General features: G+C 40.0%; 4 protein-coding genes and 1 pseudogene across 7 annotated transcripts; 4 read left to right on the forward strand and 1 right to left on the reverse strand.

Annotated features, from left to right (window-relative positions):
- Window positions 1–5,899: 5,899 nt before the first annotated feature.
- LOC132977224 (dynein intermediate chain 2, ciliary-like) lies at window positions 5,900–27,714 on the reverse strand (annotated as a pseudogene).
- Window positions 27,715–27,756: 42 nt separating this feature from the next.
- Window positions 27,757–40,529, forward strand: fam219aa (family with sequence similarity 219 member Aa). Of its 2 annotated transcripts, none has more exons than XM_061042191.1 (6): window positions 27,757–28,008; window positions 32,904–33,000; window positions 33,608–33,701; window positions 34,381–34,461; window positions 36,668–36,743; window positions 37,254–40,529. In XM_061042191.1, the coding sequence occupies exons 1-6, from the start codon at window positions 27,949–27,951 to the stop codon at window positions 37,410–37,412; spliced, it is 567 nt and encodes a 188-aa protein (XP_060898174.1). In that variant the 5' UTR covers window positions 27,757–27,948; the 3' UTR covers window positions 37,413–40,529. The 2 variants fall into 2 exon arrangements, with proteins under 2 accessions (XP_060898174.1, XP_060898175.1); XM_061042192.1 differs by having other exon boundaries at window positions 27,758–28,008; window positions 36,668–36,722.
- Window positions 40,530–40,790: 261 nt separating this feature from the next.
- zgc:109965 (Nicalin-1-like) lies at window positions 40,791–47,626 on the forward strand. Of its 2 annotated transcripts, XM_061042193.1 has the most exons (16): window positions 40,791–40,905; window positions 41,117–41,300; window positions 43,366–43,556; window positions 43,767–43,911; window positions 44,020–44,117; window positions 44,249–44,326; window positions 44,493–44,596; window positions 45,470–45,558; window positions 45,680–45,819; window positions 45,906–46,084; window positions 46,171–46,258; window positions 46,349–46,387; window positions 46,725–46,897; window positions 46,999–47,052; window positions 47,136–47,214; window positions 47,381–47,626. In XM_061042193.1, the coding sequence occupies exons 2-16, from the start codon at window positions 41,156–41,158 to the stop codon at window positions 47,435–47,437; spliced, it is 1,659 nt and encodes a 552-aa protein (XP_060898176.1). In that variant the 5' UTR covers window positions 40,791–40,905; window positions 41,117–41,155; the 3' UTR covers window positions 47,438–47,626. The 2 variants fall into 2 exon arrangements, with proteins under 2 accessions (XP_060898176.1, XP_060898177.1); XM_061042194.1 differs by lacking the exons at window positions 40,791–40,905; window positions 41,117–41,300 and adding an exon at window positions 41,329–42,133.
- Window positions 47,627–48,861: 1,235 nt separating this feature from the next.
- LOC132977549 (uncharacterized) lies at window positions 48,862–51,837 on the forward strand. 2 transcript variants are annotated; one of them, XM_061042195.1, is made up of 4 exons: window positions 48,862–49,028; window positions 49,966–50,285; window positions 51,024–51,143; window positions 51,248–51,837. In XM_061042195.1, the coding sequence occupies exons 1-4, from the start codon at window positions 48,909–48,911 to the stop codon at window positions 51,336–51,338; spliced, it is 651 nt and encodes a 216-aa protein (XP_060898178.1). In that variant the 5' UTR covers window positions 48,862–48,908; the 3' UTR covers window positions 51,339–51,837. The 2 variants fall into 2 exon arrangements, with proteins under 2 accessions (XP_060898178.1, XP_060898179.1); XM_061042196.1 differs by lacking the exon at window positions 51,024–51,143.
- A 185-nt stretch (window positions 51,838–52,022) lies between these two features.
- myorg (myogenesis regulating glycosidase (putative)) lies at window positions 52,023–59,443 on the forward strand. The gene is made up of 3 exons (XM_061042197.1): window positions 52,023–52,123; window positions 54,772–55,140; window positions 55,265–59,443. The coding sequence occupies exons 2-3, from the start codon at window positions 54,878–54,880 to the stop codon at window positions 57,054–57,056; spliced, it is 2,055 nt and encodes a 684-aa protein (XP_060898180.1). The 5' UTR covers window positions 52,023–52,123; window positions 54,772–54,877; the 3' UTR covers window positions 57,057–59,443.
- Window positions 59,444–144,179: the final 84,736 nt, after the last annotated feature.

Raw genomic sequence — 144,179 nt, forward strand, 5'->3', positions numbered from 1 at the left:
TTTAAAACCTACATAACATGATTACATGCTCCTTAGATCAGGGCTTCCCAGACTTTTCAGCCCGTCACCCCCAATATAAAGGTGCTAGAGACTGGGGACCCCCATTGTCCCCGGAGGTGGTTAAAACATTTAACATTGCGTACAGCCACGCACACTATTCAGCCTTTCCAAACCCTGATATTAGAACACAACACAACAGCCCAAACCACATCATATTATTTTTGTAATTTATTGTAAGAAACTACTTTTTTGTATGTATTTTCAAAATGATCGGTAAAATCTGCAATTTTAAACAATTTTCCGTTTTCACATGTTTTTGGAAGGATTCTTGCGACCCTCCTAACAGTGACTTGGGATTCCCCACTTTGGGAACCACTGCCTTAGATTAGTAGTTCTCAACTGGTGGGTCAGGACCCAAAAGTGGGTCGCAGAGCCATTTTCATGTGTAAAAACTCATGAAGCGCTCTTAAAACATGTTGGTTTCATTCCTTCTCTTTCTTCTGTCATACGTTTTTTGTACCATCTGATGTCCAAACTGCACTATTTTGATTCAATAAATCTGATTTGTTGTTGGTCTTTAGAATAGACCAGTTGAGAACCACTGCCTTAGATGACTATCTCTTCATGTGGCACTCTTAAGACAAAAATACTACATGATTATCAGATTAACAGAAGGAGAGCCGGAGCTGGCAGCTGCTTCAGGATGACAGAACAACTCAAAAACAACAAGGACTTTGACAAGCAGGGATACGATGTTCAAATTGTGTATCATTTTGAGGAAAACAGCTTCTTTTCTTTCTGACTACAATTCCTCTCATAACTCATGCTTCTCTCTACCCCTAGTGTTGAACACCTGAAATGATCTATTATGCCATACTCTGCGAAGATGTGAAAGTCTGTTTTGTCTTAGAAGCAGCTTAGCTTGTTCTCTGTACCACCCTCCATCCCAGCCACCAACCCCCCTGGTCTGCAGCAGAAGCCCTTTGTAATTACATCCAAACCTGTTCCCCTCTCCTCTATACGCTTGATATCACTGCTGACATCCAGCAGCACAGCTCCTCCTCTCTCTCTCTCTCTCTCCCTCTCTCTTTCTCTCTCTGTGTTTATTTGAGAGCTCTCTCACAAGCAAGTGTGCAGTCCTCCCTCGTCTTGTACGGTGCACTGGAGCAGATTGAGGAGAGGAAGAGGGGGAGACTGGGAGAAGAGAAGAGAAGAGAAGGGGAAAGAGGCTTGTAGACAGATGAAGAAGAAACTGCTATCCATGTTGACTGGAGGAAAGGATGACTGGGATGATCTGAAGGATATTTATTCATAATAAAAACTGCTGGCTAAGTCTGCTAGGTAAGTGAGCAAATGGTATAAATCTAATACTTTCCTTTGGCATGTGACAGCACACAAAATTCCCAATTCTAAATATCTGGGTGAGTGTTTACGTTAACATTAAGAGGGACGTGAACAATGTATTTCCCCCACAGGACAAGAATATGTCTCATTTAGCATGAGACCTAAAGGAGAACTCTGATTGTGATTGGGAGAACTTTTAAATTGTTTGTGATGAAAATAACTCGACTTGAGAGTGAAAGCACGGAGTCACGTCTCCTCTGAGGGTGATGGCAGCACCAAAGCTAAATCAAATCCTCTGCGATTCTATCAAATCCACCTGTCACACTCTGTGGGCAGAGGGCTTTACGATTAAGGATTAATGGTTTTGAAGTTCACTGAAGCAGGACTTTTTGAAGGGTCTTTGAGCTTCAGATATTTTCAGACACTTCCATGTAGATCCATTTGTGTGAAGCTGCAAAGTGCAAACAGAAGGATATTCAACGAATATATTAAAGATTGACTTACAGTAGAGAAGAGGAAGAATTGATAAAGCAATAAAACACATTACTGAGGAGAGTTGTTTCTCAAAGGAAGTGGCTACTTATTACCACTTTAAATTAGAACTAGGAGCATGATGCCAATGATCTACAATGCAACTGAAAACAGTTTCAACTTACATGAAGCTCTCCTTCATAATCATAAGACAAAGTGCTGCATGTAATGTGTCCTTCAGAAAGAGCAGTTAAAAAGGCCTTAACTGTATTGAGTCTGGCTCATTGGAAGGAGAGGAGAGATCTCAAGTTTCAGTATCCAGTTAGTTGAGATTTAAAGGGACAGTGAGATTTTGTGTCATGAGGACCCCTGTGGACAAAGTGGTACGTCAAATGTTTTTGCTGCATTCTCACTGCAATTTTAAATGCAGTGTTTTTTCCCCTCGTGTGACCCTGTAGCAGGAAACACAGGCAAACACAAACAGGAAACAATATGTTCTTGCTCATTGTCTCCTAAGATACATGCTGTAGCACAGTAAGTTCATTCAATTTAGAAGTAACTAAAAAATGAAGAGTTGCGCTTCTTTACATGCCAATTTCTAGTAACCACATAGAGTTAAATAATACAGCCAGACAAAAGGCAAATGTGGTAAATCATAGTCAACTGTATAGTAGTTTGAAGGTACAGCTGGCTTATTTCAGTCTTTAAAACGTATTTGCATGAATTCAAAACAGGAACATCACCTACAGTCACAGACATCATCTGTGCAGGCTGTAGGGAACACACAAGTACTTCTATTACACAGAGTTTAAAATACTGGAGAAACAGACAAGTTTGTTCATGTTATTATTAACAGACTGCTTTTACAAATAGGCATACTACTAGCAGAAGACACATTACACAAACACATTTATTTTTAACGGGCTAAGCACAAATATATCAATAGATATTTGTAATTTATTTGGATTTGAATTAGAAAATGGGGCCATCATTCCTGTAACATATTTCTATAAATAAAACCTCCCACCTCTGGCCCTGCAACAGTTTGACTTCCTGAAAGCTCAATGCAAACTGACACCTTGACGAACATGATCATCAGCGCCAAATGATGTTGCTAATTATGTTGAATTTCATGGACAATAAAACAAAATGTTGCTCTTCTGCCGGAGTTTAACAGGAAATGATCCCTACGTGACACGTTTAAAGGCATAACTGCTGAACTGCTTTAGTGTCTTAATGGGGTAAAGACGCCTCTCAGTTCATATTTTATAACGTAGATGGTCATATTTGTCTGCAATGGCCAAGAATATATCCTGATAAAAACTCAATGAGTATCATAATTGTTTTTGTAAATTCAAAAGTCTCTAAGTACTCTTGAGGTGAACACTGTTGACTCACTGTAGTACCAGTTCATTGTTTACTACTTACATTGAGAGTTATTCCAATGTAAATTTATGGATATGCTAATTTAACAAATGGGACATAATGGGAGTGAATTTTAAATCTAGTTTGCGATATTGTGTGTCCGTATTAGCATACGAGCTGTCTGTACTGTATGTTAATTTGAAGTGGTATGAAGAAAGATGAGCACTTAGAATATGTAGACCTGTGAGGAAAAGTGGGACAGTGCGCGCAGGAAGAAAAAGGAATGCCAAGTGTGGGTGGAGATGAGGCTTTTAATGCACCAGTGGTGCGGGTGGAAACAGAATGGGATTTAAAAGAATCAATTGTCATACCTGATCAGTGAATGTCAACGGAATTGGTTTGAGTAACACCCATAGACATTGATATTATTCTCTTTACAATCATTGTGTGCTGAGAGCTGTGGTAATGGAGTTGAGAGTCAAGATCAGCATCTTTCAGAGAAGGTGTGACTGGCAGTGCTGTTTGTGTGAAAAAGAAGCCCATGCATTATGTTTGTGTTCTCGACTGCCTTATGGTAGAAGTGAGAATTTCAAAAAGCTAACCACAGTGGATTGTTGTGAATCAGATGGCTTTATAGTCAATGCACTGGAAGGAAAAGCAACAAATTCAACTTTACCTGGGGAGATGGCTGGATTCATCTTTTAGGGGGTCCCCGTGTTCTCACAAATAGTGCTTTCCTATTGAGATGTGATACCAAGCAGCTCTATGCAGTAAATGTAACATTATTTGATATGGGGTTATTAATCTATCGAGATAGGATCACTCTTGAAATCATAAATAAAGGATTTTATTAAAGAGATCAAACATGCTTCCTTTTCCCTTACAGTGAAAGTACAGTGAGTTGTGGTGTTAGAAGTGATTATGGACTGGGAACATTAGTGATAGGATATTTGTCTATCAAGTTATGCTTTCACTGAAATCTCAAATTACACCAAAAATGGCTTTCCATTCTCTGATAATGCTTGTGGAGTGAGTAGTGGTTTGATATAGTTATTATGTACTGGGAGTGTTATTTGATAAGGGAACCGTAGAGACTCTGCTATAGATTTGTGTTATGGTAGCATTTTATTGTGACAAAATAGTACATCTCAACAGAACAACAGACACCATCCTCTGTGAATGATCCATGAATTCTTGTGCAGCTATAACTGGAATGATGCTGCTGGATGCTAGGTGTAATGATGCTCAATTAGTTCTAGTTTTCTATAAATGAATTGAAAACAACTGTGAAAGGAAAATACGTTGTGAACGCATTTCAAAGATTTAATAATTTAAAATATTTAATTAGAATAATTACTGTAATCGTACTCTCTTGGAAAACATTTAATTAGTAATTAACTGTAAAGAAAATTCAGCAGAACACCAAGGGCTGTCAGAGTTAATAACAGCAGGTTAATGACTTTGGAGTGGTTGCTTATCAAGCCTGGCTAACCAAAAACATCACCCATTGATTATTACTTGAGAGAACTAAGTACAAAAATCTCATTTTCAGTTTGGTGACTATATTCCTTTGAAATAGAAACAGCAAAAATAAGCAATAAGCCAGGTTACTCCAGCTAAGATACTACCATTCTGAACATGCATGGTGCTGCTATCTGTGACTACAGATATGTTATCATACAATGACTGATTAGATACAAAGTTTGCTCCCCTGTCCCATCTCATACTCTGATTTTGTTTCTAATTGTTCTCTTTGTGTTTCTCTCTTGCAGGTACTGATCGGAATTCACTGGAGTCGTAGGCAGGTGTTTGTTTCTGCAGACTACATTGAAATAAACACGGCCAGCAAATACTGCATACGCATCTGTTAGATGGAGTGCTAAAAAGAAACAAGGCCTTGAGGTGGACATATTCATGCACAGTGAGATGTGCAGGCTCACTTTTCTGCTGTTGTCTGAATATTCTGCACAACTTCTGGCAACTTGAACAATCACAGTCATATGGATGCCAGCGTCTCCATATAAACCAGGATGCTGGTGATGTTCAGTCCTGCTCATTCCCTGAACGATGGAAACAATGAAACCAACTTAAAAACTAGTATTTAAGTAAACCAACATAGGAAACTGCAGCCCAGTGCACATTATGGAATCAGAAAAAAACATGACAGGATTGTCCACAGCTGCATTGGTGGCCATCGCCTGCAACACATTTGTTGCCATCCTCATCCTTCTGCTCTGTCTAATCCTCTTCCGAGCTTGCAGGGTCCCCTCCAGCCCGGAGAGGCAGCCCGTGCTGACTCCAAGTGAAGCAGGAACCCAGCACATGAACGAGCACAAGTACCTGTTAACCTCCTGACTGCAGAAGGATGAGTCAAACGTAGCAACTCGATGCACTCCTCCACAGGGGACTGAGGGAGCAGAGGGACCGACTGCGAGTAATATCAGACTTGCTCTTATAGTTCCTAAAGTCGGCTGCTGATCCGAGGGCAGACACGGCGGTGGCTCATAAAAATAGCAAGCTTGAAGAGTGAGAGAACTATTTTTAAGCAGCCGTCACTTGACAGCTATAGTCCTTGTTTTGACGAAGTCTAAGGAAGAATGCTGATGAAAAAGGACACAGTCACAAGGATGGATGCAGGAGACACAGAGAGAAAGAGAATGAAATGTACAGAACACAAAGGGCGGCTGGTATGTTTTTGGAGCTTTCTAAAAATATCCTCTTATTTCAGACTCTCACCTGAAAAAAAAAGAAGAAAAGAAAACCAGTCTATTGCTGAAATCAGGGGCTGCGGTGTGTGTGTGTCATTGTCACTTGTAAACACCAGCGATGTGTGAGGCACAGCTCTTTCTGAGGGTGTTACATAAGGACTAGAGAGGCTTAGTTCAGATTTGTGTCCACTTCAACACGACCCTCGCACCGACATCTGCTTGTGGCCGGTGATGGCCCACTCACTCTGCAATGAATCACAGGACGCTCACATGCAGAGGGGTTTATCTTATTGACTACAGATTGAAATGTTTACCCATGTTTACCCTTCTTCCAAACACAACTTACCAATACATTAGAATTTAACCTGTGTACTCTTGTGCAACCTCAGACTCAACAAGGCATGCTGTAGAGTAAAGGTGAACGATGTGTTTATTAAACGTTATAAAACCTTCTAGACTTTAGGTTCTTTTCTCAGTTACACTGAAGAGCCTAGTAAGAAAATGGTTAACATTTGAAAATGTGAGTGTTTAAGAAACTGTTAAACTTGAAAATGTCCAGTTGTGGCACCAAAATTGCACAAAAATGACAATTTACAAAGCACAGTGCAACATCCTCCTCTCCCAGACTAAAACATCTATGGTTTAGAATCAGAGAACACCCTGACACACACTGAAAACTGTACCAACACTGCACCAATTTACATTAGACTGTTCTTTTTTTGTGAACAAAAACTAAGATAATCAGAAAGATTTACCAGAAGCTGGGATCTCGTAATCATTCTTCAGAACTAAAGTGTTTGGAAAAAGTGTTTGAAATGTTGCATTCGGTCAGTTTAGACAGTTTCAAATGAAAGGAATAGGAGAAAACTATCTGAAAGGACAAAGAAAAAAGAAATTCTCTCCGATTATAGTCCCAGTAAACAAGAATGCAAAGCTATGGTGAAACAAGTTTGTAGAAAAAAAACTTGAAAAGAAGAAGTTCAAGGAAGGCATTTTAGTAAAATAATGACTGAAATAGATGTAAACATGGAATTCTCAATCCCATGGAGGCAATTTGCTTTCACATAGTAACATGATTAATATTATGCAAAGGTGTTAAGAATAATACAGCTGTTGTTTTAACCCCGAGACTTCCACCCAGCCATAATGTGATACATGCAGCAACAACTCTGTAAAAGTGCAACATAAACAAAACAAAAAGGTCTTTCACCAACTCTACAGTATGCTCTCTATCTCTGTATTAATGAGGTGACTGTAGTCTCGATGTATTTGTTACTAATAACCTGTAAAAACATGATGTGATTGTGATTGAGCCGCCCTCTCTTACTACACTTGCTGCATGTTTCTGCAGAAAGCTATGAAGGGCAGAGGGAGTGTCTAATGCACAGACAGGAAGCTCCAGAACACTGTGGCAGTATTTGCTTCCAGCAGGACATTAAAGCTCTGGGTGGTGCTTTTACTGAAGGACAAGTTCATTACGACAGAGGAAGGTAGAAAAGGTGAACTAAAGATGGACAACGCCACGGCTCAAAGCAAAGTTCTCCCTGTAGATGGGATATTAAGAGGCTCCAGCATCCTCCCTGGACGCGTGCCCAGATCGACGTGTGCCAGCCAAGATAAGTCGTCTGGACGTGGCCATTAAAAGCTCCATCTATTACTCTTATTTATGTCCCTGTTCACTCGCAGTTACTCTCCCCTGTCACAGTTTAGCTTAGTCAACTTGTACATTACATTTCAGAAGGATTTGATAAATCCCTGCAGAAAAGATCAGTCAAGTCAGACGAATTCTAATGTTGCCTGTTTAATATGCATCCACTACTGCAGTATAAGTAAATGCATTATTAATTGACTATAAATAATTAAAGAGGGATCAGAGGAAAATGCTTTAATAAACATGTACAAATGGTTTTCTTGTTATTTTGATGTTTTTTATTAATGCAGAGCCAAATGAGTGTTGTTTTTTTTTTTTATGAATGAGAATAAAAGTTTGTACCATGTTGCTGTGTGCTGGAGGGAGGACACAGTCGCGGATTTAAACCGTGTTTTGCTCTGGTTCCCTCATCAGACTGAGGAGCTTCTCCATCTTGACCACTTCTGGACCTTTAGGCTGCTCCTGGCCCTTCTTCATCTACCCACACACACACACACACACACACACACACACACACACACACACACACACACACACACACACACACACACACACACACACACACACAGATAGTCAGAAAACCACATGCTAAACTGAACAGCAGTAGTAATAGTAAGTAAGGTCATTATTAGCTGAGGGTTATATTACTCTCATATGAACATTTCTGGTTGCCATATTTTGAAATCTACTTTGATGTCAAAAAGCTACTTCCTAAACGTCCCCAGTGACATCAGTACATTTACAGAACACTTCCAAATGTTGTGGTATGTTTTAATTACCAGCAAATTATCCTGCTGTAGGAGTTGATTGTACTTCTGTTAGCTCATTTACTCATTATGTATGACAGGCTTTTATCAAACTGAATTTGAAGCCTGATACAATTTTTTAATTGTTTTTATAATTTAACTTCGCTCAATTGATTTGGACTATCGTTAACAGGAAATCACATGTTTTCCTGTTAGGAAATTTGAGTGGTTACATACATTACAGCTTCAGCATGCGACTGTTACAAACTTCATAATGATATTACTGAAGAGTTACTGTACCAATGCAATGTGGACTTTCATTCAGGAACACAGAGATACATCCTATGTACGTGTCTTGTGTCTGCAGAGAGGCAGGTTGCTCATAATGATACGCATTGTTAAGTTTAATGGTTCATTGATAAAGACCAGAAATTTCCAGGTTGGAAAAATGTAGTGAGTTGGTAAACTTAAACTTAAGAAGACCTCTCAGGGGATGCATCAAGACATTTACAGTGTTCTTAAAATCTTCAGTCACATGTATGTTGGAGCAGTCAAAGCACAGTTGTAACCAACAATAATAACTGTGAATGAATGCGGCTTATTATTTCAGTGCATGAAATAGTGAGCCAGCATTCACAATCTGAAGACCCTGAAGCTAAACTGACAGCTGTCATTTATGTTATTAGAATAAACTGTGTTTTTGATGACCTCACATGGCATCAAGGAAAGAAAAGATACACTCTTATCTGATTTAAGTTAATCATGTTTAACATGTTTACACTCAAAAAAATACAACATAACAGATAAAAAGACCAGCATGAATACTAAAATAATAATATTGATTGTGGTGCTAATAGATAATGTCTATAACACAATGCACTAATCAATAAGAACATACATCCAAAAGCATTAAATTGTAATTTTGATCATTAATAGGATTAACTGCATTAACTGAACTGTAGTATAATAATTAAAGTTAATTCCATTCATCAATAACTGGCAATAAAAACCTGACTTTAAACATTAGAACTTTGTGTACAAAGTGTATTTGTATGAAAGTGGGACACAGTGACAAACAGTGATTCAGCACCAGCACAACAAATAAGAGCTGTCATGTAACTCTACCTTTGGAGCTTGTACATTATATTTATATAAATGTATTTTTATGTCAGGGTGAAGCTGTTTTGAAGTTGAGGAAGCTGACAGTAAGGGAGCTGATCCAGACAGCTGTGTTCCCTAAACGGATGAGCGTCAACTCTCAATGCAGCACAATATCTCCACCATGATGAATGGCTCAATAAAACTTCTACCACGGCCGAGACACAGGATGACTGGTCATATCACAAGCTCTTAAATGAATCAAACTTCAGAATTAATCAATGCCATGAAAATTCATTAAATCTCAAAATGTCAACTTGTGTTTCAATTTATTATTTAGACTCCACACATAGATAGAAAACACAACCAGTGTTGTTAGGTCTAGCACATACAAAGTTATAAACTTTTTTTCTGACACACATTTATACAAATGTAATGTTATTATGACAAATGTTGTATTCTGGGAGACTGTAGTGATTAATAGACCCTCAGAAAATATTGCATAATACTGTTTTTACAGTGCAACCGCCTCTTGTTTCTAGTGGGCAACAGAGAATGAGGCAAATGAAAACAGACGAGATGAACACATCCATCACAGTTGAGCAGAGCAGTGTGTTGTGTTCAACACCAACAGGGTATGTGAGTGTGTATCTAAAAATCTTCATAATGGGCACAAACACTTAATATATATTATGTTTACTATATTGTACTTGTTTCTCAACATCATAACACCTAAAGAATTGAAGTATGGCACAGGTGAGTAAAATGAGACATGGCTACTTGTTATAACTCAGACCCTCCATGTTTGATGTGTGCAGGGTAACAGCTCACACTCCTGACACAACAGCATTAGTGAATGTAGCCCTCAGGTGCACTGGGAAAATAACTGGAAAATAACTTCTCAGTTCAGCACAATACAGAGTGATTAGAGTATGTTATAAAAGACTTGGGAAATCTTTTGTTTGGAAGCTTCAAACGATCAATAAAAGGATAAGAAACAAAGAACCAAAGGACAAGAAAGGAGTCAAGAAGTTGGACTACCTTTTTAATTCCTTTTTATTTAGCTGAAAATGAAAATGTTAAATTGTTCCAATTTGGACTGCTAGGCCTCTTTGCCATCGTTTTGGATATTTCAATGAGAGAAAATACCCATAGTTCTGCTTTTAGTGGGCTGCTGTGACAATATTAAAAGACATATCACTGATAATATCTGATGTGGGTGTTTGTACCTCATGCTTATTTGCCACAATGGGTTTCTAAACACTCTAAGCACTGTCAGTGGTGCTGAACTGTGCAATTATTTCCAAATTGTATGCTTAAGGGCTCCATTCTGAGGTCTCTAATGAGCTGGCACAGGATGTCTGTATATGCTGTACTCGCCCGTGCACAACTTGTTTATGAGTGTGGGAGAAGAAAAATCCCTGTGCGTTCACTGTGTTGCTACCAGGCGCAACAATACAACTTATAATGCAGAACAACACGTTACAAATAAATACATGCAGAAATTCATACGACTCTACTAATTAGAATTTGTCTCGTTTATTTGCACCATTGTGAAGAACACAAAGGGAAACTGGAGAGGCTGAGAAGGCTGATAGTAAATGGGCACAGATTAAAGTGTTGTGACTCAGTGTGCCATTTGGTTTCCTCCAGTGTTCAGCTGGACCGCCGTGGACTCTGCAGCTCATTAACCAGTGTCATCAGTGGCAACAGAGTCTTCAGTGACTCATCAATTGTGAATGGACTTAAGTGGATTTTGATTCACTGTTCAGCTACAGTACAACCTTCTTTGAGTATATAGGACATATTTTTCTAGATTGTTCCCTCATTATATATTATCTGTTTGACAGCAGGAAGAGCAAACAAATACGGCACCCTTAAAACCAGGGTGGCAGTAGTTTCTGTTAAATCCTAATTTTCAGGTTGATTTTCAGTGAAAACTTGCAAATAATAGCAATTTATCTTCTGCTTTCAAGTAATATGTCTCCAACGTGCTTATTCAATTTCCAAGAACACTCGACTTCCCTAAGGTTATTTGTTATCTGGTCGACATGAGCGAAACAGAAAGAAACACAGGTGATTAATGTTGCTGATAATGAGTTGCTTGGAAGGGGGCATTGTTCCTTGGTAACATTAGCTTGAGGTCAGCACTCTGCAAAGAATGAATCGTCTCATTTATAAAAGAGTGCGTAGAATCCATACTAAAAATGTACGTGCGCCAAAAATCCAGAAATGGCATGCGCACAAAATGATTCAGATTTCTAAAACCGTTCGTACGCACACCTGCACGCAATGTTCCCTTTATAAATCACGATCCACCTTGAAATGTGCGCATGTAGATTAGTCCCAAGTTCCGCCCTCTACACGCCCACAATCAACCATAAACGGTCAATGCAAAGCAGCTCGTGAATGAAAATGCATACAAACGAGGGGGCAGAGCAAAGGTTTCCAGCGCTGGATCCCGGAAGTTTAGACAAAGAAACGAAACTTTCTGACCCAGAAACGAAAGAGGATGTGAATGAAGTGAAGGATAAAATGGACATATCGGTATATCTACAATGTTTACACGTTTACGGGACCCACACTGACTTCATATTGTCAGAGTGCTCACTTCAGTCAGCAGTCTCCCTCACTGTATGATATTATTAATCAAAAGTTTGATCAACGAACAAAAACGTTTGATTGTTGGCCACATTTTTTTGTGGGAAACTCCGTCTGCTCTGTGAATAATTATGAGGATATATAGACTTAATGATCCTGTCAGAGATGACCTGACTTAATGTCCACACTTGAATTATTTACCCATGCCTCCAAAATGTACGTACGCCTGGGTCAGAGTTTGCTTACCGGAGCGCACATTTTACCGTCAGGTTTGTTTTTATAGATCACAAACTTTGCGTGGGAAAAGGAGTATGCCAGTTTCAGACCCCGTTTTGTGTGTACGCAACGGTTATAAATGAGACCCCAGATCTGTTTCAATTGACATGGAACAAGTGGCAGTAATGAATAAAACTAGAGGGCGGACATGCATGAAGATTATTTACAGATAAGATGTGTATAAGGTGAGAGAACACAAAAGGCCATTCAAGGGCAGCGAAAACTAACATCTCCAAAGTGCTTTACATTAAATAAAGACTTGATACCTCATTTGTAAAGCAGTCAACAGTATGTGGCAATAAAGTCTATTTACAGAGACATAAACGCTAGAGAAAAAAACATGGAGTGGATAAACAGCTATGTTTAGAAAGGCATTTTCATCTTATTATTAAAGACAGACTTTAAATAGGTGTAGTGAAAGAGTAAGCCCAAGTTATTAGAAGTGAAAGTGCAACGGGGGCAATTCAGAATCACAATCACAATCGTTTTTATTTCCAAGTATATTTACACATACAAGGAATTTGTCTTGGTGTATTGGTGAAAAAAACAGTTAACAAGGGAAATAAAGTGAAATAGCAAGAACTTGAATAAAATGAAATATAAGAAGTAATTACAAATATATATATGTAATAGAGTATGATTCAGTGAGACTCAGCCTATGTTTGGCCATCACCGCCTGCTGGCAGAGGGGCTCATCTTTGTTGATGTTGAGGTCAAAAACATGGACCTGAAAAAAAGTGAGCATAAAGAGAAGAATGAAGCTTTTGATTTATTTTGTTTTTGTCACTGCTGACCATCTTTTGGAACTGACATTTTAGAAGTTTGGCATTAGGGTTTAGAGAGAAAAATGTATCTTGTCGACGACCCCCATATTTACGCTGATGGATGTAATATCGTGCCTCCTGTGCGATAAAGTCAATCTGTTGTAAGAAGCTGCCTTTTCATACCTGGTATGGTGTTGTCTTTTATGTGAGAAGGGGAATGATGGAGCACAAGCCTCTGCAGGGATGCAAGCGTGACCATCTGGTGCAAGGATGGGTGTATTCCTATCAGTTTGTGCATATGCATGTGTTTTTCTGTGTGCTGGAAGCCCAAACACAAAATCATAGGTGTTGTTATCCAGAAGGGACCAGATCACATATATACTTCTATGAGCCTTGGCGTATTTAGAAAATCTGTCGACCACAAATGAATCAAATCCCAGCCCACTCCTTTTTAGCAGAATGGGGACTATGCCTGTGCTGCAAGGGTTCACACTGTCTATGTGCACCAGCAACACATTCATCACTTACAACGGATCATCATATTCCAGCAGTGTGCGACTTCTGTAACCCTCATCATAACACCCATTAACTGCAGTGTTTTGTGTAGAAGCTAATGTGACATTTGACAACCTTTATTTTCTAAGCAACAACTTGAGGAAAATGTTTGACTGTAATTTATCAAACGTGAATTATACTGCATGTTGTTTTCCTTATTCATTTTGACTACAGAATGAGTTCAACTTGTGAGGCAGTGTTAAATCTTTGGGTTGATGATGTATAGGGTTCTTAATATCCAGCACGAGCTGATGCAGGTATAATAACTGAAATACATAGCAGTCCATTTGGAGAAGGTTAAAGGAAGCTGCACTGACAGCAAATAGAGATTTGGAGACTAATCACTGGGGGGTAAGCCTGGGCCGCTCATTATTTCATCCTGACACTTTTTTCTCTGAAGAGTCAGGTCGGATGAAGAGGCAAGGATGGAGAGGAAGTAGAGATATTTGTCTGCACTGCACAATGTCATTCTTACACCTTAAACTGCCAGGCCAGTAATTATTCTCATGAGCATGTGTACACAAGCACGTACACACACAAACACATAGACAGAAACACGTAGGTGGCTGTGTCTCTGACATTTGTCAGCGTGGCAGCAGCAGCAGGTTGTCATCAACAGTAAATACACGTCAAGGAGCTGAACAGTTATTTAGAGGATCTTGTTTACTCAGTCAGCTTAGTTTACAACTGACATTTCCACTATCTAAAACCTGCCAAACTTTAGATTCCCTTTCTTCTATCTGCAAAGTCGGGGCTAGTTCACCTGGGCACAACATGTAAATCTCACTGGAATGATGAATGAAATATTGAGTTCAGTATTGGCTACACAAACTGACCTTGATTGGCTCCAATTTAATATTCTTGTATTTCCTGCTGCTCAGAAAGGAGAGGATATTGTGCTTGTGCAATGTATGCCAACTGATGAGCTTTTAATTGGTTTTTTAATGGCTGCTGAAAACTGCTTTGATCCAGTTTCAGAGAGTAAATTATCGAAGTAACAAAAAGGACGCAGAGGTAGTATGCTTTCTAACAAAGTTGTTTTTCTTGCTTTCAGCATCAGCCATATGCATTACCAATGATTAATTACAACATGTAACATTTAAACAGTTTTTCTTTTAATGTTGTGATTACCACATTTCATCTGGTCCATATCTAATCAACACTGACATTTGGTTGTGAAAGGATTTGCATAATTATGGATATACTACAGTATGTTTTGTTCCCGTGGTGACTAAATCCTGCTTTTGGAGAGGACAGAACACACACGATAACACAAGGTGTCTCTCAAATTGCTCATTTCCTCTTTGTCACTCTGACTAGACTTCCCTTGGCACACTGGACAGGAAATGTGCCAGACATAACACTTTGGATTTTTATAGCATGGCACAGCCTGGTGCGGCGTCAAACAGATGGGGACAGCTTGAAGTCATTCTAAGAAAATATGTGGACATAAGCAACGTGGCATCCTCTGTAATTAATTTTGGCTGCAATCAATAACCACTGGCAGGGCTGGCTTTGTTAGAAGAAAGCGTGTTTGAACAAACTCAATTGCCAATGGCACTTGTTCACTTATCTCTAGCTTTTCCCTGTGGGTCTAGTCAGATTAACCTACAACTATATTATGAGGATAATAATGGCGTTGGTGACGGGTGGTACACAGTGCAGATGTTTGTAATGTTAAATGATCTGTTAGGTAAGAGGCATCTCATGTTAGCTTAGGTACAATGCAGATATATGGTGGTGAGAACTGTAAAAAAAAAAAGATCCAATAGGTTTGCATAAAGGTCAGAGAAAATCAACCGACATCACTAAAAAGCCACGAAAATGACTTGATATTATATTTTGACACAGCTCCATATGAACATGTTCCCTCTTGGTTTGAAAAAAACGACATTCACATTCAACTAATATTGTCTAATGCAACAACCTACAAGTCCTGCAATGAATCCCATCTTCACAGAGATTGTAATATTCCGTTTTTGTTGAGACTGTGTTGGATTTTCTTTGGACTTTTTGACATTGATTCAGCTTTACACTCACTTGGCTGTGATGTTATATTGGCTAGTATTTTTGTGTCCATTACAACAGCTACATTACCAGCAGCTACATTCTTTATCACATGAGAAAAAGTACTTAATCTGCTTTCTTCAACTATAACTGTTAGACACTGTTGGAACATTTTGACTGAATCTGGCAAAAAAAAAAAAGACTGTAGATTGAAGCAATGTATTTTGAAGGCCAGAAAGGGCAAAACTCCTCAGTGAAGCTGTGGGCTGTAAAACACAAGTTTATAGGGACACTTACTGTTCCATCTGTGGTGACAGCAGCAAATACAGTGGAGGAGTATGGAGCCCAGGCTACATCACCAACAGCTGCTTTCAGGTCAAAGATGAAAATTGGAGTGCTAAAAACAGAACACACACATCTAATATAATAATTTATTATAATAATCTTGCATAAAAGTCAACTGCAAATCATCAGCAAAACTAAGACTGTTTGCTAAATCTATCTTCATTATAAATAATACAGTGACTGATACAATCTTTACACTGCCATCTAAGGTTATCTGTTACAATCTGTCCAGGCACAAAGCATCACCAGAGCCTGGCAGAGAAAACAGGTGGAGATAAAACAGAAGGCTCTTGCACACTGTTTCCTCACATTATTAACTTTTGAAACCCCACCGGACGCAAAGTGAAGAAAAGAAATATGAAACCAGACACTTACAGGTCTTCTTTGAATAACAATACTCAAAGGATTGAGTGTGTGTGTGTGTGTGTGTGTGTGTGTGTGTGTGTGCGTGCGTGCGTGCGTGCGTGCGTGCGTGCACAAGAGACAGAGAGACAGGGTAAGCAAAGGTTTCTTTTTCAGTAGGTTGAAGTTTGCATTGAAGGAAAAATCTACATACATACAAGGAAGCACTTTGCACCAGAATTGATATTTTATGAATATTCAATGTGTTCACATGTACAACAACCTGCCGTGTATTTATTATTATACAAAAGACTGATACACATCTTACTATTTTTATGTACTATATATTCTAAACATAGGTTTGAGTTAGCATAAGTATATCACAGTAGTAACTACTTTATGTGCAAAACTGGCCTTCACAAGTAGCATGAACTTAATAAACAGACCAGTATGTACAATCAACCACAACCTTCATTATTCTGTGCCACATGTTTCTCGACTGTGCTTCCACGTTGTTGTGCCTTTGTGAGAAATAACATGCCCTCTGGTGGACATTCAAATGTCAGAAATCAGGCACAATAAATCTGGCCCAGAGTCTTTCAAGAGAGAGTGTTTTACAGCAGAGCGACACAGAACATTCTGGACAGTCGGAGCCTTTAGGATTCACAAATCACGCGCGACTCTTTCACAGAGACCGAGGAGCAAACTTATCAAGCTAAACTTTTGTGTGATGAGCCGACCCTGATTAAGTCTCTTCCATCACTGCAAGCTCCTCAACTCAATGAGAACTGTTTATAATATTGAATTTTGCAGTCGTGTGTAGTGTAGCTCTCACTAACTTCTCACAGTCTGGTAAAGTTTGTGGAAGTTTTCTTGTCAAACTCTCCGGGAAACATTATGTCTGGTATGTAGGGGATATAATTGATCATTCTTGTCTCATAATGGGTGGATGATTACTATCATTATTCAGTCAAACTGCCTTTGCTGACAAGAAGTGGGACGCACTGTCGGATAGGAAAATGATGTTGGGTCCATAATGATTATAGGAAGATAATAATGACTAAGGACCAAATTTAATATTATGAGAGAATACAGGAATGATTATTATCTAGAGCCTTCATGTATATATTCACCTGAACACAGACCAAAGCAAAGTTTCCTACAATAAATAACATAAATACAGTCAAATTAGTTTGGCTATTCTGTAACTCCTCCTAATCATAGCCTTCCTCATTTACCCAGCACTGTAGAGCTTCACTGGGACTCTTTTCTACACAGGTGTCACTCTCTTCTTCAAGCGAGTTGACTGGTTTGGATGTCTACTACAGCAACAAGTACATTGGAGACGCCCATCAATAATAAGATCAACATGCTACCTTAAGCCACAAAATGTTCCTACATTTCTGTCATGAATTTGCTGTACAGTATGTGTATCTTGATTCATGAAAATCATTTTCAGGTGAAAAACTACACAGTGCTGGAAATGACATCTGATGATAAAGGAAAAGAGAACTACTGTAAATAGTGTAAATGACTACAGTAACTACTAAAAGGTGTACAATCTTTCATAGTTGTGGTACCATATACAGTGTGTAGAGTTTCACTTTTAGTATTCACCCGTTCACTCTCTAAATTTGTCTTACTTGATGGTGTGATCCCAGATCTTGACTGTCCAGTCTGAACTGCAGGAGATGAAAACGTTTGGGTGGAAGTGATTCCATTTGACAGTGTCCACTGGCATGCCGTGGGCAGCGTAGGTCTCCAGGTACTGTCTTGAGTAAGTCTTGCACTAGGAAAGAAAAGACAGTGTCTTGATTTGGAACAAAATAATGGTATACACGAAGGATTTATTTATTATTATTTAGTATGAAATACTCAGTTAGTGAAAAAACAGTGATTGATGCACCTGTAACTTTACCCACTACATTGAAGAAGTTTGATATCTCTACTAAGAACACAGGATCATTTCTGTGTGCTGTTTATTTTCTCATAAATTAAATTGCATAATGCACATTTTTGATATATGCAAGTTATATAATAAACATTTGAATTACTAATATTCATATTTGAAAAACTCAATTTCTGTCAAGTTGCCAATTTGTCTTTACCCAAACAGATAACAGCCCAGTTGACTCAGCTTTATCAGATCTAGACACAGTAATCTCAAATGTTATTGTTGGTGGTCACTATGCCCTGTCTTCCAAGGCGTCATTAACAATACTTTTACACTATCTCAACAAGCTGAGCAGAAGTCTTCATGACCAGTAAACACATCATATATGGAACCTATAAGACATAACTTGAGTTGAATTTCTAACGTGTACTTTGACATCTAAAGCTGCTAGAAAAGTCTTTCTGAGCTGTTGCTGACTAAAGAAAGCTAAATGTCAATATGGCTGAAAGTATTATGCCCAAAAGAGTACTGTTATCCCCTATGGTTCACTGTTGAATTACCATATACATTTCTAGTTTGCCTGCAACTGACAGGAAGTGGTTTAAAAAGCACCAATACGCCAGCAGAAGTAGATTGAAGGGATAAGTTAAGTGGACAATCCAGGATAAAACATCTAGCTGGCTTGTGGGGACAGCTGTTGCACTCTTAAGCACTGACAGTTTGATGGTTGACCTGCAGCTATAAGGTGAAGATTGCTCATAGCTTCTCTCCCGGGGCTTCTATGGCCCTTGACCTTGAGGTGGCAGGCAGAATGAATTTCATCACACATTGTGTCTACCCATATATCTGTAAGGTGATTTTTCAAAAGTGTTTGTGTTGCTTTTCAGACAGCACGTACAAATCTTTTCTGCAACCATCAAATAAAGTAGAAAATCAGTCTGCTGCTTCCCTGATGGCCTTATACCTTTAATCCTGTTGTCGGGCTCAAAGCCACTATGATGTAATCAAAATCGTTTCAAAAGTTGTAAAAGGTAAAAAGTTATTTGGACACGGACTTCAGGTGGCGCAACACAGGCCATACTAACTAAAAGTTTAAAATAGATGTTGGTCGTTTTATTGGGGTTTGTTCTTTGGGTCAAAAGCTAATAATGCTAAAAATATGATGGAAAAACTATTGCAATCCCTGTCAGGGTTTGACATTCACTACAGAGAGATAGCCGATAGCCACACAAAGTTGCTTATTGGCAACCACAAGTTACATTTGGGTGGACCACCCCATTGCCCAGAGACTGCCTGTTTTCACCCAAAATAAGTAAATATTACTCTTCAACAAGCCCATGTTCTTCGACTGAAAATAAACCTCAGAATCCTGGAGAGGTTCCAGTTCCCGCACCTGAGCTCTGCCAAGGTGCCCGTGAGCAAGGCATCGAATCCAAACTGCTCGGGCCTCTTTCATATTCAGCCCCCTCGCTCTGACATCTCTCCATTAGTGCATGTCCACAGGATCCTGTTTGTGCATGTGTGTGTACAGTGGTAACAGAAATGAAGCCATCCACGTGTTCCCTTGACCCAATTCCAACATCCCTTTTTAAAACCATTTTTAATTCAGTATCAGAAGATGTCCTCGACATAGTAAATCACTCCTTACAGCTAGGTGTCATCCCTACCGATTTTAAGACTGCCTTAATTAAACCTCTTTTAAAAAAAGGGAACCTGGATATTTTAACACCTAGTAATTTTAGACCCATCTCAAACCTGCCATTTTTAAGCAAAATTTTAGAGAAGTTAGTTTTTAATCAGTTGAGCCTTTTTAACCTCAAACACGACATTAGAAATGTTTCAATCTGGCTTTAGGGCATGCCACAGCACTGAGACGGCCCTGCTAAAAGTAGTTAATGATATCAGAAAAAACCTCGACAACAACAAGCCTTCAGTTCTGGTACTACTCGACCTCAGTGCTGCTTTCGATACTGTTGACCACCAGATTCTTTTAGATAGACTAAGTGAGCATGTAGGCCTTTATGGAAATGTTTTTAACTGGTTCACCTCGTATTTGTGTGACAGAAAATGTTTTGTATCGATAGAAGACTGCACCAAACAATCCAGTCTCCAGTGGGGTACCACAAGGATCAATTTTAGGACCACTACTTTTTAATTTGTACATGTTACCCCTGGGTGGTGTCATCAGGAGGCACGGCTATGCTGATGACACTCAGCTCTATGTGGCGGTGTCTCCTGATGACACCAGACAAATTGACTCACTTTTTAATTGTATTTTAGATATAAAAGCCTGGATGTCACAGAATTTTTTGCAGCTCAACCAGGACAAAACAGAGGTTTTAATCATCGGTTCAAAGGCTCAGAGAGAGAAACTGGCCCCCAAACTAAAAAAAATAGGACTCAACCCAAGTCAAGAAGCATGGAATCTTGGGGTGATCTTTGACTCAGATTTTAATTTTAAGGCCCACGTGAAGGGTGTCACAAAAACAGCATTTTACCACCTGAAAAACATTGCCAAAGTGAGGCCATTTCTCTCTCTGAGCCAAACAGAGAGACTAATGCACGCTTTTATTACTAGCAGGCTGGACTATTGTAACTCTCTCCTTTCTGGTCTTCCTAAAAACACAACAAATCGGCTACAGCTACTACAAAACTCTGCCGCGCGAGTACTGACAAAGACCAGAAGGAGAGCACACATCATACCTGTTTTAAAATCTTTACACTGGCTGCCTGTTAGTTTTCGTGTTGATTTTAAAATGATTTTATTAGTTTATAAAGCATTACATGGCCTTGCACCAGACTACCTATCAGATATGATTTTAGTTTATGAACCAGTACGGCCCCTCAGATCCTCCAGTTCCTCTCTCTTAGTTGTTCCACAGAGCAGGACAAAAACCTTTGGCGATGCTGCTTTCAGCTGTTACGCTCCGAGACTGTGGAACAACCTTCCTGAGGGTCTGAGAGGAGCCCAGAATATCAAGATTTTTAAACGCAGTCTTAAAACTCATTTATTCAGTCTGGCTTTTATATAGTGTTTTATATCAAATCAAATCTTAACATTACTGTATTGTCTTTTTTATCCTACTACAATTTTAAATATTTTCCTCTTATGTATTTATTTTAATATCTTGTTGCTTTTATGTGTCGTATTTTATTGTATTTTATTTTTATACATATATTTTATTTTTAATTCTTATTGGTGTGCATTGGTCTCTCAATGATTTTATCAATGATTTTATAAACTACTTTTCGTCAATAACTTTTCTGCACTCTTGTTAAGCACTTTGAACTGCAATTTAATTTGTCTGAAAGGTGCTATATAAATAAAGTTTGATTGATTGATGATGTACTTCAGCCTATTTATGTGTAGCATGTCTCAACAACATAATGTAAAATCTAATTTATCCTCGAAAGATTAATAAATAATATCTTCTTCTTAGATTAAAATAACTATAATCATGAATTATAATATCTAAAATGGCTATTTCTGTATTGTAGTTTATTATTTTGGAACACCAAAAAATTCTGCATCCTCTTGCAACAGTATGTATAGACTTGTTGGCTCATGGGTTCAGTGGATAAAAATAGAATCTATCCTGCTGGGGCTTCAAATGCACTTTATCATTGCCTTCAAATCATTGTGTGCACCAGTCTAAATGGGTGCTTGACATCAGTGTTTTTATTTGATCTTCCATGCCAATCAGGGAAGAATGATCCTCAACTCCCATAATCTTACTCCCCAACACTGTTACCTCCTTATGACCATTAGAGATAGACATGCCTCAAGCACTTGGTTTACTCTAATAAAAACAAGCTACTTTCAATGATGTGTGTCAGACAGTGAGCTGTTTCAAAACATTCTTGTTATTAAATTACTGCTACAATGGGGCACAGCAAACAAATAAGGATTTATTTGTGTCTTTCTGCCTTTGGAAACAAGAGCATTTAAGAAAAAGCATGGAGAAGGGGGGAGGCCAGCCAAAAAGGACCAGCTGTCTGATTCTGATGTGGACAGAGAAAGCCTCTGCTTAAGGAGACCTATTAAACCCTTAATGTCAGCCTGAGGTGCTCCAAGAAGGCCACATGGACAGGCATAAGCACATGTGCCCTTTCTTGAACACACACTATCAAGCTCAGCAGGATATCTTTGAATACTTTTTACAGGATATATATTGGGGGAGACAGTGTTAGGCTAAACGATGATCCTAATGTTGCTTAGGTTAAGTATGGAAAGAATGATCATTTAGGGATAAAGTCATTCTCAGCCTTGAATGTTGCAATACTCTAATGTTGGCACTGGCCCTTATTTGAATTGATTTTTACACCATTGTCAACCAAGACTTAAAAAAGATGATTATAATACACTCAATCATTCAGATACTTACAATTTCATTTTTTCAAAAAGATTTCTGCCATTTTTAAGGACTGTGTTTTAAAAAGTTAAAAACACATACAGAATTGTAAAGCATTGCTATATAGATGATTGTGCTAGAATTAATTGTGTATCATTGTCTCATCATTTGTCTTCTATATCATATTATTGTGAAATAGTAATACTTTCATGTGTTCTGCTTTCCCACTGAAATAGAAATGCCTAAGTCACAGGAACAACATGCCTGATGAAAGTGTAGAAATTACCTTCTGCGTATTAGAACCCTTTAACATACCTTGTGTATTTTCCCCTCTTCTGTGCCAACGAGGAAGAGATAGTCAATCTGTTTATGGAAATCCATAGATGTTCCACAGGCTAGAAGAGAAGAGAAGGCTAAAAGAGGACAAGACAACATAAATTATACATATAATGTTACACACTGAGGCAAATGTGAACTGAAATCAGATCTTAATAAAGTGGATTATTTTGCATTAATAAGCGATATTTTATACACTCTGTCAATGCAGTGAGAAAAAGCGGTGTTACCTGTGCTTGCCTGCTGTGCGCTTGGCTTGTCCTCAGCATTCAGTGACAGTGTGATAATGTTGGTAAAACGCAGCTCGTGCTGCAAGCATTCAAACACACTTTGTAAAGTCACTGATATAGTATACATTCAATTTATAAATGTAAACACAGGAAAACGTCAACAACCATACAAACAATTGCAAATATAAATAGACATACAAACTAGTACATTGCAAACAAATGTGTCTAAAGTCCATCTTGAAAGGTGCATTACATGAGATGCACGTTTGAGTTAAAGTCCTTATGAATTGAAACATACATTTCCCCAGTTTTAATCCAGCATTCCTGAGTTAAATGTTTATTTATCTGCCTAAAGTCAATACGGCCATATCTGTGTATTTTAACATCAACATAACTGTATTTTCTCTACCTGCAAAACCTTTCAAATTTCTCATCCTGCACTAAGGGGCGTTTGCTTATTTTGAGACCATTCATCAGAGTGTTATGTCCAGCCTCCTATCTTGTGATTGGTTCTATCCTGGTTCAGTTGGAAATATGTCCTGACACAGTTGGATAAGTGAAAAGTTCCGTTTCATGGGGACTTTAACATAAATAAGAGAAAATTGCCTCTAATACTACAACAGAAGTGTAAACGTTACAGCAGGAATACATGCGTTTAATATCTTTGATTACCTTGATGAGTGTCCAGGACTCAACTCTGCCATCAGATGACACAGAATAGAAATTGTGGTTATTTTCCATGTCATCATTTTGCCAGCACACCTGAACAAAGATACAAATGAATAAATCTACCAGGGGAAAAAGGTGAGAAAATATAATTTTGGAAAAAGACACAATAATCTTTGAACTAGACACAATTATGGGACACGTTTATTTTTATTCCAGCACATAATTCTCTTTAAGGTTAGGGAGTTATCGAAGCTTAGCATAGTTGAGGTTCATTAGTCTATTTCCAATTCTTATGACCTGATTTGTGATAGCTTTCAAAGTAGCAAAACTTTCATATAAACTCACAAAACAAGACAAAGTAAAAGTTCATTGAGAGAGTAAGTGAAACAAGACACACACCCTGAACGCTCACCACCTCTACCTTGTCCTTTACGCTCACCTGCTAGACAGGGTCTGTGTGCTTGCCAGTCTTAGCTGTGCTCTTATACACTGGCTCTTGTCCCTCCCTTTTCAGGTTATAGACAGCCACACAGCTGTCATAGAAGCCTACTGCCACCAGGTAAGAACGCTGCTCATGGATGTCTAGACACAGGACGCTGGAACTGGTGGGGTAGATGTACTCTGGGAAGGTAGAGTTCTTCAATGAATAGAAGACAAGCATGCCACGCCCCTGTTTGGTGAAGTTGTGTGGTCGGGAAAGGAGATTGCAAAAAAGGCAAAAAGGTCAAATACAGAGTTTGCTCCCCATATATTAACAATCAAACATCAGATTGAATAAGGTCAGAGGAAAACTCAGATATTTCACCAAAAGAGCTTACTGATGAATCCATTTTATTAATGTACTTACATGATCCCAGTCCCACGGAAAAAAGATCTGGATATTTTTTATTCCTATTGAGGAGAGATGCATCAATCAGCACAGCTTTGAAATACAACTAATGATAGGTAAAGTACGAAGTCAATCTCTTTACCATTAAAACAAAAGATAGTGTGGCAGTCTGTTTCTTCTCTCAGAATAACAATGAACTTTATTCTAATCCATGGGAATGTTGGCTGAGTTGTTAAACAACCTTACCAGCAGAGGGCAGTGACAGACAGTTTTTTGGTTTCGTCATAGTGGAATTTCCACAGAGGGAGAATAGTCCCCTGTTGGCCCCTAAACTCATCAGATGGATCGTCAAAGTATTTGAAATCTGAAAGAACAAAAGAGGAAATGAGGGAGGAAATAAAAGCATTTTTTCCTCCCAAAATGAGATTTACATTTAGAACTGTGTCTTGCTATTTTCACTGGCATTTACCTTGTTCTATGTCATCAAATCTATTCTGGTGGAGCATTCGTTCAATGATCTTGGCTACCTTGCCCAATTTGTTGATGTCATCATTCTATAACAGACATATGACAACATTTCATATGGAAAATACAGTAACCTTAAAGCAGTTAAGAAGATATGTTTTCTGACAGTTTTTTTTTAATTTCTTTTACTAAAGGAATAACCTTTGTTTGTGTATATGTATTATATGCTGCTTTTGAATGGATTGCTTCTAAACCAAATTTAATTGTATTCATTGCTTGTATGTATGTATGTATGTTTTTTACTTTGAAACTCAAAAATCAACCTTCTCTTTCTGTCTAATCCAAAGTTGCCAAAGATGACACAGAGAAGTTAGTGAGTACTCAATTTACCTGAGTTTCCGTCAGCATCATCTTCTTCTTGCTTTTGTCACCATCTTCCTTTAACTGGATGGTTTTCTGCTTCTCTTTATTTTTTTCTTGTTTCTGCAGCTCCTCCACATATGCATCATAGATCTCCCACTGCAAAGGGAGTAGAGATATTACAGTTGGTCCTTGTGAGTGCAAGTATTCAGTGATACTCAACTGTGTTTGGAAAAAGTCAGAGAAAGCTTATACCTGATTAGCGTTGGCAGAGAAGGTACAGCGTGGAGGAGGTTCAGTCTGGCAGCTTATTTCCTGCAGGAAAGTTAAATTGACGTCAAAAACTAAAGGGCATATGGCTTTGAATATACACACATCATTATTAGTATGTACCTTATCATCTAACCATCAATATTTAAACTTCAGACATTTCAGCTTTTTTGTTAAAGTTGTTTGATGTGGTATGAGACAAGATGCGTCTTTGACAGGAGACTATGTATTCTTCTCATTCTTACCCTCAGTGGGTTATTGAGGGTCTGGGAAGCCCTTTATGTGAAGTTGAAACAGTCTTTTGGCTCCTTCTTGTCTCCGGCTTTCTCTGCTTCCCCTCCATCTTCTACAGGTGTAACCTGTGGAAAACAAACACGGGGAATTGCTTTAGCTCAAGTCACTTTCTTGTAAGAAAATGTGAATTAACAGGACCCTGCTTGCATCTGTAAGAATTGAATATATATCGTTCAACATAACCAGCATTCTGATTTAAATAAAGAAAACATATATTTACTGGGGTATCTGGTTTCTCCTTATCAGGATGTGCCTCAGTACTGGCTTTCACAGTCTCTGGAAAATAACAAATATGAAATCATTAATTGACTGATGAGCAGATTGTTTTTTCGTGACATTTCCGGACACAGCTGGTTTTTCATGGCATATGCTGAAAGTGACACCTTGTGGCACCATGTATGTACTACAGCAGAGAAGAAAACATGGCCTGCTTTGACAACAAACTATTGTGTGCAGTTTTTACTGTAGGGAATAACATGTTAACTTTAAATGCAGTGTTAATGTGACCTTTGAAAATGTTTAAGTAACTACCCTCAGGGAGGCCCTCAAGTCTTCGAGCTTCATCCGAGTCTTGATAAACGAGGTTGCCCTCCATCTCAAAGTGAACAGCCATCTGATCTACAACAATAGGCTTGTACGAACGTTCCTAGGGATAACAAGGAGACTTATTTGAGGAATTACAACAGAGATCCCTGTGAGTTTTGGTATATAATTGTCAGGAAAAAATGACAACTAAGATAATCAAGTAGTTAATGGTATGAAACAAACTTTTGGAACAATAAAGCATTAGGACTAGTTTAGAAGCTTTTCATGAAACAGTGTGAGGTGAAGTAATCAGCCTGTATAAAATGTTCTTACCTTGAAGCTGTAGCGGACAATATTTTGGGGAGCATGTGGGTTGTTTGTAGTCAGTGTCCTTGTGATTTCCTCCTTCAGCTCCTAAAGATATCATTAATAAAGCAAAGCACATTACATCACAGTTTGACATTTCAGTCTAATTTAAGAGGTAGTGATGCAAACACTGAGTAAAATATGATAATGAACACTTCAAGTTGGAATAGGGAATTGGGTAACAGTGGAAAAGTCTGTGCCAATTCCCTCAAGACAGCTTTCTTAAAGAGTAACTAAACCCTTAAACCACTTTTTTCAACTATTGGAATTCCAGGGTAGAGCAGTTCAACTGAAAATATGGGATTTAGTTAACCTTTAAATTTGAGAAATTAAGGAGCTCTTCAGTAGCTCCCTGCTGCTGTATATGGGTTGCCAAGACAACCAGCTGTCTCGCTCGTCACAAATAAAGGTCCAAAAAAGTCAAGATAACAATCACACGGAGCACAGTCAATGAGCTAACAGGTCTGAGTCACTGATTAAATGTATCTGGATTTTAACTGTATCAGAATTTGAGAAAATGAGACAATTGTTACGTTTTTTAGCCATTTTAAGATATGAAAGGAGAAGTAGACCCGAACAATGTGTAGAATGAATTGACCAATTAGAAAGTAGCCTATAGTCTTATTCAAATATATTGGATAGTTTTTTTTTTAAATCTGTGGGCTCAAGTCAAGGGGGTATACTATTATAAAAACAAAAACAAAAAACACTTATGGAATGACGCTGGGAACTATGGTTTACATTTTAAAAAATTACTGCATTAAAAAAACAACAATGATTAAACAAGTAAAAACTTCCGATTACATATTCACAATCAAATGATGGATTTCCTCCACTACGCATTTCAACATGATCTCCTCTGTGATTGGCCGGACGTCTAATCATTATTCAATAGACCCGGAAGTAAGGCGGTACTGCTGTTTTGCTGTCGAGTCACCTCTGTCAGGATGGAGGAAAACGAGCTGCTATCATGCTGAACAACGACGGATACCGACAACCGAGCATCATAAACCCGGATTTTTTTAGTTAGTCACAAGTTATTGTTGGTTTAGACTGGTGTAACGTTTCTGTACCACTTCGCCAAAATGATGGAAGAAATCGACCGGTTTCAAGTACCTCCAGTGAACGGAGAGACGCAGCCTTTGGTAAGAGAGGAAAGACAAAAACACAGCCCGAGCAAATATTTATTTTAAGAACAAACGACTGCAGTTTTTCTCGTTTTTGGAGGTTTATATTGTCAGCTGTGTCACATGATCTACGTGTGAGAGCTAATATAATGATATGAATGTACAGCTGTGGGAGGGTGTAGATTGATTATCTAAAGATGAGAGCATAGCGGTCTTTCCTTGTTCCTAGACCGGCTACATTGATAATGTGATCATATAATGAGTACGCTTTAATGTTATTGTAGTACAACAGTTAGACTACGCAGTTGACGTGAATTCACATTTAATTTTTTCTATAAACACGCCTGTAAGCGCTTGTTTACACCATTAGCTGACACAGCCCTGTGGTTTTACATCTCGTCATTTGGTGACGTGTTATTTTTGGGTCGGGGCGGCCGTGATTGCGTTAATATGAGTAGATACCAATCTATGGTCCATATACGGTAGACTGCAACCCTAAGCATAGTCAGCCTGTGCAGGCCCACAGTAAGAGATAGCCTCTCTTTCAATGGTTCATCATAATTTCAGACCTGCCAATGAGATAAGATTAGATATATTCCAACAGAGGACAGTCATTTTCGCATCCACTTCTATATTCCCTACATTTCATACTTCATTTTGAGTTTATTGTATTACCATACATTATTGTGATTCGCAGGCCCTTTTCTCTACACACCAAACAAAACAGTCTCAAACAGCTGTCCCTCCTCTATTTTAGGGTTTCCCTTTGGGATTCAGGCAAAAAGCAAACCTCCCAAGTTCTACTGATCATTAAAATACTCAAGCTTCCTCAGCCCCACTTCCCCTAGGCTAAACTAAAACGGGAATCACAGAAGTCACATGCAATCTCCTGTACAGAAAGTCTCTCTTGTGATGTGCAGCATCAATTGCCTCAACTTATGAACATTTGATCACTCTGCGCTCATGTTTACATCGCTGAGAATTCTGCTGAATTGATTTCAAAAACTGAGGTTGTGGCTGCACAAGATAAAACTCTTGAAGCTGTATAGTTTATTCATCATATTATTATCATGCCAGAGCGAGTGATACAACTCAGTGCATCTCACCTCATATCTTTTGCAGTCCCGGGATCTAAAATGGTCCCCCATTCAGCATTAGTACCATACTTTATTGTGTCAGGATCACAGTTGCTGTGGCACACATGGCTGTGCATTTGAATGCTAATAGCGCCATTGTGATTCCTAAACCGCTTGAATGCACATGGCACCTGCCTAATTGTTAAGGATTGGATTTCTCACAATAAAGCTGATTTTTAAAGGTTTTTTTTCCCCCCACACATTTAGATTGCTGAAATAAGGTCCATAATCTGTTACATGTTTCAAGCTTTATATTGTGATTGCAGGTGTTTGTTTATTCTGTAATTAATACATTTGTATGAAGTTGAATTAATTATTGAGTCAAACATGATATCCCTTTTACAACCTGGCCTGTTATTAAGCACAGGGACCATTTTAAGTGACAGGAAAGAGACAAAAAGTCAGCACACAAATGGCCTTTAGGTTTCTTTTATCCGGGTAAGGCAGCAACAGCAGCAGATGCGTTTCGGCACTAGGCTTTATCATCGTTCACAATTTTAAGTGACATGTTACTGAATGCTAAAACTACTTACTGTATGTCAGATTTACAGGCATCAAATTGAGATTGAGACACAGCTTATTGATCCTTTCTATAGTGATAGATAATATATAATAGGATGGTCACCTGATGTACCAGTCTGCTATTGGCCAGCAGCAGGCCATGATGTATAATCCTACCAATGGCCTGGTGTCTGTGCTGTGTCAGCAACCTTGTGGCTCTTCATCATCAGAGGAAGTATAGGAAACTCCGAACAGAAGCACAGGCTGATGAAACTAAGAGGTCATTTCATTTATAAGTGTGTTTGTGTAACCTTGGGTCAGTGCATGTAGCTGTTTGTGAATTCATATTGAAGGTCAGGGCCACAGCGGTCATGTATGTCTGTGTTTTATATTGATAATTCAAAATCAAAGTGTCACCCCTTATGTCAAAGGTCCTCTCTTAATCATTTGTTAGTGGCTGTCAGCACACACATATGAGCTTATACAGGGAATGATGGGCTTTTAATATGAACAACTTTAACTTACTGATGTTTGTGCCTGTTCAACAAAATAAGGACATAACAAGGGATCAGATAAATATAAGGACTAGGCCCTCATGATGAAGAGACATACCCGCTGTGCAATAGCATTGGTTATAATATTGGGATAATGTTCTGATGTGTGATAAATAAACATTTATTAAAGAGCACATATGATTAACACAACCCCTCAGATTGCTACATTTCCTGAATCCAAAATAAGTTTTTTTTTTTTTTATCCCTTAATTGGCCATAATGAAGGTAAAATGTACACATGCTGAGTGTGAAAAGAAAGCTTTCCTTTTTTTCATAAAATACTTTTTAAAAAATCAGGATCAATTCGGACTTTTGCTTTATGTTTATTACCATTGCTCCTATCAAAATAACAATGACATTTTGATTTATTGCATTGCCCAAATAAGGACTTATTTTGTGCGTTTCTACGTCTTGGAGCTTCTGACCAAACCTAAGACTGATATCTAGTGAGCTGTAATAATTCAAAAGGAGATTCAACTCGTTTATTTTGGGGTTCCTGCTTCTTGCTTCCAGCAACTGTGCTGTTGTATGTTCAAGTAGTGCATTCTGTCAAAGACAGCTTAATACTGAATCCCTTTCATAATTCACTGTCAAGCGCTGCTGAAAAATTTCAAAGGGATTTGTCTGACCCTACATCGTCACAGTATCTTTTCATGGTGGAAGAGAAATGGGAAAAACAAGAGTAAAAACAGAAAAAAAACAGTTGGGTAAGCCTAATGATCCAAGGGAAGGGGCCTGTCAGAGAACAGAACGCGCTCATGTTTGTGCTCGTTTCAATGGGGATACCTCATCTGTGTGCTGTGCTTTCCCTGCTCCTTCAGTACCAGTGTGCATAATGTATTCACTGTTGCAGCTCTCATTAATTATTCCACCTAAGTGAACAATGCTTCGACACCAGATGAGGATGAGAACATTGTATCCTATGTAGGTGTATTCGGCCATGTTGGACCACTCAGCCTGTCATTTCTTGTTATTGTTGGGCAGGGCATGGAAGGAGTCCCCCCCCCCTCCTCACAGTTAGAGATTGATTTTTGTTGTTGGCTGCACATTTAAAATACATGTATGCTAACATGTTGTGTTTAGGGATACTGTTTTACTTAAACGTTTAGACTTAAGCTTGTTTTTAAATGCACTACATGAAAATTGAAATGCAAAATAAGCATCTCTCTGCTAAATGCTCATGAATTTTTCATGGCCTTAAGAGTTTGGATAAGCTCTATCTGTCTCATGGTACTGGTCTTAATTGTTGAAGCATTTCAGGTTTGGATGAAATAAATTCAGGCATATCTGTGTCGGGACCCATTTATTTTATAATCACATTATGCACTCTTCAAAGACACTCAGGTTTCTTAAAAACAAAAATTAAGCCTTTTTTTGAAAAAAACATGACTAAGCCAATCATGTTCTTTTAAGGCATCCAACACTTTGATTAGAGATTTTTCAAAATGTGTAAGGGCACACACTTTATCTCAGTTTATAGCAGTGGGACATGAAGTCTTAGCTTTAACTATGAAGATCTAATGTGCTTGATCCTTTGCATATAGCAGCCATTTCTCTGGACGGACTACCAAGTTTTTGAAAGCCAATACCCCTGGAGGCCTTCTCCCATGTGGCCTGTAGAGTCCCTCAGAGTGCAACAAGGGGAAGCCTGTAGAATCAACATAATGTAGAGCTCTGTCAGTCGAGCAGGCCAAGCGCGGCCCAGCTCCCCGCTCTCTCAAACTGAGGGAAACCAAGAGGCTCCAACAGCAACCCCCTCTGTTCTCCCATGGCCTCCTCCCAATGCCATCACTGCTCACTCATAAAAGAGACGGAGCCAGAGACATAGGCAGAACACTCGAGCCCATTGATACTGCAAAGCAGGCAGCTATAGTCACACATAGGCTTGGGAAATCTCGCCATGGTATTGAACACAAGCAGGTCCTAAAAAAAGAGCAGATTTTCAGGGCCGTGCTAGTCTAGTGATGAATCAGCGGGTAGTTCTCTGTGCTGAGTAAATTGTGCCCTCAAGACCGTTTTCAATTATAGGTGCTCAATAGAAGTAAAGTAAACATTGATTTAGTTGTATTGCTAGCAAAAAGCTTCTATTCAAGGTTAATGCCTCTCAGGTACCAAATTAACAAAAACTGCAACAGTGACACTGTAGTAATATGAAAGACCATGAAGATAGGAGCCACTGTAATAAATGCCTGAGATGAAAATATCGTACTAAAGTCGACTATCACTATTTAGGCTTATGTAGGTTAACACAGATCATTAATGTGGATCTCATTATCGATTCAATTATCATTTATACAATACCATCAATACAAAGAGTAAATTATGGATCCTACTGTCATCCTTGCTAACTAATTTATCAGACAACTGATTCATGCTTTTATTTTTTTCTTTAGGTTAAAAAGAATAAATGCTCTTAATTTGAATGTATAAAAGAGATCAGTAATGACGTAAAATCATTTTGTCCTTTTTTATTGTGACTTGAAATAAGCATGACTATAAATTTTAAAATGATGTATGAGATATTGCCTTATATAAATCACAGGCCACTGACTTGAAAAAAAACCAAAGTGTTATTGCTGCAGACTTTTTAACAACAGCAATCGTATCATATCCTATTGTATTGTATCGTTTAAGGGTGAAACTTGTGGTTACTGACAGCCCAAATCGTGAGTGTTGTATTATTAGGACTAACATGCTCTCTACTCTGCATTTCTTTTTCCAGGACCCAGCAGCATCCTCCACCTCAGAGGCCGACCCTGACGGCAAGGGAGAGACCGTGGCCATGAACTACAAGCCCTCACCACTGCAAGTCCAAATAGGTATTACAACCATTACATTCTGGGGCGCCAGTCGCCTAGTGGTTATTGTGCGTGCCCCATGTACAGAGGCTTAAGTCCTCTATAGCAGACTTTAATAAACAAAGTATATAAAAAATATTTGCAGCAAAATTGTAATAAACATAACAGGGCTGTAATGGCATGGACAAAAACTACATGTGAAGTGTACAATTGTGCCTGACCTGAATTCACTGCAGAGAGAGAGAGATTTAAGAATGCGTTTACTTCTACAATATATCATTTGTATTAAAACACAATCATTGGTGTACCAGTAGCCTATTGGTTAGTGCGTGCACCCCATGTACAGATGCTGTACTCCTCAAAGCAGGCGGCCCGGGTTCCAATCTGACCTATGGCTCCTTTCCGCAGTTCCAAAACAAAGGCATAAAGAGCCCAAAAATAAACCTTTAAAAAAACCCACAAAAAACCCACAACAATGAATATCTATCTGAACACAAATGTATATACATATAAATACTGGGATCACCTAACGCTTGTTTATATGTAAAATGTATTTGGTCACATTTTTAACAAACATATCCATATAAATGTAACATTACTGATGACATCACATCTTGTGGTTGCTCAGAGAAACAGAGAGACCTCGCCAGGAAGGGTTCAGTGAAGAACGGCACTGTGGGAAGTCCTGTCAATCAACAACCCAAGAAAAATGCCAGGACAAGGTAATTGCTTCTACTTCCTGTTTTTTCCCCCCATTTGTATAGACCAAGTCCACCACAAATGTTACTCTTATTACCAATGAGCATCTCAAGCAATATGTGTTTTCACATCCTCTGCACCACGTTTCATGTAAAATACTACAACCACGTAAAATATAAAACATGAGGACTTCATGTCTTGCTACAAAAAGCATGATTATTTTGGATGCAATCTGCATTCACAATTAAAAACATAAAATACAGCTTTTCATTCAGAGATGGGAAAAAATTTTTTCAAGCATGAACGATGATAAAGGAGTCAGAGCACTGAGCATAAACCCAGCCAACACACATTATTGACAACTGGCTCATCTGTCTAATCCCACTTCCTGGTGGATTAGTGGAAATATAAGAGAGACAGGCGGCGGCCTGGTGTGGACCCCAAGTCTCTGAGGGGGAAAGATAATCTGGGAAGGCATGCACTCTGAAGGCTAAAGATTAGCCCCAATTTTTGGATCATTTTCGCCTTTAAGAGGAGCGCCGTACTTGGGACAAATATCCTGTTTAACATGAAGCTCTTTTACATCACACTTCATGCATGTTTTGAAATGTTTGGAAGTATTGTTGTTGGTGTAAAATGCATTGAAATACTTATATATTATATAAATATAATAGTGATGGATGCTTGTTTTCTGGGCTTTAGGTTGGTGGTGCCAAACAAAGGATACTCCTCTTTAGACCAGAGCCCAGATGAGAAGCCCCTGGTAGCGCTGGACACAGACAGGTATGAATATTATTTTGATTCTTCGCATCAAAATCTATTACACCTACAAAAAGATACAGACAGGAAAACAACATTTCACTCTGACCTAAGAGGCAACTTGACAGTGTTGTAATGTGGTACGATTGAACATTAAAACATAAATCAACTTGAGAGAGTTCTTAACAGAAGGGAGCCTAAAAAAGCCTCTCCCTGGGCGCAGGATTAGAGAATAGCAGGGTGAGGATTTGCAGAGGGAAAAGCGGCTCAGAGGGAGGGCCTCTGTCCCAGCAGGTCTGTATTTGACACAGATGAGCCCCACTCTTTGTGCCCCCTGTTTGCAACAACAGGAGGGAAACCATCTCATGTCAAATGAGCACTCAACTCACACAGCCAACCAAGCTTATATCATCATTTATTGCATCATACACACCCTCTGACCAGCCTCTGACTCATACACACACAAACAAACAAACACAGCCGTTTGTTTATTGTCCACAGTTTAGATCCACGTGTACAGCCTTCGCACAATTGCTCTGTTCTGTTTGCACACAGAGAATGAAAGACAGATTACTCATTTGGGTGAAAAGATGGTTAGTTAGTATAGCATTTTATCGCTAATCTTTTGATCAAATAATCTATGAAATAACTTGTAAGGGTCGAACTAAGACCACTAGGAACTGAGAGACTACAGCAGTTTGGCCTGCTGTAGGGCGCACTAGCACACTAGGCAAAGTTGTCCCGTACCTTGCTTAATCATGATTGTCCCCCCTCCCCATTCCCCCGTTAGTCTGCACTCGAACTGCTCCAGGACCAACCGGGCCTTTTGTTCATAACGTCGTAATACAACATACATGCATGGTTTTATGTTATTATGAAGCATGCTTAGTTTACAAGACAGACAGTCCGCGTCCGCACATCGAAGAACTACACAGAGAATATGACATCTACTTGACTGACTTGGTGGATTATTTTTAGTCAGATAAAGTTGCACAGTAACACTCTGGGATTTCTCTTTAATGAAGGCTGTTCATGTTGTGTACCCGTGCTTGTGCAGGAACAGTATCGTGCTGAGGCACACCTCTTACAAGCACGACAGGCCAAGGAAGTGTACCGTGCTTGAGCACGGATCGGAGCACTCAGACTAGTCAAATGAACTAAACTTTAGGGGTGAAGCGTGCTTAGGCACACTACAGATTGCCCTGTGTGAGTGCGCCCTAAGAGACCTTGGCCAGCACAAACAAGAGAGACATCGGTTGGTATGATCAGCATAATGTAAACAGAGGTTTGTATTGCATTAGAGAAGTTTTTCACAACCATGAAAAAAACATTGATGATGTCATCAGACTGTCTAAGCCTTATTAACTATGAATAACCCTGAGAGAGATAACTTATTTCAACCAGAAAATCTGCATTACATTCTGGGTCAATACTCAGCCTTCACGTGCTTCTTGGAGGGTCTCAGTTTCCAAGTTTTGAAGTTTTTTTTTCTGATGGTATGAGCTTTAAATTATAATATGGAAACAACACGGTTGCTATAAAGATAAGGATTAATTGCTCAGAATAAATCTTGTTTATTCTATTCGGATTAAAAAAAACATTATTACAACCTTATATCTAAAGAAATGCTATAGTTGAAAAATAAATGTATAAAGTTATTGCCATCAAAATGAAATTAACTCTGTTCTGTCTTTTTTAAGTGTAAAATGACGTCAAGTTTGTCAGCTGGCCAACTTGTGTACCAACAGTTTTCTCCGACTTTCCAAATTGATGCACCGACTTAGAGAAATGTTAATGTGAACTCTCTCAATCACCAATAAAATGAAGGAAGCGTAGAACAGCACCTTGGAGGGTTGCATTATGGGAAATGTAGGCTCTTCCATTTTTTGTTTGTATACTTGGATTCGTCAACCTCAGCTACTTTAATTTGTTTTTTTAAAGTTATGTTTTGGGCCTTTTTTAAACATTGGGAGTAGAGAGTGGGGAATAACATGCAGTAAAGAGCAATGGTCAGAATTGAACCCAATGCCGCTGAGATGAGGATTGTTTTAGCGCTACATAACCGCTAGGCTTCCCTAGCTACTTTGATTTGAACCAGTTTTTGAAATGGAGCACCTTTTTCCTAAACCTCCCCTTTTAACCATTCATAACTTAATTTTTTCAAGCATGTGACTTTAATACTCTTATTTTGAGAGTCCGTGTCTAACTGCCGATGTCTCCTGTCTTTCAGCGATGATGACTTCGACATGTCCAGATACTCCTCATCAGGATACTCCTCAGCCGAGGTGAGATGTCTGAGGGACCAGGTATCTATAAACACATTATACTGTTTCACAGCCTCATTTGGTGAATCCACAAACATCAACACTTGATCACCAACTTCCATTGTCACACCACCCACACCAGGTATTTGTGTGCACCCATTAAAAACATTGATTTGGACTTCGATTAGCATTTATGTTCACAGTCATCTGTAATCAGCTGTCCATGTTTCTCATCCAAACTCCTTTTCATTTCTTCCTCCCAGAGTAGAATCTTCTCCGTGTTTGCCTTGTCTCTGTACCCATTCCCACCTGAATGTGCTCTTAGTTTCTTCCTCCTATTTATATAAAATTATATTAATTTGATATATTTACATGTTACTCGTAAATATATATCATTTTCTATTTTATTTGTAGTCATTTTTCACCACTTTTTGAACATCTTTGTTGATAATTTAAGAAATATAATTTCCACTTTAACTTGCAAAGTTAATCTTTGTATACGTTATCCTGAAGCTCTACTGATACTGTTTTTTTGCTCTTCTCCTCCTGCAGCAGATCAACCAGGACCTGAACATCCAGCTCCTGAAGGACGGGTACCGCCTGGACGAGATCCCGGATGATGAGGACTTGGATCTGATCCCCCCCAAAGCAGTCAACCCAACCTGCATGTGCTGCCAGGCTGCTCCCTCCACAGCCTGTCAAATCCAGTAGCACCATTCCCGACCCCTTCAAAATAAATCTCCTTCCTGCCAACTGCACCAAGGCCAACCACTGACCAGAGTGGCAGCACAGAGGAAAAACTATCGTCTGGCTATGGCACAAAGGGAAAACAAGGATATAGAAGCTAAAATATTAAATGGTAAATAGATAAAGAGTTAATATGTACAGTACCTGTGCACGTTCCTCCTATGGTTGGATGTGTGCATCGTTCTTCTGCATGGTTGGATCAAAAAGGACTCGACTGATGGCAGAAACATTACCTCGATGGGAAACGTGTTACTTTTGCTCCTCTTGTTTTGGACTTCCATCTAATGCTTGTAGATATTTGGTTTACACGGACCTTTTTAAGGATTGTGAGACGTTATGGGAGAACAAAAACAAAATGGGACGACAGAAAAAAATGACAACAACATGACATTACTGTGACATCGCATGGTCCATGGAAATCTACTGATGCTCCCATGAGATGGACAAGAAGGGATGGGAAGTTTTGTAGTGGCCATTTTTCTTTCTCTTTTCTTTCAGCCAATCTGCTTCGTCCTTCTGTGTAAATGTGTCAAATTTGAAAATAATCTGTGTGTGTGTGTGTCTAAATATGTCCAGGAAAGTTAGTGCTCAAATATCAAGCTGCTGTTAAAACACTAATGCTTAGACTAAGACATCATTCCAGAGGTTTTTTTTGTCTGTTACACAAAGGTTGTTCTGCTTAATTGTTTTAAATTCAGTTAAAAAGGAACTGAAACAAAACTAGTTTTGCATGTTGCCTGTCCTAATGAATAGCCTGTGCAGATAATTTACTGCTTCTGATTTAGACCTGTACACGTTCTGTGCCGATGAAACATAATATGAGGCGTCCTTTAAAAAACAGTCTAAGTTACATTTTAGTTCACCACTGTAAAACCAGTAGATCTAGAGAAACAGTTATTAGAACTGATTACAGCTCATGAGTTAGTGTGAATGTCTTTTGTTCCTGTCCATGTTAACCCCGACATGAGTGGATGTTTGAGAAGGTCAGAATGGCAGTCATCACCGGAAATAATAACATTATTTATATTCTTCAGGGAATAGCTGAATTCATTGTAGAAAACATGGGCAACTACATTAAAGGTAACATATTATGTAAAATACACTTCATCATGGCATCATCGTCCACGAACCCCCAATTATGAGAAAAGTTCATCCTCCATCTTTTGCCTTCTCCACTTTTCAGTAAATGTGTGCTCAAATAGTCCGTTTGGAGACATCATGACATCACAAAGGGCAGTATCTCCTCCCCTAGGTGGGTGAGACTCCCACAGCTAGGTGTTTGTTCCTGCTCTCTGAGTCTGCCTTCTCCCTGTAAACAATTCGGCATGGAGCGAGAAAGCCGGAGCCAAGCCCTTCCAGAGGGGCGTGGTCAAACACGGCTAATTTGCATTTAAAGCTACAGACACAGCCTGTTCTGAGCAGGGCTGAAATAGAGGCGTTTAAAGGAATTCTAAAATACGGGATCAAAGTGGATTTTTGGCGAGAAACTACACAGACATGTTTTGTGGAGCTCTCAGATTTATTTGAAACTTCTTAGAAATTAGAAAAATATGTGACCTTTAAAAGCTTGGCAATTTTGCTCCTACATTTGGTTTGTAATTTTGAGGAATGTCTTTAATAACTCCATATCATCTTTATGGAAATTATGTTTGTTGTTTTTCAGGAAATAAATAGAAATAGAGGAAATAATATAATGTACCCCCCTCATTTTAAAGTTTTGATGTCAGTTTGTTTGTTTTGTTGTATATTTTCATTTTTTTTTTGGGACAAGAACTGTCTATGTAGCACCGGACACAGCTGTGTATTGTCGATACGTCATGCCAATGGATGTTGTCCCTGATGTGCAGAGGGAAGTAGTCCTCGCTGTGAGGAACGCAAACTGGTTATTTGTCATGTTTACATCACTCCAAAGACATCTCCAGAGCTCTGCACACATCAGTGTTTTTCTAGTAAATGTTAAAAGTCACTTGCATGTAAATCTGCAATGCAACAAATCGTCCTGGAAGATCAAGCTAGACCACCCCCCCTCATACGTTCTGCACATTCAAACACTAAACCTGATTAATTTCCTTGTGAGTAAACTATCTGGAAATGTGACTACAGTTCTGAATATGTGTGCACTTTACACTGTGATGTAAGTTATTCTCTCCTGGTTACATTCAGAATATTCTTTTGACTCACCTACGAGGGATTTGAAATGAGGATGTGGAAGTACTGCGTGAAGCATGAAGACTCTTACATCTTTGTAGGTGTACTGCAGTGTTTTTGTAATAATTTGCATCATTGTTTCATAATGTATGTCTGCTGATTTAGTTTGCACATTTACAACTTTGAGGTTTTCATTTAAAAAAAAAAAAAAAGATTTCTAGATAGATAGACAAAGGACAAACCCCCCTTTTATGTCATTCACTGAATGGAGGTAAAAAAAGGAAAGTTATGTATTTACTCCGAATATTACTGTATGTAGAGTAAACACAACTAAATCCTCCTGACAAATGTTAATTCTGTCTGATAACATGTACCTTTCTATACCTAATACAGGCTCAATGTTTCTATAGCATTATAGTTACAAAAGTAAGCAAGCTTCAAAAACAATATTTGCAAATAAGGTGCCATGTGGGTAGATAAAAGAAAAATGACCTGCACTCAGTAGGGACGAGACAAAGTGGTCAGGTCATGTAATGCCAATGCAGCGACTAACTGAGCTGTGTGTTGGACCAGTAGCTGTGTGTAACATGTAAGGACTGACTGTGCAACGGACTGATTTGGTTTGAACATCCTCCTAACAGGTTGACTCGCTGCAGTCGTCTTCTATTGAGTGCACTACTTTTGGCTACCGATGTCTTTGCACATAGCGAATTGAAAGTAATGCATTGTAACAGAAGCTATTTATTTTCAGGTATGTGTTTTTAATTTATTAAGAATGGGAAATAATTCTTACACAGACTTATGTTTTTTTTTTTTTTTTGTTCTGTCAGGTGCTTCTTATGATGATTGTGATCTGGTTCCATTTAGATTTTAACAGTGTTAAAGTTCTGTGTATAGTGCAACATATCAAAAATAAAGACTAGATATCAGAAATGAGAGTGCCCCATGTTTTCTTTCTGTATCTTCTTATTTCAACACATGTTTTGTGTGATAGAAAATGCAGTGATTTGTTAGTTGTAATAAGTTTTTCCACCTCAGTCGGACTGTTTCAATCTGTTTTCTCTGCGGGAGGTAAAGAGAGTAACACTGCAGCCAAGAAAGAGAGGACGAGGAAGAAGGGATGTACAGATAAATAGATAGAGGAATAGTGAGGGTGGGGGGTTGGGTTTTAGTGATTAGCCTTGAGTTGATCCCTTGGGAGCATATGGTGAATGGTGGCTTACCTTCAGGAGACGCCCAGGAACGAGTTTGTGTCCACGCTGCTAGTTGAGGAAGACTTGGTGAGAAGACGGGGAGTCCTGGGAGACAGGTGAGGGACATTTCTGTGCCTTAAAATATACTAGTAGGACAACTTCTTTGTTATAGGACTCAAACATTTTTAGTTAGCTTGGACTATGGTAGCACAAGGCAAGATGGTTGGACTGTCTTCATTTTTCAAGGATATCTCTTATAGGTTTTGAACTCCATTAATTTCATTATTTAATTTAATTTTTTACTAATTGTAACGTCTTTCCTTGAAGATTGAAACGGTAACAAATCCTGGGTCAGGGTGTGACAGCATGTTGCACAGAGAGCTATGTGTAGTTGCTGTTCTGCTGCTGTTCTGCGTCCACGGGCTTCACGCCTCGGCTCTTCCTGCCGTGTCCTCCTACGAGTTCAGAGCTTACAGGATGCAGCAGTACAGCCTGGCACAACATATGCATGGTAAGTTCACCTGTTCTGATGCTAAGTTATTACATTCATTTGCTCATTTTTAGGTACTCACTTGAGAGCTTCATAATATAGTACTCTATACTCTCATTCAGTTACCTTTAAGAGAGTGAATTGTACGTGTTACTCCACTACACTTACCTTACAGCCATTATTAACCGCTGACTTTCTGGATTAGGACTTTCCCATCTTTGAATGCTTGTTACCTCTTACAAAAAAAGCAGTATCCACTTCCTTGTCATGGTTAAGATGTCAAGTAGTTCAAAATAGAGCTCCTCCTATAACGGTTTGATTCATTTATATATATTTATTTTAATTTTAATTGGTTAGACACATACATACACATAGTAACCTCAAACAGATGCCGACTACAACAACAACAAAAGGACAGTACATGTTGACATTATAAATAACATGTAACACAATAGAGGGATACACAGTACAGAATGTCATTTTACATTTACATTACATTTTAAAGGTAATATATTATTCTCCTTTTTAACTAGTTTAAATACGCTGCAGAGCTCCCCTAAACATGTCTGTGAAGTTTCTTGTTAAAAAAATCCACTCTGATCCATCATGTCTATAAGCCCCTCTACTTCAGCCCTGCTCAGAACAGGCTGTTTCTGTGTCTGTAGCTTTAAATGTAAATGAGCTGTGTTTGACCACGCCCCCTCTCTGGAAGATGAGGTGGCTTTGGCTTTCTTGCTCCATGCCCTTTTTTTTTTACGGTGAGAAGGCAGACTCAGAGGGCAGAACAAACACCTAGCTGTGGGAGTGTTATCCACCTGGAGGAGGGGTTACTGGTCTTTGTGATGTCACAAAGGGTAAGTCTCCAAATGGACTGTTTGAGCCCACTTTTTCTAAAAAGTGGAGCAGGCGAAAGATGGAGAGGAAGAACTTCTCTCATCAATAGGGGGGTTTGTAGACTAATTAAAACACATATTAGTGTTGGAAAACCATGGTAAAGTGTATTTTACATAATATGTGGCCTTTAATGTAGCTGCCCATTTTCTTGATCACTATTTGAATTCAGCTATTCCCTCAAGAATATAAATAATGTTATTATTTCAAAACCACACTTCCGGTGTTGAATGAGCTTTGGTGTGTACCCTCTCAAACATCTCAATACACATGGTAAAGTGTATTTTGAAAATGTGACCTTCAAGTCCTGAACATATTGTTTCATCTGTATTTATTGAAACAATTTTCAAATCATTGTCAAAGGAATTGTGAATTTCAAAATGTAATAGTAGCGTACGGTGAAAGATTTTCCCAAATTTGATCCCAGTTCATTCCAGAATTGTGTTCTATATCACTAATAGTATTAATTATTCTTTCATACACAAAAGATAAAGAAATGGAAGAAATCATATTTCTTTTGAGAAACAATTTGGTTTTCGAATCTTCCAGTTTACCAAAAATAATCTTTTAGCAGCCAAGAAGGTGAGTCCGACAATTTTCCTATCTTTTTTTTAACCTTAGCTGTGCAGTCCCATATCCTAATAAACAAGCCACTGGACAAGGCGACATTTTAAAAAAAAAAGTTATGAATATTATTATTATATAGGTTTTATTTAGAACATTGTTTATTTAGATAAGTTAACAAAAATAAAAAATAAAAATAATAATCAGACAAACAAATTCAAATTTTTGGCATTTTCTGTATTTGTTTTTCCTTAATGATCTAAGTTATATCATCTTTATAATGTTTTATGATTATTATTTAGCAGAAGGTTGTCTTTTACTGTAATTTCTGTTAAAACCCTTCTTTGTTTTTAAATAAATAGAACACTGTATGTAGGACTTATACGTTATGTACAGTTTTTACTTTAGTATTGGAACTACTGTGACAAAATTCAAGACATGAGAGTGAATTGTAAAAACTGAAAAATATGTCAGCGGGCAGTTAAAATCAAAGGAGATAAATAGTCTGATTTCCCTCTAGATGTATAGAAGTACAGTACTTGTGTTTTGTGACTTTATTAAGCAGAAGAGCATGTATGATCAAATCTTTATTTTACACTTGCCCCCCCCCCCTTTTGATTTTCTTGCTAAGGTTGCCGTGGAGCCATCGTGGTTGCAGAGGCACGCTCAGTGGACGAGCCGGTGCTAACCCGTCGCTGCGTCATCATGAAGGTGATGGACTTCACCACCGAGAAATTCATGGAGGCTCAGAGACAAAATGCTGCTGCCATTCTGCTCCTGCTGCCCAAAAATATCTCCAGTATCCCCCATGACAGCATACAGGTAATAAGCTCTCCAGAAACACCTTTGTGCTGTGGGACCAACTGTGAGGAAATTAGTCAATTAAAATGTCTTTTCTTATCCATCAGATAATTCACATTTTCTTACTTACTTAATTCCTGGTGTCCCCCATCTCTCCACAGAACATATAACAATACCTGTAGACATTTAGAGACAGAATTGTGTCTATAAAATCCCTTTTCCCCCTCTCAGTTCTTCATGGTGAGCGAGAGTGCAGTCTTGCTGAAGGAGACCCTCATGCCTGTGTACGTGGCACCTGAGGATGAACAGCTGCTTTGCATGTATGAGGAGGTCAAGCAGGCCGCAGCTACCCGGACCTCATCTGTATTTATCAGAGGTAAAAGGAGCATAGTTTAAAAAAAAAAAAAAAAAGTCTGTGTTTGAGAGAATGAGCCTTAGAAAACAACATGTTTGGAGTGAAGTTTGTATGTTTTCACTTTGTCAGTCCTTCGCAGTATGGTCACAGCCACCGCCTTTCAGATCCTTGTGAGCAACAACACCCCGATAAAGGCCTTCAATGACAACGCTGTAGTCACACTGGAGGTGAGGGTCGAGACTTTCTGTCCAGAAAAGAAGAGTAAAAACCTTCCAATGCTTTTAAATGATTGAATTTCAATAGGTTTGATTTAGCTTTGGATTCTTCCTCAGTTCTGCACTGCTGATGTTTATTTCAGGGAGTTCTAGCTGGAGCCGGCGAGGATCCACCCACCATTGTCATCACTGCCCACTATGACTCCTACGGGCTGGCACCAGTGAGTCACTTCAGAATGATTAAACCCTTCATTAAGACATTTCTAAGACAAGTTCCAACCCTGTTTTACTGTTTATTTGATTCCCCTCACTTTTACTGAAATGATAACCTCTGCAGTGTTATACTATGCTCATAAACAGTGTGTGTGTTTCCTGTGTGTATCACAGTGGCTGTCTTATGGAGCAGACTCGAATGGCAGTGGGGTCACCATCCTGCTGGAATTGGTGCGTCTGTTTCAGAAGCTTTACAGAAGTCCGAGCACCAGACCGCCGTGAGTTACAAACACTGATTTCCAAACTCATTCAACAAGTGTAAATATCAACACCACAGTGAAGAAAGACCTTGTTACGGGGTTTTATTCCTGTATTTGCAACTTTTAAAAGTTCTTATTATAAAAGTAATCATTTTGTAGAATGGCAATATTTTTACATTTATTTGTAAATCCTCCGGTTGATCATAAAGTTCTTATCTTATGTGAGCCTATAATATTATTAAAGAAAAATAAAAAAAGACATGAACATCCCTAACGTGGTGCTGGATTTATCTGGTATTCATCACAGTTTCGTCAGGTATACAGTATGTATGCATATTGATATTTATTGTTCTCTGTGTGTATAGGCACTTCCACTGTGCATTTTATTGAATGATTCTATATTGAATTAGCTTTATGATAGTATGCTACTTATATATAATGTATTATATGTCTTTAGTACCTGATTAGAAAATGATTCATTTCAGCAGTGTCGGGTCACGTGTGTGTCTTTGAATATTTAATATGGCAACTCACAAAATACACTCTGAAGTCTGATGAGTGACAGCATGTTGGCTCCAGACGTCACTTGTCGATAAATCCTTTAAACGGGAGCTCCTTGGTGTGCAGATCTTATTTGCTTTTTTTAGCCTATAATATTACACCATTTATTTATTTGTTATCTTTTTTATTGATCTGAATTTGCAAAGTAACAATTGACAGACAATATCAAAAATATCAAACACATTTGGAGCCGAAGAACAGTTTTTGGCTCTGAAATGTAGTGGAGTCTCTATCTTATAATCCACCTAGTGTTTGGTCAGTTATTGATACAATGTCTTTTATTTTTTTTACAGTATTTGACCATTTTTATATTTCCTTGTTGTCTTTCAGATATCATTTAATGTTCTCTTTAACCGGAGGGGGGAAATATAATTTTCTTGGCACAAAGAGATGGATTGAAGAGAATCTGGACCACGCTGGTGAGTTGAAATATTCAAGCCATTTGACATATGAATGGAAATGCTAAAGTGCTTACATATCTGATTATAGCCACACCCAGTTTGAGGTACTTCATCCAAACTTTCTTTTTTTTCTCTCCAGAGTCCAGCCTGCTCCATGACAATGTGGCGTTTGTTCTGTGTTTGGACACACTGGCCAACAGTGATGAACTGTACATGCATGTGTCCCGCCCTCCTAAGCCTGACACTCCCATGCATGCTTTCATTCAACAGCTGGAGGAGGTAACAAGCTCTACTGCTGGGGTCCAAATGTATGACGTAGACTTATTTCTGTTTTCACAGCCTTCAATCTGTGATCCCTCCTTCAGGTGGTGTCATCTCGATTCCCCTGGGTGAAGGTGGGATTGGTCCACAAGAAGATCAATCTTGTGGAGTCTGCAGTGGCCTGGGAGCACGAGCGCTACAGCCTGCGCAGGATACCAAGCTTCACTCTGTCTCACCTGGAAGACCCCAAATCTGAACTCAGAGGCTCCATACTAGACACCATGTATGCTCCAAGTTCTGTAACTATGAGACTACATGAAAATATGATGTAAAGAGTCACATCTCAGTTGTCTTTTTGCTTTCTCACAGGTCACAAGTGGACTTGAGGAAACTTAAGCGTAACGGCATCATCATAGCAGAAGCACTGGCACATTATATGTACAACCTCTCCGACAAGGTGATCACATTCATGGACACAGAATGAACATGTCCTTCATTTTATCTGCAGTATAATGTGTGATTAACTTTTATTATTTTCCTCCACAAGGGGTCACCAAAAGATATTCAGCTTTTCAAGGGCCAGATGGTAAGTTCAGGGTTATTTTGTTCATTGTACATAGACAAGTGCTGACCTCTGGTGGTGGGTTATAGGTACTGTGCGTTGTGGCTGAGCAATAATCTCAGTTTTTGAATAATTTTTATTTAAAATTAGGGGACGTGAAAAAAACCCAAAACAATCCATTTGAATTTATTAGGAATGCAAAAGGTTTGAAGAGCGGAAAGTAAATGTTTTATATCTCTTGTTACTTGATGAAGAAATCTAAATTCAGAAATGTTGTCTCTTTTTTTATATCGTACACCTGTAAAAAAAAGGGTATCCTAAATTATTTCTCTGTGAATCCACATCTAAATTCCTGTTGCAGGACTTTTACGACAGTCGCATTTCTAATCTGATGTCTGTCTTGACATCGGTCCCTCGGGCAACCCAGTTGCTGGATAAGGAGCCCGGTCATGTTTTGCTGGTTAACTCACTTGAGCAGGAGTTCAAACATTACCTACAGCAAGTTCATAAACACACCTTCAGACAAGACAAGAGGTAACATGCAGTGGTATTAAAGAAAAATGTACACTTTTGAGGCTGTGGCAAGAAGAACGAAAAAAAATCACAGCACTGATTATCTTTATCTTTTCAAACAGGGACCCTGATATTACATTTTATGATCAAATGAACCAACCGATAGTGATGTACAGGTAAATATTTATGCTTTCACATTCTTTTCCTGCATTTTTTAACTTAAACAAAACACTTGGATACTGATGCACTTTCCTTTCAGAGTAAAGCCTGCAGCCTTTGATCTCTTCCTTGGCGGCTGTATTGCAGCCTACTTGGGGATAATTTATTATGCCATTCAGGTTTGTTAACCAATCCTTTTCCCATTCAAACCTCAATGTAGATCACTATGATGTCTCATTCTTTTAAGCATAAACAGATATATATCTATATATATGTAGATATATATATAACACTTGGCATGCTGTGTTTATTTTCCTCATAGAATCTGTCTGATCTCTCTTGCAGAACTTTGGGTTTTTCTACACAAAGCTCAAAGCAGCAGTGAAGTCCAAGCAGCAGTAAATCAGACTGAATACTGGGAGTGTGGGACACAGGATTTGGATTGTGAATGTTGGACCCCGGCTTCAATGGCATAACATCAAAGCAACCCAATAAGAGTCTTTCTACATTTTTTTCTTCTTTTTGTACCTTTTATTCTACACAGATTCACTGTGCTGTAAACTAGTTATTAAATGAACATCAGAATCAGAATCAGAATCGTTTTTTATTGCCAAGTACATTCACACATACAAGGAATTTGTCTTGCTGTTTTGCTGCAAAACAGTTAACAAGAGATATAAAGCAATAACTTAAATAATTAAATATAAGAAGCAATTACAAATATATAAAATAGAATTTAAAAAATATAAAAACACAAAATGTACAAAAGGTGCAATGACAATGAATAAATCTTACGGTGTGTTTAAATCTACATGCTTGAATGTGTTGTCTGGAGAAGACGTAAAGTAAAAAAAAAGAAAAGAATAAAAAAGGACTTCTAGAGTTGCATGCATCAAAGTGCAGCAAAGATAAGAACATAGACTAGAGATTTAAACTGATTTGAGCCCCCATGAAGGACATTCCTGCTCCTGCCACATCATTATTTTGATTCCTCTCATCCTCCACTCTGCATCTGTTGACATGGATTTGACTGAGCTTAACATGGCTGTCAAACACGGCCCCGGCTCTGCGGCGAGATGAACAGCCAGTTCCTGTCACAGATAACTCAGTGAGAGCAGTGGAGACACAAAGGCACCCTGCAGCGCTTGGTAAATTATTGATGCTCATGTGGCATGCTGACAGTGAATAGAGGTGACCCTGGGTGCTGCTGCTTGTACTGGTGGGAGATTCTTTGAAATCTCATCACTCCCCTGATGCAGTTCTACAGATCTGATAAGCCTGATTCTGTTTTAACTATAAAGCTTCTAAAGAGCTGAGGGGCTGAGTGTCTGTTTCAGATCAGTGCCTGCTGGTTTGTGAGGGGCCCCAGGGGAGGGAGGTAGGTCATGGACAGTCACCCCAGGTATGTGTGTCTCTGCAGGGGGCCAGGGGCTTAGTGGGATTAGTGGCTGAGTGCTCAGGTAGCACAACGAGTGGTTCTGGTTCAGCATGGATGCTCCTAACCTGTCGATGCTTCTAACATCATAGATTCAACACAATAGCTACAAGTTGAACATATTTTTTTTTTTGTCCTTTGACCTGTATCAGGTATGGTTTTTAGAGTCTGATGCATGCAAAAGAGAAACTGTTTTTTGGCAATAAACAAACAAAGGAAAAGTTATTTCTGCTTGCAAAATACGTGGCATGCTCAACCCAGCAAATAATTTCATGTTGGACAAGAAACACACATAGAAGGCAATTTGCAAAAAAGGTGCAAGGGCAACCTTGGGGGTAGAGGGAGGAGCCAACAGGTGACAGGCGAGGTGAAGGATGTTCATGACTTTCAGGTGAGCAGAAGCAAAGCAGTGGAAAATAAGCAAGACATTGGGTGAAGATGGCTCCTCAGCTTTACCTCACTATGTATAAGGAGCAGTTTGCATCTCCAGGCAGAACCAAGCGAGAACAGCTTCGACCCACTTCTGCCCACCGCAGGAACAACCCCCAACCCCGGCCGGTAAGCGACACAGCCACATGGACTTCATAAAAGATTTAACAGGACAAAGTAGCAATTTATGTGCATTGAGATTTTTTCTCTTGAGGAGATCATTTGCAATGTATTAACATTTTAAGATGGTAGTCCTTCAATTTAGTAATTTATGTAATTTAATATTTAAAGAGAAGGTCAGATTAAAATGACAGAAAATCATTAGACTCTATGTATATTTTTTTGCCCCTCCAGTCTTAAAGTCCCCCTGCCTCCTCACCCTGTATTACAAGAGTGCAAAATATATTTATATTTATATTTATAACAACAATCACAAACGGAAAAATATCAAATAAAGTCATCAATAAAGAGAACAGACAAGGAAAAACAGAAAAACAAACAAAAGAAGAAGAAGAATTTAACATCTCCTGGTGGTGCATTTGAGGTCAAACAGGACTAATTGGGTCACTTATTATTGGCATGCTCTTTATTGTTCTTCATTGTGAGCAACTAAGGTGTCTTACTCTAATTGGGGGCTGGTTGTTTACATTTCCCTGTGCTTCATGAAAGCTGTATCCCATCTATTATTCAGTACTTCCCCTGTGCCTGTTTATTTATCAAGACATGGAGTAAACAGAGCTAAGGAGAGAGTACATCAATAAGGGAATAAAAGCAGTGACGGAGTAAGACGGGGGAAATTTAAAGTTGTCACAAACCTGTCTCACATTTTTAGTTTCAAGTATATTATATTAACAATATTGTATTTCAATATAATGAAATATACAAAGAGAAAAGCCACAGACTAAGACAAGAGTGCTTTATCTGAACGCATGCACTGAAGAGACAATTTTGGAGAAAGTATAAACAAAAGAAGGAGAGTATGCATGCTTTTTTCAAAGTATGTTCTTTTTCTTTTGTTCTATTATTTCTAATGATATGTGTGCACATCTTTTCTTTGTCTTTCCAGGACTTCCTGTTTCCCCAGAGTCTTCAGCCCAACTACAGGTCACAGCGCACACCACCAGACCCCTCGCCCCCTGCAGACACCGGCCGTCCTCTCTTCCCCCCTGTCAGACATTTATCATTCCACAGTCCAGGTACAACTTGTCCTAACAACTATCCTAACACAGTGGACACAGACCACAAACCAAACCACATGCCCCCTGTTGGACACCCATCCTCAGTGCCTGTTCTGCCCTCTGCTGACAGAGTACAGACACTACAGCTGACTGAGCCTCCTGTTGACTCTGGATTGAAGTTCAACACAGCTTTGAAGAACCCAGCAAGGTAGCAGATGATGTTTTATCTCTATAAATACACAGTGTTCTGATTTGACTTGCATTAAGATTGATTATCAGAGAAATGAACCCTTGGCAAACCGATTTAGTGGAAGTCAAAGTCTCCTTTTGGCAGATAAAGAAAACACTGAGTAGGTTGATATCACATTATTATATTCACATTACCACCTGGTGGCCATTTTTCATTTGGACTCTCACTCAGGTCTGAAGTTGCAGTTGATGTTTTACTATTTTACTGTAGCTTGAAAATCACATTAATGTAGGTAATCAACACATTGCTAACAAAATGTAGCCTACATGTTGTGTTATAAACTACTATAATGATAAACCCACAAACTGCTGTTTGATAACAGAGCTGTTAGCATCAAGCTGCAGATCTTTCTTTAAATTTTATTTTGACAAGATATGATAGAAAAGGCTTCAGGAACTTGCTAGAATTAGAGTTAGGCCTGCTGCAAGGTTAATGGGTTAGCCTGGGTAGGCTATGTTAAATTCTAAAAAATAAAAAAAATTGTGAGCAGAATGTTAGCATATGTTTGAAGTCTTTTAAAATGTATTTTGAACTTCCCTATTTTGTCTCTTTTCAGTGGTTAAATGATAATGATTTACCATATTAACAACATTATGATGAACCTGGAATTTAGGATTACTTTATTATAGAATTGTGCACCCCTCAATGGGAATTTAGTCACTCTTTTAAAAAATATGAATGCCTTTTTTTTGACAGGCTACATGCAAGTACTCAGATTCGAACCAGACCCAAAACCAGCAACCCCCAGGCACCTCAGCACCTCTTTCTGCAGACACAGTACCGGAGGTCTAGATCCAGTAGCATCCTGGATTATAGGTGCATATGATCTTTGTGTAATCTAAATAGTCTTGGTGAAAAGATTTCTTGCAGTGCTATAGAAATACAGAGACCTAATTGTTCCTCTGACGCTCTCTCAACAGTGGATGCTACAGCTGCTTCCATGTGGTGAGGCCCTACCAGGCGGGACACTACATCATACACCCAGAGTTTGTGTCTGAGTGCCTGCGTTAGGACCATTATCTGAGCACCGTCTCACAAAGTGGGGACAGGGGACCTGCAGTGGTCCTTCAGCGGGCCCAGGAGGTTCCATATCAAAATGAGGGATTGTTAACTCCACTATTGTTTAATTCTCTGCTAATTAACCCAGTGAGACAAAGTGTAAGAATGAATAATTGGCTGCCCTCTCCTTACTATTATCTCACTACATACAGCGTGGACAGTTTTACAATTCACTATTATATCAGAAGCAGAGATCGTGCCAGAAAGGGCTTGTGGGGATAACATCCAAGGAGGCACTGTGGCCCTAATCTGTACATGTCAATGACATTAAATATATATCCTACTATTAGCTTGGTCATGTCTAGATAAGTCTCTTCTTTGCATCTTTGGAGTGGCAAAAGAGAAATGATGCAATTATGACATTTTATTCAGGAGTATTAAAGATGTATACTGTGATGATTGTAGTTTTATTGATTCACGTGTGAGTACTTTCTAAAGTACTAAATAAATGTCTCTACCACCAGTGCTGATAACTTCATCATACTGAAGATGTTAAACATAGTTTTGGTTCATTTTCCTCTCACTTAACAACCAGTGTGCGCTATTATTTGAGGTTTTCTATCTTTGTGATGGAAACAAAGTGAGCCGTTCCACTGACTGGACTACATTTCCCATGCTACGATGGGCGTACACGAGGCGAATACGTAACAAGATGCCTTCATGTCTCTCGGTGTTGTTCTGTAAACTGTAGCAAACAAGTAGTGCTTGGAGCTGCTGAATGGGGCTGCCGCTGTACGGTAGGCAAAAACTTTATCTCATGAAGTTAAAAAAATAAAACAGGATAGGCTACGAGAGGAAAATATCAGGCAACTTAGTTGACACGCATTCCCGGTTATTTTCCCTCCGTTAACTTTCTCGAACCACCCACCACACAGCGCACAGCTTTCCATACACTGGGCTAAAATGTTGCCTATTTTGGAGCTGTGTCTACATCAAAGAGTTCCTTACTGTTTGATTATAAGCTAAAAAAATAAACTTGTGTGTGCATTTATCGATTGCTTTTATGTTTTTTTGTAAAGTCTACTGAAGTATAAAATTCAACTCAACAGTTGTTTCAAAAAGGAAAATGCCACATAGGCTAGAAAATACCATCACTGTGAAAATACCTTCAAAGTCAAATAGATATTTAAATACTATCTGAGTAAATGACTATCATAATATTCCGCCATACAAATTACACACAATCACAGTGTGTAGGCTGTAGTCTATGTCCTAAATCTTTCTCATGCCACTGTTCTTACTGTGTCAGCACTTTTCTGTTTATTTCCCCCCCACGTTTCAGAACAGATAGTAAATCGGGCTGAAATGGCAAATATGAACCCACCATGTCGACCCATAAACAAAGAAATGTGTCAGCATAAACTGTTGCTGAGGTTTTACACTTTTTCCAAAGAGAAAAACATGTTATAGTTCAAGAGTTTTGTTCAGAGAAAAACATTAAGTAGGCTATGTTAAAACCTTCATTTACTTATGAGAAGGTATTGTAATAAGAGCTGTAACAATAAGTCTATTTCTAAATTCATCAAAAGACATTTGACTTTTTCTCTGTGTTAGTATATTATACAGTAGGCTCATGCCAATGTATTAGCTATTATATATTTCTCATATTATATTATGTATATATAGGCTACTGGTGGATCTTTACTCATACCTAACTCAAATTAGAAAAAAGGAGAATTTATTTAGTCTACTGCAAAATATCAATAGGTCTTGCCGTACCACTGCAATGATTAATGGAATAACTGATTATTCAGTCAAAGACAATTGATAAACTAGTTGTTTAATATTCTATAAGTCATATTTTCAAGCTCAATTAACCAGTGTGACTAACTTTCTTTTTTGGTCATAAGCCTATGACAAACTGGATAATTTCGGGCTTTGGTTGAAAATGTTTTGAAAAACAAGGACAGCAATCAGCAGATGATTTAATAATGCACATAATATCAGTTATATAATTGGAAATGTCCATGACATTCATTTGCATGTGTTATATTCTTAGGTAGTTGAAGTCTTGATTAGTTGGTTTTCTAATCAATTGTATAGGCTACCTTTAAAGTTAGGGCTGTAGGATGACTAAAGGTTGCAATCTGAATACACCAACTTTGTCTCAGGGGAACGTTTTCGACTCATTAAACTCATACCCTTAATAATTGAGAAAGTTCTACTAGCAAACTGATGTTTTGAATACTAAATTGCTAAAGGTCAAGTGATTTTTATCAGTCTCACATTTTCCATTAATCATTTTCAATAGGCCTTATGTACAGTAAATCTTCTTGTAATTTTCAGGGCCAATTTCCATTCCTATAGGGCCAGCAGCATAAGTGGATCTCTAAGGAACCAACAGTTAGTTCTCTGTTAATTAATGACAGGTTTATGTTATCACTCCTGTTGTTGAGGGAAATCTATATTAAGGCTGGTTGAACACAGAATTAGTCAATTAGATTGCTAATTAATAGTGAGCATTTTTTATAATCGACCCTTGCTGCCATGGCAGACGATAGGGGTCAATAGCTGTTAGCAATAGTCAGCAAACAGGGAATCTAGACAGGACTGGACTTCTCTCGGTTGGCTGTGCTCTTTAATCTAATCTTTTCCGTTTAGCTTACACGAAAATAACTAACATCAGCCAGTTCATTACCTCTAGAAGTGTTTGCTATGTCCCTGCTCTTAGGGATAGATACGTTGTAGACACAATAGAAAGTAACTTTGTCTGTTTTATTGGATTTATTACCCAGGTTGTCACAAATGTTTTCTTTTCTTTTAAAGCTAGAATGAACCAAGTTGTATTGATGGACCTCAAAGTTTAGTATTCTTTCCTCTCCTCCCCAGCATTGGCAAAGCTCTAAGTTCCAAAATCCCCCTTTCCTGCACCCTTACTTCCTTACATACAAATTAGTCTTCTCTCAATTGAACTCATATGTTAGAATAACCACTGGGAACATCCGCTTTATCCCATTGTGCGTAATTGGCAGTAGATTTGTTTTGTTAAATCTCGGACACATCTTTAAGGTTTACATCCTGACAGCATAATACCTCTAAGTGCTGGGAAATCACTTGTGCAGAAACGCAGCGCATGTAAGACAGACCTGAAATGTAAAGGAGGCTTTGAACTGACAAGAAAAGATAGGCCGAGAAACAGGCTGATATCTCACCTGCTGATCTGACTGCAGCTGTTTTACAGGATGTGCCTGATACTTAACTGGTTATAAAGTCAATATTTCATGACTGATCATAACTGATCTGCAATATCAAGTGGTTGTGCTGTACAGAGGCTCCAGAGTCCAGCACCATACAGCATTTTCTTAATAAAAGCTTTATTTTGAAGGGAGGAAATATTGCTTTAAGCCCAAGATAATGTCTCTTATCTCTCTCTCTCTCATGACAGGCATGCAAACAGACAGAGGGGCCAGAGTGCAACAGGTTCCCTGGAAAACATTCCTCTGATCCGCAGAACAGCGCCTCTCAGATATTCCCACTGAACAGCACAAGTCATGTACCAAGTTGTACCAGGAGGAGCAGGAGGCACAATTACAGATGTTATCCCCAAGCAGAAACACAGAAAGGACACTCGACCCTTAGTCGGAGCAGGCGTAATCGGCCTGGTGCTTGTGATTGCAGCTGTAACTGCATGGTGTTATTACATAGCCTCTCTCCGCAAAGCTGAGCTGCTTAAGACTCAGCTGCTGGATCTGAATAAAGATGGCTACATTATCCGCAACCAGGGAGGATCCATTGTTTTCAGAATGGATTTCAGGTTGGTATTTTTTTAACAATCTTACATATTTAAGTGACATCAATAATTGTAATGGAAAGACATGCCAGCTATTTTACTGTTAAAAGAAATGGTTTGTGATTTTCTTGTATCTTAATCTTGACAGGTCAGGTACTTTGGATTTGGATTCATGTTCCAAAGAAGGAGAAATGTTAAGTTGTGGACGCACCGATGATAGAAAACTGAACTTCTTCATTGAGACCGTACGACCTAAGGACACAGTACAGTGCTACCGTGTGCGGTGGGAGGAGCTGGTTCCTGACATTCCTGTTGAGCATGCCATGACATACAAGTTTGCACACTGGTATGGTGGTGCAGTGTCAGCAATTCAGCACTGGCCTATTTCTATCTCTGGCCAAGAAGCTCCCAAGCCCTTTGTTACAAGTGACATCTACTCAAAGCGCAATGAATTTGGTGGGATTTTGGAGAGTTATTGGTTGTCATCCAATGCCACAGCCATCAAAATTAATAATTCTGTGCCATTCCACCTTGGCTGGAACGACACAGAGAAGACTATGTCCTTCCAGGCGAGATACAACGACAGTCCCTTCAAGCCAAACCCAGGAGAGAAACCATGTGCTGAACTTAGCTACAGAGTGTGCGTGGGCTTAGATGTGACATCCATACACAAATACATGGTCCGCAGATACTTCAACAAGCCAAACAAGGTGCCTGCAAAAGTCATGTTTCGCCACCCTATCTGGTCGACTTGGGCACTACATAAGACTGACATTGACCAAGAGAAACTCTTGGCGTATGCTGCCAGCATACGCAAGAATAACTTTAACTGTAGCCACTTGGAACTGGACGATCGCTACACTTCCCGCTATGGAGATTTTGAGTTTGACACAACAAAGTTCCCCAATGCCTCGGCCATGTTCCAAAGGCTAAAATCGGATGGGTTTTTGGTGTCACTCTGGATTCACCCGTTTGTCAACTACGACTCAGAAAACTTCCATACATGTGTCGAGAGGGGTCTGTTTGTCATGGAACCAACAGGCCGACTGCCAGCCTTGGTGCGCTGGTGGAATGGCATTGGTGGCATTTTGGACTTCACAAATCCAGAGGCCCGTGATTGGTTTTCCTACCAGCTACGTACTCTGCGCACCAGGTATGGTGTGTCATCTTTTAAATTTGATGCAGGTGAGACCAATTACTTACCATGGAAATTTAGCACCAGAACACCAATTCGGGACCCAAGTTTCTTCACAAGACGCTACACAGAAATGGCTATTCCCTACAATGATCGAGCCGAGCTGCGCAGTGGCTACCAGTCTCAGAACATATCCTGCTTCTTCAGACCAATCGACAGAGACTCTGTGTGGGGCTATGAGCTGGGTCTCAAATCTCTTATCCCCACAGTGCTCACCATCAGCATCCTTGGCTATCAGTTCATTTTACCTGACATGATTGGAGGGAATGCTTATCTTAACCGCACAGATGGAAATCGCGTGTTACCTGATCGAGAACTCTATATCCGCTGGCTGGAGCTGTCAGCCTTCATGCCCTCCATGCAGTTTTCTATTCCCCCTTGGGAATACGACAATGAGGTGGTTGAAATTGCTCGAAAATACACAGCCCTCCATGAGAGTATTGTGGCACCACGGGTCCTGGAGCTGGCCGGCGAGGTGCTGGACACTGGGGACCCAATCATACGTCCCCTGTGGTGGATTGCCACTGGTGATGAGACAGCCTATAAAATCGACTCCCAGTTCCTGATTGGGGATGACCTCATGGTAGCCCCAGTTTTAGAGCCGGGAAAGCAGGAGCGTGACATCTACCTTCCTGCCGGCCGCTGGAGAAGCTACAAGGGAGAGAGATTTGATATCAAAGAGCCTCTGCACCTCACAGACTATCCTGTGGATCTGGATGAAATAGCTTACTTTGTTTGGGTGTAGCTGGAAGGTAATGTATAGTTAAACAGGTTTAATTAGCCTGTGCTTGTAAGACAAGCTGGCTGCTTCACAAATGAAGCTTTAATGCATTACAGGGGAGTGTTGTATGAAAAGAAATGGCTGGTTATGAAAAGCTTTTTTAAAATATGAATCTTCAAAATAATTTGAATATTTGACACCATGAGAAAAATGTGAAACTTCATTAGGAGAAATTGCTCAAAATCTAGCCTTTACTTTTATTGGTATTTAAACTAATGAACTGTATTCTTTGAATCTCCTTTAGTTTTGAATGGAAAGGCAGCTAAGTAGAGTCTTTTGAAACAAGAGTGTGTAACTCTAGCTAACTAATAGCCATAACAGCCAAACGTTACAATTATGGGCTCATGATTAGTGGTCAAACATAATATCACAGTAGCATAGATAGAACAGGGTCATTAAGTCAGCCGCCTGACTCATCACAACAGTTACACAGCAATTTTATCTGCTTCAAGTTTCCTTACAATTATCTACCATAAGATACTGGTTCTAGAGTAAAAACCCAGCATATATTTCAGTGACTAAGGTGTGTTTTAATCATTATGCATTCAGCTTTTTATTAGTACAAGGAAGATGTGTATTACGTCTAAGTTAAATAATTAGCTTTAAAGCCCATACAAGCACAGATAAGAAACATTTGTCAAAAAGGGAATATGCAAACTGTGAATGAAGTTAGCAATGATAGCCATTGAAAGCCATAAAGTCGTTGTGTTTTTGAATAACTTTGCACTTTAAAATGAAAGCCAAACATACTTTATCATTGGGAGGTCAATTGAAGGGTTGTCATTATTGGCATTATGCAGAGAGTACGCTATGCAAAAACCTCTGTATTCATAAATAATTCTCAGTTTGACAGAGAAATCCTTCTCTCCTTTGACACTAATGACTTCTCTTCTCTTCTACTGGGAGATACTTTTCAGGAAGTCGGCTTTTATGCTTCCCTTATCAGGATGAATGCCTGAAGTTTAATCATTACAAACGGTATGCACTCTCATTTGTGTAACAGAGTGTCATGTAACTACTCTAAGCCGAGAAGAGGATTCCTTTTATTGGGCAATAAATATTTTATGCTCTTCCTCAGGTAACAACCTTTTTTCTGTCTGTAGTGGGTAGTGTTTTGAAGCGTCTGGTTATTGTCCTTGTTGTGCTTTGCTGACATTAAGTGCAGGTAAACAGCCAATAATACTATAATCTTTAATACATTTACTGCCACATTTGGAAAGAGATTTCTGAAACACAATAATTAAAATGATAATAGTTTGGGTAATTTGTACCTATTGGTATGCAGTGTGGAATCCTCTATATACAATGTTTTTTAGCAGCATTTAATTAGCCAATGTTCTACTTAATTTTGTAATTTTCTGTAACAGTGATACCGGCCATATTTTTTAATTATCTTATGTTGATTTAACCCTTTAAGGTGTTAGTGACCTATTTATTTTTTTAAACAATTATATGGTCAACTTAATGTAAATTAACATCTTATCCCATTATTTAGCAACTGCAACTTGTTATCTGATGATGAAACTGATGATTGTCTCATGAAAGTCTTAATAAGGCAGCAATCGAGGAACATTTTGTTTGTGTTGATTTTGGCACCCCATCGTCATATCTCTTTTCTGATTTGTCTTGTCTTGCGTAAGTATTTTGTTCTAACAATAAATTGTACCCTGCTTTCTTTCAACAGTCGAATGTATCAGTTTTGTGGAAATTGCTGTTGAAACAGTAAAAAAAAAAAAAAAAAAAAAAGGCTATTTAAATCTAATCATCTCACACCTACCCTGGGTAGCAGTTGCATGTATTGAACATGACAATATAAGAATAGTTAACATTGATGGTCTTGTTTGATTTTGTAAGTCAAATAGACATCAAAGAGCCACCAGGGGCTTTAAAGACACTTCTCCATAGTTTTAACTATTATTAATGGAATAATAGTGTTGACTTGGTCCGGCTTTAAAGAATACAATCACTTTCTTACAGACCCTTTAATTCTGACACGTCTGTGAGATCTCTGACTTGTGGCTTCCATGTTGACCTCGTGGTTTTCCGCTTGTGCCTCTTGACATAGTTTCATCACAACAACACTTCCTATTTATAGCAGTTCTCACTCAGCATCTGGGCCATGGCAAGCCTCTGAGGCTATTTCTGTGTTAGACTGGCTTTCATTTACGACTGGACTAAGGGATCATATCTCAGACTGAATGTTACTTTGCTTTTTGCTCTTTTGACCCTGCAGGTGTGTGTGCTATTTGTGCCTTGAATTGAACACAGTAAAGTGTGGAACTAATTTCAGCAAGGGTGGATATGTGTGTTATTTTGTATGAATGTATAAAAATAAATGAAGTGTGTCCGTTTGTGAGCATTTCTTTGTGTTTCATTTGCATGGAACCCACAATAATCTATCTTTCAAAGCACAATTACCACCTTTTACTGCACCTTTCACATAATTAAAAAAAAAAAAAAAAACATGATTCTGAAATGTTCCTTTTTACACAGACTTACAAATAAAATACAGAAAAAAAGCAAAGCCACTGGACATTAAATTCAGGTCAGTAAGCTGACTGTGCAGCCATGTAGCCTATAACAACCTGTAACCTCGTATAAGTCTGCAAAACCAGAAAACGAGTGTGCCTATCAATTCAACATTGAAGAGACGCCCTTGAGGGACTTTTAAACTTTTGGTGCCAGACTCATCACGGGGCAATAATGACGAAGGGATGAAACAATTGTGCGGGTTATTTGGAGGCTGTGTTCAGATCAATAAATCATCTGCTCGGTTCATGATGTGAGGCCAGAGTGCATGTGATATCAGAGTGTAGGACCAGACAGCAAGAATAAAACAGATACAATTACATCAATATGAGAGAATAGCAACAGTATAAGAATCAGAATTAAAGCATTAAGCGTGATTGTTGTTTGTGGGTTTAAGCAACCTGGCTGTGCAACTTCTAACAGCCACAGTCGATCTTTCTTATGTTTGGGGAATTTATTTCATTTCACAACTGTGGGATATGCTTCAGAAATGCTTCACTTCATTTGCCAATGCCTCATCTCACTTCAGAATTGATCTGGACTTGCCGCCTGTGTGGGGAGGACATACATTCATTGATTAGCTGTCTGTGTGTTGCATGGATCAATGTTATTTGCCAGTTTGCTTTCTGCAATCATATTGTTTGGCTCTGCCCGTCTTATCATGGACTGGATAAATCATTTATGAAAGAGCTTTAAAGGGACATTTTCATTTTAGAGCGAGTGGGATAGAAAAACATGAATAAATAAAGGGACCACGTTACCCCAAAACAAAGGAGCCTAATGAACATGTTTTACTGTGTTCAGTTTTTAAAAATATGTTTCTTCAAATCAAAGATAGAATACATATTTAAAGCAGTGATAACAGGCATTAACTAGAAAACAGGGCTTTTAAATTTTAAAGTTAAAAAAGAGTTAAGTAGGTTAAGAGTGAAGCTGCATATTTAAATTGAAACAAATACTTAAAACCTAACAAACATGAAATCTGGGTTTGTTTTGGTGATGTTGTGCTGCATATGTCCACAAGGGTGCAGTGTAGCTTCATTGCCAAAATCTCTGTCTGACATGACAGTTGACCATGGTCCAGATGTTAAGTGCACACACACACACACGCACGCACACGCACGCACGCACACGCACACACACAAACACGCGCACACACACACACACACACGCGCACACACACACACACACAAACACGCGCACACACACACACGCACGCACGCACACACACACACACACACACACACACACACGCATACACACGCGCGCGCACACACACACACACACACGCACAAACACACACACGTACACACACGCACTAACATGCACACACAAACGAAACAGGACACAAAACTGGCAGAGCTTGCCCCCCCCTCCTCTTCCTTCCCCACCTGTGAGCCCACCTGTGTGTCCATCTGCAGAGTAGAGACGCCAGTTGTTCTGGTTAGGAGCCAGTGTGTCTCAAGTACCTTCCCATATTCTCGTTCTATGAGCCTGTCTGCTGCCTGTCCTCCACAGTCAGGCATATATATTACAGAGAGAGAGAGAGAGAGAGAGAGAAGTGGTGCTCGAACAACAACAAGATAAGCAGCACTGGCTAACTGGAATAAAATGTGAAAATAGATGCATTCTTTTGCATTTACAATAAACGTAACTTTTGCTCGAGCTGATAGTGAAGGCTAGCTCAAGCTTGCCTTTGACAAACCGCTAGTTATTGCTGCTATAGGCCAGACTGCCAAGGGACATTCTGTCTCTCCCTCTCTCTATCTGTATGCATTCATTTGACTTTAATGCAGCTTCCAAACTTTATATACTACCTGCTGCCATGGACCTGCTTGACTCCAACTGTCACTATTATTCCTAAACAATATCGTTGTTATTGGAAGTATAAACATATCCCTTTTTAGCATTGTAACTACAGTCTGCACTGCCTTTTTTGTTGTTGTTCTTGTATGTTCATCTGTCTCTGTGCATCCCTTTTGTCTCTACATCGCTCTCTCTTGTACTCCCTCTATCTCACTTTCAAGGCCCATTAAGGCACATGGCTGTTCACCAAGGAGTTTTTTTCTGCTCAAGTTTTTTTTCCTTGCCACTGGTGCCAAGTGCTTGATGATGGTATTAATTTTGTGTCTCTCTAATTGGCATAACAAAGATTAAAATCTTGGCCTGTTTGTTTTGTAAAATGTCTTCAGATAACTTCTGTTATGATTTGGTGCTTAATGAATAACAATTTGTCACTTTATTGAGAAACTTGCCCGTAAAGGAATTGTTTGAGCGCAGTATTGTCAGTATGTTTCTGTGGCTTACAGTGCTGAAGATTTGATCACAACACACAATTGATCATTTTTAACAGCTAAATTCAGCTAGACTTTAGTAAATATTTGTGACAAATTAGAGTATTATGTGAAACTAAAAACTACAAATAACTTTTAAAAAACCTTCTCTACAAGCATTAATATGATTCCTAATAGATGAACATAAAAAAAAACTGACTCCATCACCATAAATGTTGTTGGATCACAATTATTCACCGAAACAAACAGGAGACAAACCATGATGAATAAGCTTCAGGTTTATTAAAAAAAAAAAAAGCTCTCATGCTTCTTGTGGGCTGAGCGTTTATTGCAGAAGAACCACAGGGGAAATAAAAACCCCATGGCCATCTCGGGCCTGAAGTGAGAATCTTTGTCCTCAACCCAAGATTTTCACTCTGTAACTAGAATGACCCCGCATCTGGTGCTGCCACGGCTTGTCTGACAGGAATATGTCTGTCCTCGCTAGGTAACAAATGAACCCAACACCCTGGAGACCGCTCTCGCATCTGTTTATGTTTTTCACCTGTCGGTTCACTGCACTGCATCAGACTTACAGTCCTCTGCAGCCTTTGTGTGTTTCAGAGCACGCCTGTGGCACTACAGCGACAGAGATAGGTGGTGTTAGCTGGTAGGAACTTTAGTGACTGGACAGTAGTAACCCATGCCATGTTTGTGTTTTTCACCTGGATTTTTGTAGAAGTGTTTTCAAAACTTTGGTGGATCGAATATGTTTTTGTACTATTTATTGATTTTCAAAGCAGAAATTGCCTTAGATTCTCATGGTCTTGAAACTTAATATGAGGATTATTGTTTTGTTTTTTCCCTATACATTTCTTTTCTGAACAATATTTTTTTTCCAGACTGCTAAGAACAAGTGAAACAAGTCATTTAATGGTTTATCCAACCTATAGCAACTTGAACTTTAGTTAAAAAAATATATTTTGTGGCATTTAGTAGACAAAATACTAACTAAGTCAACAAAAACAATAAAAATCATTGGCAAATGATTTGATATTGACATTTTTTTGTAATTATCTAGTAGAACTAGACTTTTTACTTTACTGCAATTCTAATCTTGTTTCACACAAGTACATTAAAGCTCTCTTTATAGCAAACATGGTTCACGGCTCAGGAGAATACCAACAGCTATGCAGCCACACCTTAATACCAAAATGAAGGAGTTGCTAAGGACAACAGGAAGGTAGCTTCCTATGTGAATTTGTGGGGTTAAGAGGTTGAACAAAATGTCAGGCGCTGAGCAGCAGATGCATAATTGAAACATTGCGTTGCTGTTGCAGCCATGCACAAGGTTGTTTGATTGATACCATTTTAGAACACTCCTGTCCCCTCATGCTCTGGGGGTTTACCTGGGGACAGACCGAGGGAGAGGGAAAGGTGCTTAGGTGGCTCATCTGGGTTTTGGAGGAAAATTGGTGCCATCCATCAAACAGCGCATTTAACAAACGCTAACGCAAGGCCGGCCAACAAAGGATTCGTATATAAGGCAGCAAACCAGGAAACATGTGAGATGCAGAGACTGCTGAGGGTCTATCAATCAACCAGTCAGCTCCTTTATTTAACAAGCGAGGGCCACAGACCCTGAGGGCCACACTCTATATTCTGGCTGGTTGGGCTTGCAGTCCCTTCCCGTAAAAATGAAGAAAAAAAAGGGGAATAGAGGGATGAACGTAGGAAGGAAAAAGGGGCATGAAGGGATTGGGGTTGGGGGTTGTGATGGAGGTGCAGCAGGGTTTGGCCTGTGTCCCCTGGCGTGCCGGTGCGCTTCATCTTCTCAGTGCAAGGGCCTGGAACTGCCGCTTGATAGGATTTTCAGCCCCGTGGCCTCTGCTGTCCCAGCATCCATCTGGAGGGCTGCCGTGTGCCCAGCGGAGAGCCAGCCACTCAGCGACACAGCCATAAAGAACAACCCGTAGGCCAGCCAATGCCACTGATCTGAGGCTCGCAGCTCCGTTCAGTGGACAGGCCAACACTCAGTGGCACACATTCCTGTCAGGGACACAGGCTGATCCCTGAGCTACTGTGAACTCAGTGGAACAGATGACACGCTCTGTGAGGCAGCACACATCCAACCACCGACTCCTTCAAAGCTTCCAGAAATTGGAATGGAACAAGGACTTCACTATTCAGCATCCTTAATGGTGTGGAGAGGACGAGCTCTCCGCTCTCATTTGTTCTGTCTCTGTGTGTGTGTGTGTGTGTGTGTGTGTGTGTGTGTGTGTGTGTGTGTCAAAGACAAGAATATACACTTATCATCATTTCTGCATGGCCTGGGGTTTACAGTGCATTCAGAAGATCAAGGATAGATGATGCAGATATATCTATATGCAGTGGACATATAGATTCCTGTATGCAATACGCCTATTCTCAGGTTGACTAATATAAAACCTTGCCGGCGTCCTTTGTATGTTCAGTAAGTACATTTTTTTTCTGTAAAAGTTCAATTTAATACCAAAATGAACAGCATCCAGAAAAATAATATCAGCACTATATAATTGAAAATCAAGAGCAAATATGCAAAGACAATCATTACTGCCTCTCATTATTGGATCCAATTTGCGTGTGCCTTAGGGGGATGGAGTAGAAAATAATGGATCTCTACGGTGAAAGATACTGTACTAAGGGTATTGGTGGTGCATGTGCACAAGATCAGGTCTGATATATCTCATACATGTGTGGAAAGTTTGGATTGAAAAATGTTTTTGTTTCTCCTCAGGGCTACACGGCATCATTAGCATATCTTCTCCCTTGTGACGACTGTAAATTCAGTGAATGCAGCCCTGCGGTGGGTAAGGTGGGCAGACGGCAGACTGTATAAATAAACAGAGTCTGTCTGAGGGCAGCACTGTGGCCCCCACCTGCCCACCATCAATCAATATTACAGCGGCCACTGGCAGCCCAATCGCCTTTTTATAGGCCTGTGAAATGATCAAACATCTGCTCATAACCATGCTTCATATATAGATGGATCATATATATAATATAAGATTCTGTATGGTATCATGCAGCACAACAGGATACAACAGTGACATTTATGCAAAAGTGTGCACAGTGGCAGTTTCCGGGTTATAAGCCTTGAGGCAGTTTCCTCGATATCAAATCCAGTCAGCGTTTTGAATCGATAAAGACAAAATAAATGACACTCATCTTAACTCAACTTTATTCATAAAGAACCTTTTATACAAACAGTGAGCCCAGAGTGCTTCAGAACCAAGAGATGGAAAACAGGAACAAAAATGAAAAGAACTGACACAATTTTGGATAATTAAAGAAAAATACAACAGTGAAAACATTAAAAGTAAGAAATTAATTAATATAAATCAGTTTAATGTTAGTCAAGACAAAATAAATATGAGGCATTAAGCTAATGTAAAAACACTTACAGTTAAATGTTCCCTGAGGCTTTAAGATGGCTTCAAAATTGAAGCGAAAAAAGTTCTAATTTTACTTTTGAAATAGCCAGGAGAGCTTGTTCGCAATTTGAATTCTTTCCTAATTATCACATGCTGTCTGTTTTTTGTCTTGGATGAGTAATCACCCTCTACTTCCTTGTTAACTGCTTAAAAGTCGACCATTGTGCACATGATAAAAGTTGAGGCCAGTAACTAGTTTGGCAGCAGTAGTAGACAAAGGTTGTGGGGGTCCCGGTCCACAGAGAGGGGGAATGAATCCAACTGGTCCAAGGTTAATGGTGGCGTGGAACAAAATGGATTCAGTGCCAGGGGCGTGCTGACAGGTGATTTGACATGAGTGAAGGTGGGCCATCAATCTCCCGTTGGCCCCTTTGACCCTCCCCAACCCACCAGCAGCAGCTAGGGGGCGCCAGGTGTCATGGCGCCCTGACCTGTGCAGGCCTCCAGATAGCCCACCTGCTGTCCGCCTAAAGCTCCCCCTAAGGCGAGAGGAGAGACTCCCATCACTTCATGCTTGGCTGGCATAATGAAACTGTGATTAGAAGATAGTGAACTGTGACAGGCAGGAGAAGACTCAAAGTCTTCCACCAAATTCAAACTGCTCGCTGCAGGTTTCCTTTTACGGCACGCTTTTCTCTTGAATCGCTCTGACAATTTAATGGTGCAAAAATGATAATCTGCCAGCCGAGCTCTAACACGCTTTCATACTCTGTGTGGCTGTTGTGACCTATACTACAGAGCAGAGAGAGAAAGAGAAAGATCAGCTAAAGTTGGCTGAAATAATAACAAACAAAAAAAAGTTTGTGTAGTATGATCGTTATTGTGTGCATGTGTGCCCCCCCAATCGTCCAACCTCCCAAGAGGAGGCTCGGCGCCACGTTTGAACCCGACATAAATTCCCTGTCACAAATCCCCAGGGCAGCCAGGCTTGTAGGCACAAAAGCAAATATTTCCGTTCCTGATCATGGCCAATCCCTTTTAACATCCCCACCCACTGACCCACTCCCCTCCCCCTCTCTCCACCCCCTACTCTCCCTCTGAACCTACCCTAGCACCGCAAGCCAGCCATTTGTCACAAAGTAATTATAGAATTATCGATTGGCAAGCAATTAACACCTTTCTTCTCTTTTTTTTCCAGCCTCCTCTTTGCCCCCGCCCCCTCCACCCCATCCTTTAATTTGAACTCGGAGAGAGAAAGAATAAAAAGGGGGAGGTTGAGGGATGGGGTGGTGGGGGGGTTTGGCGTGGGAGTAACACATTTAATCCTGCTGGCATTTCCTAGTTCTCCTCAAATTAATAGGGCGACAGGGACAAAACGGCTTTTCTCTTTCTTGCTCTGTTTCCTCAGTTATTTCTCTCCTTGTCTCGCCTGCTGATCTATCTTTAACAGACAGCGAGCTGCACAGAGAGCAGCCGAACACTCTATTCAGACTGGGATGAATGAATATGCCATTAAGCCTTTTTTTTTAAATACACCTTGCATGCTTGATAACAACCACATACCACTCAGTGTGATCGCTTTAACAATGTTGTTGAACCCTCTGTAGCACTTTGAAATGTGTTTCAAATGAAAACTGCTTGACAAAGAAATGTACCATTATTATTTTCATCAATGTTACCAGTACAGATTATCATCTTATTATTGTTGTCGTATTGGTCTGCTTTTATTTTTTACATCTTCTTTCTGTCCACTTTTCAAGCTGCCAATATTGGTCCAGATGGACGTGCAGAGGGAACAGTGCTAGCAGCTCCGGCTGGCAGGTGTCTGAGTCAGGATGGATGTCATGGAACATCACCTTAGTAACATATGGAGAGGGACAGGGGAGACGATTCCCCTTCTGGCAAGTATGATAACACATCTTCTCTTTCTGGGTATCAGTCTCTTCCTCCCTGCATCTCCCTCTCTCCTCTCCTCTCCACTCAATTTCATATTCTCCTCCTCATGTCCACTAAAAGGGATTTAATGTCATTGAAATTAATTTGCTTTTACCTTTTATTTCTCCTTCTTAATACCAGGATATTTTGTCGCATCTGAAATGGAGCATAATATGTATTCTTAAACTATGGATCACATCCCAAAGTGGGTCATGGCTCTACTTTTAGTGTCATCCCACAAAGTAAAAGTACCAATAAATATTAATGAGTCTGCATCCTAGGATGAGAGGCTAAATTTCTAATTTGGGTTTCTGCAGTGGAAAGAACCCCTGAGTTACAGGATTTAATTTTCTTCTGCCTTCTCAAGTAGAGGGGGGCGAATCTACTTCCAAATTGCAATTCATGTCATGACACCAGCATTGAATAGTTTTCTCTTTTTTCCCTGTGGGGAGCAGATGAGATAGAGCTGCTGTTGTCATCGATCACATCTGTGGTGAAAAAAGTAATCATGTAGATACAAAAAAGCAACAGTGTTAAAACCAAATGTTCTCACTAACATGACAATAATGTGACCAGGTTAAGAAAATAGGAAATTTAAGTTAATCAAAACTGTAAAATAAATGCTAGAAGGTTGGCAAAGGTATACAAACCACTGATTGAATATGTTACTAGTCTGACTACGTGTCCTCATATGCACATTAAACTAACACCTACATTTGTTTGCAAATTCAACAAACTCCTTCCACCACAGGGTCTCTCTCTCCAAATGCCACTAACCCAATTTGAGTAGCATTCATTTGACAGCAATTTAGGAACAATTTGAAGCCATTGAGGACCATTTTCTTTCATGCTGTAGTGTTGATCAATATTTCCCCTCAGGATGTTATTCAAACACACATACAGCAATATTCCTTCCTGAAAAACACTGTGATATTGACCTGTTTTTCCTGCCCCGCAGCCCTTCTTATTTTCTCAAAGAAGCGGTAACCCAGGAGACCGACATTGTTGTGGCCCTCTGCTCGATGCAGCTTTTTCTGGCTTTTATGGCTCAAAACACCACTGCTCTCTGTCACTGTTTCTTCAAAAACCCCTCTCTGTTCTGCAATATATTCTGCACTGTTGACATTTAGGAGAGTTTGAAAGGCAGTCTGAGAACATTTATTTGTGAGAGTCTTATTTGAGTTTGATCTGTCCCCCTGTCTTAAAAATAGAAACAGTTTAGTCATTTTGAAATGACTAATGACTAAACGACTAGTATTGCAATTGAACAGGAAATACATCACAACTTGTCCAAAGAAATGTAATTGCCTACTGAAAAAGTTTGCTTAAAATTCTGTCTGAAGTGATTCATCGGTGCCTAAGCGCCCTGAAGTTGACTGCTTTAAACAACAGAACTGCTAGCCTTATTAAGCAGCATATATGAATAACATCATTTGTACTGGGGTATATACTATAATGCAGAGATTATTTATATTTTATATAAATGAATGTTACAAAAAAAAAATGACCACACTAAATATGACAGCTTGGAAAACCGGCATTATAAAACCGGACTCTGCTGCTCCCCTCATAACCTCGGCATTTAAGAATTCTACGGATAATTCACCTCGAGCCAATGGGAGTGACGTTCATATACTGTGACTGCTTCACATGCAGTGCCTGCACAAGACTGCTACCATGCACGTAATTAAAATGCTGCATTATGTTTTCTGTTTGTCAATAGCATAAAAATAAAGGCAAATATTCTCATTATAGTGTTGTACTGTACAGCGGACTCTGTTGCTTCGTCCAGTACTACAGCGTCTTTTTTAGCGTCACGTCTTACCCCAGGAGACCCCCTTCTGACCACATTTTAAGATCCAACCAACAGAGCAGACACAATCTACACACTGTCAGACCACTGACAAACAAACAAGTCTCAAAGTCTGCTATACTCTTCTGTACACCTTGACATCTCATTTGACCAATCAGGCTTCCTTCACTGCTCCTAAGCTACATAAGCCAATGGCTGGCATAACACATGATACAAATGTGTCAGTTGAAAAAAAGGGATAATAACAGTGTCGACAGTCAGGAACAAATGAGGTCAGCTGACTTGAGTTGGGCAAAATTAATTCAAGTAAGGTAGTCATGTTACAGAAGCCAAATTGACCAGAAGTTAAAGTTAATCAATTTCCAAAATAAAGTCCACGTTTTAAAATGAATTCAAAATGTAGCTCAAATAACTTACATTTAAAAAACTAACGGACATGTGTCCAGCTCTGCCAAAACTACACACTTCAATACTATTCATGTAGTATTTTACGGAATCCTAACTATGCAATTTTGTGCATGTGAGAAATGCCTGGATGTATACTAGATTGGCCGGATTTTAGGTAGTACACTGATCATACTAAATCTCCTCAAAGGGCATTGTGGCTCTCAGACTACCAAATGGTGTAGCTCGGCAGCTATAATTGTATGCCTCTGACTAGTGGCATACAATTGAAAGTTACTGTACTATAATATGTTGAATATGTTGTCTAATAATATGAAAATGAATTGGTAGTATTGGCAATAAATTGATGTATGCTGTTGTTGAATTCCATTTATCAGCTGACGGTAGCATTACCTTGATGCTAGCTCTGACCAGAAATATATCATGTGACCAATAATTCAGTACACTGCTAACTGCATGCTGAAGGTGGGATTAGTGGGCAGTATACACCGTATACCCTTTATACCGTTCGAGTATATAGCATGTAGTATGAAAATGAAGCAGGCCCTACATTAGTATGTCGTTTTGGACACAGCCAGAGTACTAAATGGAAAGCAAAACTATACCAAATGGAGAGAAACTTTTACTTATAGCTATATTTACCAGCTCGTCTACAACACAACCAAAACTGAATGCTCATGTTGCTCATGTGTTCTGGACGGAAACTTGGAATAGCCCTGTCAACTATGACATTTCACAGGTGGAAAGAAACATACAAAGTAATAATTGCTCTACTCCATTAAAGTGTCCCAGTAAGTTGTGCCAATCAAATTGGGATTTGGAATGCTGCCATCATTTTTGGAAATAATGAACCTGCAATAATGTCATGTTGTTTAGCACAACCTGTTACAGTTAGTGTTATCAGCGTTTAGCTTTCAGCTCTAATCTGGTCCATCAACCTTTAAATAGTAATCATTATTTATATCATTTGATGGAACAATGCAGGATGAATGGATGAGTATTTCCTAGTTCTTAAAAGTTCTACTTTCTTTAGTAGTTTGTTTACTTTTGTCTCCTGCCATTATAAGACAGACAGGAAGTGTACTCAAAGCTTGTTTGAGCCTGCAGGCTGTGATGAATGGATCAATACCAAAAGTATTGATCCTGTAATACCTGTGTCATTTAGCAAAATATGGATTTTCAAAAAGAGTGAGATCCACGTGAAGAATATGAAAAAATGCAATCTCTCTCTGTGTTTTGAACATAAACACTGATCTCATTTCTTTTTCCATTTTCTGCTAAATTGTTACAAAATCACATAATTACCTGCAGTCAAAGAAGAGATAAACTCTTGTATTGCATTTATATCTCCCCATGATGCCCCAATTTACCAAATTATCTTCAACTCAAGGATTGAAAACAGTCTCCAGTCCTTAGTGGTTTTACCATAACATTGTTTAAACATATATGTATTCAGTTGTAGATTAAGAGTGACCTAAGGTCTCATTCAGAGGTGTCCCAGGCCTTAAAAAGCTTGTTTTTTATTCTCACCATTATTTCACGGTAAAGTTGTTGGGGTTAAATAATTGTTTTAAATTTACATTCTGCCTTTGATCATTGTTTGTTTCGGCTTGGGGGTGTTTGAGTTACATCTGATTTATTGAAGTGCATGTTGGGAATCAACCAAAGGCAACCTGTGCATATTTTTTAATACAATAGTACCCCTAAGTAGGACAACCCAGTCTTAGAATACTGATTTGATGTCAAACATCACATAGGCATTCATCAAATGGTAAGATTGATGATATCTGTCACTCAGTAGATTCTTCTGTGAAAGCCAATGTGTTATACTTAACCTCTGTGTCATCAATATGTTTGAGCCATGGCTCTAATACTCCTGTTCTTTTATGCAAAGTTTTCATTATCAAAACGTGTAATACCTTCAACTTTTTAAGAATACCAAGCGACACTGATCTGAACTTTCAAATTGTTCCATGGTGGCTGACAACTCAATTAAGTGGTATAGATGTTTAAGTACAAAACTGCACAAACACCTGTCTTTAGCACAATACCATCATTTTTAGCATTCAGTTTAAAGCTATGTGAGAAACTTTCTCAGTGGATTTTGGCACCCCTAGTTGACGAGGTGGTAGCCTACGTCTTATCTCTTTGCCGATCATGCCATGTACGTGCCTGTGTAATATTCTTGAATCTTGTCCTTCATTTTTGAAAGGCACACTAACTTAGACCCAAGGACAGCTGTGACAGGATTAAAGACAACCAAAAGGTGTCCATCTTCTTCCCCATTGTCAGGCTTTCTTTTGTAGAATATATAGAGGCATCGTGTTCATTTCAGTCTGTTTCATATCCAGCTAAAAAACTCCTTATTATCATGAGCTATTTTTATATCTAGCATCAATACACAACTATTTTACTCTTTTAGTTATACAAACAGACAAGTTCAAACACTTCATGTTATGTGAGGCTTAGATTACATGATTTATGAAAAGGAAGTTGAACCAACAAGCATTACATGACGATGCTTCTCATTTAGATTCTTTTAGAGATTTTTACTCCTACAGCCATTCTTGGCATGGTATTACCAGAAGCTAAGCGAATGTCAGTCAATGTTAGAAAACTATAGATAAATGTTGCTGTTTTTTAACGTATGGTTGCAATGGTTGCTTAAGTAAAGGACTTGCTTTTAGCTCTCTATGAGACAGTGACAAAGCGCTAATCAAAAACAGCTCAGCAGTAATTAGCTACATTGTGAGGGTTAAGCATCAATGGCCATCAGTCTGTCATTGTTCTGTGTAGGTTTGTATAATGACTTGTTGATTTGTTTTACATCATGAACAAAGGGAGAATACTGTATTAGGACATTGACCAAACAGGTTGGTTTAAATACCATTTATCCTTTTTCAGTTTAATGACTTAATGAGCCATCGTCCTGTGAATTTGTTTAATGAGGATAATAAAAGGATTGTGAGCAACAGGTTGGCCTTCAGGATCATTGAATCGAAAACAGAGTTGTGGGAGAGTCGGGTGGAGAGGGGGGGCTGGCTGGCAGACAGATCGGAGGACCCCAGCGCTGGTTTGTTCCCAGTCGGGCCAGGACCTGTGAGTACAAGGTGGACACCCTTCATCAGCTACCATTCCCACCTCTTCACTTGCCTTCCAGGCTCTCATTTTCCACATGATTAGTTTGCCACCTGTCCTCCGGCTGGCCCTTGCCCTCTGGGCTGATCGCGTCACGGCACTATTTAGTACTGGCAGGATTTTCACAAAGACATGCTGCATCACCGAGGAACTTATGAGACAGAAGGTCCAAAAAATATGCAAAAATTGTTTCTTACCACTTATTTTCTAGAATCTATAGATTTACATGTCCAGCTTTTGGGAAACAGGGGAAAGAAAAAAATACTCATGATGATCTCAGAAACAAAAGAAGTGAATTCAGCTTCAGATGGCAGTCATGTCACTGCAGTTCTTTTAAGAATCAGCGGAAGGCACTGTTGACTACAGAATGTCTGCTCGATATCCTCGCAGCAGAGCTGACTGCTACATTCATAGCTCATCTTTCTGATCAGATGACAAATATCAGTGTCATCATCAACACTTGATAAGATCACAGTATTTTTAAAGGATGACTACATAAACAGATATTTAAATAAATCATGCTTTAAATTGAACAAAAAAAAGCCTTAAACATTGTCTACACCTCATCATGCATTACCTCTTATTAAGTCGATTATTCTTATTATTCGATATTGGAAATTCCTCCTGCCCCTGTACAGAAAACCAACACCTGAATTCAGATCATGATAAAGGTGTATTTCTTGTGCAAAATGAAACAGGCTGATTTGATTCCTCTCCTATGAATACATTTTCCACCTGTTTGAACCTGTTGTGTGATGCACAGTGGCATGGCGCGGCACACCGTGTTATCCCTCGGTAATTCAGGCCGCTGGTAATACATTTATGCTCTGTCAGAGCAAAGTATTGGCCCTGACCCATGTTGGCCTTGCCTCTGATGTTGGTGGCTTCAGACAGCGGGGACAAAGAGAGGGTTACTAAAGAGGGATTGAGGTCATGGTGTGAAAAGAGAAACCTTCTGCACTCTCAGAATTATGACAAGTCAGTGTATTTTTAAATCTAGAGTCTCCATGTTTGCTTTTGGGCCTACAGGATAGAAATCAATGCACTTTCATTTGTACAGTTGTTGATATAGGGATACTAGTGAAACTCATATACAATTTTAAACTATATTCCTATGGAAAAGGCAGGGTTTCCCTTTTTCTAGACTTTAAGGTCATACTTCAGAGCCTGCAGTTGTAACACATTTTGCGTTACAAAAAGGTTGTTACATCAAGAAAAGACAAACATATTGAATCAGACTACTCAAAGCAGATCCAGGCCCAATTGAACTAAAGTGAGAGTTTAGTAGCAGGGAGAAAGATAAGGAAAGAAAGAAAGGGAGGGAGGGAAGGAGGGTGTCACAGACCAAAGTTTTTCAAGTCTTTGTCCCTCCTCAATTTGCATGCCTAATGAAGCTGAGCAGGAGTTAATAGCGGGTGTAATGACTTCTGACTGGCTGGGCTGTGGGCTGCTGGGACACAAAGGTTTCGACTGGCTGACTGTGGAGCAGGGTGGGTAGAAACAGGTAAGGAAACACTCTGTGGGTGACAGAGCAGGGGACGTTGGACTGCAGGAACATTCAATCTGTGTGTAAGTAGGCAGGTTTTGGTCATATATAATAAGCATTATATGTTGTGAGCATACATTTGGACAGCTATAGTAGATTTACTGGAAATAAATAGTTCATTTTCTTTATCACGTCACAGCATGTTTCAAAGAACAGTAAATGACTTGAGTACCAGATATATAATGGAGAAGATATACTGTACATATTTTTTTATAGTTATAAAACAATGTATCAGAAGACGCACTAAAAGTCACTTAGTAACTAATTCTTCAAGGGAAATTATTTTGTCCATTGAGACTTTGTTCGATCTCTCAGAGTATCAAAAATGATTTAATCCTCGAAGCGTCTGGCGTGAAGGGGAGTGAACTCATCTCTAAACATTACTCCGCACATCAAGAGTCTTTCACAGTGATAAAGTAAAGCCTCATTTAAAAAATAGTGCACAGGCTTGCAGTAGGTTTACATATAAGATTTACGCCCCAACCAAGACGACAAATACAACACATGAACCAGCAATTTCACACATTTTGCTCCAATTATCACGTACACACACACACAGCATTTTGCTTAAGTTACTCTGCATACCCCTATCACGTATTGTGCGCAGCATCCAGTGGCCTGAAATGTGCTCAACATGAAATACTCAGTTAAAGGGTCCCTCTGGGTAAACATAAGCAGCACAGTACAGTGAAGAGTCTTTAATGTATCCCCAACCTCCTATGGGTAAGGGGACACATTTACATAACTGCACCTTAACTTAAACTTATATCAACTATTCAGGTCTAATACAATGACAGTTAGCAGAGACCTGCATTTTCAGCTGAGCTATTCCTTATCTCCACTTTCTTAAATATGAAATCTCTTCTTTAACAGTTGTGATGAGGGAACATAGCAACATTTACACCATAATGGAAAGCCTAATGATTCTCCAACTCCTATTGGAACGATCTGTTCCTTTTGAACCGAAGACCACATGAATATTAATGCTTCAGATGTGGCAAACACAAATCTTTATTTTATTTGAAAAGGAAAAGCTAAGGAAGTCATGAAAATAATTAGCTTTTTTTTTAGCCGTGTTCCATCTCAAATCAAAAGTTTGGTGAGTTTCTACTCTAACAAGAATTTAATACATGTACTTTTAAAACTAAGTCAGATCTGGCAATGCAGGAAGCAAATATTTCCACAGCTGCCTTAATCTTTTTCCTTCTTTCGCATCTTCAAGCGTATGTGGTTTGCTGCTTTTTTGGCGCATCTCACAGAGAATTCAGGTTGGCACCTGTCATCCGCACTGTCCACAGTGTGCCAACACTTCTGCTGGCCGTAGGACACACACACACACACACACACACACACACACACACACACACACACACACACACACACACACACACACACACACAGATGCACCCATACACGGCAGACACGGCAGCCAGTCCTGATGGCCACAGATGTAGCAGTGACCAGCCCATCTCCACCAGGTGTTGCTTTATAGCTGTGTCACTTTGAGCCTGAACCCATCTGCCACACTCAGCGGGTGAAAAGAATCTAAAATAAACTGCTTTTTACAGCATGTGCACATGCAAACATTCACAAAGACATGCATGTCACAGAGGACCATGTGCAGTGAAAGGTTTGGTATCCCTCTAAATCAGTGTTTCCCAACTTTGTTTTCCTTGGAGCCCCTCCTACTTTTATCTAAGAAAGGTTCGGACCCCAAAGGTGGCAAATGATACTGAAATGTAACATAAATCTTCCCAACAGAATTCGTCTTTACATACTTGTTCTTACCAAAAGTCCCTTGAATAAACTATCCAGTAAGTGTTGTATCCTGACTTTAGTTGGTATGTGCAAATAGAATTTTGACAACCTCCGGGCAGGCTAAGCCTCGCGCCCCCCTCCCTGAGATCTTTGGCCAGGACCTAGGTTTGGAACAAATGCTCTAAGTCATGGATGCTGTAGGATTGCAGGTTGTTTTTATTGCGAAATGTCTCTTAATAAAAGGTTCAAAATATAATATCACATCTAAAAGGATCCTGAGCCATTTGATCACTTCATTTGTTATGTGATTGGTGGATGTTCTATTTAATGAGAAACATTTCTTAGTTAATGAGCTTCATATCCATCTGTCACTTTTATTAAGCTTTACTGCAAAAAAAAGGCACTGAACTCAAAATAATGTTAATTAAAACTGTTTTACATTTTACAGACTTTAAAAAAGTGGTTATTCTGTGATAACCTTGTTCTGTCTTTCTTTAGAAAACTTCTTATAAATCCCAGGCACCACAAGTTTTTCCAAACATTATAATAGCTTTGCAAGTTTTATAATTATAATTGTATAATCATAATTAATCACCCTCTCCTCCAGTATCACAATAATGTTGTTTACTTGCAAAACCGAACCCGAGATCTGAGTCACATGCGTCCCATCCTAATAACATTGTTTGGGCTCAGCGATCCGTCATCCCACCAACAGGTAATACGATAGTAGAGGAAACAGGCAGCACAATTAGATTTGTGTTGAACAGTGGGGCGTGTTTTTCTCCTCCGCATGCTTGAATTTTTAATAAGACTTCTATTTTGGAAAAAACACCTGCCAGTGTTCCAGAGTCTGCCAAAGAGCAAAAGGTCGACCCCTGAAAGCGATCAAGAGATGGAGATGCTCATCACTGACTCATGCATATTTATACTTTATTTAATTATAGGTAATGAGAGGGTGTATTTGATCTGCACAATGCTCTTAATCAAGAGCCCTGGATGAGTTTCTAGTCTACCAAAGGCAGACATCTTCCATGTGCTTATGGTAATTTGATATTTGAGATGTGTGAGAAATTCAGTTTATTTGATGGATTGCCCCTTGAGGTGAACCATCTCGTTTTCGAGGGGGTCCAAGATGCAGACTTGAGGCTTATATGAGGCTAACTGCTCAAATTATTTTAAGAAACCATATAAATATATGAAGCTTTATGCCAGTTTTTGAAATGTAAATTCTGTATATGTACGTACGAAGCCAGCCTATATTCTTGTGATAATCTTTCATGATTTGACTTCAAAGAGAATAAGGGCATAAAATCGGCTCAGCTAGGGTTTAAAATATTTCAATTTAATGCAAATTAAATATTACGCCTATGTCTTACATTATCAGAACGTCTTGATTATTAACAGTAAAAGAATCCAAGACTATTGATTTTGTTTTGACACAGAGAAGACTTACTGGAAAGGAGACATAATGAAACCAAAATGTTAACTGGAACTAGACTTTAGAGAAGTAGTTTGGTCTAACCCTAACTCTAACCCGTTACTTATGTTTTTGAAATACCTATAAACTATGCCATACAATTCTGTGCTGATAGGCTATCTATGGTGACACCATTTTGTTCCAATCAAAACTCATGACAAAATAACCTGCACAACCAATCACACCAGCCTTGACTGGGCTCAATCTTCAGTGCTTTTAACCTAATCTGTTCATACTATCAAGCTAAATCAAGCACAGTGACAATGCTACATAAAAAATAGCATTGTCACTGTGCACATGCTATCATTCACCCAGTTATAGTTAGTATACTGCAAATGTATATCATATGTTTATAAAGAAAGTATGCAGAGTATCTTCAGCTTAAAATACCTGTGCAGTGGTGAAATCCAGTTACAGCATGAATGGTTTTCAGAGGTTCTGAAATGAAGTTTTACACTACTCCAAAAACCTTTTAACACTTCATCCCGACTGATATTAACTGAAGCTGACCGCAGCTGCTGCACTCTGATGGAGGAAACTTCAAACTTCTTACCATCATCTTTTAGACTCATAGAGGCAAGTCTTTGAAACTTAAAAGACACACAGCAATGACTGGTGGAGTGTTGCTGCCCTACTGAGATGTTTGTTTTAAATCTACGGCAAAACACCGGGCATTCAGTGACTTAATCAAAATAGTAGTCCGTGTTTCCATTGGGCTGTCGCGATGGTGAGTGGGACGCACCATTTATACAACTGGCCAAGTATTAGATCTCATCTCATCATTTGCCAGTTTTATTTTAAGGTGTGCTTTTTTAACACAACTGCTGCCAACCCTGGATAAGCAAAGGGAAATGAATTGGAGCAATTTTTGTTCTTGAAATGACTGAAGACTATGATTGTTTCCATTTGCGACATGCTTGCTGAGTGTTAATCTGTTTGAATTTCTTTGATTAGTAGTCTTTGTTTCTCTCTTTTTCTAAGGATGCCCTGATAATGTAATCCCCATTCTTACCTTTATACTTATGTGGCAGCTCAACAACTCCACTTCTTTGTTCTTTTCATATTTAGTTTAAGCCAATTTTAAAAATCATCAGTGACCTTCTCAGTTCTAGAAATGCCGGCATCACTGAGAAAAGTTTAAAACCTGATGGCAGACTGAAAACTACTACTCCTGTTCCTCGGATGGTTTCTCAGAAAAGTCTTAATGGTGTTTAGAACTGTGAGTATCAAAGCATCCATTAGCTGACTAAAGGCTACATTACCATTATATTTAATGATAGCAAGAAGCATAAAATCTATATCAAAACACGCTGATTATTGGTTTACTTGATGTTTCATTTGGCTTTTGAACCGTTTGGCACATCATACAAAGACGAAGGACATGTTTCTATCCCATCTGTGCTAGCTGGATCCTCTTTCTCCATATTCTTTTATCTCTTACCTGCTCTCACTGTTAGAAGTGTTCCTTCATCTAGCCCTGCTTGCAACCTGTCTCTGTCTCTTTCTTCCCCAGCATCTGTCCACATGTCCGTCTGCCAGCCCTATACCTCCACCTCCCCCCTCATCCACCGTCATGAGGAGATGAATGGTGCTCTGTCACCCGCCAGGCTCTTCAGAGGGCCAGCGCTCCGTATGAGGAAAGTGCCAGTCATTAACGGGAGGGGGGAGGGAGGGGAGAGCGGCAGGATGAAAAATGAGTTCATTTACGGGCAAGTCCTGTGAGCCGCGTAGCGTCGGCAGCAGCAGCAACCCCCCCTTCACCTTCTCCTCCCTTCTTCCTCCCATCACTTTCCGCAGGTGCCCAGTGGGGGTGAGCAGTCGGGGGGGGGGGTCGGGGGCTGAGGAGGAGGAAGTGGAGGAATGAGGGAGGGCCTAAAGTTACTCAGCAGATTTTCAGCCCTGTAAAAAAAAGTGGCCACTGCCTGTGAGAAGGAGCAGACACAAGATTAAAGACGGTGACTTGGAGTGGGAAGAGTCCAGGCGCAGAGGAAACGAGGGGAAGCATTAGCAGGTGGGGGGATTAGACGAAGCCTCATTATTCAGACTGGAAGGGCCAGGATGAATTTTAGCCAAAGATTAACGCCTCTGGTCCCAGCTAAGTACTACATAAAATCTCACACGCTAGGTCAAACTGTCTTAAAGAAGGAGTTTAGGTACTTTTACCTGTAGTGACTGTAAAAGCTACGGTACAAATGACACGTATTTATTGTGTTATATAAAACACTGCCTTGAGTTGCTACATTTTCCACATGCAATTTGAATAACCTTTGGATTATGATGATGCTGAGACTTGGAGAGGTCACACGTCTTTTGGTCAGCATTTTGTGGAAGCCTTACAGTTCTGTGACTCAGCTGAAGCACCCAGATATGACAAAGCACCCCCAAGGGCCCGAGACAAAAAGAAGAAGAGGAAGCATTCGAGAGCGAAAGAGAAGGTGAATGTTGGTTTTGAGCTTATGGTAATGCGTGAAAAGGCGCGATTGAGGTATGGTTATTATGCTCCAGCTCCTGAAACTTTGCCATAGCATCAGTAACTGTTCTGAATTAAATGTTTACCAAATGCACCATAGATTCAAGGTATAAGACAGATTCACAATTACAGAAGAAAGCATCATGGGCGGTTCTGGGCAGGGGCCAACAGGGGCCTGTGCCTCTGTATCACTAATCTTGGTCCCCCCTGTGGCCACCCCTCCAAAAGGAAGAGCCCCCCTAATAACACACTGGAATTTGACTCAACAACTGGACTCACAATCTAGATATAAATTCTGTTACTGAAACAAATATAAATCATGGTTTTTGATGTTGTGGTATTTAATGATGAGGCATCATCTATTATGTGGCATAATATATATCAGATCATCATATAGATCATCTTTGTCTATTTTTCACCTGGGTTTAATGTCCGCTCTGACAAAACAACTGGCCCCAGTTTGGCCCCCTCAGTAAAAGTGGTCTAGAACCGCCACTGGAAAGCATGTAGGCACATACAAACTTCACCTAAAAATACTTCAAATCAGTTTCTAAAATAGAATACAACAAATGAGACAATGACATTTATTTAAGAAAGATAATAAGTTAAGAGATTAATTATTTACTCCGAAAATTGAACATTGGCTAACTATAGATAAATATTGTGTCTGATGCATAGACTGTAAATAAACATGGAAGAAACTTCAGTGGCGTCACACATTGGTAACTGGGGCTTCTGAAGCCTGTCGATGGCGGTCTGTCTCAATCTAACTTTGGATCAACCTAGCCAGGCAAAAAGGTGCAGTGAGGGAAGGCCGAGTCAATCGTTGCTGCAAAAACTCAACCCATTTCGCTCAAGGCTATACCAGGTAAGCTAAGAAGCTGATGCTTACTGGCCTATTTAGCTGCTCCCACTAAGATTAGACTATGGGGGGTAAAGTAGCTCTTTACAACAGGTGTCAACTGCACATTTTTATTTTCCTCCTATAAACACAGTGTGGATCATTGGTGACAGTTATGTTCGCAAAGGTGCTCAGAGAGCTGCAGAGACTATGGTACGATGATTGGTAGCTGGCTTGATTGGGGCATTGTATCTTATCCCACATGGGTTGTGGCCGTTAAGGACATCGAAGTCTGAATCAATTGTGCACGCAGGAACTGAACTGTGGCTGCACATCCAGAGAACCCAGGTTACTTAAGCTCCTTCTCACAATACACAATGTCATCTGCCAAACTACAGCTGAAGAGTTGAGAGATAAGATGTACCTCCATTTTTTGATCTTGCCACTGAATATGTGCCATTTTCAGTTTGTTGCCAAGGCGCATACCCTCCTTCTCCTGACGCTTGTAGAGCTCCTTGATGTAAGCCACGTTATCCGGTCGTCTCCTCTCACCAGAACTTCAACTGTAAAAAAAAAAAAAAAAAAAACACTCTGAAGAAGCTTGAGCATGTGACATGGATCAAAGAGAACATAGACTTTTTGTGTGGGATCTTCAGGATGGAAAAAGAAAGACCTCATGTCCACAAGGTCCAAATTGACAACAACCTCCCTGATCATTGCAATGTTCTGCGGGTCCAACAAATATCAAGGAGACGACCCTAACATAGATCAAAGAAAGCCTTATAAGGTTAAATATTCGGTTAAAGTTCCCTCTTTTTTGTCCTGTCATGCTGTTGCTGAGGAAGTAATTGATGGGAATCTTCCAAGACTCATCGACTGCAACCACCATGAGGACCAAAGCTTGTGTTGCAATACAAAAATTTCAATTTCACCAGCTCTGGTGTCAACATAGCCGTGAATTTGGTCACCTTAAACCCAGTCTGCTTATGACATTTATTATCAATGAGGAAACTCCGTCCTTACATGCTTTCTTCTGATCAGCAACATGACTTTTTAAAGCTGTGAAAGAAGCAACAGTAAATCGAGGATCTGCTGAGATGCTCGTATGCCATTTTCTTACGCTTTGGGGATGAGACAAAGCCAAGATAAACGTCTCTCTGACATAGTCATAGGCCTTTGGAGAGCAGAGGTGCAGTGTTGTAGCAATATTGTTTCATGTTCTCTGAAAACACAGACTTTATCTTGTTTTGTGTTCTCCAAGAGATCTCTCTGGGACCATCATCAAGGCCAGAAAGAAGAGACGCACATTCAGAAGAAATTAGAAGTTTCTTCTGAAGCAATTTAAGTAAACCTTTCATGGAAGAAACTTTGCCTTACCTCTACAGCAGAAGCCTTCCTTTTAAGTTTTCCTGGAGACTGAGAAATAATGTAACATTTTCTACTGTTACATTGTTACAGAGACAAGCTAGGCAGCTGTTTTGGCCTGATGTAAGAGTGATCTAATGCGATCTCAATTTAGATTGATTTGTTGATTGTTGCTTCCTAGACCAACATTCTTCTTCCATCATGACATTGCTCTGATCAGCAACAAGATTGTGGCACTGCTGCCATCGTCTATATCTGCAAACTCCTCAACACTACTTAAAACAACATGTTGTTGTCACTTTCCTCCTCATTCGTACTTACCAAGCATTTTCCTCCTGGCTGTTTTTATTTGTCCTCAGAGAAAGAAAAAATGGTAGACACCTCGGTGTTCTTCAGATATGTCCTCCACTATTAAAAAGTCAAATCAAAAATACATTTTATTTTAGACAGAAATAACTGTTATTTATTGAATCATTTTTTGTGTACATGTTCTGTATTCGACTGTGTTTATAAATTCAACAGTGACAACAAAGGTACTGTATTCAGATTATCCACATTGAAATATTTTTTTCTATTAAAAGATAATTAAACTATTTGAAAACCTTATTGCAATCATGGAATCATGTTCAGCTCTCTCACTTGTATTTCACTTAACAATTATCCTTCTGTGATCAATTGACTTCACATTAAATGCACCTAAAGTTGTTGTCATGTTTCTTAAACAGTATAAGATCTTCATCTGGCATTTTGGATGAATAAAACCCGGTAAATTACTATAGTATGTGTACTTACATTTTAACAGTTACATCACAAAACATTCAACCTCACTGAACTTCTTACTCTATTGTAATGTAATTTGAAGTTCACAAGTCTATAGTGGGTAGTACCTCATCAGTTTAAATCAATTAGTTGCTGAGTTCTTAGTTAAATATTAAACAGATCTCTGCACCCTGGAGTCAGTGCTGAGGTGACAAAGCTTTGAACGTGTTCACTACACAGGCGGGAGGTCTTCTCCTCAGATCTGTCTTCTTCACCTAGAGGAAAAACTATTCATACTCAAAATTTCTCAAGTAGCATATATGTCAGTCTAGCTTATTCACATATTTCTTAACACGAACAAATACTTGTTGAATTACCTAAATCAGTAACAGGTCACAATGAATTTATGTGAACAAAACTAAAAGGATGGTGGACATCACATTCCTAATATTCTATTAATTGCTTTGTCTATTCTTGTGTAGTTCTAGGGACTATTTTCTTCACTTTTTTCAAGAGGGGGGAGGGGTGGGGGGTGTGTCCTATGACAGTCAAAAGCACATCATTTTCATTTCATATTCACCTACATAACAAGCAGAAAATACTGTGGGAAAGTCAACAAAAGCGTGAGGCGTGAGAGTGGAAATATGAACGTTGTGAAGCGCCCAAGGAGTAATGCAGTTTATATGAGGCATGATAGGTCACCCACAGGTATGGAAAAAGCAGCACAAAGCACCAACATTTTGTAAAAATAACAGTATGAAAGAGAAACTCACTTTCAAGAATTAAAACAGAGAGTAGGTTCAAAAAAGGTTTTGTAAGCCTATACATGAAAAACTTTTGTCAAATTATGACAATCAACATATAAAATGTCCCTGAAGTCATACAAAAAAACCTTCTGAAATGGGTCTGAACTACTAAACGTTGCACAAAAATCTTAAGGCACTAATCTTTATGCTGAAATACCAACAGATAGTGTTTTATCTTAAGTGTTGGACTTGTTATCCTTGTTTGAGTTTGTAGGCCGTCAAAATGTACATCACCCATATAACGTCAACATCAACCTTTACTACCTAAATTTACAGCTGCCATATTGGGTTAAGTTGCATTCTAACACTTTGCAATTACATTTTTCACCCAGGATGTGCTAGGTTAATAGAAGTGGCTTGCATGTGTTACCATTAGCATCGTTAGCATAAATGGGGGTCTTGCTCGGCTAAACCAAGGCCAACACATTAGTCAGCTAATAAGCAGGTTTACAAACCATTGTTAAAGGTGCACTATGTAGATCTGAAAGTTTGAGAAGTGAAACAATTATGCTATATTTTCTGAACTAAATACACAAACTTTATTTAAAGGAAGAAATGGATCCCTGGAACACTGTTACTGTTACGGTTCCACAGTTGCAGGCCCCCCCACCATACCCACCATAACTTCCAGCGTAGCATTTTATCTTCAAACTGTGTTACAGGGACCAAATTTTCATCTGAGGACAGTTTGTGTATAGAGTTATGAACATTTACCACAGAATCAGTACATTTCTACAACTTTCACATTTCTCTACAAAAACTACATAGTGCACCTTTAAGCTAACAAGCTAGGTTTGGTGAACATACTGACATTTGCTTATGGGTAATTACAGTAAATATAACACTAATATATCACTCATCTAAACAACTGGAGTATCAACTTCTTGAATGGTTTGTTAGTTCAATTAACTACACAGCAAGCCATATTGGTAGTTTGATATTTCACAAAATATCACTCCAAATGAAGAAAACAAAACAAACAAATTGGACAGTTCAAAGTCGATGCATGACCCTTATCCTTAAAAATATCAAATCAAACAGATGAGTTTTAAAATAATTCACCCCCCTCGCAGTCTGTGCCTTACATCAGAATAAAATGAACTGTTCAGACCAAAATTGATTTTTGTACCAGGCTGCAAACATATTATTTATTTATATACTTATTTCTGCTTCCAAAATGAGCATTTTTACATGTGTTGTGTACGCAATTTCAAGCGCTCTTGGAGCCAGCTTCAAGTGGACACTTAAGAAAGTGCAGTTTTTTTGCATCTCAGAATTGGCTTCATTTTTCAACACCTGAGGTTGCCGCTTGGTAGGATCTTAGACTTGGCCTAGTTTGACCTTACAGAATATCCTGTTAATAACAAAAATGTAGAAGAGCCTCATTAACAACATGTCACAGCTTATAGCCTACCTTCTCTGCATAAACATAGCTTTGGACAAGTTAAAAAACATACCCTTGGGAGTCTTCTAGAGATACACATCAACAAATTTATAATGTTTGTAATAAATCGGTTTGTGAGCTCGTACAAAATCCAGATTGTCCCCATATTTACTGAATAACTTGTAATTCTGTTATTTCCATCTGCAAATAGGGACACATGTTCATTTGTTAGGGTGACTATTTCATCACAATTTATGCCCAGCAGAAGTATTCTGTCACTGTCAGCTCAGCATATAAAAGGCAGGTCGCGCATTCATGGACCCCTTGTAAACTCAAGACTTCGGGAGACATAATTACGACTGGCTGAGCATCACAGTGTTTAAGGGCGATATAAACAAGGAAGACGGAGGCAGGCATTTTGTTGTTACCGAAGTTACACACTGGAATTTTTATTTTTTTGCTTCATTGTCTGATACAGTGAAGGTTGCATCAAGTATCAGGTAGGGTTTGTGCAGAAGTAGAACAACATTAAAAGGAAGGAAGAGCAGTGGAAATAAATGCCACAACACCTCTGATTGAAGTGTAACAGCCTGCAGTTTAATGATCACCAACTCTGCAACCTAGGTAGCATGAAAAATTTCATTGATGTAATTAAGTGGTGCTAGTACTGATGTGATCATGAGCCTAACCCTTATAAATTTATTCCCCACATGCTGTGAACACATATAAGATATAATAAACTTCCTTCATGCAATGAATTGAAACTAAATTAAGAGTCCATACACAGCTGCTCAACTGATGTTATAGTGCTAATTAGTTTTGGAAGTATTCGGTCATATACCCAAGTGTTGGACAAGTTAAAAGTTTGACCTTAATATAACAGATTAAAAGTTAAAAAAAATCACCTGAATCAGCAGGACTCATCCCCTGAGAAAGATAAATGTCCGCACAACATTTCATGGTAATCCATCCGATAACTGTTGAGACCTTAAGCAGTATAAAATATGGACGTAGTCTCAGAGATGTCAACCATTAGTTTCTGAAGAGTAGTTTTGAAGCCCAGTGATGGCGGTCACCATATTGGAATTGATGACTCCAACTCAATTCCGGCTAAATGATAAGCAGGCAAAGAGGTTAACCCAAAGCAGGCAGGATGACTTAACCACGCTCGACTAGCTCATCATCTTGCTAGCATATTAAAAACATTAAAAACAACACAGACAAAGCGGACATCGTTTAAGGTCATTAACTGCGTTTTGCTAAAGTGTAACCCTAGCCTGGCAAACAACTACAGCATGGGCACCTGTCAGTCAGATCAGCCATGCCTCTGATAAATCGTAAATAACCATAGCTTTTAGCCTTAATATAATCAAACTGTTATAGAACTATTTCACCCAGCACAGTTTTTACATAAAGAAATTATTTTAGAGGCATGTTTTTTTACTAAGTTGTAAAAACATCTATTTCTGCTGAAAAAATGCCACTCTGAAAGTGTTCTAATGGAGCCGGCCTTGAGCGGACACATGATAAACTGCAGTTTTTTGCGCTTACAGTAAGCAGAGGCTTCATTTTTAACACAAAGGTTGTTGATTATTGTCTTTCCTGTAGACCAGGGGTCAGCAACCTTTTCTATCAAAAGAGCCATTTTTACCTTCCTCAAAAAACCTTTCTGGAGCTGCAAAACACATCTGAACCATACAATGAAAGTAATGCAGCCTCTTTAAAACCTTGTAACATTACTAATACATCTAATTGAGCATTATTTTATGTTTTACCACAAAACGTGTTTTTACTCTCCAGTCGGGTATTTTTTTTTGTTACTTTAACCTTAAATTTTCATTACAATAATGATCTTGATGATCAGTTTTAAACCGCTATATCATCTCTCCCTCTGTTATCAGTGTCGGGCGTATTGAGTGAGTGGCTGGGCAACCGAGAAAGAGGGCACAGTGAATGGAGCATAGCATGGATATTGACAATCTAACAGTATGCTCATATTGAACATGAGGCTACATTCAAAAAACATTCTGGGTTTAAGGCTGCAGCAGGAGTGTAGAATTAATCAATTTAGTGAATGTACCTTTGCTCACCTCGGCTTTAAGCAGCAGTTCTGACATCGCGCTCTTTCTCATCCTCAGCTAGACCCTTTTAAGTAAAATACATAGTATTGTTCTAAAAATGTCTTTCAACATTTCTCTGTTGTTGTTAGCTCATTTCTCGTAACAGATGGCATGCTGGTAAGACTGGTAAGGCGCCGTTTCCTTCCGCACAGTATATGACACACATTTAGTTTGATAAAATATTTAAAATAAGCAATAAAATAGTAAAAAGTCTGCTAAAAGTTTACATTATAGAGAATGTTAAAACCTTTTGAAACAACAATAATGATTGAAAATGTAAAATAAAAAAGGGCTTTTCTGGGTGCCGGTGGTGTAGTGATTATACGTGCCCCATGTACGGAGGCTAGAGTCCTCCAGGCAGGCGGCCGTCTGACCTGTGGCTCCTTTCCCGCATGTCATTCCTCCCTCTCTCGTCACGATTTCCGACTCTATCCAGTGTCCTGTCTCTAAATAAAGGAATAAAAAGCACAAAAATAATCCTTAAAAAAAGGGTTTTCAAAAATGTCACCCCTGCTCCTCTTGTGTTTTGTATCTGTTTCTGCTGGACTTTTAGTCTTTAGACTTCAGTTGTTTTCGTTTGAACTTTGATGTCCCTGTCCTCTATGACAGTTAGCCCTTGATATATCTCTCTGTTCATGAAATTCTGCTATCTGCTAAAGTATGCTCTTTGCTCTAACTTCATAACCCACACAAGACGATACTTTCAACTTCCCAACCAAGCTTTTTTGTGTATTTACTGGGTTACAAAACAGAAGAACAACCTGCTGGGTATTAAGCAGCTTAAGTGTCACTGAACTGTAGCTGACCCTCGGCTCTTAACCACCTGGAAGGAGAGAGCATAAAGAGAATTTCTCTGCTGGGATCCATTCTGTGTCCCATCATTATTTTTGCAGAGGTTGTAGTCACTGCACATTCCCTTTCCAACCTTTATTCTATGTTACATCCAAAATTACTAATTTTTTTCTTGAGTCACAAGTAGCAACAGATGAAGTAGTAAACAGTGGACAACTTTTTTATACATTATTTAAAGTCAGAATGTAAATATTTTTCTAAAGTACAGACAAAGTATAAAAGTGCAGAGGTGGTTATGACTTCAAAGTTCTTCTGGACGGCTGGGGAACATAAGGAGAACTTTTGCATCATTGCTTCACATCAATTTGACGTCGCTCAAGTTTTGATGCAAGCAAAATTTATATCACTCTCTAAAAAAATATGAAGCTAATGTTGATCCAAATCAAATGAAGGGTTGCTGTGTGATTACGAGACTCATTTCTGTGTCTGTTCTGCAGACAGTGAAGAAATGGGCAAAGAGAGAGATAAATGGAGAGAGACTTATTCCACTCTGAGAAATGAAGGGCTGTTTCAGTAAAGCCGCTGAGGTGAGAAAACATCGCAGGTGTGTTGTGCTTTGTGTGTGGCGGTGTTCCTCCGTAATTTAATTTCATACATCATAAATGCCACTTTGACACTTAGTCAGGCGTGTGGCGACATGAAAGCGGAGGCTATAAATTAAATCAAAGCCGTTTTCTCTTTTCTCTCTGTCCAACTTCTTCCTGATTTACTCTGCTCGGCTGGAGAAAGCAGAGGTGTTGAAGCGCTGATTAATGTTTTCCTTTGAGTCTTGAGCACAGTCATGGTAGTTTGTATTTTGTTGGAGCATACGGACTTACAGATGAAGACAAAGACAACACTGAAGCTTGAGGGGATGGTTCTGTTTTTCAGTGGGCTTGTGTGAGGTATTTTACAATAGTGAGTCCATCTCCTGCAGTTGATGGGGGTCAGAACTGCCTCTGTTTAAAGAAGCTGACTGATGTACGGACATGAAAGAGGCTTTGTGCAGCTGTACATGAGGTGTGGATCAAATCAACGACAACAACAACAACAACAACAACAACAACAACAACAACAACAACAACAACAACAACAACGGTGACTGGTCAACAGAAGGTGCTGCCTCACTGAATAAGATTTTTTTAAGTAGCTGAAAATGTAAATTTCTTTGAAAGGGTAAGATACATTTTTTTGTAAGAGTAAAATGTATAGCCTGCAATAAAACAAAATGACTAATTGGTGACATCTTTCCTTGGGCCAAATTATTACAAGTTGCACATGCATATTTGGTCCTCTTCAATACAAGAGCTAGTAGTTCAATGGGCACAGAAAAACTGCATCCCAGAAAGCACTGCACACCACAACCCACAGTAGGCAGCAGAGAGATACATCCAATGAAGTGAGCCATAAAGAGCGAGTCATGCAGTGTCACTGGATCAGAGTATGTGTTTATTATTAAGGTGCATACAGCATGATGTTATTTGTTAAAGGTACAGTACGTAAATTCAGCCCCCAGGAGGCTCTAAATCAAAACAATTACAAAAGATCTCTGCTACTCCACCCCAACTTACTGAGGACAGCAGGTTAGCTGAATGTAAACATCAGTACTCCACACGCAACTCCAACTCCATGCACCAATTTATTTTTGAAGAGTGCAATCGGAGCAGACAGAGGAACCACTGCAAAAATATTCCAGCTATGGACTCTTACTAAGGAGCACTAACTAGCCATTCAGAAAAATTGTTTTATATAAAACCTTGAAATATTTTCTTCCCTTTTCCCTCTGTGAGCCTATTTAAATCTGTAAAACTATTTGTAGTATCCATTATAATCTGATCTGATACTGAGCATTTCCAGCATATAGGAATAACTGTTGCACAAAGTAAGGGCTGTCTGACTGACAAATGAAATGGTGACAGTATTCAAAAACACAGCTAAAACTTTAACCGATATGTTATTGGATAGAATTCAATAAACCATCCATGGTGGAACATATTTTAGCTTTTGTGTTCAATCTCTGTTTAGCTTTTGCAAACATCTTCTGTATAATAAACTCAATATTGCTAAGAACTTCATACAATCCCAATCAAGAAAAAACTAGCCTTGATCCTTCTGCTTAAACTGCTGGAGTCAAAAATCTGTGATGAAACTATTCCTGTATCACTGGAACTTGTGGAGTACGATGCCTCTCTCTCTTTCTGCATCTCCTTTCATCAGCATCATGCTGCCATGATGCACAAGCCATTGCACTTGAATTGGCTACACCAATGTGAATGATTGTGAACGCTTCATGTTGCTTGACTAATAGCGCCAAGCTTTTTTGACAATGGTCTTAAGTGCATCATAGATCTTTAGTTTATCACCCCTGTGTTTTGAACCAATTTTTGCCACTCACCAGCCAAAACACCTCCTCTGCAGGAGCGGCAAACCTGTGTTTATGAGTGAATTTCCCCCCAGGGCTCTGCCATTAGGTGCTGCTGATTTCCTCCAGCACTGTTTAATTTCAGGCTCCAATTGGAAGTACACATTAAAAGTTAATGGGTAAGGTTGCTATTGATTTTAAGATAAATAACACACATAACAACAGAAGCCAGCTTTTGATTTTCATTTACCTTTTCATTACTATACACACCTCTCTTCTTCTATCACAGCCTTTCTCATCAGATGGTTTCTCAGCTTTCTCCATTCACGAATCACAACACATCTTCCATCAACTTAAAGTATCTATTCTTTGCTTATTTCACTGGTGTATCAGCGAGATAGACCCGCTGTGAAGAAAATCTGCCCCTGAGCATTGAGGCCACATGTGCGCTGGGGCCGGTGCAGCTGCGTCCCAGCTCATAGCTGCTGGCTGCTCCACGCCTGCACCCAGTGGTCTGTCAGGCAGGGAAGCAGCGGAAACAGTGGGATAAATGATTATTTATGATCTGCCACCTCTCATCCTCTCAGCCATCCCCAGGCCCCATTTATTACTGCTGCAGGCTGTGCGTGGAGAAAACATACACTCACACACACAGATGCTAAATACTGTAGCATTTGCATACAAGCACACCCATTTTCTTTTTCCTCATACTATTATTTCCAGTTAAAAGAAACATTGTTCAGCGTGCTGTCACATACTCTTTTCCATCACACAGACCAGAAGTATGTGCTCAAATCGACAAACTTTACCCCAGGAGAGAAGCATAGGCATAGTCACATTTGCCACTTTTTAAAATTAGATTCTCATGTTTCCACTTTGCATCAAGTGGCACATGGCCGAGTCTCTGAGGTATTTGTCTCTCTCTCTCTCTCCATGCATCATGTTTTTCATCGTGCCAAACTTCCAGCAGCTGGACCTAATAAATCCCGGGAAAACCCAGAGAGCTAAAGGTAGCTTAAATAATTGATCAGACTGAGTATGCAGCCTGGCAGCCGGCTTGCCGAATATACAAGGAAATCACAATAAGATAGGGAACACAATATGTCCATGTTTGCTCGTGTGTTCGCCCAGGACTTTGTGTTTATTCTTTGCGAGGCCTCACCACAAAATCAATAACGTAGGAGGATTTCTGTAATACATATTTTAAAGCAGCATGTAGGCATGAAAGAAGACACAAACACATACAAAGAGAAGCAGCCACGCTCCTGTTCTCTACCTTACAGCACGCACACACACACACACACACACACACACACACACACACGCTTCTCTGTCGAATGATTTTTTTTCTCCCCTCCCTCTCCTCTTAACAGAAAATGAGCGACTGAAAACAGCGGCAGTCCCAGAGAGGAGCTTTGATGTGTCAGAGTATTGGGCTGTGAGACCTGCAGTACACAGACTATTTCATGTTTTAAAACCTACGCGTGACGTTTTGTCTATAAAGAGGAGAGTTAGGGCGTCCTTTAAATGGAATATACATCACATACATCAAGAACTTGTTAAGAGAATGTATAAAGAAGTCCCAGGCCTTACGTGATATGTTATAGCAGGTCCATTGAGCTGAAAATACATTGTTGCACACTGGACACTGTAATTGTCCACTGGGCATTGGAGACCGTTGAGCCTAAAGGTGGACCCTCGGCATGATAACTCACATTAACTGTCCACAGCAGACCGTTTAACAGCAGGGTGGAGAGCGTGCTGTATACGGATGATGAATCAATATATTGGATGATAATATAAGAATGGGAAGAGCTGTCTGAAAAATGACGCTCCATTAGGGCTCCATCATCAGAGGGGTATTTAAAAGGGAGGAGAAATCAGGCAGTGTTTGTCAACATATGTACAGTATGTGGATGTGTGTTCTGCTGCATCTTGTCCTCCAGCACCTAGACTCCTCAGGCACTTTCGCCAGGATCCTCTTCGTGGACTTCAGCTCCGCGTTCAACACCATCCAAAGGCACCTGCTCATCCAGAAGCTACATAACCTCAACACTCCACCCATTCTGATCCATCTCCTGCACAACTTCCTCAGCGACAGACGGCAAGCTGTTCGGGTAGGCACAACTACATCACCCACACTCATCACCAACACCGGAGCCCCTCAGGGCTGTGTGCTAAGCCCTTTCCTCTACACCCTGTACACCAATGACTGCACCAGCCCCTCTCACACCACCACCTACCTCAAATACTCTGACGACACTGCCATCCTCGCCCTCCTATCAGACAATAACTCTGTATCAGACTACCATAACACTGTCACACATTTCTCCCAATGGTGTAAACATAACTTCCTCCATCTCAATGTAGCCAAAACAAAAGAAATAACAATAGGTACCCCATCACCCCAGCTCTCTCACTCTCATCAACAACGATACAGTTGAAACAGTTGACAGCTTCAAATACCTCGGACTCACACTAGACAATAAACTCACTTTCGACCAGCACACAACGGACATTCAAAAAAGGAGCCATCAAAGACTGTATGCCATCCGTAAACTCAAAAGACTCTATGTTGCCCCCCATCTCCTCCTGCTGTTGTATCAAAGTATTGTCCAGCCCATCCTGCTCTACTGTTCCACCTGCTTCTTTAACATGCTCACTGTCAAAAACCGGGTCAAACTCACACGTGTCACAAACATAGCTGCCAAATTAATTGGTCTCCCCACTCCCACACTGTCAGAGCTCAATCTCAAGGCCATCTCACACATCGCACTCACGATAGCACTGGACAACACACACCCACTCAACTGCCACTTCACCACTATGCCCTCTGGACGCAGGTACAGGTCCCTGTTGTGCAGGGGGGCTCGTTATGGCAAAAGCCTGGTGCCTGCAGCCATAGCAGCTCTCAACAAAAGGCTAAAATAAAAACACCCCAGTCCCACTCTGTCTATATATTTGTCTGCATGTTATCTTGTTGTGTCTGTCAATCTGCTATTATCTATCGGCGTCCTGTCCATAACTCTACTGTGAAGTGGAAAAGAATTTCCCCTTGGGGACAATAAAGTATAAAGTCTAAGTCTAAAGTCTAAGTGAGAACCCTGACTTACCTTCTGCCTACTTCCTGCTCTTTAGAGTAAAAATCCTCAGGTGTTCCACAGAGTTCATTTTAACCTGCCTGTTGTGATTGAAAAGTTGAGTGGACAATCCTTTACAAATATTGACTCAGTCAAATTGAATACTTTTTCGTCCTTCAGGGCTTGTCACACTCAGGGGGGCTCTACAACTTTTACTTGTGTATCATTTAATTAAAAGTGGCGACCACTAGTGCAGTCGCAGGCCATTTCAGTGCACGCTGAAATGATTCACTATACAGCCACAGTGGACATTCTGTGCCGACAATATACGTCTGATTTTAAGTGAAATTCATGAAGATTGTGCTCCGTTGGAAGTAAGCAGGAGGATGACGAGCTGTTGATTAAAATTGTGGTGAATAAAAAACAAGACTTGATACAGGTGAGAATAGCAAAGATGGATTTTTCAACACAGCTAGGCTAGTGGTTTTCGCCCTGCTTAAGTCTTTGTGGTAAGCTTAGCTAACGCGCTCTTTCTGCTAGCTTTTTATTTATTATATGGATTTGAGAAGTATCATTCTCTTCGGCTAACTAAAGGAGAGACTTCAGTGATTTTTAAGTATAAATTCAAACTATATCATGAGCTAAAATCAAGATCTCTTTCAGGACACATACAAGTTTTTAAAGTATAACTAAATGTACATTGACAGTTATCTGTTTGCCCTTACCAAAATAACTTTCTCTATACTCTTCATAAGACATTATATAAAATATGAGTTCTAAAAGTGTGAAGAAATGCTGTCAATGAAAATACTTTCAAGCTCAGCAGAATAGTCAAATTGACATTGTTGGCTGGATATAATTCAGTTTCCTTAAAAAAGGCACATTGCATCACATTTGTAGAAATCTTTACATGCCTGCTGAGCATGGCAACATATTGGTTGAAATTGTGTCTCAGCTAATGTAATTTCTTCCACTTAGTACTCTGTGTCTCCTTCTCCATAAAGGTTAGCGATGTCAAGGCAGTTGGAAACTGCCCTGTAAAGTACGTCCACTTATTGTATCAGTGATTTAAAAAGTCATATTTGCAGGTATAATGCAGGTGTGACAGGACTCTTAGGCCTTCACAGATGTACAGCTAAAGTTTCCTAAATCAAAGTGATGCTATTAGAAAGCCGACATAATTGCCCATTTATGATGTGCCTCAGAACCTCTCCACACTTGCACTCTCCTGTTGAGAACACCTGGCAGTGAGTGATACAGTAAAGCAATCAGCTGCAGGAGAAAAGCCTCATTGTTACCTTTCCTTGTTTATATCCTCTTTTCCCACCAGGACGAGCCATCAATAATTACACACAAAATCCCTCTAGCTTAAAATCTTTCTCACTCTCTCCTCCTGCTCGTCTTTCCGTCTCTCCTTTGATTTTCTCTCCTCTGCATGTCAACACAGTCGGGTCCCTTGGCACCGACAGAGCTATCCGCTGTCGCATCCTCCCTCCCTCTGCCCTGTCCCATTACAATGACAATAACAGATAAGAATATTTATTATGTTGGCTCACCACTCCCCGTTCCTCCAAACATCTCTCAGGGGAGCGGCTCCTCACTATCACCCTCAAAAGCCTTATTCAGTTAACAAAAAAAAAGAACACATCCACTCCTGGCCTTGATGCTTCCTTTATCAGCCCAATGAAAGGAGCATGAAGGCGTCTCATCTCCTCTGCTCCTTTTCTTCTCTCCCAACTCTCCCTCCCCACTTTTAATTTCCATCTCTGTTTTCCCACTCATTTCAGAGAAAAAGGGGAAGGAAGAGAGGGAGAGAAGGAGGAGGGGGGTGAGCAAATGAGAGTGGGACGCTGGCTTGTGATAACTGCCATGCAGAATGGACATCTCCCTTGTTTATTGGCTTTTGAAATTCTATCCATTGTCTGGGACGGGAAGTGATAAAGGGAGTGGAAATACAGACGCTCTTATCATGCCCAGCTCAGTGAAAGGAACTTTTTTTCCCCCTTCTCCAGATGCCTCCGTTTGTTGTGGGGTACGTTTGTTGTGCGTGCATCGCCACATCCGAATAATAGATTCTGAAAAATGCATTCATTCAGCTGATTATTCGGACCCAGCTATGCCACTTAATATTGTGCTGCATCATTGTATGTAGTCATCAAATTTGGAGGAGGCACACAATTGAGAGTGGTCACACTTGTCTCTTCGGCTTTTCCCTGGACATGTCATATTTAATGGTAGAAAATGCTCTTGTTAAAAAGAAACTCAGTGTGCAGAGCCATGTGTGAGTGTTGAAGCCACTCTGACCTATCCATGCTTTTCCTTTTTTTTTAAGTAATTTTTTGGGCCTTTTTGCCTTTATTATTGACTGGAGGACAGCTGAAGAGAGATAGTAAAAGTTGGGAAGAGAGATGGGGGATGACATGATGCAACGAGCCGAGTTGGATTGGAACCCGCTGCAGATATGAAGACTATAGCCTCCATACACGGGGCGTGCAACATAACCACCAGGTCACCTTCCCCCCACCCATTCTTTTCCATAAAATATCAGAAGCACTTAATTGAATGCTGCAGACATCTGAGATGACTTTTTAAAATGAACGCCAACGATTTGGATCTGTCATTAATAGATGGCAAATTTTTTTTGAAAAGTTAGAGACATGCTCAGTGACTTTTTATTTTGAACCAGTTTCATTTGCATGTAAGTTAACACTAAAGGAGTAACAAAAAATGATCGCAGTAATATTAGTTTATCTTGTGCAGAAATATGACATATTTGGGTAATGGCTCTTATTTCAAGCTGCCAGTGACATCAAAGCATCACTAATGCTGTTTAACCACCTCAAATTTGAACACCTTTATTAAAATGCCTCAAAGCTCTGGCTGCTGCAACAACAACACAAAGACATGCATTCTGTGAGTGTCATTTTTTCCTTCTGCCATTGAGTCCAAACTACTTTGAAAAATGTCATGAAGAGTAATATATTCAACTGATGACCCATGAGGCTAGGGAATGCATGGGAGCTAGTTAGCTAAACTTGCTAGCAAGAGTACTGCTAGCTTACAGCCACTGGCTGTACGAGATGTTGTTATCTGTCCACATGCTGTTTTATAAGTTCCTTTTGAAAAATATAAAGAGTGAATACATTTCAGTGTAATTAATTACAACAATGGGATAACTGTTTTGTCTTTGTTAGCTGATATTTTTCCAAACAACTTAAACAGTTTGCAGATGACTTGCTGGATGATAAAGTCAAGTCAAGTCAAGTCAAGTCACAGCAGCAGCTGACCAAAGTGCTGTACGATGCATCAAATAAATAGTTTACAGGGGATTACAGCATATACACCATATACAAAATAAAGACCAACACTTTAAACAATCCCAAGGAAAATTCTGTGATAAGCTAGAACTGTAAAACAAACTTGTTAATATTAAAATCTGGTACTTAAACTCTTATTGATTTGAACAGTTTAAATGACTTCAGTAGCCTTAATATATTTTCACAATATCATTTATTGGATTAGCAGTTTAGCTACGTGCTTCTTCACAGTTCACCACTAAACAAATACACAAGCTAGCACTGCTATTGGAAGTTACCCTATTACACCTTGAATGGTGTGTGAATGGAGTTCCCTTCCAACCAGCAGCTTACAATGAACTGGTCTTCTATCCTGTAGTTACCAACATAGACGTTAGCATATTAGTTCCCATTATAAGCAATACATCATACACTGTTTGAGGGGTGAAACTGACTGAAAATAACGTACCATCTGTGAGCGTACAGACACATTCTGTCATGGTTGACAGATTTTTTATTCCATTCTCAAACAATATAGTAAGTGGACTTTCTTGTTTAATTGATAAGGACTAATAAATCCCCCAAACATCCAAATACAAAAATACTGAAGAATAAACATTCATGAATATTATGAAATGAATTATTACTGTTTGATTCAGTTTAATCATATAATACAGCAAATGGTTTAAACTGCATCTAGACAGTAAACAAAATAATCTCAAATATCAGAGGGACGGCTGCAGATTTAGAGCCTAAAACATATCTTTGAGGTTTACATGATGCCATTACTATGCAGAAATGAATATTTAACCATTCACCTGTGGGGATTAGTTACAAAAGAACAACACAGCATACAATATTCATGAATACTTTTAAATAGACGCTTTAAGAACTGTGTGTGAGTATCATGTGTGAGTGAGAACGTTCAGTTTGCACTACATTTAGGGAACTGAAGAGGCAGCCAAAAGGACAGTCATCAAGAGAGCTCCTAACACTTTAAATCAAACGGGATTTCAAGTAAAGACTTGATTTATTACCCAGAAGCCCCTGCTGTTTTTTTGGAATACAATAGTGGGATGATGTTTTTCCCTTCCCAGTGGCTTTAGTCCCATTGATAAGAAGTTTGTTAATGTTTAGCGCTGATTCATAATTTAGTATCTAGTCATGGCCCAGCTACAATCTGAAGTTTACTGTATTGGTCCCAGCAGTCCCAGAGGATTCCCAGCATGCCGTGTCAGTCTTGTGCGTGATCATTAGATTCCCTGGCTGTTAGAAAATCATTTATCTGGAGCTCTGTGTGCCTGCTGTTCTTTAGATAAATGACCTTCACCAGAGAATTGAAGAGAAAAGTATTTTCATAAAAGCTGCTTATTTTAAGGGGGGTCACACTGGATCAAATGATGTGATGAAAAAACAAAAATGAATCTGTTTCTTTAAAGCTTCTTGAACAGCCTGGTTACCTGCTATTCCTCTTATGTCTGCTGTGGGGCTCTGTCGCACAGGAAATCACACCTCTCACTCTCTCTCTCTCTCTCACTCACTCTCTCTCTCTCTCTCTCTCTCTCACTCTCTCTGTCTTTCCCTCTTTTTCCTTTGTCATCCATCCCTCTGATCCTTTCTCGGCTTACAGGGACACTTTTAGCTTCTTCTTCCTCACGCAGGGCCTTGACATGTCAGACTCTGCGCTGCTCAAAGATCAGACTGACCAGACTATGAAACATGATATATGACAGTATTAATGTGAAATGGCTTTAATTCATCTTAAGCTTTTTTTTTTTTCGAGACACTTTCACTGCTGAAAAACAAGTGATGCCCCCACAGTGATAAAGTGTAGTAGGATTCATAATCTTAACAGTAATTAAAATAATTGCACTCAAACAAACAACACACAAAACAACATAAGTACAGTACTAAGAAGAGTTGATGAGTTTTTTAATTGGATGGTTAAGAGGAGATTTGTACCAAAATCCCTGGACAACCTTGAGCACAAGGTGTAGCGTCACGCTACCGTAGAAAATGGTACAGTGTTAAGAAGACTTAAGTATTAATTACCCTATTAACTACACAGGATTCACTGTCTGTATCGGGTCAGCCTCTTGTGTTGGAGAAGCCTGTGGAATTAACACAGGCCTGCATTAATCCCCGCTTATTTTCCACATCAGCACTGGCGCATCTGAAAACATGGTCCGTATAGACGTTAATTACATAAAGTTCAGCCATGTGTGTGTCCGTGTGTGTGCGCAAGTGTGTGTGTGTGTGTGTGTGTATGTGTGTGTCTTTGTGTGTGCTAGGAAGGCCATTTGTTTTCTAGATGACATCAGCGGTGGAACACATTAATCAATTAGTCTTAGGTGATAAACACACAGAGAGCACCATCACGTTTCACATGGGATTCCCGGGTTTCAAGGTTGTTGTTGTCCACTGACAAGTGTACACTCTGTACACACAGACACACACTGTAATGTAACCCAGACACACAAACACAAAGATCTAATTAAAACCATTGTTGTGAATAGATCTGATTCCATTTCAGTGTGGTTAACCGTCTTTCATGGATAAGTAATGAGCTGCTGCAGACAGAGGGAGAACGCTTTAACCCCTCATCTCTGCTGCTGGACTCCTCCAGGTGTTACTATGGTGATTGGTACTGTATCGCTATGGCAGCTGGAGTGAGGGTAACTTAAAGGAAGTGGAAAATGATAGACAGGTGATGAGTAACAATTCAACTACTGAACTGTGTGACTGACAGAAATAGTATACAATACTGTTACTTTACTTAATCATATATTTAGAGGGGATGATGACAATCATGAGCATTACGTTTTCCATATCCTTAGAATTTATATTGTCTGCAAACAATGAAGAATTTCATCTTCAGTGTGATATATATTTTAAAAAATTGCAGCAGAAACAAGTTAAAGTGACACAGCAACATGCATCTTCCAAAGTTTTTACATGTCACAGCAATCATTGCTTTTAAAAGATTTTCTTCAAACTGACTCTGTTTGGATGTCTCCAAGACGTCTTTACTTGTTTGGCTTCATGCTGTCAGAGGGTATTTTTTGGCACGGAGGTTTTCCTCAGTGTTCAAAAACATCTTTGTCCACATGAAAACGCAAAACACAGTTATGGCTGTTGTAAGCATGCCAAGCCAAAAACGATGTCCTTGACATGCTAACATTTTCTCGCCATTCACCTGTAATCACAATTTCATATTACAAAGTTGTCAAATCAGGCGTTCTGCTCGTCAGTGAGAGAGTAACTGTGTATGTAAATGTAACCATGTAAAAAGTCCAGTCATCAACATTAACACCAGCACTAGTTTGTTTACGTCTGCCATCACACTAATGTAAACAAAAGTGACAGCGTCGCACAATCATGACAGACGGAGGAGAAACCTGCGCACAGTGTGACGTTACAAGCCCAAAACTCTGTTTTAAATTGTCAAATTTGAACTCACTTGATATTAAGAATGATTTTAATGATTTTAATCCATTCTTTCACTCTATTTTCTGTAGTGAAATAGTCTTGTTTTAATTGATCTCATTTCATTTTCTCTGGTTTCTAAGCTCTGGTTTTGGCTATAAGCTATCTTTAACGGCATCAAAACGGCAGAGATCATGCTTCATATTGGCATTGGTTAAACTTTAACTGCACATCTGTGTTGTCTTAAAGTAGGGACACAAATACAGTTTGAATTATTAATTGATTTGTACATTCATTGGAGTATGGGATTAGGGGATGTTGTTATTGTTGTGCCTGAACGAACAAAAGGCAGGGCTGCTAAATAAAGAAAATAAGAAGGAAAAGGAGGGAGAGTGAGTGAGTTTGCCCTATTAAGAAAGAAGAGTGTTTCTTATTGGGCAGAGGCACCCTGGGGATGGATCCTGCTGGGACTGATTGGAGTGAATTTTCTGCCTAGCCATCGACAGCACAGCCGTCGAAAAATAGGAAAATAAAGCGGGACAATCTCCCTCTGTCTATCTGTCTGTCTGTTAGAGGAGATAAAAAGTGTGCGACTCAGCCTGTGTATGTGTGTGTGTCTCTTCCTTTAACATATTTTCCTCTCTGTGGCTGTCGGAGCAGCGGGGCCACTTTGATCAGAGTGTTATCTGCACCGCTGCGGCCTAATCCTTGTATTTGCTCCGAGTCTTAGCTGGATCACCGCGCTCAAATCAAAGCACTACAGAGTCAGACCGCGAAACAACGGAGACATGCAGGAACACACACTTTCAGACCCCTCACGGTTTACTGTATGCACACACACTCTGACACCTGCTTAAAACCACATGCTGAATCATGTGGTCATCAAACTCAAGATAAATGCTTACTTTACGTCTAAAATAGAGATTCAAATCCACAAATAATTTCCTAACAACACCTCTGAAAGTTTTCTTTACCACATTAAAGCTTGAAATGAGGTTGAATCGAGAGATGGGTTTGGTCTACCTGAGTACTGCTAATTACAAAATAACTGTGTATGGTACATTATTAACAAAAATATGATTTTGTCCCTTCAACACACTGATCTATGCCCTTCAATTTGTACTCTTTACATCCTAAGGACACTCGAAAGTCATTAAGCCATCTCCCACCAAAGATGAGTTTGCTTTAAAATAATAAAGTTGCTAAATATCTACAGTCGTAGGACTTAATTTATGTGTCATTGACCATTTCACACTAGCTATTTAAATGATAACTCTGTCATTGCTTTAAAAGGCATCGACCTCTTCCACAACCTTGAATTCAACTTCATACCAACAAGTTTAGTCGTCTGGCTTGTAATGATAGAACAAATTGAGGCATAAATAAAAGAAACAAAGAAGGAAATCAACGGTACAATATTCAGCAGCATAGATTAAATAGCAACGACTATGAAAAACTCATTTTGTAAATAGTCTATAAATGTCGTAGACGTGTGGCAGCGCAGATTATTATATCAAACAAATAAGCAGAATCCTTTCTGGAATGCCCTTTATTTAGAAGATAATCCCCATACCCTTCTGTTTGACCTCCCAAAGGAAGCAATAGACGCAGGGAGATAGAAAAACAAAGCAGGAGGAAGCAGAGTGAGTGAGATAATGAAATAACTTATGGAGATGTGCCTCCCTCTTGGGGATAGAGAACGAGTGAGCTAGGCAGGTATAAAGAGAGAGAGAGAGAGGGAGGGAGGGGTAATTGCTCTGGGCTCATTCTACCTTGAGTTCAGGTCGGACTGAGGGCAGGAGATGTTTTATAAGACCTCCTCCTGTTGGACACAACTTAGTGAAAATACAGACAAGGTGGAGGCCATTACTCGCAGGACACCAGGGTGAAGTCAGGGATTTTCTGCTTCAGTTAAATATTCAATTTGAGGCAGAGACTTCTTTTAATTACAAGTTCAATCTTATGCGTTAAAGCGGTAAACTGGCCCGCTCAAACTTCGGATTTGACTAGGCAACTTTCAGTCCTTTCTAACCTTTGCTGCAGAGCTGAAGTCTAAGATTCAACACTTCTATATAGCTAAAAAATACAAAGTTCTTAAAGAAACCTTAAAAGCTGATGCACAGTGAGCTGGAATAAATAAACTGATGGTGAATGGGCCACAAAAAATGTCATTTTGATGAATGGTTTGAGTGTCTGTTCAATCCTGTAAGCAGCTTGAAATATGTGAGATAGAGTCAAATCTACAGGTAGTTTTCACAGTATTGTAACAATGTGTCCTTCTGTGCACCGATATGGCTAACTAATCTATGTCTTTGAGTTTATATAATAGTTTGAGATTATGCCTTATAAATATCATACGTACGTTGTTGGTTTTGAACTTTAGTATGGGCTTTGACAATAAAACACAACTAGGAAATAGTATTTTATCTAAAGGTTAAGTTTCAGGTTAAGGCTAGTAAAAGACTTTGGTCTTTGCTCTGTTGTCCCATCCAGCTAGTAATCCTACTAAGCTTTATTTTGTCCAAGATCCTGAAATGAAGAGTCACAAGGTCACAGGAGGTTCATGTAAGGAAAAACAGAATATGCTTCACACAAACATCGAGCAAGCTGTGTTTTTCTGGTAAAAACAGCTGTGCAATTAATTTAAAATAACACCGTGATTGAATTAGAATAGTTATTCTAGTCACACCTGTCGGTGGAAATCCCAAGTGCTTCCTGGAGATGATGAGAGCAACGCTGAGGCAAACTTTGATGCTGAGATTTTCTGATCCCCGTGAGACTTCCATGTTAATAAATGAGATCTCCTGCAAAGCAATACTGCTTTAACCCTATGTATTATGTATGAGGCAGAGGAGAACAGCACTAAAAAGGAGGAATCATCTAGGCACACATAAGTGCCAGAATCCAATCTCGGCTCCATTAGTGCAGGACAAATCCTATACAGTGAGAAGGGGTCTTCATATGTTTCCATGAGGGAGCTCAGGAAGCCATTATGGAAATGAAAGGGGACAAATCACACGATACAGATCACTGGGCAAAGAAGGAACAAAAACCGTGGTGCAGTATACTTTCGATGGAGAGGTCTAACAAAAGAAGGCTGAAACCTGCACGGCTCCCTCTGCAGACTTCTAATAAACTCCACCAGCAAGTGGGACAGTGTGCGAATTCCATTAGTTCACATTTGTGTCATCTTCTCTACAAATTATGCTGTTTTGTTGTTCTGCAGATCAGAGATAACTGCTCCACCCTTACTTTTTCATCGCTCTGGCATCTTCCATATGACACACTAAGGTGTAAAGCAGCGCGGCGTCTTATTTGATCACGTGTCAACTCATTATCGCCACCTTCCATCTTTTGCCGAGGCAAGAAAACTCATTCTAAGTTCGCTAAGAGTCACAACTACTGCAGAAGGTTATGGCGGAAGACAATTTGTCTGTGTTTTCCAATGAGTTAGCATCCCCTTCGAGCGTATGCTCCATCACTGTAGATACAGATCCTTACAAACAATCTCCCAAATGCTAATTGAGGTAATTAAAGCCGCAGCATCCAGAGGAAACAGGTGCAGGTGGCAGACATTATTCATGTCCCCTTGCCCTTGGAGGTAACCCTCTCAATCTACTGAGGTAAACAAGACAGACAAGGGTGCACTTTTCTCTGTTTTCTTTGTTAAGGTGAGCACACAAGCAGCTATATTTCCCACTGGTGTTCGAGTGTCATTGTTACTGTGTACGACAACAACAGATAAGTAATCGTATCTTCCTCCCACCTCCGTGCCAATATCTTTTCAAACACTCACTTTCTTTCCTTATCAGACTCTTTCATCAACATTTACACAGATGTTCTGGAGGAAATGTACTTTCTCTGGTTTCTTCACTGTAGTCATGACTCTAAATATACGAGCAGCAGAACCAGAGCACATTCAGTTCCCAAGGAAACACAATGACATCATTAAGAAAATGACAAGCTGCTTAGACATGTTCTCTCTGGTACTTTCCTGAAAATAAACTTTGGGCTAATTTTCAAAGCTATCATTACCTTCCCCTCCACCGCTCATCTCAAGAAATGTCCCTCAATTTGTCAGGACTTTTATTTTTGGAAACGCAAATGCCCTCGTCCTAAATGTCAGTGTTGGGTGGTGACGGCGGTGGGTCTGACATCATTATGGAGGCCTTGTTTGTATCAGACAGTGATTAGATTAATACTCATTAGAGAATATTTGTGTCCGCACACTTCCTGCCCCCTGGCAACCGGATCCATGGCAATTAAAAATGGGAAAGTGTCATCCTCCATCAGGGTGTTGAAGAAAACACACAGACACCCTGTGATTTCTAATAAACACATGAGCAGAGAATAGAGACACCCTGATTAAACATATTAGATTAAATATAGTCACCGACTGAAACCAATAGCACCAACTTCTCTCTTATTTCCACTTTGCATCTCTGCCTCCACAAAAGATGATATGCAACATTATCAGAAATTGCTACAGGAGTCTAGACTCCTGAATAATTTTAATAATCATGCCTGTTACAATTTCATCCGCCTGGTGTTGTAGGTAGTAATGCAGAATTCATCAAGCATTTATTTCCTTTCTATGCTGTTTTTCCCATGCAGACATTTCTTTCTTTGGCATGAAAATGCCTTTCATTTCCTGCTTTCCCCGAATCCATATTGCAGTTATAACAACTAAACATGAAAATGGGAGCTAATTTAATTCTTTTCATTCTTCTCTTTTGCTTTTAGGTCGGTGAAATGCCAAGCAAATAAACGAGAAGCACAGTTTTTAAAAACACATTTTTGTTATGATAGAATCTCTTGTTACTGCAGACTGCATGTCAGTATACAATGTGCCTTCAAAAATGCATGAAGTAGGCCACTGTATGTAAATGGCTCCTGAAACTATGTATGCTCCATGTGTGCAGTTGATCCTCATTATGTCGTGTTTTCCATCTCCTGAGACGCCTGTGAAAAATAATGATCTTGATGACCGCAGCATAATTAGGGCTTGGAAAGTCACCACTGCCTCCGCAACGCTGATGCTAACTCTATCATTATAATTGAATATATTCAGACCCCTTTTTGAATCATTTTAGCTAGCGTTTGGTGCTCCATTAGCTATGGGTTATGATCATTACGATAAAAGGAGGTTACTCTAACACGCCCGTGTTCTGAGTGTTTGGCCTAAAGGGAGGAACTTCAGAGAATCGTTGTTCACTCAAAGACTAAGGAAAACTTTATGCTCGGTCTGAGGCGACTTTAATTATGCCCATCATAAAGTCCCCCCCTTCTCTTTGCTACAGAGGAGATGAAACTCTGATCTCATCTGTCTGGAAAAAAGGTCCTCAGATGTTTGTCATGAGATGGCTGCTGGCTGCTGCTGCTTTCTGTGAATCAGCTGGTCTCAGTCTGTCTGTCGTTCTGACTGTCAGTCTCCCCTCACTGCCTAATTATCCTTCATGCCAGAATCTCTGCTGTGCATTCTCCAAAGATTTCTCCTTCTCTCTACATCCCGGATGAGAAAAACTGAAAAAAAAAAACTCTGGTGAGGAGGGGGTAGTTCTTGGAAAGAATATGGTTAAAACTGAAAAAGAAGGAAATCAACAAATCTAATGATATTCAACCAGGTACAAATATGGGGGCATTGAATATTAAGAGGAGAGAGCAGGCTCTACCGCCTGTGTCATTGTGCTGTCACGGCATGTCATGGTCTGGCCTATCAGAGTCAAATCTAGATTGCCAGAAAATGATCCTGTTATCATGAGAAAACAAGCTAGTTATCCTGAGATAAAGGTATAAAGTATGACATTTAATGGTGAAAAAAAGGCTTTGATATCTTGCAATTACAAGACAACAAATCAAGAACTAAAATAAAAACAACCAAAAATCCTTGAGATGATAAGACAGAGTAAATAAACTGTGTGGATTTATGGCTCCCTAAAGGACTTCTGTACAAAACCAAACAAATACACTCTTGGTGGAATATAAGGCTTTTTCAGTTGAGATTAATTTAAATAAAACTTCAATAATTTTTTTGAAAGGGTGAAATCAAACAGTTGTTTTTGGTAATGACAGAAAATAATTTTGGCTTCCATCTGGTGTTATTGTGCAGTCAGTTCGTGAAACAGTTTAGTTTATAAGTGGCAGAAGTTTTTATTGTCGTTATTCTGTAAAGTGCTATCATTGGCACCTCTCAGATCAATATGCTTTTAACATGATGTTCATATTCACCTGAGTGCAGGAGGCTTTAAGAGAGGTGTTATTGGAGTCAAATGGCCCCAAAGAAGACACTTCTTATCAACTGCAACTCTTTTTGAAAGTACCATCAAATCCACCATAAAGATGGCTCGGTCAAAGTGATATCTAAAGAGTGACCTCTAACCAGGCAATTTCAGACACATGAATAATTAAAGGAAAATTTAAGAGGAAAGAAACTCTACATGAGCAGACACTGCATGCATTAAGCAGACCTACTGCAGACTGATGGCTATTTTTCAAACTGATTTTGGTGCAAGTGGAAGCCTGAGAGTCTGATTCAAATAAGGATTGCGCTGCTTTAGGGCCTGTTAAACCTTTGCAAATAAATCAAAGAGGCACCTTTGAATTCATAAAACACACCTTACTGCACTGTACTGCAGAGCAAACAGCATCTCTTTGAGTTGGCGTGGTTGTGCAGACTTAAATGTGCCATTACACAGTTATTTGGGAAAAAACTGTCCCCTTTCTATACAACTAAGCATCACTGCAAAAAAGCGTCTTATTCATAAACTCTGGTGCCAACAGCCACACGCAGTTAAAGTGAAGCAAAAACCCGCCGCAGTATTTATAACACATTCAGGAAAATGTCCACCTATGACTTAAAATAAATGATTTGTGTTTCAAGTCTGTCAATTTACTTTGACATTACTATTATTAATATAACCTGAAGTTAAAGCAGTCCAGCTGCCAGTGACTCGACACTTTATCCACATCTATGGAGACTGTCTGGTGCTCTTGTGCATGTTGTTGCATGGTCTTTTTTTTCTCAAGTTGCCAATGCTTGCGCCATTTAGAAAGAAAGCTTTGTTTTAAACGGTGAAACTCATTTGACCTTTTTCAGATCCGGCATCAAAATAAATACCCTCCCCTCCTAGCTCACCATCTCTTCATGGTGCAGACTACTAGTAAAGGTGCAGACTGCTTTTATCCATTTTCAAACAACAGCAAACGTTATAGAGCAGGACAATTTTATGGGCGTGTTTGTGCCTGAATATCATTAGTAGATAATACCTTAAGACAAAGCAGATACCGGGAGCAAATGGTGCACAATTTTTGGTTGTTAGCGTCTTAAGGCAGTGATTCCTTTTTTGCAAGAGAGAATTAGGTTGAAAGTCAAAGAAGCTCAGGCTGTTGTCAATAGTCATTAGAACTGACCACCTGTCCCGCTGTCAGGCTCAATAATGCTCAGATGCACACATCCACATCATTTTTTTGCAGATCAAAATTGCCTCTGCTTCTGGTAGAAAAAGAAAGTTTCCTTTTGAACATTCTGAATGTCAACAATAATGTCTATAAAGCTTTGTTGTTTTTTTCTTCCCATGTGACAGGGATGCTGTCAGCTGACAAAGGAAATGTAGCTAAAAGCTTAGTTTGTCAGTGTATTGTTGAGAAACACAATGTGGGAATAGAAAAGGGCTGGGTGACAAATGGTACAAATAAAAAGCATCACATTTTTGGGACATGCAATAGGAGTATGTTGAAGAAAAATCTGTCTTTTGTTAGTTGTTTTGTTGTTCCTCCAATTTAGTTCTGGACTGAAATATGTCAAGAAATACTGAAAGGGTGGCCATGAAAGACTCATGTTCTACAGAGGATAAATCCAAATGACTGGAGTGATCCTATGACTTTTCCTCTGCCACAGATTCGTCTGTGTTTACATGAAATGTCTCAACAACTATTGGACAAATTGCTTTGAAATTTAAGTAGATATTATATCCCTCAGAACGATTGAAATCTGCATGAACTTAAGTTACTTTGGCTGTTTACTTCTAGCACCATTATCAAGTCTACATTTGTGTATTTCCAATCCGTTATTTTATGAACAAACACACAAAACAGATGATATTCCTACCAGCCAGCTAGTGTTTGTGGTGTGTATGTTAATTGGCAAATAATTGCATGATTATCTGTCATCGTCACCAATGAAAATACTTTACATTTGGCATGGCAGGCTTGAAATGTATGTCAACTTGTTGAAAAGGCCCCAGAAGACGCAAAAGACTGCATATGTCAGTCCGCAAGACGCAAAACCAACCCAGAATATGGGTAAAGGCTCCTCCAAGCCTGTGAAAAGAGAGGCTACTCAGGTCAACCTTCAGCCTCTAGGCTGAGGAAGGGAGGCAGTATTGTCTACCAGTAAGTCATACAAAACACCCGCTCACCAAAGGACGGGCTGGCCAGAAGAATCCAGAAAACCTGGATTAGGACAACCATGGGAATGCTCCCCCAGATGGGAAAGGCACACCCAAGAGCATGCCGGATAGTCTTCACAATTAAAAACGACAAGACTTTCACAAGGTCCTGCCAAAACGCCTTGAGTTGGATCAGATTATGAGCTGATCCAACATCCTGACGGCCCCTGTGTGCAGGATGTGATCATCCAAGGCTCTGACAGGGCACACCACAGACAGGCATGGCTTGTCCTCATGACCATCCGCACAAGAGGAGAGTGACTAGGAACCAACTGGGACAGGTGGAACTCAGAGACGATCTTTGTGACAACGGTAGGAGTTAGCAGCCTAGTAGATGGTGCCCTGGCTTCCAAAAATCATAAGCCAGGTGGCCACCCAGGAGCTAGGACCAATCTGACCCCAGCTGCTTCCTCAGGGAGAAAACTGGCTGACTGTCGAGAAGCTCGTCAACACGTCAACTTCTGCCTTGCCCAAGCATTGTTAGATGTCCTTGACCAACTGCAGATGAAGTCTCCTCTCCCCAGGGTGAGGCCCCCCTCTTGCCATGATGTCTGCTGCTGAGTTTGAAAGTCCCTGCACATACATATGTCTCTGAGAGAGCAGAAGAGGGGGTGAGCCTACTGCCACAGTATGGTAGCCAGTTTCCATGGAATGGGGGAGCCCTGCCTCCATGATATAAGCGACTGTCATTGTGTTGTCGGTTCTGATGATGACATGATGACCCCTCAGTATCAGTATCAAAACGACCCCTCAGTATTCTCTTTGAGGGGTAGGAGAACAGCCATTAACTCCAACACATTATGTGCTGGGTCAACCAATGGTCCGTCCAGGTTCCATTGATCCAACAGCCAGTGTGGACATTGACCCAACCTATTAAGAAGTCCTCTGTGAACACCAGCTGCCGTGAGACTCAGGTGTTGAGAATGCCCAGCCCTGATGAAGGCGAGGTCCCTCCACCAGCAGAGAGTTTTGTACAGGAGTGCGAGAGGGACCACCTGCACCATGGCTGCCATTACACCAATGGGGCAAAGGTAGAGCGTCCCCCCTTATCCCCCCCGACAAATAAAGGGATTGACCTGGCTTGAACAATCTCATTGCTGTTAGCAAACTTAAAACATCTGCGCTCAACACAATCACATTTCAGTAAGTACAGTATTAACTCGGTATATGGGAATCACCACTGTCAAGCTGGATTCACACTGTGACTGGCAGACCACCAGAAACAGGGAGGTACCCTTAGACAGATGCCCAAACGTACACAGGTAAGCAGAAACAATCCTGACTCCCCAACTACTGTCTTGAACAAATTACTTTTTAAATTTTCAAAATCCCCAACATAGACTGTACACACATTGCACCCGGACAAAGTTGAAGATCAAACAATGAGTGATTGAATGCCAACACAGGTGCCTCATAGATGAGCATATGCAAGCCTGCAAGCCTGCAAGCCTGTGAGGCTGAGAGTCATAGCCACTTATTAGGGTAATCATAGCTGTAAATGTTATGTAATGGGGTAGAGAGATAGTCTCGAGAAAATGTATAACTGCCAGCATGGTCACAGAAAAAAACCCAAAAGGCCCTTTTTAGAGTCTATGTTTTGATATGTCCATTCCGTGATGGTCTCTAAGAAAGAGGACCAAAACCCTCTGTAGTGACAAACAGCTCATTCTTACTTCCAACATTTTTTTATTTTTTTTTACAATAATTATCTTAGAAACTGCACACTGGTCTTCTCCATGGATATGGATATGTCAGAATTACCAAAGTGTAGAAGGGAAAGTTTAGAGGGCAAAAGTGAACTAGACTTGTCTAATCAGACCTGCAGACATCAGGCAGTGATAAGGATCTTTGTACCAGCTCTGAGGAGGGTCTACTGGGCATAACAAGACCTTTCTCCTGCTTCAGCAGATATAATTAGCTCTGGGTCGGGGATGAACCGGCAAACTGTGTTCCTTTAAAGTCTTTTCTTCTCGTGTCCTTCCCCTCCTCTTCCTCCCACACCCTTTTTCCTTCCACTTTTTCCTCTGAATTGCTGCCAAGCTCTGTTTGCCTCAGTAATTAGGAGCCAGAGCGCACTTTCACGACTCCATTATGGAAACAGCAAACGCTCCAGTGGTTTATTGATAAAGCATTACACTCTGCTGCAATACTGTATGGAGATGTACAGGGCAGCCTGCAGCCTTTTCATGGTGGACCCAAGTACAAGCTCCCCCACCGCCATGAAATATCATAATGATATAATAGTGTTATCACACACCCAATATCATAAAGGTAAATATATAAATAAACAAATCCAAGACAGAAATGTTGGAATACAGCACCGAGCTGTATTAGTGAAATTTAATGCAAAATAACAACAGCGACAACAATATGAGCTGTTCCATGCTCTGTCAAATGGAGAAAATGACCAGAGGAAAAAAATATAGCCAATCTAATCTACAGCAGAAAGAGACAGTTGAAGAGGTAATTTCGCTTGGCAATATGCGAGGACGGCAATTTAAATGTGTTGTTGGTGCTCCAATCACCGTTCCCAGGGTGCCGTGATATTTAAAAGTGAGACGGGTGACCCTCCACATTTGCGAGGTGTCATCATGCATCAATCGGCTAGGTGTATATCAAAGCTGCCCGTAATGGTGTGTGCATTGGGATTTATATTTCCAATTAAATCTGCAAATTATATGATTATCCGCTGCACCGTGCCAGGGCCATTTTGGAAACGGATTGTGGTGTTCGTTTTGTGTTTCTGCTAAGATAATAGTCCCGGTGGCAAACCTGTCTGTGCATGAGAATATTAATGTTTGTGGCCTTGTTGCACACTTAAATGTTTGTTCACTGGCATATTTACAGCTAACACACAAACAACAAACACACACAAAAAAATAAAAAAACATTCCTACAACAACACAGACATTATCTTGTGATAAATTTCAACTTAGGCATTTTTTCTATAAATTAACCTTTTATTGACTGTGTAAGTCCTTAGCTGAGATCAGGCACCTGCTTCTGACTTTAATTGACTGTGAAAATGATATCAGACCAAGGATCTGCCAGATAAACCTATACGTCAATCTGTAAGACACAAGCTTCACCCAGGCTTCTCTGACAGCCAATACTGGCCTCCAAAACAATCTCATGCATGTAGACACACATTCATTCATAGACACACACACACACACACACACACACACGCAGAGAAACACCAGCACTCACTGGATGTGAATTATTGATTTGAACATGTCAGCTAAGAGACAGTGCAGAGCGCCACTGTGGGAAAAGGAAGAATACTTTGCTGTTGCTTTATGTGCTCGACTGCCAAGAAAATGTTCGGCAGGAAGTTTCCACAATGCCCAAAGACATCGAAGAGCTGCGAGAGTTTAAGGATGCAGGGTGAACCGTAAAGTCATGATGGAGGAGAGATACTGCAAGACTCTTGAGAGTGGAAGAGTTGGAAAAGAAAGAGAGAAATAAGACCAAAAAGAAAAAAGAGAAGAAGAAGAGAGAAAAGTAAAAACTTTCCCTCACAGGCTATTTGTATATGCATCTCTGGGGTGTTATTTTAGCATCCAATATTTTATACTCAGTAAAATGTTGTGGGAGTATTTACTGAGTTGCCATTTCCTTCACCCTCCTTATTATTGTTCAGCATTGCACCACCAGAGTAGAAACAATTTTGGTTATAATTTGGTAAGGCTGAGAAATGCTCTGAAAGAGGAAAATTGTATAAACCTTTTAGGACACATTTTTCATTGGGCTATTTCATTCCAAAATGTAATATCCCTATCTGAATAAACACACACAAAAAACCCTAAAACATATTTAAACCTATTGAACTCTGGCATTAGATTATGCCTTGTTATGCCTCACAATTCAGGCTACACGGATATGAGCTCTTTCCTCATAAAATTGCCTTGTTATCGGTTTATTGTAATATGACTGGTGATCCTGGTGTGCCATCTTGCCTATAAGGCAAGGCAAGTTTATTTATATAGCACATTTCAGCTACATGGCAATTCAAAGTGCTTCAGACAAGACATCAAAAGCATCATGACAGAAGAAAAAAGAAAAATTAAAATAGAACACTTAAAAAAATCACTAAAACAAACAATTCATAATCACAGAGAAAATGAAATGTAAAAATATGTTATAATAACATATTAAAATGTAAATGAACTGAAATAAATAAAGAAAAAAAAGCAGTTAAAACAGAGGCTAAAATATAAAAAGAGTTAAAAAAAAAGAATAAAAGTTACAGTGCAGAGTTGTATTTTAAAATCTTAATAAAATAAATTAAATTGTTGAATGAAAGGCAGCTGTAAACAGGTGAGTCTTCAACCTCGATTTAAAAGAGAGTTTCAGCAGACCTGCAGTTTTCTGGGAGTTTGTTCCAGATATAAGATGCATAGAAACTGAATGCTGCTTCTCGGTGTTTGTTTCTGACTCTGGGGACAGTAAGCAGAACCTGTCTCAGACGACCTGAGCGGTCTGGATACTTCGTAGTTAATCAGAAGGTCACTTGTGTATTTTGGCCCTAAACAATTTAGAGCATTATAAACCAGCAGCAGTATTTTAAAATCTATTTTCAGCCAGTGTAAATACCTCCGAACTGGAGTGATGTGATCCATTTTCTTAGTCTTGTGAGGACATAGCAGCAGCATTCTGAATCAGCTGCAGTCTGACTGATGTTTTAGGCAGACCAAGGAAAAACATTAAAAGTATGGCCCTGAATATTTCCTGAGGCCTGGCTCAGTGCACATAAGTTTTAGGCCAATCTAAACATAGTTTGCCCCTCCTGACAGTCTTGTGACAGGAATCTGGTTTGGGCCATAGACTGTGTAAAACATTGATGTAGTCTGAGTGAAGTCATCAAGTGGTTTCTGAAGAGGAGTCATGAAGCACAACGATGAACCAAAAGACAGATGGATAAAAGGTCACTAAAATCAATAAACCAGGGGATTTCTAAGAAGACAATTAAAGGGATACTTCACTTATTTGCATTAAGCTTTGTATCATTAGAAACCTGGTAGTATTTTTGAATGGTCGTGCATCCCGCCCTAATTTTCCCTTGAGATGGGAAATCTTTGTATTTCTAAATCTGCAACTGTTGCAGCCGAGACATAAGGCCTGCCTGTCAGCGGCAGTGAGGACGAGGAGTCGGGGTCGGCTCGAGCTGGGGCGGACTGGTAGTGTCGGTGCTCTCACTGTTTGCCTATGGACACAAACATAGAGTCTGTTTTCTGCCAGGAATTTCCAGGAATTCCTTCTGGAAGAAATCTCGTAATCAATTGAGGAAACGGCCGTATGTGTTGTAGTAAATATCTGTAGAGGACCTTAGTGGGAGTGGCCTGCAGTATGTGCATTCTGGGAGTTGATGTCTTTCATTCACTTGAGCCAAAAATACATTTTCTGCCTTTTCTCGGGCCAAGAAGGCATCAACTTCAAAATGTATTTCACATTTCTACTACATGTATGACCCAATACAGATTCATGTTTCAACAGGTGAAGTATCCCTTTAAAGAGATAAGAAAAAGGAGTGTAATAAAAAGCCTTAATTGTACTAAAATACTTAAGTGAGCTCAAAGATTAAAACTAGAATAAATACAATGAAAAAGATACACTTCTGTAAAACTGGTACAAATAGATGTTGGGAGGTCAGTCAGATTTCTAAAGTGTCCAAAAGTTAAAAGTGCATTGACTTCAAATATATCTTGTACCTTGTTCCAGGAATAAGGGGCAGAATAAGAAAAAGTAAACTTTCCAAGTTCAGATCTGACTTGAGAAACACTTAACAATAACTATTCAGATATCTTGTCTGATATTGCCCAACTGAGAAATGAAGAAGTTTTGTTGAGTATGGTGGTCATTTTCTAGGGTTAGGGTTAGGGTTAGAGCTTTATGAATGAAAAGATGCCAAAGCATATCACATCTTTTCCTGAAAGAGGACCACCCAACCTTATTATACAAGAGACAGTGATCATAGGCATCACAGGTTGTAGATCTTAACACAGAGTGATAGACAGAGTCAAGGCGTTTGAGAGTTGTGGAGGGTGCCTGCCTATAGATAACATCACCATATTTCAAGACTGACATAGAAACATCCTCCAAAATTGACTTGTAAAACGCTTTTCTAGTCTTCTGACTAGTCAAAACGCTTTTTACACTGCATGTTACTTAAGATTTAAGATTTACTTTATTGATCCCCGCAAGGGGAAATTTCTGTTTTTACACTCTGTAAGTCATGCAACACACATAGGCTGAAATACACACACATGCACAAACAGGATCCTATGGACATGCACTAATGGAGAGATGTCAGAGTGAAGGAGCTGCCCACAGCGGGCGCTCCTGAGCTGATGGTGGGGAGGGGGTTTGGTGCCTTGCTCAAGGGCACCTCGGCAGTGCTCAGGAGGTGATCTGGCACCTCTCCAGCTACCAGACCAACTTCAATATTTGGTCTGCACCGGGACTTGAACCGGCGACCCTCCGGTTCCCAACCCAAGTCCCTAGAGACTGAACTACTGTCGCCCAGTTCTACAGCTACATTCACCTATTCACACCACATTCACACACTGATGACAGAGGCTGCTATGAACTGTAAAGTACCAATGAGTATTAACTAATCTGTTCAGACACATTCACACGCCACTGAGCAGCATGTTGGTTTTGCCCAAGGACACTTCAACAATCAATCAATCAATCAATCAATCAATCAATGTTCATTTGTATAGTGGCAATTCATAACAAATGTTATCTCAAGACACTTTACAAAAGAGGAGACAAAAGACTCTACTGTTTTTATATTATCTACACCGAACATGGTCACTAAGAAAAATTAAGCAAAGTTACAGTGGCAAGGAAAAACTTCCTGAAAGAGGCAGAAACTTTTAGCAAAACCTCAAGCTTTCTGCCCTTAAAGGTCACATATTGTTCTACTTTCCAGCCACTTTAAATAAGTCTCTGAGCTCCCCAAAACATGTCTATGAAATTTCTTGTTAGAAATCCACTCTGATCCTGTATTTGATCATGCCTATAAACCCCTCTACTTCAGCCCTGCTCAGAACAGGCTGTTTCTGTGTCTGTAGCTTTAAATGCAAGTGAGCTGTGTCTGACCACGCCCCCTCTCTGGAAGGGCCTGGGTTGCCCTGGCTTTCTCGCTCCATGCCCTATTGTTTACAGTAAGAAGATAGACTACGAGGGCAGAACAAACACCTCGCTGTGGGAGTGTCACCCACATGGGGAGGGGTCACTGCCCCTTGTGATGTCGTGAAGGGAAAATCTCCTAACGGCCTGTATGTGCACACATTTTCTGAAAAGTGGAGCAGGCAAAAGATGGAGAGGATCAACTTCTCTCACAATCGGGGGGTTTGCAGACTGACTAGAGACATATTTTAGTGTTAGAAAAACCTGGTAAAGTGTATTTTGCTTATGAGACATTTAAGACAAGTGACTGCCGTATGCAGGGACACTTTCCAGTTGAGAGGTAGCCACTGATCCACAGCCGTCCTCAACAAACGTCCACCTACAGAACATTGAATAAATAATTATATTTCTGTAGAAATAGCTGAGTTTTTGCCTGAGTATTGCTAAAATATTTTCAATAAGAACGTTTTATATCAGGTCATTTAGGATATTGTGTAAACAGAGATGTGTTTCTGAAACTAATAGTAAAGTTGCATGCAGGAGAACAGAAACACTTAAACTGAAAGACAGTAATGAGTGGTCTTCAGTTTGTTCACTGTCTCCATTTTATGGCAACACTTCATCAGCTTAACAAACACGTCAGAGCACACAATATCCAGGGAGTGTGTGTTGAAGTCTCACTGATGATGTGTTGATGAGGAAAGACTGATTCAGAACTTTTTGGAGAGCATCTCAACACACCTCTTGCCTTCGCTGTGGACGTGATTTATCAAGAAAGAGATTTGAATGCACATGTGACTTAATGAGAAAATCTGGGAGAGAAACAGCTTGCCATCTTTCATGATGATAATCTCCTGCGTGCTAATGCACATCTCAATATCCCAGGCAACACGAGTCAGATTGTAGTTTCTGACAAGTATGGATTGCATAACAGCATCTGGCTAATCCTCAGCCTACAGGCGCATGAGCATTTCTCCCCTCTAATTAGATTTATTTGATGCTTTCATTGGAGTCGTCTTTTGCATTACCATTAGGTTCTGTGCTGAAAGATGTCATTAAAATTCCCTTCTTAGTGTGGTGGGTTTTTCTTGATTACCATGGACACAAGTGACAGATAAGCAGAACAATAGAGAAAGAAGGTAGAGGAGGAGAGACCAAGCTAAGAAGAAGATGAAGTAGTAGCATATCGTTGGTATGTGGAACCTTTTCATGTTCCCTAATTAAACTTAATTTACACCAGCTGAGTTGCTGTGATTCACTTACCACAGTGGATGGTATAGCTATTCTTTAATATAATGGAGGTATAAGGTCAGTATAGTGCAGGTGTTAGCACAGTGACATGTCTTTATTGTTTTGGACTTACTCCAACATTTTGGATTTAAAGCTTTCAGCTTTAAAGGTGTTTAAGGTTGTTTACATCAATAATAGATGAACGGTGTAGGACTCATAGCCCTTTATATCCTTCAGGGAATATCTCCAAGAAGAGCCTCCATTTCAATGTCATTCATCAGTTGTGGATATAAACATCACTAAAATATAGCACAGAGTCAGCACTTCGACCAAAACTAATCTCCTCAATTGTTCGGGAGTTTGGAGCAAAAGCAATCCTGCTCCGCCACTTATAGACCGCATACCACAGTAACTAGAGTTTTAAAGCAAATTGGAGTATATGGTACAGCAGTTTATAGGCACTTCAAAATAGAAAGTCACTTTCCAAGGTCAGCATTGTTAGAGAGAAAATGTATAATATGTGGTACACAGCACACAATACATGAGGCATCAATGTTAATGCCATGAATACGTAATGGTGGAGTGATGCCTTTCCATTGCTGAGCATGCATCAGTAGTAATAAAGGTCACTGTACATATCAAAGCAGATGGTACAAATCAGCACTGTGTGTGTTTGTGTTTTAGTGTGAAGCTTTTGCTGTTTGTTTACACTTTGTGCCTCTCTTACTTCTGCAACACTGTAAAGCTGTGTATAAAATGGACTTATAGTCTCAGTGTTGTCACCCATTGGTTTCTGAAGTGCACTTTTGAAGCCCATCGATTGAGTTTCCCCCTATTGGAAACGCTGTCTCAAACTAACTTTTTCGTCAACCCAGTAGAGCTGAAGCTGACACAGGCCTTAAGCCTCCTGACAAACAGCTTGGTGGACATTATAATAATAGTAGTAACACACAATCCAAGCCGATATCAACTAGGCGGAAAAATGACCAAGCTGGCAACACTGCCAGTGCATGTGATGTTAAGGCGCCTATGTGTTGAAATTGAACTTTTGATTACAGTGTTGGTCAATACAGAAAATATGTAATTATCATGACACTTGGAAAACTGCTATATTGAGGTCAAATGGTAATAGGTCACAACCAAAACACTGTCTAGACATTTCTCACAAGTATTTTCTCTGACAATAAATTGCTGCTGTTGAATCTATATGTGCTTCATTTTTAATTAAAATGAGAACTTTTCAAATTTCACGAAATATGTTCGAAACATTTATAAAAAATGCCCTATGTTACTGCTGGGCAGCTCAGGAGATGTTGAAATCTTCAGGCTGGGGTCACAGATGGGAACTTCAGCTTCTGCTGTCTTCCAAAGAGCTGGAAAGCTTTCTTTGCTTGTTCATTTAGAGCCCCAAGTTCACGGCACTCGGCCAGCAGAGACGATGTCAGGTGTGAGAAGTCAAAACGATTTTACTTCAGTGCTGAGAGCGGAGAGCACACACTATTCAAACAGGCACCTTTCAATAGCTTTTCTTGCAAGGGAACATCTTTGAAAAGTGTTTTGCAAAAATATAGTGCTGTGGACCTCGCAATTAGAGCTAACCCTGGCAAGCTTTGCTGGGCCCTGCTGTGAGTGAAAGGCAGCCTTCCTCACATGGACCTTCCACTCCTAGAAAGGGATTAGCGTGCATGGAGGCTGGATAGATATAAACTATAACTCTGTCAATGCACAGCATATCTAGCATTTGTCTCCTGAAGAGCCTACCCTCCCAACATAGTTCAAACATTTAATAGTCCTCTCTTGTTATGAATTTGTAGAAATTGAAAATAAACTAGTAATATCTAAGGTCATTTTAGGTAAAGCAAGAGTCATTTTTTTTCTTTATCTATATCTCCCCAACAGATAATCTAACTTTCCCAACTCACGGCTGAACAGAAGTACTCCGATTGTGCAAATTGATAAAACTCAAGGGAGAAGAGGTGTGGGAGTGAGAAATGTAGGGGGCAGTGGGTGAGCTGGAGACTTGATAGATTCAATTTTATGGCTAAGAGGAATCTGAAAATTCATCACAAATGGGGTGAAGTTCACTGCAAACCCGCCTCATGCACTTTCTGCATTTTTTTCCCCTTAAAATTCAAGCAAGTACCAGAGAAAAAAAGGAATGTAGCAAGAATGTACCCTTCTCTGGATAAAAACAACATTTACTTTTGCACATTTGGTTGCAGCATGGAGGGATTAGAATCTGCAGGTGAGCTAACATGACAGTAATAATACTCTTGGATCCAATGCCTGCTTTTGACTTTGATATTTCGTACAAAAAAAAAATAGGTTCAGGCAGCAGTGCCTCATCCCCAGAAACTGCTCTGTGTTAGAAACATGATTTTGTGATTTAGCAGTCATGCAGCATGCTGTTGTTTCTCTCCAACACTTAGCCTACAATATAAAAGACCACCAGAGCTGTAGTGCTTTCCAGCAAAGATCCAATGTAGCATATAAAGAGGGTGCAGGGCTAATGTCTCTAGCTACGACACAGCCTGAACAATATGATTGTGTGCTCGGCGTGTTCGCTGGTGTGTGTAGAGTGTGAAGATGATTGTTTACTGAAGGGTAAACATCATTGCTGCAGAACGAGGTCGATGAGAATGTCATCTAATAACCCCCCCCCCCCCCCCCCCCCCCCCCCTCCTCTATTTCACTTCATCTCCCTCTCAACCTGTTGCGGTGCCTTCTGTCTTCTAGTCAACGTAGCCATGGAGATGTGGTATGTAATTAAAAATATCCCCCCCTCCTCTGGCTATTCACTTACAGCTATCAATTAGCAGCTGCTGGATCTGGCTGGATTGATGATGAGTATTTCTCGCTGCTGCCCCGTGCTCTTCATGTTTTCTTCAGTGATTGTTTGGCACAGTGTTTGACGGAGAAGTCTGTTAAAAGTATGAAGGGAAATAGTTTTGATGTCAAATCAATCAATCAATATTTATTTTTATTGTGCCAGTTCATAATAAATGTTATCTTTTTTTTAAATATAAAATAACTCTGTGAGTCATGACTGTCTACAATGGGTGTAACACCCGAGTCCCACTGTCTGTGATGTTTTCAGAGTTTTCAGAGTCCTATCTTCAGTTTGTTTACATCGCCCGGACGGCCGGCTGACTCCTCCCCTCGCGTATAAAAGTTGTTTAATTGAGGGACTAGAGAAAAGAAGAATAACATACTGTACTCACTGCTTAACTGTGTTTCTAGATCACGCTCATTTCAGGTAAATTTACATGCAGTGTGAAGATACGAGCATAATAAAGATCGCTAGCATTAGCATGCTAACACAACAATGCAGCGCAAGTTGTTTTGGTTTCATGCTGGTGCTCAAGGGCGACATCTGCTGGATCAAAAAATCGCATATAAAGCCTTTAAGTTCTAGGCCATACTCTGTGATATATTATGTTCATATTATATTATTATTAAATTCTTAATTACCTAAAGACCTGCCATTAATCCACCTTGAGCACAGCACTGAGCAACATTTAGCAAAGGCCAGTGGCAAGGGAAAACTTCCTTTAAGAGGCAGAAACCTCGAACACAACCAGACTCAAGTTGAACCGCCATGCCGAAACTGTGTTGGGCTTGGAAAGTGGGATAGAGGTAGAGACAGGAAGAGAGACATTGACAGAGACAAACAAACATTGTTGTTATAACTCTATTCATTGTTGCTTTTGCTCTGTTTGTCTCTATCCAGAGTAATCATGACAAAACCAGCAAAACCAAACGCTTTATGTTATGTGTGTATATTTTCAGATCTTGTAGGAATAAATGAAGAAGGGACATACCCTTAGCTGTACACTCACAAAAAAACAGTACATTTAAAATGGCTAGGTAAGGACACCTAGAACCATATATATCTTATAAGGAGCGCTGTGCTATGGGTGAATATAATCACAGTTGAGGAAAAAAACCTTCTTTTTTTTTAACAAAAACTTGAAGTCTTTTCATCACAAAGTTTGGACTTCTTCTCTAGGTTTTGATTTTGATACTGTGAAAGGTTAACAAAAGACAGGCATGCCCAGATGCAATAATGAAACAGGAACTCAGAGGTGTGATAGGGCCTAGATGGTTAACAGAGCTGGCTATTTTGTTTAAACAATTGTGTGTAGGGGGGTTTTGAATTAAACATACAGCATTTAAACAATAATGCTAATTTTCCCCTTGCTCCTTTCCTTTGGTCGTTGTGCGGTGTACTCTCCCTGCTTCGTTAGGCAAAAGTAAATGAGCAAGCACACGCTCAGATTGCTCCCCTGTGTATTCTGCCTCCCTTGTGATGAAGAATGAATCAGTCTATTGCAGGAACTTTGCCTGCATTTATTATACATTATCACCTGGATCAGGGCGATCATTTTTCACTGTCACTGCTTCTCTCTCTCTCTCTCTCTCTGTGTAAGTCTCTTTTTTCAACATTTTCTTTTTGAAAGCCACAACTGCATCACTTTCTAAGTCAGTTTGGTGTTCTTGATGTGTTTGTTTTACTCCAAGCAGGCTGATCAGTCTCTGAATCCTAAAAAAAAAAATAAACACTCCTCTGTGAAAGGCACTGAGGTGTGTTCTGGGATGGAAATCCTGTCAGAGTGAAAATGTTGTGTTGTGTGCTAATCGCTGTGGGGGTTTCATACGTCAGTTGCAGCACCCCTAACGCTTTTGTCGGTGTGTCTAATTAACACTCCTGTGTGGTGCTGATGCTCCACACTATACATGTGCTGAGACACCTGTCCTGTGACAAACCCAGCGTACAGGAGCGGATGATTGTTAACAGACATTTTAGACTTGAAACGGTTTATAAAAAAAACCCAAATCCCAACATGTATTTTCCCCATGTTAGGATGTGAGCTAGGTGTGTTCAAGGGGACCCAGCAGGTATAAAAAAGTCACACAAGGGGTAGCTTCTGGTGTTGATGAGTCCACATGCAAATTCGACGCAGAAACAGATGGATGAGAGTGTGACAAAGTCTGGTGGACGGCAAAAATTCAATTGGTTATGTCTGCAATTTAATGTATTTCCTTTTAAGAATGCTCCTCTCCGTCTGCCAGAAGAAGAATATAATGACACTTTCTTGCCAAGAGGTTTGTAAGGGAAGAGGCTCGTGAATTTGCATTTATATTTTACAGCAAGACTTATCATAATCATCATGCTGTTGAACAAGATTAACCATAAGAGCACAATGAAAGGGAGGAGGGCAAAGATGTTCTGCTTGTGTGCTCATGTAAATAGCCCCGGATTTTTATCAGAGTCTTTTAATCATGTTTCTTTCCTCTGTGTCTAGATATGTGTATCAGTTTGTGTGCCTTATTGTGTGCATTTACCGGTCATGTCAGCTTGCTTTGACCCCCCTGACCCCCTGTTCCTGGCTCTGCTCCAGGTAGCCTGCAGTCCAGTCCGCTCTGCCTGCACAGTCTCACACAACAGCCCCGCTCATCACTCAGCACTGGCCATTTTTCTGTTGGCATGGGTTGGAGCACACCAGTTTAGTATAACTTTTCCATCTTTTCTGTCATTTTTAGATGTCTGTTTGAAATACTTTTTTTTTTCAAATGAGTTTACTTGAAGTCATCCTTCATGCAGCTCTCCTGCCTGCGGATGTGATATTCTGAGTGTGGATGCCTGTAATGTAATTACTGATAAATGATCTGTGTAACCATAATTAATTTATCTGACTGTGTTAGTTTTGTGTTAGTGATTGTGTTTTTACCTTAATTTTCATTCATTTCATTTAATTTTTCCATTTGAACCTTTGTTTGTGGTACCAATGAATTACATCCTTAGTTAAAAAAAAAAAAAGCTTTTAAGAAAATAATTGTATTTAATATTTTCTATTTATGTCAACAAAACACATAAAATGATCAAACCCATCTATGTGCCCAATAGTGCAATGTTCCTCATAAAAATATAAATTTTGTGCCTGCATGTGCAGAGGCTATAGTGCTTGTCACAGTGGCTGTCGGTTCGAGTCCAACCACTGCCCTTTGCTGCATGTCATCCCCCATTCTCTATATTTAACATGTCCTCAGCCCTCCAATCCAATAAAGACAAAAAAGGCCCCAGAAGATGATTTAAAAGTCAATAGCTTTTCCCTAAAAAATAAAATGTAGATTTATACAAAAGTAATGTTGCTCAATCATCACTTAATGTCTGTAGAGACCCTGTCCTCTGCATGGATTTTCATGTTTTGTTTTGGTCAACATGAGACGTTTCTTAGTGGGGGGCTAGTGTGTTTCCTTCAGCCACTGACAGGTGAGTTTAGGAGTGGATTCAACTCAGCGATTGGATGCTTTTCAAACCGGCAGCCAAGAAGAGACAATGTAGTCATAGTTATAGTTGTGTGTTTGCTTTCATCCTTGGGACAGAGTTAGTCTGCTTTATGCTGGACAGGCAGGTGCAAAACACCGGCGGTTAGCTTGTGCTAGCCTGCGGTAGCTTGCAGTGTAGGTACAAGCATACACACTACATCATGCAGTGAGTGTTCACTTCTGGGGCGATGAGCCCAGGAGGAGGGGCCCCGTTTGAATCTTGTGTTTTCAAGCTGCCACAAACATTTCAACTGACTCTACCTTTAAAATAAATATGACTCTTGAAAACAGTTAAATAATTCTTACTTTTACTTAAAAAAAAAAGTTTGTAAAGACAGCTTCTACTGTATTTCTCCACAAAAATGAGCATATCTATCTCAGCTGTGACTCATGACCCTATACTAAGTATTTGTGCACCAGGATTGTTTATTTGGGCTAGAATAAAAATAAACTACAGTAGCCCAAGGTGTGCTTTTGGCCATGCTAGCAAGGTACCAAAAATAGTCCCACATATTTTGAAAAACACAAGAATATATTGCAACTACATTTACACACATCAGTTCAATACTTTGGTTTAAGTTTATTAAGTTTATATGCCGTCCTGTACGAAGTGTTTGGTGAGCATGTTAATGCACTATAACAACAACAACCACACAGCGGACATGGTATACGCATTATACATTAATGTGAGCTTGTTAGCAGGCCTTTGTTTGAGCTTAGTTCAAAGAACCGCAGTGCAATAAAGACAGCCTAACAGAGATGTTATGGCTGGAGGGTCGTCTTGCTTGTTTTTGTAGAAAAACAGTAGAGTTCAGTTGTAGATACTTCAACCAAATCAGGCTTAATCCCCCCTGGCAAAACTTATTCTTGGAATCAACTATTTGTTGGTTTTGGTTCTCTAGTTTTTTCAGGGATTTATTGACAGATAAATAGCAGAAATACTTCATATAAACAGCTTTATCAGTGACAAGTATAGAATTGCAAAGCATCATATAACTTTTATGTTACTTAAAAACATGTCCTAAATACTATTTCCCAACCATTAAACCTTGCAGACCACCTTACCACCTATGGACTGGTTGAATCATGAGTGACACAGAGAGATGCAATGTGGCAAGTTGCTATCTTTGGTGACAGTCAACGATGAATCATTTAAAGTGCTCGTGTGCGGCCTGGCAGAGCAGTGTTTTCTGGCCTATTAGCTACACAAGCAGCATTAGGCAGATGAGGCAGGCTCTCCTCACATCTCAGCGTACGCCTGAGGCAACGGGCAGTGGGAGAGACTTCAAAGTGTCTGGATAAGGAGATAGACACCTCACGCTGAACTTTAGGAACCTTCACAGATTTAATAAAGCAAAGGAAATGGGCGCTGATGGACACGATGCCACTGGCTTATTGTTAGTGATTAAGATGGCTGAATCTACATTGAAATATCACAGAAAAACCCTTCGAGTCAGGATGGGAAAAAATAAACTTGTTATTGCAGTATCTGCTATTTCCATACTTTCTGCACACCTTATGCGAGGATCTAGGCTGTGTTTGTGTGTTTTGTGGATTAGCAGTGAAGAGGAAGATGCTATGCTGCTAAACACAGATGAGGAACTGCGCGCGGGACTGACATTGCGAGGGGGGTTGGGGGGGCAGGGGGTGACGAGGTTAGTCTGTTTATGTGAGTGCATGTGTGGAAGAGTGTGTGCACGCGTGTGTGGGCCTGGATGGTTGTTGCTTGGGGGTTGGTTGCTTGTGAGACCTGCCTCTCAGTGTAATTGAAAAATGTGACCTGGAAAATGTTTGCCCAGTGGAGCATGAAAGTTACCTCCACAGTGACGGTGGCGTGCTCAGAGACGGCTCACCTGGCCCCTGACAGGGAGAGCCCCTGTGTGGTGTCGGGGCTCAGGTTTAGAGCCACTTTATCCCTTCATACCATAGGGAAAAATGTATTATTTCTTAGCACTAAAGAATCCCAGATTGTCCAAATAAATGCAAAAAATTCATCTGGAATCTTAAGCCGCAAAAGGACTGACCTCCACAAGGACGCTTAGTTTGCTCTGTTGAGAGTGTCAGGGTATGTTTCTTTGAAGTGCACATATTTTTGGAGCAAAATAAAACCTTCAAGGCTTAAACCAAAATTTGCATTGCATGACCCGGGGTCCTCACATGGAATGCGTTACTGTGATATATCTTAACTATTAAAAAAGCCGCAGAGAGCATTCTCAGCCTTTATGACAGTTATTAAGTCAGTGATAAAATGCAATCAAAAACCCAACCTCCATCCTGCACACTCAGGGTCCTCCAAGTCATTTTCATTAACCCACAACCATTATTTCAAATATCGCATTCATCTCTGTACCTCGACAGGTATGAAGATGCATGTGTGCGGCCATCTTTCTTTAGCGAAATGAAAAGAAGTGTGGAGTCAGCACAGGTTGGAGAAATGATGTACATTTTAAGTACAGCGTTAAGATCAGCTAGACAAGAAAGTGAATGACCCCCTCCAAAGCGTTTAATGTAAGCAAGGATCCTGGGATGATACCAACCAGGATCAAGACAAAATAACAGCAGAGGTAAACGAGGATATCATCAGTGTAAGGTCTTATGTGTCTAATGTATCTGATTTGTTTTATTTAACAGGGGCACATGCGATGAACATTGCTTAAACACAGTAGATGCCACCCATACAGGTTCCTAGCCACGGCTAATTTGCAACCCTTGCATCTGGCTGGGGATCTATTTTTGTTAGATCTTAACATGCTTAGCTTGTTGTTTCAAAACTGGAATGAAATGTTCTGTTTTGCATTTTCTGTCTTGATGTTTAACATTTATAAATTGAAGTCCAAATTGACAGACCATTTTATAGTTTAATGCAGAGCAAAGAATAAAGTCACTGACTCATTCAGAGACGCATATTTCCTCACTTTCTTGCCAAGAGTTGTTTGAGAAGCCACATACCCTCTGTGTTTGTTGCCTACATGAAACTACACCCTGCAATAACTTACCTTGGCATAACATAAACCTTAAATAACAGGGGTCTGCTGCAGAACAAAGGTATCAAAATGTTCCCACTCACAGCTCTAAAGCTCCCGTCAGTAATAGGTTAGAGAGTGATATCGTCTCATATAGGTAGGTGGATTTTTCTTTTAGTTATTTATTTTGATTTTCAAGCTGCCTCTCTCCATTACAGTTCTAAAGCTTAAGCTGGCTGTCTCCAGGCTAGAGCCAAATATTTTTGGACAAAAAATTAGAAAATTAATTTTTTTTAGTTCACGATACAAGTTTAACACTAATTGTGTTATTTGAATGCCTGAATTATTGCACCAACCTGCAGAAGTTTAGCGTCACAAGCCGTACTGTAGAAGGACATAACATATCTCTCTTGTCGGATAAAAAGAGACTCCTTGGTTGTGCGTACATAAGTTTTTCAACGCTGCTTTTATGCCCCCCCCCCCTCCCCCACACCCTTTAAGTCTTTGCTCCCTCTTGTTATCTAGAAAAATTAGTTATACGCCACGTTTGGGTAATGATAAATGTGACTCTGATAAAGTCAAAGAAATGAGAGAAAGGGAATAAGAAAGAAAAAATGCTTTTCACCTGCTTGGAACACTTGAGAGTCTTTACAGCTCATGAAATACACACCTCAGACTGCCATTTATCGCTATAAGTATAACTGCCAAACTTAGCAACATTCATAAATGTATACAGGGCAGCGAGGCAGAGGCTAACTGAGCTTGTTGGCCTCAAACGGCATTATAGTAAATGCTTCAGGGCCTGTAAGGGGAACAAGCTAATTATGGATAGACTCAGCGTAAGAGCGACTCATGCTTCCATCCTTAATGAGAAAATTTGCATCTTCCATTAAATTGATGTATGTGTGCATACATCACATTAAAGAATATTTCATATGAACTGGGGGAGTGAATTTGTTGAAGTTCTACCTCCCACACACGCTCAGGAAGATCAATTAGTCTGTCGTCTCAGGCATTTCCTCTTTTGGAGCATGCAAATCCTTAAAAATGACTTAAGTTTGACTGAATTTGTAATTCAGGTGCTTAGCCCTTATGTAAAATAAATGCAGCTGTAAAAAAAAAAAAAAAAAAAAAAAAAAAAAGTTTACCTTCTAATGTCACCAACAGCCGCACCATCATCATTTCTACAACCCCCCTCCATGAGATAAAGAAAAGCTATATCAGGTAATGTATAAATGAGAGTACAAACAAGCCAGTAAACAGTGTGAATCTAATTAAAAGATAATGTCAGCCATTTTGTCACAAATGTTTCCACCGCTGTGGGCCTATCTCTTACCCGGAAGGCTCTCTATCTATGAAGGGCTATTCCTCTCTACTTTAAGGCCGTATCTTTAGTTTCTCTTCTATCTCCACTTCCTCACCTCGGCCTGCATCTTCTTGACTTGGTGGTATTTGTGCTGGACGGCCTGCTTGAAATGCAGTTTCTCGTAGGTTGAGGATATTCTGCAGAAAGCAAATAGGGCCTAGAATCAGAAAGCGGAATTTTTTTTAGGTTTATATATGATGATAAACTGTAACTGATGTTTTTTTCAAAGTTGTCCTCAGTATGAAAACGCAGAAACAAAAATACAGTACATTAAAATTCTGCGTCTGAAGTTCCCTGTGTTTTGCACCCCGCCGAGTCCGCCTCCAGACTCCCATTCTCTTTGAGGATGGCTAGACTTCACGCAAACATGTCTTTGCTGAGAGGATGATATTTCTGACAGGAGGATTGACCGGCACTATCTCCCCAGCAGCAATAACACATTCAGAACCAACATCGCCCCACAAACTGGCCGCTGGAGGGGAACTTGAAAGAACAGGAGGGGAAAGCACCGACGCACCTCTGAAGATGGTTCAGCATCGACCGCTGACAGCCCACTTCAAAGAGCTGGTTATGAACATGACAGGCAGCCGGTGCTACAGCCTTTGAATCCACTGCACATTTTTATCAAGACTTTATGGTATATTTAGAAGTGTTTTTTTTTTTTGATTTAACTGTACATCTCATAGCTGACACAGTAACTCTCGCAGGTCTGTTCTTGATGTTGATATATATGGGACTTGCATTTTTCACGAGCGCCTGATGTTATTCCACATGGCAGCCGTTGATATTAGCAGCTTTGATTCCTGAGGAGTTCTGAAGAAATGCTGCTAGGAAAAAGCCCCCCAAGGCACGAGTTGTTTATTTTCCCAGAAATATATTAATCCAATCAATTTGACTCCTCTCACACCTTGTGGAGAATTGTAATGGAGCAGATGGGTGCAGAGTCATCTCAGAAAGAAATCCAACGCCGCGAGACAAAATCCTGGCAAGTTTTATGTACGGGCATCATTGGATATTTATTCATTCAGAATCTCTGCAGTGGTCGCCTTGTGATACACATTTGCTTTTCGAAACGAATAACAAGAAAATGTATTGAAAATGATACAAGAATAAATAATGCTATATATAAAAGAATAACCAAAAGACCTTCATTAGTACATATTTAACTTCACGTTTTGTATTCAAGTTTATAATAATAAGAGGTTTATTATGGAAGCCCTGTGTAAACATGCATCAATACATTTTATTTCCTCAGTGTTCCTGTGATAATTTGTAAATTATGTCTGTTTTCTCAAGACGGCTACAATGTGCGTTCAGTGTGTTTAAATGCCTGCACATCCATCCCTCACCGCTCTGTTTATTAAAAACTATAAACTTAAAAATCAACGAAAAGCTTGTACGTTAAGAAACTGATCTGAGTCTGTCAGGCTCCACTCACATATATCACATATATCCCCACCAAACACACAAAACAGAGCTGTCCATGGGGACGGGGGGACGGGACGACACTACTTTAGCCCCCTTGTGGCACTGGGTCTAGTCTGACCTATCAGTCATCAGTCTATTGTTTTGCTTTAATAGAAAATGATCCTGTTTTCAGGAGAAGTCAAGCTTGTAAATGTCTCAAAAAATGAGATCAATTAAACGGTTATGGGAAAGTGTTGTCATTGTGAGATATTGAGAAGTACAAGTTGGAATCTCAAAAAAACTATTATTTTTAATAGAATTATTTTTCACGGGAATAATAAATGAAATGTGATGGATTGCTGGATGTCTTTTTAAGGCTTAAAGAAAAAAAGTTTTCTTTGTCAATCTTTTCTTAGTACTGATGGTCCATTAACAGAAATACAATACAATGAGAACAACAGGAAAGAATATTGTGTAACCTTTCCAATCATGTTTCCACTTCATAAGTGTTGCCCTTCTCTCTAACTAAAGTCACTCTCAAGATCACTGCTGCTGTATCCAATTCTTTCACTCCATAAAATATCAGCCCCCTAGACACGGTCACACAGGCTTGTTTGTATGAGAGCTCAGTGATACGTTTGAGTGTGAGGCCATGTGGGAGAGTGTCTGAGTGTGTGTGTGTGTGTGTGTGTGTGTTGGAGGAGCATGTGTTGTTGCGTGTGTTGCAGTGTCATCTCGCCCTGGAAAATGACTTATTAAAATGAAATTACGCCGTGCCCTGACCCATGGCAAACGGCATGAGCTGCAATTTGTCTAGCAGTTGAGCTGTGAATAAAATCTGATTGGCAATAATTTGGCTTTGCTGTTGATATAGCATCCCATCCTCCAAATCTTTTCTTCCATCTGCCCCCCCCCCCCCCCCCCCCCCCCCCCTCCTCCAGAGCCCTCAGCCCCGTTCTTTATCGTGGATTTGTTGATCTAAGGTTGAAATATTACTGATTTAGTGATGTGGGGTCAGCGAGCAGAGCGCTGTGATGACGGTAAGTGGGCGGTTGTGAGGTTGGAGAAGGGTTTTATGAAGCAAGAAGAGCTGATGGTAATGTTAAATGCCAAAACCAACTACCAATCTTGGGTAAAAGGGTGACAGTCTGTGTGTGTGTGTGAAAGGGTGGTGGGTTTCTCGGAGTGTGTGGAGCTGCACATGCTGACCTGAGAGCACTCGTCTATCTGAACAGATGTCTTACTCCATTGTCGAACTGTTTGTCCTATTCATTTTTGAGTGTGCATGCATATATTTTGTGTCTATGTGTAGTTATAAGAACTGAATTATTTATTAATTTTATAGGTCATTTACCATGCTCATCACTTTTAGCATAAAAATGAAGACAATTACGAGCAGCACATTCCAATTTATCTCATTTGTCTGCTTTAATAAATTTATTTTTCTGCATATGAAAATACACACACACACACACACACACACACACACACAAACACACACACACACACACACACACACACACACACACACACAGAGGGAAAAAAAGGAGCTCCACATATGTGATAGAGGGAATGATAGGGGTGGGTAATGGAGGCAGGGTGTTAAAGACCCAGATGCAGCGCAGGCCTTGGACAGGTTGATGTAGTTGCAGCAATGAGCAGCTCATAAAAAGTACTATCCGTAGGCTTTAGGAAGATATTCTATCTCTGTGCTGCTAACGGCACAGCCTAAAATCACCTTCTCCATCAAAGTCAGTCCCCCCTCGATTACATAAAACACATTGAGACAACAGCCGAGGAAACAATAGGGCAGGGTGTGTGCATGCGTGGCACTGTTTGTGGGGAGACATTAGCTTTATTTAGCAGGGAATTGGGAGGCTCAGTGCAAGGCAGGTGCATGGAAGCTAAAGATTTAAAGGATGGGATCAAAAACTTCATTTTCATTTGAAGGATCTATATCGACATTTTTTGAGGTAGTTACATCCATGTTTTTCTGTTTTAAGGATGTGGTCAAAGGCTGCAGCTCGTCTGTGTTTGCATACCCACTGCATTACACTAAAAGTGTAAGTAAGAAAAAGAGAAAACGTAAAATTGCTGTAGGATTTATAATTTTTTTTTCCATTTTCCATCTGAGACGATTGCTCTGCATTAAATAATGTCAAACAGTAATCACAAGTACAGATCAGAGAAGTGTTAGGTTGTAGTGAACATGGGAAGAATATGTGTTCACTGAGAATGTAACAAAAACAAGGCCAACTTGTTACCAAGGAATGGACTAGTGTACAGTGTACAGATAAGCACCTAAGAACACAAGCACTCTGTTTGTGTGGGCTCCTGAGAACACAGTGCTGTCAGACTAACAGAAACGTATTGGCCAAAGTCCTGCAGTCCCAATTAAGTACACACACATTAAAGGAAAACATATCTGGAAAAGACTTGCAAAAAGTAAAGCTCTATAAATACAAGCAGAAAAATAATAGACCCTTGTGCATGTATCTACACAATTGTACTGTAAATGTACACTCACACAAACACATGCATATTGCATGCTAACTGCAAAAACAAATTCATACAAACATTTGAATTATATTCACATATATAGGGTGCTATGCACAGTTTCCTGAACATACATACTGTACATACAATTGATATATTCATCCATACCTTATCTATACCGCTTTTCTTGTTTGGGGTCACTGGGGGCTGGAGACGATCCAAGCTGTCATTGGGCAAGAGGTGGGGTACACCCTGGACTGTTCACTAGTCAATCACAGGGCTGACATATAGAGACACACTCACATTCACACCAATGGGCAATTTTAGAGTGACCAAATAACCTGACAAGTATGTCTTTGTGCTGCTGGAGGAAGCTGGAGTACCCGGAGGGAACCCACGCTAACACTGGGAGAACATGCAAACTCCAGGAGTTGAAACAGGAACCTCCGCACTGTGAGGCAACAGCCCTTAACACTGCACCACCGTGCAGAGCACAAAGCATATAGTGAAAACTAATGAGCATGAATTAAAAGCAAGGCATAGCTTTGATTGTGATCTGATAACAAAGTCAGTTTTACATGGGTGTCATCAGGATACAGCAACGATACAAACACTGTTACAAACAACATTCTTAGTCATGCCACATCTCCTGCTTGTGTTTTAAGTCGAGATGTTTTATCTTCTCCTGAAATGCCTTTTGGCAACACAGCAGGAAGAGGAGGAAGAAGATGCATGTGGTTTACATCAACAACAAAGACAAGAGAGGATTCTCCAAAAATAACAGTTTTGCTCAACCAATGTGTTCCCATTTGTTGTAAGAAAGAAGAATGTACAGATGGTGATTTTGAACTTTAAACTTCCAAATGGGTTCGTCTTCATGCAGTGCACAGAAATGGTTGGAGGTAGGTAGAACTCAACCCACGTAATGATTCCTTTGATTATGCCTCCTGAGAGCAGATGAAAAAGTATGTGTTTGCAGAAATCAGGTGTTTGCAGAGTACCATAACATAAGTTTTTAAAAAGTGTGTGATTGTGAGCTGTTAACCTATGAATAGTCTGCCTACAGTCAGGTGGAAGCAGCTCCTGGGAATAGAAGTTCCCATCAACCCTTGATATCTTCACTGTCCTGCATGCACAAATTGGTTCCTTTAAAGCTCTGAAAGCTCCTCGCTTCAAATTAAGACATCATGCTCTTAAATGTCTTCCACCTACTTCAAACCATTTTCAGACACTAACTATTTATTGTTGTACCTCATGACTCTTTTTAAGGTCTTGCTGTTGTCATCCGTCACATGACAATGGGGGCACTCTGCGTCTCTTCCTCGAGTCCTTCCCCCGAGACTGAGAACTTAAATTTCCTCTCCGAGCTAATAGAAATTTAACTCTGCCCATAACTCCGCCGAGTCCTCCAGGCTCGACACTCGGCAGGGCCCTGGAGGAAATAGCTTCAGATGTCATTTACTTTACTGTTCTCTTCTTATCTTTTTCATTTCTTCCCCCTTCCCTGCTCCCATATCTTTTCATGATGTTTGCTGTCATTGGCAGTGGCTTGAGTGGCCACGTCGCAGAAATATTGATTTCTTGCTCCCCCAACCCCCACTTCTCTACAATCTCCCCTTCTTTTTTTACCTTCTCTGTGTTACGTCTGAGGCTTGGGGGTTGACGCACGATCAGCCCACTTCACGGGAAGCTCATCCCTCTTCATCCTTTCTTCCCCCCTTTTTTTTGTTCTTCTGATTTTCTTTCCCTCAGACTTGGTTCTGAGGTACTTTGAGGCTTTGCAGTCTTCTCAAGCAATCTTCTTTATACGGGGTGTGCTGAAATGGGGGCAGTTTCTCCTCACCATTTTCTTCTCTGTATTCTACCAGAAGCTTCTTGTTTCCATTTAAAGTCAGAGCATAATTGTCCACTAGAATTTCAGCTGGCTTTGAACGAATGTAGCAAAACAGACGGAAGGAGAGGAGAAGAGGCGCAACTCATACGGCTTCATCTATTTGTGGATTCCATCGGCAGTTATCTGTTAACGATTTAGCTTTCATGAAAGTGCAACTGACAATTTGCACTTTCACACATTGTCTCTTAACTCCAACTTTCTCCAACATTCTTGCTTCTCAAGTTGCTAGTCCGACTGGGAATTATGACCTGCACAGAAAAAGAAGTCATGGCTGAATTTCCTTCATTGCTAAACAGTAATTTTGTTTTAGACGATATCTGGTGGCTGTGGAGTAGCAATTTTGTATATTAGGACTTTTTTCACAATTCATGGAAGCAATAATATATGTCTATACATTTTATTTAAGCTTTTTGTTTGTACTAACAAGTACATTTCAGTTGTCTTCTAAAGATCTCAACCTATTTGTCTTTTTAGCACGAGATAACAACGTTGTTTTTCTCTTGATAAAGAGTTCATTTCTTTGGATAACCAGAAAACGGCAGAAATTAACCATTTATCAAAGGAAAACCAACATTGTTGTCCTGAAATAATGCGATAAATTGGCCAAGATCTTTAGAAAACAACTCAAATTGAGGAACCTCCTTCCCTACATAAAATACATGGAAGTATGTCAATTTAAGGCTTCAGTACTTTTTATATTTCAATCAGAAATTACAATATCAGTTATGATGAAGTTTCTGCTTCTCAACAATATAAACTTTCTCTTGTGTCACACTCTTACCACAATTAATGTTCGGTTTAAAAAAACAATAATAATTTTGAGGGTCAATTACAAATGAAAAAGTCAAAAACTGCCAATTTGACCTACTGCATAGGGTCAAGCTTGTTCCAGGAAGAGGAAGAGGTTTTTGGATTCTGGTTGTCTTAAGGTTCGTTCCTGCAGGATGTGGGATTAGGACCATCCTACAGCTGAAGAAGAGAGTTATGGCTATCACTGCTAGTTCAAAGAGGTGACGTAAATGGTAAAGATGTGAAAGGTCTTTTACCTCCTCACACCCCTTCACTTGTGTTTTCATAGTCTAGCCTTTCTTTCTATAGGTTGATGACATTGGAGCCACCTGAGTAAATCGCAGCGACTGGGAGCACAGCCAATAATAAATGAGTAAGGAAAAAAATGGGGCAGATATGTTGCAAACATTAGTAAGATTGTCCAAGCCCCTTCATGTGTAGGTTAAACTGTTTTTGTAATTGTTAGTCAAAGTGAATGCACAATCATGGTACAGCAGATTGAAGCCAGCCAGGAAGTCAGTCTGTAGCCTTAAAAAAGGGCTTTACACTAACCTGAATGGGCTTCATTTTTGCGATATGCACAGGTTTTCCCTCAATAAAATCATGATGATGCAATTGCAAATTCATTCATTCGCCAGTGCAAATCTAGAAGTATGCCACTAGGGCAGAATCTACTTGACTTCCTCCTGCTTAAAAACACATATCAGATGCTGTGACTGCTTTGTTTGATGGCTAATGTGTATTGACAATAATATCCTCCCACCAAGCAGATGCCCAGAGTCTGCTGCTGAAGAGGACATTAGCATTGTTGCTTTACTAGCGCCCATTAGCAGTAAACAAATGCACCTGTCTCTGTTTACCATCTCTGCTATATTGCCTCTGACAACACACCGACGCCAAGTCATAAACACAGAGGAGGAGCAATTCATCTTTATTGCATGTAATCATTCTAAACATCCGCACGGGCTATCTGTCCCTATAAGACAGGTATGGAGGTAGCCAAATAATCTCCCCCCTGTGTCTGAGCTTCATCATTGGTCCAGAGTCAGGAAGCGAGTTCCGAGTTTGCCATGCAGGTTCATGGTAATGTTTTTTTCCTTCTATTTATGCTTAAATCTCCTATGTGGCATCCCCCATGTTAGCAGCAGGTGCTGTGCTGCGCAGGTTACAGTAGTTGTGTGATATAATGGCTTTTATTAGCGAGCATGATTAAAGTCAGCCAGGAGGGGGAGCAGGCAGGTGCTGGGCTGATGAGCAGAGTGACAGTGTTAATAGACTGAGGCTCCAGGGAGGTGGCCCCCGTTTGCAGCACCGATCCGTCTTGATTTCTGCACATTGCCTTCTTCAATTACACTAAGTGTTTAGCTCTAGTCACCAGCAACCTGGGCATGCATAGAGCGTAGCTGGGGGGGATGCAGGCGCGTACCGTGCATTATGCATGAAAATATGAAATGCAAGTCAGTCGTGCTATCAATTTGAAATGTTATCAAGTCGCTCTCAAACTTTTTTTCCCCCTGAATTCGTTAGCTGCAGCCGCAGAAGTTTGCTGATTGGAAATGAAGTGCTGTGCAGTAATCTGTAGCAGCTGCTGTACTATCTCCAAGATGTGTCCGAGCTCTTCGCTCAGCGAGAAGAGATAGATGATGCAGAGATAAGACAACGAGGGATTCACTCCTTTCACAGGGGCACGGAGGGAATTAGAGGTGTCCTCTCCCATGTGGAAAAAAAAGGTTATTATCTTCATCCTCTAGCCCCCTGCACCTGACACCACGCAGCACCTTTACTCAAGATAAGACCTAATCTGGACTCTTGCTTATGTCTTTATTTACTTGTGTCAAGGTTATGAGCTGCAGCACACACAGAACATGCTGTTTCCTTTTCACTCAGACCTTGCACCTTGGGTTTGATGAAAGGAAAGATGGATAAAAGGTTTTTATGTGTTATGTGTGTGCATTATAGAGTACTCTTTAAAAAAAGGTAAAAAAGTCTGCGCCAACACGTTGTTTGTTTTCAGAAAGATTGACTTTCCCAAAGTGAAAGCAAGGGGAATGCAACCACACATTAATTAAAGCAAGCTGTAGGAGCCAAATTCTCCAGTGAAACAAATGTAAATGAAGCTTATATTTTCTGGGTGACAGAATGACAGAATCTTTTGATGATTCTTTGTTTGTGCACCGAGTGATCCGCCTGTGTTCATCTTGACACAATAAACAAACATCAAGAGAACAGCTGTCAACAGAAATGTACATTCTGCCAGGTAAACGATGCACATTAACCAAAATGGCCTAAGCGGCGCATCATCTGGGAGCGAGTGTTGTTTCCTCCTCAGGAGAGAGCTGCTTGTTTTTGCGCAATGTTGTTGACAGGCAGTGAATTTAAATTCCTATAGATTGTTTCTGTAACCTTTCTCAACTGAGGAATAACAGAGACGTGATCCCAGCACCACTGCTCTTTAGATTGTTCCCTCGCTGTCACTTGACACAAATAAGACAGTGACGCCTGGGATGTGGCACCGCTTACCTCGGCATCGAGCGTGGGGGGAACGTGCCATCTTTTGACCCCCCTGATGCATTCCAGAAAAGGTCAAGCTGACAGTCGTCATCTCATCAATCCGCCGCTGTGACTCTGTCAATCTTCCTGGGACCCCTCTAGAGGTGAAGAGCGTTAGCCAACAAATTTACCCATCCTGATTCTCCACCACCCACCCTTCGTTTGCCTTAGAGAGATGGGCTGAGGGGTGGGGGGTTGTGGGGGGGAGGGGGGTTGACCTTCGTGACCACCTTATCTCGTGGAAAGGTCACCCCAAGGCCTCTCGAAAACCAGAGGGGTGGGGAAGATCGATCTGGAGGCTTTCTTTTATTTATCTCAGTAGACATGCTGCTCCTGGTGTTCTTCCAGGCCAATGGTGAGGAGGACTGATAACGATCTATTAGTGTTGCAGATATCCTCCTCCTTACCTCTCACTCCCCTCCCTCCCTCCCTCCCTGCGCACCCCTCCTGTGTCCCCTGCTCTCCCCCTGTCAGACACCCTAACTACAAAGGCCCTGGCCCCGAGCCAGTGGTAGTGGTGGAAAGAAACTTGGAGGTCATCAGAATGAGATGGTTGACATCCCGGGGTCAACACGATCAGGTCGTGTCATTGCTTAATACAGTGTGTGTGTGGGGCGGAGAGAAATCAGGCCGCCCTGATAGAAACTGCAGAGCTATTAGAAGTGTATAGGGGGGAAGAGTAGAACATCACATACACTTTTCTGTCCCGTCCCCTTTGACTTTTGCAGCACAGTGTATTAATGGCCTGCTCTTATCACCATTTATCATTTGAACAGTGCAATATATAGGAAGTGGTTGCGTCAGTAGAGGGAAAACAAAAGGGGGAAGATAGAGATGTTAGAGATGAGTGTGTGTCGCTGAGAGCTGAGGATGATTTAATTAAAGAGTTTTCTTTCCCACTATTCTCAGGTCTGTGTTTTGTTTGGAGGTGGAAAATGAAACAAATGACTCATTGACAGTGCTGCTGACTAACACATATCTCAAACTGTCTTAAGCTCCCAACACTGCTCAAACTCACGCGTTAATCCTGTTTTAAAGCACAGACAAACAGCGATTCACGAACACACAATCATACATCTATGTTTATTTACTGAAACACCACTTTTGCACAGACATAACACTTTGGCACACAGTTAAATCTCCCCCACCCAAACATGCTCGGAAATATTTCTCTATTACCCGACCATCATGGTCAATTAGGCCCTGCTTTCTCCCACCTTTTATCTCTTTAACCAGGGTCCTCATCTGCTGCTTGTGTCATGGGGCCTGAAAGATAAATAATTCAGCAGAGAGAGAGAGAGTGAGAGAAAGGGGGGGGAGAATTTACAGCTCCCGTCTTTCCCAGTCAGGCCGTAAATTCGGAATGAGGGGAAACGGGAGAATATAGTAGGGGAGCGGAGAAAGAGAGGAGAAGGGGAAGGGAGATGAGGGAGGAGAAAGGCTGTTGGGAAGTGGTCCCTCGGGGGCCGTAGTCTCACACAGGCAACATCATAAAGTCACCATTAGAATGCTGTATTTATAACAGTGGGTTAGCCTCAGGCTGCAGCTGTGATACCGATTCCCCCATCCAAACACACACACACACACACACACGCACAAACGCACGCACTTACATTCCTTCCTTTCTTTCTATGAACCCACTAATCACACAAGTACACCAACAAACACACACACACTATACACAGTGCTCATATCCACATGATAATGTCATTTTCTTCAGTATTAGTAGTCTCTCCATAAAACACACACTGAGTCCTCCTCCTGGCTCTGCTGTCCGTATACAGTATGTGGTGTACAACAGGGTGCCCACATCACAGAATATCAATGGCTTAATGAGGCGAGGGCTCTTTCTGATGTGCCGCAACATTGACTCTTTGGGGGGAACACGGAGAGTGAAACGACTCTGTGAAGAGATAACAACGCCCCCCGATGGACTGCTGGCCAGCTCGGAGTATGCTCAGTAGTGCTTGACATAATGGCTGCTTGTAATGATACACAACATCTCATCATTGGCCATCTTTTATCACTTCATCCAACTCTGTATTCTAAGATTTGATCAGCTACAGAGCTTTTTTTGCTGAAGGGTTATTCTCGTTCAAGATCTAATAGATCTCTGTGATTTTATTAAAAGGAAAATGCCATTGTTTAGAATTTTTGGATCATTAGTTGCATCGTTTCTTTTTTTCCCCCTTTATGCATTATCCTTGGGCAATTTGCTGCTCTTTCACTGCAATTTGAATCACATCCATTAAATGGATGTTAAAGACTTGTGATCCATGGCCACATCCATTCATGTATTCCTGCAAATGATGGCTAAATTAAACATTTTCAATCGATACACATGGATAGAGTGACGTAACATTTAATAAATTCCATCAAGTATGACTTATGTCATTGTTGATAAATGGACTTCTCCAACTTTTATGTGAAAGGAAGTCTGGTGTCTCCTGTGTGGCAATTTACAGGGAATGAATTATCTTCAAATGACTGATTATATTTTGTTAAACTGATTAGGATGTTGTCATAAACATTTGGAAAACGTACGTTCCCATAGTGTTTTTATGACAATAAATAAATACCCAAAAGCAATAATTCTCAGTCTCCTGATCCAAATAATTCTAGCAAGAAAAAGTTTACCCAATATGTGTACAAGAGAGACTAGCTAAAAAGCATGGGTGTTTCCAGATTCTATTGAGTTGGGTGGCACCAGCTGTGGCATTTAAAATGTGTGCACACATATACATAAATAGCATTTATTTACCAATGCTGAATCCTCTGATCAACTCTCCTATGAATAATAGCATTGAAAATACTTCTCTCGGAAAGTGAAATGAAAAAGTACCAACAGAAAACAATGCACTACTTTGAAATACAATCAAAGCTTCTATCATCCCTTTGCATGACAGTAAAACTGTTTTGAACTTTCGTCCTGCCTCTTGAGAACGACTATTTGTTGACATTGGGTGGCCAAAAATATTTCAGAAGGAGCCCTTCCCACCCCAGACTTAATGGACATATCCCTCCTAAAAATACTTACAAACTTTTGCCATTGTCCCAGACCCGGTTTTACTTATAACTCACAATAGTCACTTTTGGAGTTCAATTCATTTTCTTAAAATTAGTTAATGAACAATGCCTCTCTATCATATGTTTGTGTAAATATTAGGATAATGGGATGTTGCATTACAGCTGTGTGAATCAAACCCGTCATTTAACAAAACACTGTTGAGTCAGTAGTGGCAGAGGAAAGCCAAAGGTTAGCAGAAATATTCAGCAGAACTAGTAAACAGAGCAGAGTAAGCGCACTAAATCCCCTGTGCCTTTTCATACACTCTGTAGAGAAGCAATAAGAGGAGGTACAGTACCTTTTGTTTATCTGTCCCGCTCATGCGTTTATTGTCAAACCTTGTTTAGGAATATAATTTCCCCTTAACTGGCCTTTTGCTTTCCTGGCACTCTTCAGGTGCTTTCATGTCAGCGGGCTACAGTGGGGCCGCTGCCTTGGAATAAAGTCCTTTTATTTAGAGCTAGCCAGAGGGGTCAGAGAAACTGATCTGTCATTGGCAGTGTAATAAACAGAGGAGGAGAGTTCCACATAAACATCTCCAACCAATATGAACAGCCCACTACAGGAAATGAAAATGTGGCCACAGGAAGTTAACCCTTTGCGGCTCAGAAGGGGAGGGGCACTGCTGCACTCCAGCATGTTAGCTGAATGCCTCTGTATCCTTTGTCTGGCTTATTGTATGGGGCATTTCCTGAAGGTGCCTGAACATGCATTAATTGGTTGTCATGGAGAGATACGGCTAAATACGAATGGGGTGGCAGTGTCGTATCCCATTTAATGAGGGAATAAAACAGTCTCCTATTGAAGGCAGATAGGGAGAACCGTATTGACCCGCGGTGGTGCTCGTGAATAACCAGTTGTCTCCTTCGATCGATCACAACACAATGAGGGACAACGTGGACAGCAGGGTGGCATGATTTGTGAATGACATAGAAGGTCAACACACATGTACAATGCTGTGATTAGTCCTCTGCGGTATCTCTTTAATTTAACCTTAGCACGGGATGTGCATGAGCACTTGACTCCCCCGTTTTATTCTCTGTGACGGCGTCCTCTCTTCTGCCTCCAACGTTCATCCGTGCACGGTCATTAAGCTCAACGCTGCACGATTCTCAATGAGGCGGCACAAGCAACCGAGTTGACCCTTCGAGGGCACCACTCTGACTCGTTCCCCTTTCTCCTTCGTCTTTCTCTGTTCTCGCTCGTCTTATTCCCCACAGTCTGCCTGTCAAAGGGCCAAAGCCTTGGCTGCTTGTTGCGCATGTTAACGTCTTGCGCTGAAAGATGGGTAAGAGAGCAGGGCGTGGAGAGAGAGCGAGAGGGAGGGAGACAGACCGAGGCCGAAACTGTTACAGCTATGGCCGCCAACCGACCGACAGACTTTGAGAGTTGAGTGAATAAATGCCCTGTCTACTTGGGACAGGGCGCACTCACTCTCGCAACCCGGCACGCATGCATAAAACCCCAGGGGTCGGGGGCCGGGGAGTGGAGAGAATCTCTGCAGAGAGATTGATAACGCCCCCCCTGCTTCAAACGGTGGACAATCCAAGCAAGCCCAATGTGACTTTTAAAAACCCCAATGAATAGTGCATGGAGACGGGTCAAGGGCAAGAGAGGTGGAGGGAGGGCTAAGGAGTTTTTCTTATCAATCAGGGAGTCATGGGGGGAATGTGAGAAGACAAGAGCCATGCGGGGTTTGTTGGGGGTTGGAGGGCTTGGTGGGGGCGGTGGCTGGATAAAGCTCCTTTGATAGCTGTGAAATGGAGAAACAGATACAGAGAGGTGGGAAGAGCATTATAACTGGTGATAGTAAATACTCCGGGGTATTAAGCCTTTTAGGTTTATGTCACTGATGTCATGTTGAGCTAGCCTGACTGAAGTTAATCTGGACCTTTTCAGAGGTGAGGTAAAAGCAGAACTATCAAACAGAAACTTATCATGTCTGGGGCCATTTATCAAAATGTTTGACTCGCGGACGTTGATTGTTTTTGACTGTCTGGCGGATTGTGGTCAGTAATCGTTGAATGACAATGATAATGTACACTACTGCTGGTTTACAATATCTAATCAACAGAATTAATATACAGTTGTTTCTACTCTATATTTTACATTTTGATATTTGTATTACTTGTTATCAAGCTCATTAAGGTTTTTGTATTTTCAAGAATTCTATATAAATAAATGTGTATCCTTAGGTGGACAGGTACCAAAAGCATTTCTCTATGCATTGCACTATGTAGGACCATAACTGTGTTTATGACCAATTACATTTGAATCGAATCAAATAGATTGTCTACGGTCATGGTAAGAGAGGGGATGAGAATAAGGCAGACTGTCCTCCTCGGTATGACACGGAATTTTTAATGAGCTACTGTCTGAACTTCCAAAGGAAATTCCTTGCAAATGTATTTCAATGTTCAAATACAGATATCATCCCATAAGGAAAGCCTTGGTTTAAATGTATGTATACAGTACGTGCTTATGAATACACTAAAAAAAGGTGTTAATAATTATATTCTAATTCAGTTTATTCTTGTAATGTTGCATGGCACCCATGAAAAAAAGAAACCTCTTTTTCATTTGCCCCCCCCCCCCCCCCCCCCCCCCCCCCACTAATAAAAGGATGAATAGGAATAATAAAAGAATAAAGAATAATGAAAAAACATATATTTTTTTATGTTTCTATGAGAAGAATTTCTTTGCACAAAGAGCATTAAAGTGTACAAAAACATCAAAAACCATACATGATGCCACAAAAGCAACATTTTGGTAAAACTAAAAAAGGACTTCAAGTTCTTACATTCTTTCCTGACATTTTTATCAGAGACATCACAGCCCGGTGGCCCGCAGTGAAAAGAACAAACTCCTGCGGCACCTGCTTTCATCATCGTGATTGAAAATGATGCTTTCTATTCATGGAGCGCTGAGAAGAATAACAGGTGGGAAGGGCTTTCATAATGGTAAATCAATATAGAGAATCTACGGCACAGTTCAGCCTAAATGCCACCCCGCCCTTTGGCCTCTTATCACCACACAATCACAGGCAATCAAGCTCCTTTAAAGGCTGATTTAACCCTGATGAGCCCTAAGCTGGATGAACCCCACATACAGACAGCTCGTGCATGCCTGACGCAAGCACATGCATGCACACACACATATATAGCGACACACATACACACACACACACACACACACACACACACACACACACACACACACACACACACACACACACACACACACACACGCACACACACACACACACACACACAAAACACTGTCTGCAATATTGCGGCAGAGATTAAAGCGGCATGAAAGGGGCAGAGACAAAGGTGACGTCTCCTCTTTTCAAATGGCGAGAGCGTGGCTTGACATGAAGCGAGCGGGTGAGTGCCTGGGTGAACAAAAGGCTGGCGCCGTGTGAGAAAAGGGCAGAGGCGGGAGCAGGGCAGCAGTGATGGGGGGGCAGGCCTTTAATTAAAAGGATTATATTGAGGTGCACAGTGCTGCAGAGGAGCTGTCCACTGGGCCCAGATTGACTACAGTAATGAAACCCATCCCTGTCGGAGCAGAAGGAGAGAGGGAGGGAATGAGGAGGTGGGTTTGTAGAATGGTGAGAAGGGGGGGGGGGGGTCCCGGAATAATAGAAGAAAAAGTAAATATTAAGAATAAATACGTCTAATGAGCGATCATCAGGCAGGATTATAAAATGGGAGCTTAAAGTAATAAATACACAAGGTCATAAAGAATAATAACAATGTATGAACTGTGGTATTAAATTAGAAGTTCTCGTAGATTAAAGTCATTACAGATACGCTTCCGGCCAAGAGAGAGTTTCCCTCTTTAATGTAAATGAATGCTAAGTTTGGCACATCCATCCAGTGCCTCTGCTTCTCATTAATTTTTATCTCTGCAGATATAATGAAGTCATAATAGCAGGGAGTCTGATGAGTTGTCAATTAGAAACCTGAATGATCCCTGTCCTGAAATAAAAAAGTACCCAGAGAGAAGGTTATTGATTCTGCAGCTCTCTTCGACTCCGTGGAAGGCTTCACACATCAACTCTCACTGTTATTTTTAACCTGTTTGTCCTGATATCACTCCATATGGTCGTTATTATTACATGCACAATCTTGAAACCCATCACCTACAGTGTGAGGACGATGTATGCCTCTGGGAATGATAGCCAACTTCTCAGTATTTCCAGTATACTGTAAGAGGTAAGCCATAAAGGTCTTCAAGCCGAGACTTCTTTTTCTGTGTGCTGCATTGTTTACAGTCTGAATAACAGAAAAGCAATTGTGTTCGAGTCAAAAACAAAGCAAAACCAATTTTCTTATTATATATATATATGTAACTAAGGGTTTCATTTTGCTGAAATAAC

The sequence above is a fragment of the Labrus mixtus genome, chromosome 7, assembly GCF_963584025.1.
Source record: "Labrus mixtus chromosome 7, fLabMix1.1, whole genome shotgun sequence".
In the NCBI taxonomy this organism is placed as follows: Eukaryota; Metazoa; Chordata; class Actinopteri; order Labriformes; family Labridae; genus Labrus; species Labrus mixtus.

Excerpts from the sequence above, each read along its gene's own strand:
- myorg (XM_061042197.1), top strand. The coding sequence starts at position 54,878 with ATGTACCAAGTTGTACCAGGAGGAGCAGGAGGCACAATTACAGATGTT. Across the intron at positions 55,141-55,264 it reads GTTTTCAGAATGGATTTCAG|GTCAGGTACTTTGGATTTGG; the intron begins GTTGGTATTTTT and ends TAATCTTGACAG.
- LOC132977549 (XM_061042195.1), top strand. The coding sequence starts at position 48,909 with ATGGCTCCTCAGCTTTACCTCACTATGTATAAGGAGCAGTTTGCATCT. Across the intron at positions 50,286-51,023 it reads GCTTTGAAGAACCCAGCAAG|GCTACATGCAAGTACTCAGA; the intron begins GTAGCAGATGAT and ends TTTTTTTGACAG. Across the intron at positions 51,144-51,247 it reads AGTAGCATCCTGGATTATAG|TGGATGCTACAGCTGCTTCC; the intron begins GTGCATATGATC and ends CTCTCTCAACAG.
- zgc:109965 (XM_061042193.1), top strand. The coding sequence starts at position 41,156 with ATGTTGCACAGAGAGCTATGTGTAGTTGCTGTTCTGCTGCTGTTCTGC. Across the intron at positions 44,327-44,492 it reads ACTCCTACGGGCTGGCACCA|TGGCTGTCTTATGGAGCAGA; the intron begins GTGAGTCACTTC and ends TGTGTATCACAG. Across the intron at positions 45,820-45,905 it reads TCATTCAACAGCTGGAGGAG|GTGGTGTCATCTCGATTCCC; the intron begins GTAACAAGCTCT and ends TCCCTCCTTCAG.
- fam219aa (XM_061042191.1), top strand. The coding sequence starts at position 27,949 with ATGATGGAAGAAATCGACCGGTTTCAAGTACCTCCAGTGAACGGAGAG. Across the intron at positions 28,009-32,903 it reads ACGGAGAGACGCAGCCTTTG|GACCCAGCAGCATCCTCCAC; the intron begins GTAAGAGAGGAA and ends TTCTTTTTCCAG. Across the intron at positions 33,001-33,607 it reads ACCACTGCAAGTCCAAATAG|AGAAACAGAGAGACCTCGCC; the intron begins GTATTACAACCA and ends GTGGTTGCTCAG.